Source organism: Chenopodium quinoa, unplaced genomic scaffold, assembly GCF_001683475.1.
Source record: "Chenopodium quinoa cultivar QQ74 unplaced genomic scaffold, ASM168347v1, whole genome shotgun sequence".
Taxonomy (NCBI): Eukaryota; Viridiplantae; Streptophyta; class Magnoliopsida; order Caryophyllales; family Amaranthaceae; genus Chenopodium; species Chenopodium quinoa.
Window position 1 is genome coordinate 2,794,653 of NW_018742577.1, and position 140,671 is coordinate 2,935,323.

A 140,671-nucleotide genomic window follows, 5' to 3' on the forward strand; every position below is an offset into this window, starting at 1 on the left:
TGATGGTAGAACTAATGTGTATGTTGTTAAAAAGGGAGAAAAAGACAAACCAATTGCTTTGAAATCCTTAATTTCAAATCTACCAAAGATCACTTCTAATTCGCAAGGCTTGCTGATGATTAATGAGAAAGAATTTGATAAAGCAGTGGCGCAAGAAGGTTGCTTTTATGTGTTGGTTTCAAAGGAAATTAAAGAAGAAATTAAGGTGCAAACGCCTTCGGTTTTGGAGCCTATTTTGCGTGAGTTCGATGATGTGTTTCTGGATGAATTACCACCTGGTTTGCCTCCAATTCGTGGTATTGAACATAAAATTGATTTTATTCCGGGAGCTCCTTTACCAAACAAAGCTGCTTATAGAAGTAATCTTGAAGAGACTAAGCAGATGCAAAGGCAAATTGAAGAACTCATGGTGAGGAGTTATGTGCGTGAGAGTATGAGTCCTTGTGTGGTGCCTATGGGAGTTGGTGCATGTGCATAGATAGTAGGAGTGTGAACAACATCACAATCAAATACAGGTTTCCAAATCCAAGGCTAGATGATCTACTTGATGAGCTGCATGATTCGAAAATATTTTCAAAATTGATCTCATGAGTGGTTATCATCAAATTCGAATGAGAGAAGGGGATGAATGGAAAACTGGATTCAAGACTAAGTTAGGGTTGTATGAATGGTTGGTGATGCCTTTTGGCCTTACTAATGCTCCTAGTACTTTCATAAGGTTGATGCATGAAGTTCTTAAACCTTTCCTTGGTAAGTGTGTTGTGGTTTCTTAGATGATATTCTGATTTACTCAAAAAATATGCATGATCATCTTAACCATCTAAGAGGCGTGTTTGAAGTTCTAAGAAAGCAAATTAAGGTTGTATGCAAAGCTAGAAAAATGCTACGTTCATGTACCAAGTGTGACTTTTCTAGGGTACATAGTATCAAAAGATGGTGTTTCTGTTGATCCATCTAAGGTAGAAGCAATTAAATCATGGCTGGTTCCTAAGAATGCTTTGGAGGTACGTTCTTTTCCTGGTTTAGCTTCTTTTTATAGAAGATTTGTGAAAAACTTTTCTAGTATTGTTGCACCTATGACTAAATGTTTGAAGAAAGAAAGAATTAAATTTGAGTGGAGTAAAGAGGCGCAACATGCCTTTGATTTAATCAAGAAGAAATTGTGTGAAGCTCCTATTTTAGCTCTACCTATCTTTGCTAGTCCATTTGAGGTGGAAACTGATGCAAGTGGAGTAGGAATTGGTGCGGTTCTAATTCAAAGGAAGTGACCTATTGCTTACTTTAGTGAAAAATTGAATGGTGCTCGATCGAATTACTCTACTTATGACAAGGAATTCTATGCAATTGTCCGGGCTTTAGATCATTGGAGTCATTATTTGCGTCCTAATCATTTTGTGCTTCATTCGGATAATGAGTCTCTAAAGTACATACATGGACAACAAAAATTGAATCCGAGACATGCTAAGTGGGTGGAATTTCTACAATCATTTAATTTCTCTTCTAAGTACAAAGAGGGGAAGACTAATATTGTTGCAGATGCATTGTCAAGAAGGTATTCTTTACTTGGTGTTTTGAATTTTCGATTACTTGGTTTTGATTTGATCAAAGAGTATTATGCAAGTGATGAAGATTTTGCACCTATACTTGAGAATTGTGCAAAGGGGGCTGTAGATTCCTATGTGACTCAAGATGGTTTTCTTTTCAAGGGGAATCGATTGTGTGCTCCCAAGTGTTCTATTCGTGAGTTGATTGTGAGAGAAGCTCATGGTGGAGGAATTGCAGGGCATTTTGGTATTAATAAAACTCTCAGTATTCCACAAGAGCATTTTTATTGGCCTTAGATGCAAGGGGATATTCAATCTGTGATTGCAAGGTGTGCTTCATGTCAAAAGGCAAAGAGTGTGTTCCATCAAGGTCTTTACACTCCTTTACCTGTTCCTCATTTTCCTTGGAAGGATGTCTCCATGGATTTTATAGTTGGATTACCTCGAACTCAAAGGGGTAAAGATGTTATCATGGTGGTAGTTGATAGATTCTCTAAAATGGCTCATTTTATTGCTTGTCACAAAACTGATGATGCATTGCATATAGTTGATCTTTATTTTAGAGAAATTTTTCGGTTGCATGGTATGCCTAAAACAATTGTGAGTGATAGGGATGTTAAATTCACGAGTTTCTTTTGGAAGTATTTGTGGAAGCTAGTTGGAACTAAGCTTTTATTTAGCACTTATTATCATCCTCAAACGGATGGGAAAACGGAAGTTACTAATTGAACTTTGGGAGTATTGTTGCGTGGATTGGTAAGTAAAACTCAAAAGGATTGGGATGTTAAACTTGCTCATGCTGAGTTTTCTTATAATCGTTCTCCTACTTATACTACTAATCATTCACCTTTTGAGATTTTGTATGGTACAAATCCAAGGCTACCTTTGGATTTAATTCCTTTTCCTAAGGGAGAATTGGTGAATCATGATGCTAAGACCAAAGTTCAAGTGACGCAGAAGTTACATGCTCAAGTGCGTGCTAGAATTGAGAAGATAAATTCAATGTACAAAGAGAGAGCAAATCAACATAGAAAGCCACAAAACTTCAAGGTTGGTGATTTGGTGTGGTTTCATATAAGGAAAGAAAGATTTCCAAGCAAGAGAAAGAATAAACTCATGCCTCAAAGTGAAGGTCCTTTCAAGGTTATTGAGAAAGTGAATGATAATGCTTTCAAGCTCGATCTTCCCGGTGACTATGGTGTAAGTGCTACATTTAATGTGGGAGATTTGGCTCGTTATGTTCATGATGATGAACTTCGAGATTTGAGGACAAATTCTTTTGATGAAGAGGAGGATGATCCGGATATTGAGAACTTCGAGAGTTTGTTAAATCTTTACAAGGAAAACCTAAACTTGAACATTAACTCATTAGAAGTTACAAATTGGCGATTCTTGGACGGTTCAAGCAAAGGAACTTGGTGTCTAGTACAAGCTCAAGTTCCGGATCACTCTACTTACTCTACTTAGTGGTTTTTAATTAGTTTTTGCTTGCAAGTTTTTACCTTTCACTTGAAAGGGTTTTTCTTGGTTTAAGCACTTAGGATTAATTTTATTTATTTTAGGAATTATAGACTAAGTAGAATTAGTTTCCTAATCTAAGTAGAATTGGAATTAGTTACCTAATCTAAGTAGAATTAGTTTTCCTATTCTATTTGGGTTAATTGGGGCTAAAGGCTAGGGACTTGTCCTACTCCTATTAGACTTAGAATTAGTTAGTTTTTAGACTATAAATAGTTGTAATTTCATGACTTTTAGATATAGAATTTTTCAGATTAATAAATCAAAGTATTTGTTTGTTTTGCAATCAAAACATTGTTTCTTGAAGCTGGTGATTAGGTTCTTTAAGCTTTGTTTAAGTTGATTGATTAAGGGGTGGTGTGACCTTTAACTTAATTAATCTACTTGTCTTCTTGTTTAATTCTTGGTGGACGAATCCTATAGAGAATTAGGCTTGAATTATTCTTGTGTGTGTTTAAGTTTCTTGAACATACGCATCACTAGCATATTAGTACTTTCTTGCTAAATTTACTCCATAATGATCTGCCAGGCATCAGACTCTCTCTCCTGTAATTTCGATGTTGATGCGGTGAATTTAAAGAATGGTGATGGTCAATCATATGAGCCATTTGGTGATTGTTGTGGCTTAGTACTTTGTGGTGGCTTTGTAAGGCGATGGTGGTTGATGGTAGTGGGGTTGGTCTGATTTGGTGGATTGAAATTAGATGGCTGTCAACGGCGGTGAGTCACTGGACAATGTCAATTCGTTTGACGTGCCTTAAAATTTCAGTTATCTGATCCAAAATTTCAAATATGCTGCAAAATTAATATTATATAAATTATCTGATCTGTTTTCCTCAAAAAAAAAAAAAAGTGATCCAAAACCCTGAAAAACAATTGATTCGAAATTCCATGGTCAAATCCAAATTTCCAATAATCTAATCCGGATCAGATATAAATTGCATTTTTTTCCAATCGGATATGTCCTAGAGACCGAGACTACAATGCCCTAATAATTAGTACAGAGACACATAATATTGGATAAAATCTAATTTTATACCTATATATTGCACTTAAAAAAACAAAGAAAGTATTTGGAAAAACATCTCAAACTTCAAACTTGTAGCGATATTGTATGAAGATAAGCGAATATCAGTTTAAGAATAGATGCCCTAATTCTTGGAAGGCTAAACATCTCTCCAAAGCTGGAAGGGTCATTCTCATCAAATCATCCTTGGCCTCCATTCCCATATACACAATGCAGGTTATATGCCTTCCTAAGAAACTTGCTACAACCATTGACCAAATCTGCTAAAACTTCTTTTGGGGCACCATCAATGAAAAGAGACAAAACCCCCTTATTGCCTGGGATAAGATCTGCTGCCCTAAAGAGAGAGGAGGATTAGGTTTTAGGCTAACCCATACCCAAAATATTGTCTCTATGGCCAAGCTAGGGTGGAAAATGCAGAACTCTTCTAATCTCTCAGCCATTTTACTTAGAGAAAAGTACTGCCATAAGAGTAACCCTACCAGCTTTAAGGATGGTTCTCACATTTGGCAAGATATTAGAAAGGGCTGGAATCTTCTCACCTCTTTCTCTCAGTAGGCCATTGGTAAAGGGGATCAATGCTTGCTATAAGAAGACAGCTGGTCTGGCTTTGGCAGCCTCAGATCTATCATCCAAGGCCCCTTGCAGGAGAATGAAGAGGACAAGACTGTTAGCTCCATTATCTCCAATGGTGTCTTTGATCTCTCCAGCTGCCAACACTTTTTGCCTCCTCACATCACCAGTCACATAAATGCTTTAGTTCTCCCCTGCCATGGGGAGGACTATGTCTTCTCTTCTCTAGGTAAGGGTGACTATTTTGATTCCAAGGCTGCCTACCTTTCTCTGTGGCTCCAAAATGCAAATCAACCTCCCTCCCGAATGTTTAAGAACCTCGGGACTCTCCAAGTTCCCCCTACTATCAAATTTTTTCTTTGGTTATGCTTATGGAATAGGTTGCCCACTGCCCAACACCTCCATACTAGGCACATAATAACCTCAGGCTCTTGCAGCTTCTGTCTTGGTACTCCTGAAACTATCTCCCATATTCTTAGAGACTGTCATAGGGACAAAGAAATCTAGGACTTAGTTCAGCCTCCCATCACACATCATTCAAACCATTTGGATGAGTGGCTGACTGAAAACCTAACCCTTTCCACTGATCACTCCACTCTAAGCCTCCCTTAGAATCAATCCTTTGCCATCATCACTTGGAAAATCTGGTTAAGGAGAAATGAATGGATCTTCAATAAGAAATCCACTCCAGCACCTTCCATCATCCATGCCATGAAGAATATGGCCACTGAGCCCTCTCTCCTTGGACCTTCCTCCCTCCATCAAATTCGAACACACCAATTGCCCCAAACTAACCATCTGTGTAATCTGGGATCTGGCCAGAGGATAATAGTTAATGCTTCTTACAAGGATCAAAATCATGCTACTAGCCTAACATGCATATGTAGAGATCAACACAACTGGATAAAGGGTATAGCTCTCCATAGCTTCAAATCCTCTGCCCTAATGGCTGAAACTATAGCCATTATCATAGCTATTGCTTGGGCAATCAAAGAATGATGGGAAGAGTTCACCATTATTTTTGATTGCCAAAGACCAGTGACAGGAATCAACAAAGCTAACCCTACTGTTGATGAAATGGGGAACCATTATCTATTTTGCAGGGACCTGCTAAGAAGGACTACAAGGAAAAGGCTGTGCAAGAGAATCACGGACTCAGTCAAGGAAGCGGATGTGGCGGCCAGGCAAGCTATGCTGCATCTAACTCCTTCTAGAAGTGCATGGAAGCTGAACTCTATTTTGGATATATGTGTGTGTCAGTTGTGAGTATACAAATTGCTGAAGATTAAAAAAATTAAGCTTTGCTAAAATATCACGTCCTAAACCGTAATTGTTCTCCTACACCAGTGTCAGTTGTGAGTATCTCTCTATCAAAACCGGGAGCCCAAAAAAGCCCAACAAGGTAAACCGTAGAAGATGATGCGTTAAATTAATACTTGAGAACGCAACAGAGCAACAGAGAAATGGCTGTAATGACAACATCAGTTTCTGCATCATCACCTCCACCATTTTCCTCTATTCCCGCCAACTCCAAACACAGAAACAACCCTAACAAAATCCCTCCATTTTCAACCTCCATTAAAACTCAGAATCCATCACTTCAGAAATCACCAAAATCCCCCAAATTTTCCCCCAAAAATCCCCGGAAAACAGCTCCAAAACGAGATAAATCAACATACCCTTGGTCATTTCCACTGCAAAAGAAAAACCCACATTCAATTTACAAAGATATTCAGAGATTTGCAAGAAGAAACCAGCTCAAAGAAGCTCTCACAATTCTAGATTATTTGGAGCAACAGGGTATCCCTGTAAATGCTTCAACATTCTCTGCTTTGATTGCTGCCTGTATTCGCTCGAAATCGAAAGCCGAAGCGAAACAAATTCATGCCCATATCAGGATTAATGGGGTTGAAAACAATGAATTCCTTAAACCCAAGATTGTTCAAATGTATGTTTCTTGTGGATTAGTTGATGATGCCAAAAGGGTATTTGGTGATGATGACAATGAAGAATCTAACAGTGTTTATTCATGGAATGCATTGCTTAGAGGTAATGTTGTTGTAGGTGGAAGAAAATACAAGGATTTGTTGTATACTTTTGCTAGAATGAGAGAAACTGGGGTTGAATTGAATGTGTATAGTTTTTCTTGTTTGATCAAGAGTTTCGGCGGCGCGGCGGCTTTTAGGCAAGGATTAAAGATACATGCATTGCTGATTAAGAATGGATTTATAGGCAGTGAGATGTTGAAGACAAGTTTGATTGATATGTACTTTAAATGTGGTAGAGTTAAGCTTGCTTACCACCTGTTTGATGAAATGTCTGAGAGAGATGTTGTTCTTTGGGGTGCAATGATTGCAGGGTTTGCGCATAATAAGTTGCCTAGAGAAGTGATTAGGTATACTAGGTGGATGATTAAGGAAGGTGTATTGCCGAATTCGGTTGTATTAACTACAATGCTTCCCATTCTTGGGGAACTTGGGGCATGGAAGATGGGTAAGGAGGTTCATGCCTTTGTGATCAAGAGAAGAAATTATATGGAGCAGCCGTTTTTGAAGTCGGCTTTGATTGATATGTATTGTAAGTGTGGGGATATGACTTATGGGAGGAAAGTGTTTTATAATTCCGGTGATAGGACGACTGTTTCATGGACTGCTTTGATGTCTGGTTACATATCGAATGGTAAGCTTGATCAGGCTATAAGGTCAATTATATGGATGCAACAAGAAGGGTTTAGGCCTGATGTCGTTTCGTTGGCAACAATCCTTCCGGTTTGTGCTAAGCTGAAGGCGTTGAAGCAAGGAAAGGAGATACATGGGTTTTTGTTGAAGAATGGATTTCTTCCTAATGTATCATTGATAACATCATTGATTGTGATGTACTCGAAATGTGGTGTCTTGGAGATTAGTCGTAGGTTATTTAATGGCATGGAAGCAAGAAATGTGATTGCTTGGACAGCTTATATGGTTTCTTGTATTGAAAACGAGCATCCAGTTGAAGCCCTTGATGTATTTAGGTCAATGCAGCAATCCAAGCACAGGGCAGATTCCGTTACAATGTCTAGAATATTAGAACTTAGCCACAAACTCAAATTGTTGAAACTAGGGAAAGAACTCCACGGACAAGTATTGAAGAAGGGCATTGAGTACGTTCCTTGGGTTTTAGCACGACTTGTGAAGTTCTATGGAAAATGTGGAATGATTGAGAAAGCAAAGTTGTTGTTTGATCTCTACCCTTGCGATGGTGCAGTAGCACCAACTGCCATGATGATGGCTTATGGATATAATAATTGTTATAGAGAAGCGCTGGCTCTTTTTAACGAAATGTTGATTGAAGGTAAGCCTCCTAATACGGACACCTTAGATGTGGTTTTAGCTATTTGTGATCAAGCTGGATTCGCAGATGATGCATGTAAAATCTTCCAACTCATGACTCGAAAATATAGAATCAAGCCATCTAAAGAGCAATACTCTGTTATGGCTGGACTTCTTACTCGTTCCGGTCACTTTCAGGAGGCTGAAAGATATATTCAATGGGGTTCTAAGTTGGATTCTTAACATCAAGCAGTCCCTTCTTTGGAGATTTTGTAGGAATTGACAGGTGCAATAGGAAGCAAAACTATTGTGTACTTGTATTGTATCTATGTATACATAGCATTCATTGACAAAGTACTCATAAGAAAGGTTTTTTGTGCAGCTTTTTCATTTGCAATCTTGATCATCGTATTTCATTCTATTAATATCTGGTCTCCTCCTTCCGAAATTAAAATCTGTAAGAGCCTGAGACTTCACTGAGTTATTCCCTTTACCTCTCTACTTATTTACTCTGAACCTAGTTAAGGATCTTTTATCTGCTGCGGTGATATTGTATCCTCATGCAACAAGTGATTATAACACCAAAATCAAACAAGTCAGGCTTGAACCGAGTTCACATTAACCCCAAGACTAGATACCAGTCTGAGAGCTGAGTGTAAATGCTGAAATCCATACAAGAGCACTTCTAGCTTTACCTCACTCAAGTGTTATACCAGAACTAGTGACTTTAACTGGTGAAAGTTAACGTCAATGATTACAGTGATGGTTTTGGCAAAAACATTCCTAGAATGCCTTAGCAGTTTGTGTCCTGTGGCCAACTAAGTAGTCAATAAGAACTCATATGTATGCAGGCTCTGGGAGCACATAAAGGAAATAGCAGATGACTGACCTGCTGAGGTATGATAGCACCTCAATCTGCTGATTAAAAGATCCAGCCTAAAATGCAAGACATTGCTTAGTTTTATATTTGGCGCAATTTACCTGATTATCTACTTAGTTCAATTGCATACTTTGTAGCTGATTAATTTAACATTTCGTGAACTCATAGGCAAACTTGTTTGACACCAGCAGAAGAATAGGAAATGGATTTTCTTGCCGAGATTGATTTGTGTAGTTCATTAATGAGATAAATTTGAACAAGCTGTTCAACTCATATAATGAGAGGTTGTCCTGGTTTGGCTGGTGAGTGGTGGCAGCGGACTTGTTAACAACCATTGTGGCCTGTTAAAGGTTGCCTTCTCACCAAAGTTCGGCATATATACTGCTTTCCGAGCAGAGACAGGATTGTCAGGTGGGTATTGAGATAGCTTGGAATATGGGGATTAGTACGCTCATAATACATATTAACAGTCAAACCAGGTCTGGCATTAAAAGGGTTAATCACCTTAATCAAATTTATAAAGTTTGTCAGCAACCCAAAACAGAGAAGGCAGGGAGTACATTTCCTATACATTTGCTTTTGTCAAACAAGTTCAATTTTGATTAGTTCGCAAGTAACCAGCTTACATGCACATTTGCAAATTCGCAACCCTTGGCTAAAATCAGAAATTACATGAACAATAAATCAGATTACTAACATCTAAGGATGTAAACAAAACACGAATGAAGAATAGATGAATATAAGCTATATTCTCTGTCAAATGATAAAAATACTTACATGGGTGTTAAAGGGATAAACCAATTAAATGATTAATATTAACGCAAATGCACGTCAATAGATCTTGAATAACTGTAAAACCCATCGGAAAATTTGATACCACACGCTGACAACAAAAAATTCTCTAGGTCGACTGCATCACCCCTCCCTCTTCTAAAACATGGGTGGAGAAATGTTTCCTTCAAAGTGCACTCTTGACATACTCAAAACCTAGTCTCAAATATAATATGCTCTATGCCAAAACTTCTGTCGATTAAAAAATGGGACAAGCTCCAAAGAAAAGTGATGAAGAAAATTTTCTATGAAGGAAATTTGTTTATGGAAACTTGGCATTATAAGGAATATTAGGACCTAAGATCGGAATAGGTTGCATGGAAGAAAAATGAGGTGATGACAGGCGATGAATGTGACTCGGCGTTGTAAATGACTGCGGTCCATTTGCCATCAAAGGTGAAGTCATGGAAATTGGCAATGGCTGACCAGCTAGAACACCTGCAAATGAAAACCAAAGCATTATATAGTGAAAAGTCATTTTAAAGAAGCAATGATTATCAGTATTTCAATCACAACAAATTTACATTTGTAAACACAGCTCTACTGCCCAAACCCTAGAGGAATGAACAATTCTGAATAGAAAGGAAATTTTTTTTTCCTTTTCTGAAAGTTAATTGATGTAGGACATTTATGCCACCAACAGATGTATAATAGGGGATTAACAAGCCAAATATCGATAGACTCCATTCAAGGGACATATTGAATTTGGGAATAAAAAGAAGAAATCAACATTAAACTTCAGAAAAGCAATATGGGCCATATTGAATACAAAACTTCGTGTCTTAAATTGTGCAACATCAGGCACACCAAACCCTAATGGCTAATGATATAGACATTTTATCTTGTGCAGGATTTGGGAGATGATTACATTCTCTATGAACATGTAAACATTCGTCACCAGTGCAGTATTGCACCAAGCATCTCAAATTACACATTACTATCATACCTTCATTCTTGGCAAAACCAACATGGATTGGATGTGATGCCAATAAGGGGTGTGGAGCTTGTGATGAGAGAGATCCAGGAGCCTGAATCACGTCCTTCAAATCAAAAGGTAGCCAATTTAGCAAGTAGCAAAAGCAAACATGTAAAATTCAAAGAAAGTGATCAAAGAGCCCCAGCAATAAATAAATAAATAATTAATTAAAATTAAAATTTTTAAAAAAGAAAAAAAAAAAAAAAAGTAAACTCACATGAGAAACTGGATGAATATAGACGACCTGTCCAGGCCTTCCAAATATGCCCTGCAGGAGTTGACACATTCATTAGCTGATCAAATGAGCAAATCACTATAAGAAAGCAAAAGGCTTTCACTGATGTTGCTGCACAGAGCTGAACCAGCAGCAGTGCAAACATAATTCAAAATTCGAAATTTAGTTGAGATATAATTCAAATATTACATACATTTTGAGAATTAGGATGTACATATGAAGGCATGGCTTGAATCGGTTGGTACTGTCCACCATGTCTAATAGGCTGTGCTCTTGTTGCAATAAGACCAGCAATCTGCTTGCAGAAAAAGGATAAATAAGGTTAATGAAATTCAAGCAATATCAAATGCAATTCTTACACTCCCAAGAATGTTCAGGGGATTCCTTTCCTTAGGCCCTATTCTATTCACCTCATTTTTGTTAAACTTAAATTATTAACTGATTTTTTTTTCTACTGATCAAAACTGATTTTTACAGATTAAGATTACTTTATAATGATATTGTTATTTGTTCTTTGGAGTTACTCATTTTTCTGAACTTATATTCCATCAATCAATCAATCAAAGCCTTAATGCCATAAGTGGAGTCAGCTACATGAACCAAATTTGATGTAGGCAACCCCACTTAGTTCAGAAATCAAATTTGATGTAATCAAACCAAATTTGATTTCTGAACTTATATTAACTTCACTAATTTAAATTGAATTTAACCAATTTAAACTTATTTTTATATAGATTAAAGCTGATTATTAGTGAATACTTTTTTTAGGATGAAAGAACAAGGCCTTATAATGAATCAAGAAGACCAGATAGTACATACAGGTTGATTATATTGAAGACCATTATCAGGATTCATTGTTGTTGAAGTAGCATAAGGAACAAACTTAACAGGCCAAGATGAACGTGGTACAATGGATCTGTTTCCAAGTTCTGGCTGTGCACCAGCTATTTGTACTGCAGGAATGTTGTTGGGTACATAAGGAACACTTGGAACTGTTGGCACCAAAGGTGGTGTTGATCTGAAGTTAGGAAGAGATGGTGAGAAATCTTTTGCACTTGGATTGAGCTTGGACTCCTGAAATTTAGCATAAAATAGGAGAAATTATACTGTGAAGTATACATGTTAACATTAGTAAACCAGAAGACAGATAACATAAGGGTGCTCAACGAAAAAAAGACCCATAAATTGCGTACATCATCTGTATTTATACCTCCCAAGAGCACAAGTCAACAATGAAAGGACTTTGTCTGAATGACCCACATACAATACTTTTGTGAAAAAAGGTAAGCAGTAACATATTGTAAAATCCCTATTTCAAACAGGGTAGCAGTAAACAGAAAATCACAAGTTACAGGCATACAAGCAAATTCATTAAACTGCTCCTGGAACAGAGAGAAAGGCAAAGTGAAACAGAATAATGACTTCCACTGTGATAAGTTAAAATGAATCATTATCTTTACCTTAGCAGTCTTACTAGGAAGTGGATTCTGAAGAGCCCTTTCCACTGGAACTGCCAAAGGAGTACGAGATGCATCCGAATCTGTTTTTGAAGAATCAGAAACCTCCGAAGCAACAGATTCTGTACATGTCAAATCTTTAGCAACGAGCTGATTTGCATGATTGACATCCAAAGATGCATCAGTGGCGGACAGTGATCCATTGGCTAATTGGTTGACTACAGTCCTCTCGTGAATCTCCTTGTGAACATTCAGTTTGTTGTGGGCTTTATTCACTGGTAGTATAGCATAACAGATGAAATTAGTAGTCACACAAGGAAAAAGAGAAGGTGCCAAAAACAGAATTGTATTGAAACATTACCATAATTCACCAGTAATAAGTATTGAAAAGAAAAATTATACCAAATGTTATAATGAATCAGGCACTCAGTCAACAAAGAATAAGGACCAAAAGTTGAGACATACCGCAAAACGAAAGTAGAAATAAACACAATAACCGAAAAAAAAAAAAAAAAAAAAGGAATAAGGTCCAGCAGCTGACTAAAGAGCAGGAACATTCGTCACCAAAGGTCAAATGTAATAGTTTTCGGTCAGTGAAACTGTGAAACAATCAAAGATAATTCAGAATTTTTTTTCTAAATGCTAGATTCATTTAAAATTATGAAAGTGAATATGTAATTTCAAATGAAACATGAAATGCTCATTTCAAATTCTTTTATTGTGATCTTTCCTTCATGATTCCATTTAGCATTGCTTCAGTACACATTCACCTCACAACTTTCTTCATCTCTCAACCCTTAAATTCACTCTCTCCACACCTCTTCCTCAACCATCACGACCAATGCCTCCAATAGAAGTCTCAGCCATCATTCGTAGACAATGAAATCATTTATTATTCACTCCGTGCTTGCGTGAGGTAGCCTTGAATATGAATCAGTCTTTTTTTTTTCTATTGCTATCTGATTAATTCCAGAATCTTAAGTTCTATGCAATTATCTACCTGAAACATTCCAAATTGTAATAATAATGGAACTTAATAGTCAAAAATGGATTATTTCAGCAAAAATTAATCAAATAATTTTAAAAAGTTGTAAATTTTGTATTTCATCATCAAAAGTCTACTCATTTCCCAAACATCAGATGAATCTGAAATTCCAGAAATTTAAACTCCTAGTAATTACCAAACATTGTATTTGAAAATGGATATCTGAACGTCAATTTCCGGAATTGAATTTTTGGGATTTAAAATAAATTCAAAATTTCCTAACACAACCTAAAGGTTATTTTTAAAAATGATGTAAACAAAACTTTACTGAAAGAATCTGCCATCAAACGATACCAGAAAAAACTAGAATAGTAATTCGGTAGAAGCTACCCCCATCACCTTATTTTTATTCATAGGAAATCAATTAATGGTTCCAAGCCAAGTATTCCCCTTCCTAGTGTGATAATCCAAGCATCAGTATCCAGTGTTCCGGGATAAAATTTCTGCTTTGTTGAATGAAAAAAGGTCTGCAATCTAAAGGGTTTTTTTCACAATGGAGTCCCTAATAGCATAACTAAGTTCTTTGGAGAAGAAAAGAGAGAAGCTTACACTGAGGAAAGATTAAATATATGATGTACTATTGTACTTACAGCTTTTACTTGAACCATTAACTTTGGCAACCTGCATAAGAGAACGGTAACTTGGTTACAAACAGCTACAAGGAAATAAATATACCCTAAAATGGGTAACATTATAGATGTCCAAATAAATACATACTTCCTTCAAGGCCTTAGATTGATGAAGGTAACCATCTTCTTCCTCATGAGGCATGATTACCCCAACCTGTCTGTCCATCCAAAAGAAGAAAAAATCATGAATCTGAGACCACAAACTTATTTTTAAAAGAAAAACTACCTTATTTACCAATCAAAATATACCCAGCTAGTCTTTGAGCTAAGCACTAATCTTAGCCCAGCCTTAGGTACATGTACACTCAAACTGTCTCAGGAGTTTAAATTTCTCCTCCCTCTCCCTTAGCAACACCTTGACGGTCACTAAAAATGTGATCAAATGCTTCCACAGCTATAGCAACGCCTCCACAGTTTGAACACTTATCCTCTCAAGTTAGCAATAAAACTAAGCCCTATAATTTGCTACTAAATATTCATCCTAAGCTTCCTCATTCATAGGTTTCAGAGTTGAAGTTGCTACAGTAACTTTCTCTTTCTCTCCCATTCTTTACAGGTGATAAGAAGCAAAGTAAAATTATTGTGAAGGGATGAAGAGTGAAAAATAAAACTGCTCAAGGATAGCAAAAGGAAAAAATTGCAAAGGCTCTAAGCCATACTTAACCAGAAAATAGTCACCTCTCCGAATTCCTCCGTTCATTAGTCAAAGCAGCTCCATTTTCAGAAATTCGAGAAGATTCAATTGTTACAGAAACAGTCTCCTCGTCCCCACAATTAGCACAACTAGAAGCATAGTCAGCTGGAAGCATAACACCCTATACAGAGAAGGAATAAAACCACTTAATTCAATGATTTAACACCAATTGAAAACCTTACACAATATCCAAAGTTAAGAGAATTGTAACACCTTGGCAACAACTTGAACAAGATCTCCAGGTTGAACAACAAGAGTATCAATTAGGCCACCATTTGACACATTTGAACTCTGTGTGCCCTTCCTAATCATCCTTGCTTTCTTCAAAATGATACCTAAACATTGAACAAAGTCGGAATTCGAAATAAATATTCAATTCCACAGCAAATCAATTACATCCCACATTCAATTCCTTCCCAAATCCAGCAAGAGTAAATAAACCTAGATCAAAACTAACACAAAACCCCACATAAATTACTCACATAATATGATAACACCATAAATTCTGAAATCAAAAGCCCATAAGCAACATGTAAAAGCAATCAAAACCCAGAAATTAACAACCTAGATCCAAACACACATGATGCAATTGAAATAAATTGTTTACACAACTAACAACAATTCCTAGATAAAATCAAAACCCAAATGCAATACATAACAACAAATAAAACCCAGAAAATGAATATCATTTCTCATACTAAAAATTTCAAAAATCAATTAACAAAATTGCAGAAGATCAAATAAGGGAGCAAGAAACAAACCATAACCCTTATCAACAGAAGCAGTATGGAAGATTCCAGAAAAGACAGAACCATCTTTGGTGTAAACTTCAACAGGAAGACCAATGATGCACATGGTAGTGAATAGAAGAGCTTCGCTAAGTGATGCAGTTGTTGTTGTTGTTTCATCTTCTGTGAATTCTCTCCCCATTTTCTGAAAATTGGTGATCTCTTTCTGTGTTTCTCTCTCTTTTGGTGAGTGAGGAGAATAGGGAAAAGGGGGGAAGTTACGCTTACAGCAAAGATCGGGGGACCTCTCGCTGTTTTCTGGGTGGCGCTTCGAGGTCTCTGCCAAAATGTTCAAATGTGAAGCCTTGTTTGACGTACAAATTTATAAATAGTCTACTCCGTCGCCTGTGACATTATTCACCAGGTTTATTTATACGAGTAAGCTTTTTAGCTTTTACAATCGGTGTAGACGGGTAAACGTATGTTAAGGGCATTTTGGTTATTATGCGACTAGAGTTTTTGTTGGAGTTTTGCGTCGTTTGGAAAAATTAGTTGTTGTAACTTGTAAGTGTATTGATAGATGTCAGCAATAGTCTCAATAGATGCTAAAAATAGGTATTTGGTGAGAAAGTGTTCGACACAAATATTTATTGAAATAGTGGGGGGAAAAAAAAATTAGTATAGTATAGAAGTTTAGAACTTTAAAGGTTGATTTAAGACGGAGTAGCAATTGACAAGCACTACTTCAAAAGTTAATGTTTACAACTTTTTGTTAACACACTATTTCATAAACTGAAATTGTCATCCATCACTACTCGTACTGCTTGAATCAATGTTTTGGAGTAGTGAGTGACAGCTCAGAGTTAAGGAAATTGCAACGAGAAAGCAGACTATAGTTTATAGACGAGTGAGCTATAGCTCACACATCATCGCGGCATGAGGGAGCTATAGCTTTGGGCGAATGAGCTTCCAATAAAAGCATAGTATATACTTCCTCCGTTCTAGTAATATTGCAACAACTGGACTTTTGCATTATTCATCATGCTTGTTTGACCAAATATTATGATTTATACGTAAAGTAAAATATATTCATATGGGGTCTTATTAGATTTGTCTCGTAAAATACTTTCACAATATCAACTTTTTATAATTTTTACTCTTATATAATTATAAATATTTAACATATAAAATATGCTTTGGGATGCGTAACTTCATCGTTGTTGCAATATGTGTGGAACGGAGGAAGTAGAAAGTTTCGGAAAATCAGTTTTCTACCTATGACGATTGTTTGAATCATACTTGGTGAGACATTAATTTAGGACTCTTTGTACATATGGATATACCACATAAACCCTTGTGTTCCTAAGTTCAAGTCTCATCCGATCCCAAGTGATTTGACTAAGAAAATCTCTTTTAAAATGAGATGAGTGATATACATTCCTAACCTTACGTCAGATAACGGCGTGTATAATTAATAGTAGCTATTGCCGAAACATTGTATAATTACTAATTAGATCATTTCTTTGTTTTTTCATTAGTGTATTTGTTGTATCACATTTATCAACAATTTTAACATAAAAATTGTTTATGGTGGTTTTTCCTCGGTTACCCGTCTCCCCGAAATTATCAAACCCTAATCATCCCTCACCACCCAAAAGCTTCTTCACTCCCTTTCTCCCAAAACCTCCCTAAAACCCCTCTTTCTCTCTCTCTCTCTCCCACCCAAAAGCTTCCAACTTTCTTCTCAAATCAACAACCATGGCAAAACCCAAGCCCCAACGCCGTCAATTGGGCAAGCAAAGGCGCCAACAAGAAGCAGAAGAAATCGAATTCCTCCAAAAATGGCTTGAATTCGGAAAACCCGACTCGGGTTCGAACCCGTTATCGCTTCCTCCATTGCCCCGCGATTCTCCGGTGGGTAAATTAAACGATGATACCTTCTCAAGGTATTGTGGGTGTGAATTGTTCAAGCAAATGCCATTATCGAAGAAAACTAAAGACGGGTTGCGAGCTTCCAACTTTACTCAGATGACTGATGTTCAGAGAGCTTCTTTGCCTCATTCTCTTTCGGGTCGTGATCTTCTTGGTGCTGCTCAAACTGGGTCTGGAAAAACTTTGGCTTTTGTTATTCCTGTGAGTTTTTTTTTTTTTTTTTTTTTTTTGACTTTTTTTTGACTTTTTTTTTGGTTGCTTTTGATTAATTTTGGATTTAACAATGTATATGTTTCTAGTCTGGATTTATGAAATTAGCTATAATTGAAGGTGTGGAGATGCATTATACTTTGATTCGAATTCAGGTTGGGTGATTGATTGGGTTAGAGGGAGTGGGATTGGTGGGTGGGAAGGATTAGCTGCCATCAGGTCCGAATTAGAGAAAGATCTCTATTTAGAAAAGTTGAGTGAATGTGATTGGAAGCTAACTTAAGGTTGGGGTTTAATCACGGTGTTCCAATTACAACGGTGTAAGGAAATAGAGAAGAGGGAAAGGAAAGGGATATGATGGAAGAATTTGGTTTGGGGGGAAGTTGATCCCTCCATCTTCTTATACTCGCTCTGTTTCTTGTTTGAGGATCCGAAAATAGACTGCTCGTCATCCTTTACACATTCTTATAATGTTAGGGGCCGTTTGGTTTACATAGGGTAAACGGAATGGAATGAACAAAGGGAATGGAAAAGAATGGAATGAAATTACCTTAAATTTTCTATGTTGTTTGTTTTAAAAACAAAGGGAAACACTGCCACCAATCCAACCACCACACCACCACCACATAACTACCTAATTGCTTCACTTCCCACCATTTCCAGCCACCACCCAGCCACCCCACCACTCGCCACCCTTCGCCGCACCTCCCCCGCCCCTCGCCGCCGTTCCCCGTGCCACCCACTGAAACCTTCCCGAGACCACCACCACTCCCACCAAAAACAGTCAAATCCTCCATCACTCTCACGAAACTTCCTGAAATCACCACCACTGCCATCAAAACTTTCCAAAACCACCACTTCTTAAGCACCCCATCATGCTCACCCAAAAATACGAGGGCTCCAATACGGGAAAAAATTGATTGATTAAGGAGATTCATTACTTGGATCCATGAATATGTTGTTCATTTTCAAAAAGACGACAATTTAGGTCTCAGATCTGGAATTCAAATGCTCAAATAAGGAAAACAAATTAGGGTTCTTGAATTCCAGAATTGAATTTTGAGAGAGAGAGAGGGGGGGGGGAGTGGTGGTTTTTGCTGGTTTTGGTGGGAGTTGTGGTGGTTTCGGTGATTTTCGGTGTGTGTAGTGGTGGTTTTGGCGATTTTCGGTGGGAATGGTGGTGGTTTCAGTGGGAGCTGTAGTAGTTTTGGTGGTTTTTCGGTGATGTAGTGGTGGTTTCGGCGGTTTTCGGTTAGAGTGGTGGTGGTTTCAGTGGGAGTTGTGGTACTTTCGGTGGGTGTAGTACAGTGGTGGCTAGTTGTTCTGGTGGTGGGGAGGGGAGGTTTTCGCTGGGGGGTGCCCGGTTGTTCAGGGGGTGGGGGAGGGACGGCGAGGGTGAGGGGAGGGGTTTCGGTGGGGTGGCTAGCTGTTCCGGTGGTGGGGAGGGTGGTGGTATGGTGGTGTGGTGGTAGCTAGGGAATGGAATGGAAATACCTAGGGGGATGGGGAATCAACTTGGAGGGATTTGGGGGAATGGAGAGGGTATAGGGAATGGAAAAAATGGCCTAACAAACAACAACAAAGGGAATAATTCCTGTTTATTCCTATTCTCTTTGATAAATACCCCCAACCAAATGGCCCCTTAGAGGTATTATAGTGGCGGAGAGAATGTGCTCCCCAAAGAGTCAAACTTGCAAGTATAAATTGCGGTTTAATTGCAATTTTGAAGGAAGGGCTCATGGTGTAAAACATTTGTTTAAAAATTTGGTATACTTTTCTTTTACAGATGAATTATTTGAAATAATCAAGTACGAAAAGTCAAAACTTACACATTGTTTTGATGGGAGGAAATGAAGAGAAAGGAAGGGAAGGGAAGGGAAGGGAAGGGGACAAATCATCTTGTTTGGATAATTGATTGAGGGAGGGAAAAAAAGGGATTCATTTTCCCTCCTCTTTTAATAAACACTATCCCTCCAAAATTGGAGAGATTGGAGGTAAAGTGAAGCTCCACTTTCCCCCTCCCTTTCTTTCCCCTTCCCTTCCTCCTATTTCCTTCCCCTTCTAAAATTGTTATCCAAACATGCTGTTAGGGAAATAAAGAATCTCCGTCTATTTATTAGTTAAGATAATTGGTACCAGCATATGGTTGTGAATAAAGTGAGTGTTCTCTTATGCTGAGTGCTTCACAATGATAAATTGTTTAGTTATTTTTAACAAAGTGCCTTAATAAATCTCTCAAAGTGGTTATCTTTCTGCCTTTATCTCTTTAAGTGGCAACTTTTTCTTTAGAGCTAGTGGTGGATTGATTTGTTTCTTCTCTATTGAGCCTTGTTCAAAGAAGTGCCAAAAAGCTCATTTTCTTGTGTGTTGGGGGAGTAGATTTCTTTCTGTAATCTGTACTTTTTTTGGTTAAGAATACTATGTTTCTCACTGTATTTTGAAGGAGTTTTTAGCTGCAGTTTGTTGTTGAATTTACGTAGTTTAGTTGTGTTTTCTTGTGTTTACATGAGTCTGTAGTAAAGCTCATAGTTTAGATTAACTCTAAAAGGATAATGATTTAATTCGAGAAATTATAGATATATGGCTGAAATTATCAGTTCCATGAGATTGTCTTTCCTTGACAACTATAGAGATGCATTTGCTCCCCCCCCCCCCCCACCCCCCCTTCCTTCTCTCTCTGTTCCCCTTTTATAGCATTTTTTCTTTTTGATAGGAGCAAAAAGTTGTGGGAGACTGGGAGTAATACTAATGATGTCAACTTATTTGATGCAAAATAGTTTTTAATGTAATAGTCTAATATCCAGTTTTTATGAACTTAGAATGAGGTCATCAGCTCAGACTACATCCATTGATGTACATTCTAGGTCATACGGTCATAGACTTGTAGCTGGTAGCTACTATGTCTGTTACTTCAACTCGCTGATTACCCTAATATACTCGTGTGCACCATGCATATGCCACCCCAAGTGTATAACAATGCTTAGGTTTGTTCCTTCAAATAAAATTAACCAAATATAGCTTTCTTATCCGTGTTGGATCTTTGCTTTATTTATAACTCCAATATATTCAAATATTCTTAGTAACCAAGACTACCGTTTTGGCTCTTTGCCAATGTTTGTGTGGTGGACTGGACTGTGGTTGTAAGTTTATTGTTGTTCTTGACAGGTTATAGAGAAGCTATACAAGGAAAGATGGGGTCCAGAGGATGGTGTGGGCTGCATCATCATCTCTCCTACTAGGGAATTAGCTAGTCAAATCTTTGGTGTTTTGAAGGCAGTTGGAAAGCACCATGGCTTCAGTGCTGGCCTGCTAATTGGTGGTCGCAAAGGTGTTGATGAAGAAAAGGAACGTGTGAATGAATTGAATATTTTGATCTGTACTCCTGGAAGGCTGCTTCAACACATGGATGAAACACCAAATTTTGAATGCTCTCAGCTTCAGGTCCACATGATCTTCACATCCTTACTGCGTTATTTTATTTTAGGCATAATACTTTCTCTTCTAACTGTTTGATCCTCTATGGAACAAGTTTAGGTGATATGCGATTTGCCACAACTTTTCTGTTATTGCTTTCCAGCCCCAAAATAATATCTCAATTTTACATTTTTGGATCCTTGATAGACTTTATCCATTTCTTTATGAAGCATACCATTTTAATTTATATAATATCATAAAAGATGCAATATATAGGCTATAAAAGCAATAACTGTTATTCATAGGTAAAGAGTCCATTTGATTATTTAATGTATGCTAATAAGCAATAGCAACTAATGAGTGTTATCTACCCCCGATAATGCTGTCTAATTGATTGTCTTATAGTGACCTTTACCCTAAATTAGCCTTTGTGCTATCTGCAACTTGGATGGAGTAGTCTTCAATTTTATATCTCTTTTAGTTTATGGGGCTATTCAAATGTAACAAAACAATGATGGTTATAATCTACTCCTTTATCTTTTTAACTCTTTTCATAATTTTTAGGCTATGTAGGATTATCAGAGGGTATAGACGGTGTCTAATTGTCATGCTATTTGTAGACACTTCATAAATTCTGTAGTGCTTGCAAAGTTGCAAGCGTGAGTATTGATACTTACAGATTCTTACTTCTTTAGAATCTAAACTGAGCTTTACCCTTGCTCTTCTGCAGCGAGACATTTTCATTTAATTTCAATCTTATTGTTGATAAAAGTAGAAATTCCCTTCATTGTACGAAATTATGGGTTTTCAAATCAGTAAAACGGAGAAGGGGAAGAGCTATACAAAGTTACTGAAGTAGGGTTTGCCCACATATTTCTACTAGGTTAATGGTATCTTGATCTGTCTTTAGTCTCTTTACTTTGATGCATGTTCCTCTTGCATTTGAGTATGGGTGTTCTTAAAATTCATAAAAACAATCCCCAACTCTTTAAGGGTCGTTTGGTTGGATCTTTTGGAATGAATTGAATTGGAACTAGAATCCATTGCATCTATTTTTTTTCTTTGGTTGAGCCTTTTAAGTGTGGAATTTCATACCCAAGGGGTTCTAACTCTACCCCATACCTATGGAATCTCATACCCACCTCTCCCCCTAAGATTCACAACCCATTCTATTAATGAAGCATATAATCCATTCCAACATTAAAACCAAACAACTTTAAACTAGTATGGTTTTTAGAATTCAGTATGAGATTCCATACCAATCCTTTCCAATTTAATGAACCAAACACCTCCTAAGTAGTGCTTCAATCTATCTTTGTTTGTAGGTCTATAGCTTATTGCGTAACTCTGTATTCTATTAAACTTAGGCTCTATATGGTGAGTATTTGAGGGTTTTAATTTTCTTCCAGGGAACAGATTTTAGTTCTCGACGAGGCAGACCGAATTCTTGATATAGGGTTCAAAAAAGAAGTGAATGCAATCGTATCACAGCTTCCAAAGAAAAGACAAACCTTGCTCTTTTCTGCAACACAAACAAAATCAGTTCAGGACCTCGCAAGGCTCAGTTTGAGAGACCCTGAATATCTTAATGTTCATGCGGAAGCCACTACTGCTACTCCCAAGCACTTGCTGCAGACTGCTACTGTTGTCCCTCTACATCAGAAGTTAGACCTTTTGTGGAGTTTTATAAAATCTCACTTGAATTCGAGGATTTTAGTGTTCCTTACCAGTTGCAAGCAGGTAGTTGTCATGATTCAGCATTTTTACAGCTCTCTGTTTTGCTTAGACATGTATGGTTCTTTTACTCTTTTATTTTGGAGACAGTTTGTCTTAGATTTGTAACACAACTTTTAATTTTATATATTTCTTTTATGTTATGGTACTTTGGTTGAACTCCCTGATGGTCCTTTAACTTCTGTATAGGTGAAATTTGTTTTTGAGGCCTTCAAGAAACTGCGCCCCGGTATTCCATTGAAGTGTTTACACGGAAAGATGAATCAGGAGAGAAGGTTGGGAACATATTCCCAGTTTAGTGAAAAACGTATTGTTTTATTCTCAACTGATGTCAGTTCAAGAGGTCTTGATTTTGATAAGTCAGTTGACTGGGTTGTTCAGGTGAGCTTTGGTTTCATGTATATCAGTTGTACATTTGATTAAGTGCTCAACTGATTCTGTCTTTTCCTTAGATGGATTGTCCATCAGATGTTGCAACTTACATACACAGAGTCGGTCGCACTGCTCGATACACTACTGGCGGGAAAGCTGTTTTATTTGTGGAGCCATCAGAAGTAAAAATGCTTGAAAAATTAAAAGAGGCAAAAATTCCAATAATAGCAAAAACGGTAATCTTCTCTAGAGTTCTTGTTCAAGTTTCTTTGTAGAGTGCTTTCTTCTGAGACTTGTCACCAGTTAAGTAGTTAATGTGACCTATTTATGCTCTCTTTAAACTTGCAGATAAACAAAGAGAAATTGCAGCCTGTTTCTCCTCTGCTAGCGTCTTTATTAGTGAAGTATCCTGATATGCAGCAATTGGCTCGAAGAGCATTCATCACATATCTCAAGGCTGTTTGTAAAGAAAAGGATAAAGAAGTTTTTGATGTGATGAAACTTGGGATTGATGATTTCTCAGCATCAATAGGTTTACCATTGACACCAAAAATCCGTTTCCTAAACCAAAAAATCACGGGCAAAAATTCTTCAAAATTAAGTCAAACTGTGGAAATAGACAAGTCCGCTGCAGAAAATTTGTTGGAAAATGCCAAGGCAGAGAGTAGTGAATCTGATGAAGATGAATCAGATAATGATCTTTTAGGGAACGATGTTCCATCTGAAGTGAAGCCAGCAATAACTGAAATTGAATCTGTTGTGTATGGTTCATCTACTTGTTATAAAAGTTCTTTTTTAAAATGTACCCTTTCGCCACAAGTTTTTTTCTTATTCTTGGGGCAATTACTCAGTTTTTCTTGTTTTTTGTTCTTGTAGGCCGGCTACCAGGGTTTTGAAGAAAAAAAAGCTGAAAATTAATGTCCACAGACCTGTTGGCACAAGGGTTGTCTTTGATGAAGAGGGAAACACTCTTCCACCCCTTGCAACTTTAGCAGATAGGACAAATGAGTCATCTGCAATTGATGTCGATAAAGGTATGTGACGCACTACTAGATGATCAGTGTGAAAAATAAAGAATTTGTTTTACCTTGTAGGTTAATGTCTTATTTATCTTTTCTATTCCAACTGTCAACACAATTTTCGTAATCTCTTCATAAACCATAAAGGCAATACTGTTGCATTTTTATCCCTTGTCATTTGCTTTGGGAAATTGTTTATCATGCCTTAAATAGACCTTTTTTAGTTACTAATGTGACACTTATCTAATATACTACGTATGATTAAAATGTTTAGATAGTTTTATTATACTACGTTTTATATGTTTGAGGCCATTACAGTCTCGTGCCTTTTTTTATTCACCCTGTGTACATGATTAGTTTTTCTCATTTTTGTACATGTTTATCTACTGTTGTATTAATATCCTTGCAACATTTTTTAGTTACTGGTGTGTTATTATGCTTGCGACATTTACTAATACTATTGTTGACTTACTTTGCAGTGCAAGAAAGGTATCAGAAAATGAGGGAAGTGTTAAAGCAAGAGGATAAAGTGGACAAGGTCCACGCTCGTCAGCTTCGCAAAGAGAAAAGATTGAAGCAGAAGATGAAGTTGAAGAGGGACAGGGCGGAAGATGAAGAAGAAGAAGGCTCTGAGTCAGAAGAGGAAGCCACTGTAGGCCGACCCAACAAAAAGTCTAAATTATATTTTGACAGTGACAGTGACATGGACACAGAAGAAAAGAAAATGGTGGATATCAACACTAATAAAATATCTTTGGCAGAGCAAGAGGATCTGGCTCTCAAGTTGCTTGGTTCAATGAACTCTTAAATTTATACACGTATGTCACACATTCGTTTCATTCATCTAAGGATGTCTGCGGAGGCTTCATTCATCTCATATATTCCTCAACTGCTCACCTTACTTCTTGACATCCTAGGTCAAACAGATATGAAAGCTTTGATAGTCGAGTATTACTTTTTTTGAAGTTGAAGAAATTCCAATAGTTTTGAAGAGTTCCGGGTTTGATTAGTCCTTCTATGAGATTTTTGGTAGATTGTAGTGTACATGCAATTTTGCTCGCCTTTGTAACAGTTATATTGTATCTTACTCCTTACTATGTTGACACCATTGAGGATGTTTGAAATTGAATTTTACTATTTTCTTTACATTAATGAATGAGTAGCTCCAATGTTCAAGAACTACCCTATGTATGTTTCAAGTATTGTCACAGTTAAATGGGGTATTACATTAGCTAAAGGGAACAGATTCGTACTTCATAATTTCATACTAGTATAACTTAATTTATGATTGACTTGTAGTGCGAAAGTCAAATTGTGATAATTACTAAACTGGTGTAACAAATCAAACTTTATGCAAGACTGAACTGAAAAAGAAAGGCAAAATTTTGATCACCGTACACCTATGAATAGCATGAAACCCATAAATATATGATGCAAGAGTATGATATAGAAAATCTTCATATTATTTGCAATTTAAATGCTTGCAATTGGGAGCCTAATCTCCAAGCTCAAACTCTGCTCTTCACCAAAACACATTCACCAAATTCATGGATTCCTTCTTTCTACTGGACTTCACCATGACAACTTCCTCCTTTCCAAATTCATTGAATCCTGCTCAAGATTCAATCTTTCACATTATGGGTACTCTGTTTTCAACCAAAGTTCTCAACCTTGTATTTATCTTTACAATACCATGATCAAATCTTTGTCTTCCCATCATTCTTCTGCTCCAGAAGCCATCTTTCTCTTCAACATAATTCGGGTTTTCGGTCTTGTCCCTGATTCGTACTCCTTTCCATTTGTTCTTAAGGCGGCGAGCCGGGTTTGTGATGGCAATGCAGGGAAAATGATTCATGGGCAGAGTATAAAATCTGGGTTTGAGTTGAATATTCATGTTGTGATTGCCATTGTTCAGATGTATTCATCTTGTGGATGTTTGGAGGATGCACGTAAGGTGTTTGATAGAATGTCTAGCTCAAATGATGTTGCACTGTGGAATGCGATGTCTGCTGGGTATGTTGGTGTTGGTGATATGTGTAGTGGGCGGGCACTGTTTGAACGTATGACTGACAGGGATGTGATCTCGTGGACTACGCTGATGGCGGGTTATGTTCATGTGAACCAACCTGAAGAGGCGATTGAGATCTTTCGGAGGATGCGAGTTGAGGGTGTAGAGCTTGATGAGGTTGCTCTACTGGCTGCTCTTTCTGCTTGTGCTGATTCAGGGGCACTTGAGTTAGGGGAGTGGATACATGACTTCCTTCAGAAGCGTGGATTGCGTAGAACAGTCCCTCTATATAATGCTCTTGTTGATATGTATGTAAAATCAGGAAATATAGAAAAGGCTTTGCAAGTTTTTGACAGTATGCAGCACAAGAGCGTAGTGTCTTGGACTACAATGATAGTGGGGTTAGCCTTTCATGGGCATGGAAGGAAAGCGTTGGAGATGTTTTCTCGCATGGAAAGAGTGGGATGTAGGCCGAATGAGATCACTTTCATTGGAGTCTTGTCTGCTTGTACACACGTTGGTTTCGTTGAATTGGGGAATTCGTACTTCAAATCTATGAGCTCCAAGTATGGGATCACACCCAAGATTCAACACTATGGCTGTATGGTGGATTTGTTAGGCCGAGCTGGATGCCTCGAGGAGGCAGAGGATCTAGTCAGGAGGATGCCCTTCAATGCTAATGCTGCTATATGGGGATCGCTTCTAGCTGCTGCTAAGATGCATAGAGATTCGTCCCTTGCTGCAAAAGCTTTGCAGCACCTTGCTACTTTGGAACCTGATAATAGTGGAAACTATGCTCTTCTTTCCAATACATATGCATCAATTGGAAATTGGAGTGAAGCTAGGTTGGTGAGGAAAACAATGAGAAGCTCTGGTGTAAAGAAGTTGCCTGGTGAAAGCTCTATTGAGCTAAACAGTTGCATTCATAGTTTCGCTGCAGGAGCATTCTCACATCCCGAGGCTAAAGCGATTCATGACATTCTTTGGGAGATACACCAGCAATGTACATTGGAAAGTCACGAGCAAAATGTAGAGGAACCATTGTTATTGGAATAATTTAATTGTGGGCTGATAATTGTTGTGTGAAAGTGCTGAAGCAACACATTGGAGACTCGATATCGATCAGTTTAATGTCTGTATTGCATTTGGGGGCAATCTGATGATTTGCATGCTTCAAATCTGATGGAAATACCAGTTTGGCCTGGTGAGCTTCACAATATCCGAAGGTTGGATGAATTAATCCATCTAAGAAGTACTTGCAGTGTTCTTATTATGATATAACATAAAACCTTGAGGGTGCAACTGCTTCTCGAAGGGATACTGTAATTCCATGAGCTTAATGCCACTCAGAGAGTCCTTGAGGTTAAGGTTTCCAGTCAGAAGTCTCAGAACTTAAAGAGCATAACGATGCAGAGGACATGGTTTGATATAAGGAGAAAATGCAAGGATTAGCTCTTGAATGCTGAAGAAGGGAGGCATCCTGAGAAACTAGGACAGCCATACATAGACACACTAAAGCCATTCTTTGCTTGTAAAAAAAATAAAAATAAAAACTTCCGCTGGAAGTGGAAGGACATCTTCGATTAATTCTAAATGTCACATTAACTCATACACGAATTTTTATATGGTCACACCTGTGTGGTCAGGTTACTCGATCAGGGATTACTTGGTTGATTAGGGGTTACCCCGTCAGTGTTTTGGTGTGTGTTAGCTTGCCGCACAGTGTGGTTACACCTAAAAAGCGTTATAACTCATATATACGATTGACAACAGAAAAAGAGGGAGAGAGGAGAGAGAAAATGGGCTTGAATTGTGGGTTGAAAAAACAAACTAGGAAGATGAGAGAATTTGAGGATTTAAATTTTTTTAGTTTATACTCGCTTTGTATTTTAATAAGCGTTACACTTTGACTTTTTCACTAGTTACATAATGGTTTTGACTTAATTAATTTAATAATATAAAAAATAAAAACAAATGTTATTTTTTGTTGGATTCTTTATAATGTATACTATCATAATATAAATTTTTCTATGATTTTACTAACATATAATTAAAGGGAAAATTTCTTTTTAGGGTTTATAATTTGAGTGAAGAGAAAGAAATTCAAAAATCAGAATGAGAATATGAAAGATAGAGGATATTAGGATAAAAAGGCCTCATAAAGGTAACCCTTTTTCATCCCTCTTTCAACCTGACTCAATCCTTAAAGGGTACGCAACAAGTACAGCTCAAAATAGATTTCAGAGAGTAAAAGCTAAGCTTAAAGTTGGATTTCTTTCCAACTTCTGTATTCTAGCAATTACAAGTAAGGAAATTTAGAACAAATAATCAAGGGAAAAGCTCGATAATTAGTATTACCAGAGAGACAGAATACTGTATAGGTGATTCTCACAAACCTAATTTTGTCAACCCTAGAGCTTATGGGTTGTTCTATTGCTGTCATACCAACCCTAGAGCTTATAGGTTGTTCTAATGCTGTCATACCAAGCTTTTTTTTGCTTCCTTGTAACAAGAAATTCAATCTTAGCCCCAAAACAAACGGCATATATAGTTGTTAGTCATATATTTCTAGGCTCACGGCATAACACATAGTTACCTAGTACATTCATTGGTGGCGAATGATCATAACTCAAAAGTTTCTTACAACAGCAAATCTTCTGGCTAACAAGTAACAACCAGCACGTGAGCTTGAGCATTCAGCTTGCCGAGACCAAGTAGGGCTAAAGCGCTTAACAGTTGCATCTTTAGGATGCCTCATTTAATTCTAGATACTACGTATATAAAATTAAGTTCAAGTAGCAATATTTGTTTTATTTATATGAACTTTTGGTACCTTATTAGTAATTTTTCCACTTAAAAAAAAAAAAAAAAAAAACACTCACACTAACATCACAATCTATTGAAATCCCAAGAAAATAGTTGGAGCTGTTAAATATCATTTGCATTCTTTAAAGGCATGAGTTGATGTTAAACAAAAACCCTTCCCAAAACTAAATTTTATTCATCCAGGACTAGAGTTAGCAGATTAAACTGGAGGTGTTAGAGAAAATAGTTTAAAAGCATCATGTTGTGCATGCATCAGCCATTCAGAATAAGCAAAATAGTTTAAATATCCAGAAGATGGGGGGTCACAGGATGGGGGTTGTAACTAACCCTCACCGATCCAGAAGAACACTAGAGTCGGAAATTCACATCCACCAACATGGAGGAAGGTTTGTTCTCAGGGTACCAAGAAAAAAGAAAAAAAAGAGGGGGAAGGGAGGGGAGGGAGACTCCTAGGAAGGGAAAGAGGGCTAATAAAATACATATGTGATCCCAGGAAAATTCATCTACCAAATCTCTCAGTGAAGTAGAACGTCCATCACCATCTCCCGGGACTTCACAGCCAGCATATCAATAAATCACTGCAAAGCATAGGCACGACACTATGATGACATTGTTCAAAGCACATATAGATAAATTATTCAATCACGATAACAATGATAACACTGAGTCACTGACGAGAAATTGGTCATGGACATGGAATGCAGAACAAGTCTTAGCATGATGTCCTCCACAATACAAGGATAAATTCAACTAGTCGGAGTGGGGACTTATTTTAATAATATGATTAAATGATTAAATTATATGGGGAGAATAAACTATCCATGTATTCAAGATAAACCATTTAAATACTAACCAAACTATTTAAAGCTATACAACCCAAGATTTTAACACAGCAAAATGGACATAAAAGGTTGTTATTTCAGATTAACAGAGCCACAAACCAATAGCAAAGCTCGCAGAACATCATCAAGATTCAGTATGACACATCAGATCATTACTTAGAAGAGCGAGAAAGAGAGAAGGCATATTCACCTGCTGTGTTTGCTGGTAATTCCCATATCCTGCATAATTTGCATAATACATGTTAGGGTCCTGAGGAGCTGCTGCTGCATATCCATAAGCATCATAGCCCCCTTGAGGATATCCATATCCATATGCTCCATTCCACTGAGCCTGACCAGGTTGTACCTGAAAGAATCAGAACACAAGATAAGCTAGTGAATAAGGCAAATCAAACACGCAACACAAATTGCTTTAGATTGTTTCAACAACAGGAAAAACAAGCAGACCTGTTTAGCTGATGGACTACGACCCCATGAAAGTCTAACACTCTGAGATCCAATCTGAGCTCCATTCAATGCTGCCAATGCTTGCTCAGCAGCAGCTCTATAACAAATTTAGTCAAAAAAAATGATCAGCCTATAAGCAGTAAAATCATGATATAATGCAGAAGATAAACAAAAGCACATTGCTCACCTGCTACCAAACTGCACAAAACCACAGCCCTTGCCCACAGGAATTTTCACATGAACCAACTCACCATAAGGGCTAAACACTTGTCTTAGCTGGTCATCTGTAACATTGGGATCCAGACCGCCAACAAAAATCTGCAGGCAACAAGGAAGCAGATTAGAATGCAATGGAGAATAACTACAACTGCATTAAACAACAGACTACCCACAGTTGTGTTATTTGGATCATTTTCGCCTGGATTTCCCTGAGTAGTCTGATAAGAAGCTGCAAGCGGCAAACAGAAAAAAAAATGTAACAAAACAGATATAAACTGAAATTCAATCTAGGCTCTAATCAGCTAAAATTAACAATATATTGTTCACATAATAACATATTAATAACGTAGGTGAAAAGAGAAAGCACATCATAAAAAAATGGCAGAGACAATGAGACAACATCATGGCCTACTTCCAGCAATTTGCAACCAACTCTGATAACATGTATAGGCTTTTCATGACTAAAAGGATCCAACACTGACATAGCTAAGAGCGCCCCATCCTTCCCAGCACCAACTAACCCCACCCCACCCACCCCCACCCCCCCCCCCCCAAACACCCACAGAAGAGAGAGTGCGCACTGTTGGGACATGACAAATTCAGCAGAAAGGAACATAAATATATCAAGCCAAAAACTACATAACTCAAAGGATTGACCAATATACATTAAGGATACACAAACACTACTATAGGTAGTGAACAAACTTAAATGAAGTAATTGGGGACAGGTTCTTGATGTACTGATGGTTCCAACCCAACCCCTTTCATTTTAGTCAAATATAAGAATAACAAACTTATTCCAATCAAACAATACTGTGATAAAAATTCAATGACAAGATAACATAACCCGTGCATCTATATTCATCCAATGTATTTTCCTTCATCAACGGGTAAAGCAGAGTAAATTTCATTTAAAAAAGTATATATAATAGGTCCAAGAACAAGCCCTTTGGATATCCTGAAAGGTAGGTAGCAACTTGCCTCAAGGCCCTCAACTGCCAAAGAATTCAATTTTGACAGAGAGAAGATAACAAAAGCGAAATAACTGAGATTAAAAGGAAAGCAACACTTTGAAAATAAACAGTTCATCCCCAAAAAATAAAGAGAGAGGTATTTAAAATATATATATATAAAAAAAATGCAACCATACGTGACGAGAAAAATGGAAAGCTTAAGACGAGACTAGTATAAGGATCAAGTATTCTTCTAAATCTACAAGAAGTAAACAAAGGGATTGTAAGAAACAAGAACTTTTGAACCTCACTAAAAGAGTAAATGTGCTTTAAGAAAAAGTAACTGAAAAACTAACTTGCGAATGTAGCATAACAAATGCCACAAGAACTGAAAGAAAAATATTGAATTTCTGGCATTAAAAATGACTGACCTAAAATGAGGCCACGCACTAAAGTGGAATCATTTCAGCTGAAGTCAGTTCCAGGCCCCTAATACGAGAGCCTCTTGGTGTCCTGCTTTGAGACAACATGAGTTTTTATAAGCGTTTTCCGCAGGTTTTTCATAGAATTATCTTGCCCAAGTTATATAGGTAAACTAGAATGAAAGGACTCGTAAAAGTATCGAAGGGTTCGTAAAGGAATCCATCTACAAGCTAACAAATTAACTTTACAACAGGGTAGAACAAAGCAGAAAAGCATCAACATTAACTAATCATTACAGCTTCAAACAATTCCAACATCTAAACAAGAGCATGGCAACATCACACAAGCCCAACAACAGACATACCTTTCTGCTGAACTCCAACTGGTTTTTTATTGGCAGCTGGTCCAGTTCTCATGGGCCTAGTTGATAGAACAACTCCATTCATTTCAGTCATGGCACGCTGTTGTTCACCTTCATCCGCAAACCTCACAAACCCGTACCCTTTAGAACGCCCAGTAATATGATCAGTGATAACCTTTGCTCCCTTAACAGAAGAATAATGAACACGAAATGCATCCTGAAGCATAACATCTGAAACTTCGGCTGCTAGATCTCCAACAAAAACTGTATAGTCAGCCGAGTCATCTTGCTTCCTCTGACCAGCACCAAGACTGGCCCAATTCAGTCTGAAAGCTTGTTCGGTTTGTGGCATTACTGTCCCGTTGTATGTAGCTAATGTCCTTTCAGCTGCGGCACGGTTAACAAATTCTACAAAACCATAACCTTCTGAGAGATTGGTTTGCTTATTGCGAATTACCTTGACAGATACAACCTGCAGAACAAAAAAATTGAAAGAAAAAAAGTAAATCACCTTTTTAATGAGGAAATAAACCACGTTCAAACAAGATATAAGAGGGTTAAAAATATAACATTAAAATAAAGCACAACTAAAAATAGTAGGCATTTCTCATCAGCTCAGGCAGGAAGAAGAAACCTTCACTCGATTCTAAACAATCTCAGCACAGTTACATCAAACAAGTCTTACTCCAAATAACTTATACACAAGCATCATTAAGCAGTAGCCCATATCCAAAACTTTTTTCCGGGTTCATCATGGCTTCTATATAGAAACAACACATTACCATTGTATATTAAACCATAACAACCTAACAACAATTAAGCCTTAAATCATTTACAAGGCACTCCTATCTACAGAAAAGCATTGCCTGAAGATCATCAACCATATAGCATCCTGATTGCCCACAAGTTTGTCACTCAAAAAGCCGGAGTGAGTGTGTGACAGATTACCCCAATCAACCAATGTTTAGCATTGCAATATCACTCAGCTAGGTGTAATCTATTAAGACACAAAGGTTTGTATCTAACCCAAAGCATCAATCAACTTTGATCCATAAATTACTTGAACATGAGTTGTTGATTAAAAATAAGTGTGTCACTAGGCTTTCAAACTTTTATACGGTGTTAATTTAAAAATTTATTTAAATCCACGTTAAAACATGCTTGATAACCATTGCTAATACAACAAAAAAAAAAAAAAAAAAAAAAAAAAAAAAAAAAAAAAAACTATACAAACACTATTGAAAAGGACAAACCACCACCATAAACTTGTCATCAAACTGCCATACTTGAAACAACCTATACTTCTCACAAACCGATAATCTTTCACAACATATCCAACGAGCACACTGTAATTCTCCACTGCCACTAAAACCACATCACTCACCCTAACATCAACTTGTAATCTTTTAACATTACCTTCAATTAATAATTGTCCAACTCATTCATACAAACATAATTCACCACAAATCCAAAAAGAATCTGAAATCATATTTGCACAACAAAACCCTAAATCACAATCAATATTAACTTCCAATCCATAAACCTCATTCATTATCCAAATTATCCAAACAAATTTCCATACAATCAAAAAAGCTGCAAAGAAAAAACTTATTTGAACATAATTTTAAGAACATAAATCACTAACATCTACAAACACAGAAATAATCCGCAGAAAAAACGAAAAAAAAAAATAGGGAAACATTAGGTATACCTCTCCAGAAGCAGCGAAACACGAGAAGATATAATTCTCATCCATCCAATACTGCAAATCACCGATCCAAAGCGATCGAATCTCATCAGGACTCGTCGGAGCAGGAGCAGCAGCAGCAGCAGCCAAAGGATAAGGCTGAGCTTGAGGCTGAGGAGGAGCCAAACCAGGCTGTTGCGGAGTCTGAGGAGGCCACATCTGCGGCGCATAAGGTGGTTGTTGCGGCTGAGGAGGAGGCGGCGCCATCATCATCCACGGTTGTTGCGGCTGACCGTACTGCGCCGGCGGATGCTGCTGGTTGGGATCGACCGGTGGTTGTTGCATCGACGGAGGTACGACGCCGGAAGATGGTTGCTGCATCATGGTAGCTAGGGTTTGAGGAAGGGAGGGAAACCCTAGAGGAGAGGAGAGAGAAAATGGGTGCACGAAAGGGGGGTAGGGATTTGGGTAATCCCAGAACAGGTTAGAGAGAGAAAGAGGGGGGTTTTTGGAGATGAGGCGGTGTATTTATTATCGCTTTTTTGTGTTGTGATGTGATATGAAACTCCTTGATTGTGGAGTGAATACAATTTCTTGTTTTCTGTGGGTGAATGAATAAATGAATTAATAAATACGTAAATAACCTAGTAATAAAGAGGTTTTTATCTGCTACCTCCGTTAATATTTATGTGCAATTTTGGAGATGTTTGCAGTTTACGAAGCAAAACTTGAGGGACAAAGATTAGAGAAAGTTAAGGAACTTAATTAAAGGGATAGGAGAGAGAAAGTAGGCCCACCCACTTGTATTTTTAGTGGGGAAATCCGATCCTTTTATGAGGGACTTGATTTTCCCCCCAAATTTTCACCAAATATTCAAATTGGTTGAATTTTTGGTGAAAATTTGTTTTCCCTCCTGTTTCGGGGTTTTCTGATGTCCTGCGGGAGAGTTACAACACCGAGACTGGAACCGGACGCCTATACCTGCAAAATAACGGAGACTCCTGGGAGCTCCGCCTCCAACGGTCAAGTTAGTACTTGATTAAGGAGTAATAAGTGCGGAAATTAAAGGGGGAAGATCTGGTTCCTCTAGGGGAGGAGTGATCAATGTGTTTAGACTTCTCTAGGTGAGAGTCATTAATTGCTCAATCTCCTTTAATGAGGATTAATTAAGTATTTATAGTCTTGAGAAGCGTGCCACTCTCTAGGTTTAGGGTAAACCTAAGGCTGACCGGGCCTCTAAACAGGATTGGGCCTTGTTGGCCGGTTTTCCCATTTGGCATGGGTGGACACGTGGCGTGTCTCAATTGGTCCGTAGAGGACGTATCTGTGATTGACACGTGGCAGGCTCCTATTGGCCTACGTGAAGGACACGTGGCGGAACCTGGTTAGTCCACTTGTCAGACGGTGATTGGTGGATAAAAATCCCCTAATCATTTGCCCCTCACAGGTGGCACGTGACTGGTCACGTGTCACCTGTGACAGGTGCCGCACGGTGACAGGCGACGGCCTGCTACAGGTGTCACCTTGCAAATGGCCGAGAGATTTTCCCGCCCAAATTTTGAATTTGGAAGCGACCCTTCGCCTTCTCACTTTGCCTATATAAGGAAGTGCTGACTTCGGTCATTTTCACATTTGAGAACTTTGCGAGAACATTCGGACCCCTGAACTTGCTCTGACATTTCGGACCTTTTCTGCCTACCGCCTGTTCTGACAAGCCGACTGCACAGGATTTTCAGAACTTCATCAACCGTCACTCGTTCAGGTAACTGTCAGTTCTCTTACTCTTAATTTTTCTTTTTATTTTTTGAAATGGCACCACGGAAGCACACGACACGACCTAAGTTAGTGATCAGCCGGTCACCGGGGACGGCTGAATCTAGGACTAGGAGTGTCGCCTGCCCTTTTCTGGACCCATCTTTGCCCTTTATACAAAGTCCGACTGTATCTGTGTCTATGCAGAACGTGATGGCCAGAACAAAAAAGACTGCTATGATCTCAAACTCGGACGGCTCCTCCCAAAGGGTTCTCATTAGTGAAACATCTGACCAGGCGCCAGATGTAGAAGTGAAACGAGGCGGCTGCCAAGCCGACAGTTCTGAGGGAGGGGTCAAGGTGGTCCCTTCCCATTTCACCGTTGATATGTCTAATTTTCCTCCTGCTCCTTCTAAGGGAGAGGAGGCGGGCCCCTCTGGGAGAGGGGAGGAGTCGTCCTCTTCGGACTCGTCAGAGGACGAGTCCGAGTCCAGCTCTTCTGGCCACGCTTCTCCAGGCTCAGAAGAAAGAAACAGCCGCCTACAAGAGGCGAGGCTTTCTCATGCAGTTGAGAAGGGGGGCAATTGGGCGGAGCCGTCCGCCTCTTACAGAGAGGAAAACACCCCCTACTACTGCACAGTACCCCGGGGCCGGATCGCAGCCATGCAAGACAAAGTGGAGAGCTTTATAGCTAACCACAGAATGGGCCCCGGATTTTTACTGTTCGTGCCGGATCCAGAAGACACTGTCGTCTGGCCGGCTGGTACCAGCTATGATGACGGCTGCTTTGGCTGCTATGTGGCGGCCATCAAAGCTGGACTGCGCTTCCCATTACATCCGGCTGTTCAGCGGATTTTAGATGGGTATGATTTGGGGTTATGGCAGTTAGCCCCCAACTCTTGGGTAAACGTACTCGGCTATGTGGCCGGGTGCGAAATGTACGGGGTGGAGCCAAGCTTTGAGGCTTTCGCCCACATGAACTATCTCAGCCGGACCCCTAAGTCGGGAGGTACCGGCTGGTATCAATTAACAAGCCATAGGGGCTACCTCATGACGAGAGGTAAGGCGAACAAATGGAAGGATTGGCGGAACACCTTCCTTATCATCGAGGGTTCAGACACGGAGCTGAACAAACGCTTTAACAAGTGGAATAGGGATCCGCCTCTTCTCGCAGGCGGCCGCAGCATGCCGCCTGTTCCCCCAAAGGCTAAAAAAGAGATCCTAGACAAAGGACTCTTCAAAGTAGAGACTAGGGTGAACTCTACTTCAGGGGTACGAGAGCAAGTACCCCTAAACTGCGTCCCGAGCTTCAAGTGGCTCTATGACGAGTACTTTTTGGCCGCCTGTGGCCTCAGCAGTCGGTGCTCTAGAGGTAGCCGGCCTGACAAATACTCTGTTTTTTCACGCCTTGTTTACTTGGGATTTTTACTAACTTTGCTGTTTATTTTTTTGCAGCTGACGCCATGAGTAAAATAACAGCATCCAAGACTGCGGCGGCCATGTTGCGGGCCTCTCTCATGCAACAGTCTTGTACCGACTCCCCCAACAAGGGGGCACCCTTGGTAGGCTTCGAAACTCTTCCTCTTTTAGGAGTTGTCTTATGCATATACTAACTCTCTTTTTTTTTTTTTTTTTTTCAGTCGGGCACTCCAAGAGCTTCTTCCTCGCAACAGCCGGACCCCAAGGCCCGGAGGACGACTGTTGCAAGCTCTCCTGGGTCTTCCAGGAAAACAGTGGCGGCTGAGAAGCAGCCGACCACTTCTTCTAAAACTCCGGCGGGGCCGCCTAGAAGTATGGACAATTACTTGTAAAAACTTTTACACTTGCTTCCTTCTTGACTAGGTCTAACTTGCTTTTTTACGCTTGATGCAGCCGGCCCTCAGGGGCCTGACTTGGTAGAGGTAGCCAAGTCCATGATCAAAGTAGTTCCTCCATCTGAAAGGGAGGCGGTCAGGGGTGTCGGCACCCTTGACCTTGATGGGATTGCAGGGGTCCTTGCTGAGGTATACTTTTTTGAGTATTTGAATTCCAGGACGCCTGTTATCTTTTTTGTTTGGAAACTGACGCCTGTTTTTTTTTTTTACTTAGGCCCTACTCCGAGTTAACGGCCTTCGCAAGCCGCTTGATCGGAAGAACAAAGAGGTAAAGGCTGCAAAAGCTATGGCCGCCTCTGACTGTGATAAGGCAATGTTTCAAATTGCCCAAAATGAAGTACTGACCATTGATATTCTTTATTATCAGGCGCAGGCTACCGCCGCTGTTCGGGTTCAGTTAGAGGCGGCCCAGAAGAAGAATGACGAGCTGGAGGCGACCATCACAAATCTTAAGGCCGAGCTGAAACCTCTTCGCCTAAAAATGTACTCTTACGAAGCCATGGAGAAATCCTTGGCAAGCGTAAAAGAACGCCTGGTGAGCCAAGAGAAGAGTCTTACCCAAGAGCTCTCGGAAAAGGCCGAGCAAGAGAAGAAAGAGCTCGTCCGGGAGATGATGGAAGACTCCGCTCAAATCCAGCGCATGACCTGGGGCCGCCTGTTCCCCAATGCCGACTTTGCCTCTTGGGAAAGAACGTACCGCCAGTGTTCGGAAACATATAATCAAGAGATCCTGGCGGCTGCTGAAGAAGAGGCGTTGGGAGAAGCGTTGGAGGAGGAGGAGGAGCCGGTTGTGGCGCTTGTGCCACTTGGGGGTAAGGCATCAAAAAAGGATGCAGCTGAAGCCGAGTCCAGCAAGAAGAGTGCTGACCAGGCGGCAGCTGCTAATACTGAACTGCCCCCTTCTTAAGCTTAATGTATTCTTTCCACGGCCTGCGTGCCATTTGCTTTGTATTTACCCGGCCAGGGGGCCGGGGCTTTGAATATTTTGCTGGTCTTTAATGACCGGCTTATTTTTAATGAATTTTTGTTTCAATGAATTTTTGTTTGCTTCAAATTTGTCCAAGTATTCCATATCTAATATCCCATTGTTTACTAGACCGACTGTTGTACATGGCCGAACGTTGCAGACAGGTACGGATAGTTAGTACGCCGCCTATGCCCCTGGACGACTGGTTGTCTGTTTCCAGGATAGACGATCAGTCAGCCATTTATTCAATCGGTATTCGAACTATTTTGTCTGGATCCTTTTTAGGCAGGCGTGCCTGTCTTTTTGTAATTTTAACCAAGTAGGAAAGTGGTCTGACCAAGTAAATAGAGTATTACCTGGTCGCCAAGGAATTGAGTAGTAAAGATAACAAGCGGCGGGTACCGGTTGTTTCCCTTTATTGTCAATGTTGTTGCTTTTAACTCATAATTTGTTAACCTAGCAAGAGTAGTGGTTGAGAGCCCCTGTTTATTAAAAACAGGCGGACGACTCATACCTTTTAGGCTCCATACTAAGTTTGAGTGACTATTAAGTTAACATAGGAGTTACTTAGTCTCCGTCACAATCTAGATTGAGTAGTAGAGGTACCAGGCGGCGGAGGCCGGCTGATCCCCTTGATTTGCCAATGTTTGTTGGCTATTAACTCAATAGGTTACCTAGTAGGAATAGGGATTTGAGTGCCCCTGTTTGTTAAAAACAGGCGGACGACTCAAACCTTTTAGGTTCCATACCAAATTTGAGGGAGTGACTATGAGTTAACGTTGGAGTTACTCAGTCACCGTCACTTTTGTTTGAGAAGTAGAGGTACCAGGCGGCGTAGGCCGGCTAGACTCCTTGATTCGCCAATGTTGGCTATTAACTCAATAGGTACCCCCTGCATTTATCCCAAGTAATATAGGCGGTCATCTGACTCAGATGTCAACTGCTACCACTGGTTTGGTTAGTGATAGAGTTATCCTTGTCTCAAAAACGGCTACGTGGTTGCCCTTGGGGACAGTCGTATAGGTGCCGTGTAATTAGTTTATAGAACAATGTTCCACCCAAAAGGGAGCTGCTCTCTGCGACGAATTTCATCCGGAGGGATGCCGTCGGACGCCTGCTATGATGTTGGGACAGGTCGTATTAGTTTTGTAGATTTGATCAGTTGGCTTGGCGCCTGGTCTGATCATTCGGCCTGTGGCCTTGGTAAGTTCTTGGTGAACGTAGGTGCTAAATAAAAGGAGAGTAGCCGCCTGTTAGGCACAGGGTCGGCCAGGCCCTAATCTTTTTAGCTAAGTATTAGGGGGGTGGCTATGTGTTTGGAACCAGTCGGCCATCTTCTTATGGAGAGTAGCCGACTATAATTCCAGGCGACATACCCCTATTGTGAGTGAAACTCAATGGAGAGTAGCCGACTGTAAGGGTACAAACGGCATGCCCCTCTGAAGATAGAGTGTAAAACTCAATGGAGAGTAGCCGACTGTAAAGGTACAGACGGCATGCCCCTCGTAGTACAAAATAGTAAGTGCAAACTTTTATTAAGTAGCTCTTTACTTTACATTATTCAAAAGAAATATTTCTTAAGATTATCTACATTCCAAGTTCGAGGCAACGGTTGTCCGTATGGTGTTTCCAGACGGTAGGTACCGTCCCTGACTTCCTCATAGATTCAGTAGGGTCCTTCCCAGTTGGGAGTTAGTTTGCCAGACTCATTAGCCCTACCAACTGCTTCCATTTTTCTAAGTACAAAGTCCCCTACTTTGAGTGGACGCCTGTGTACTTTTTTGTTGTATGATCTAGTCATTCTCAGGCGATAGATCTCATGGCGCAAGACAGCATTGCCCCTCTTTTCAGGAAGTGAGTCTAATGCCAGGCGCATGGCTTCCCAGTTTGCCTCTTCGTCATATAGCATTACTCGAAGAGTCGGATCGTAGTGTTCTATTGGAAGAACAGCTTCCGCACCGTAAGTTAGGAGGAATGGAGTTTCTCCAGTCGCCCCTTTTTCAGTCGTCCTAATGGCCCAGAGAACATGTGGTAGTTCATCCGCTCATAGGCCGCCTGCTCGTTCAATCTTTTTCTTGAGACCGTCTGAGATGATTTTATTAAAGGCTTCCACCTGGCCGTTTGCTTGTGGACGGCCGACAGATGCAAAGTAGTTTGCAATTCCTTGGTCACCCAACCAGCTTTTGAGAACAGGCGTCTCAAATTGGGGACCATTATCAAAAACCATAGACATGGGAACCCCGAACCGAGTGATGACATTTTTCCAAATGAATGAAATTACATCTTTCGTCTTGATTCCCTTTACAGCCTCCGCCTCTACCCATTTAGTGAAGTAGTCAACGGCAACAAGTATGTACCTTCTGCCGCCTGTAGCAGGCGTATATGGACCCAGAATGTCCATGCCCCACTTAGCAAACGGTAGTGGGTTGTGAATGGTAGTGAGGTCAGTAGCCGGACGGTGAATTAGTTTGCCAAACCTTTGGCACTTGTCACATTTTTTCACCATCTCCATTGCATCTGCTTCCAAAGTAGGCCAAAAGTAGCCCTGCCGCCTTGCCCTTTGAGCAAGCATCCTACCACCTATATGCGAAGCACAGTAACCAGAGTGAAGATCATCTAGTATCTCTCGTCCCTTTTCTGGAGTAACACACTTTAAGAAGGGTTGAAGGTACCCCCTCTTGTGAAGTTCTCCCTTAATCATTTCAAAACAAGTGGCTCGTTTTTTCAGTGCTGCCGCCTGTTGAGGATCATCCGGCAGTGTACCGTTTGTCAGATATGCCCTGATTGAATCCATCCAGGTTGAGCTTCTGTCTAGGATTCCAATAAGGTTTTCCTCGATGCTTCTCTTCTCCATTACTTCCCAAAAAACAGTTCGAGGAGTATCAGAGGAGGCGGATGATGCTAATTTTGACAGTGCATCCGCCTGGTTGTTTTCTGATCTCGGCACTTGGATCAGATGGAAATCCTCAAGGGAGCCGACTGCTTGTCGGACCGCCTGTAAATACTTGATCATGGCCGGATGGGTTGCTTCGTATTCGCCATTGTACTGACTCACTATCAATTGTGAATCGGAACAGGCGTCTATTTTTCTTGCCCCTGCCGCCTTGCACATGCGGATCCCGGCTAGTAAAGCTTCATATTCTGCCTCATTGTTTGAAGCCTGAAAACTGAAGCGTAGAGCATACTCGAACCTGTCACCCTCTGGCGACTGACATATGACGCCTGCTCCACAACCATTTGAAGTAGAGCTTCCGTCCACATATACCTTCCATACTTGGTCTGGAACTTGAGAGTCAGGAGGACGAGTCATCTCTACAATAAAGTCAGCAAAGGCTTGCCCCTTCACTGCTTTTCTAGGCTCGAAAGTAACTTCGAGGCTCTGTATTTCTATGACCCATTTGATCATTCGGCCTGACGACTCCATGATGGTCAGCGGCCGCTTGATAGGTTGGTCTGTATACACGACGACTGTATGTGCCAAAAAGTAGGGCTTCAATTTTTTAACAGCCATGAAGAGTGCAAGACCAAATTTCTCCACTAGGGGATACCTCAACTCGGCATTTTTCAGTACGTGACTAACAAAGTAGACCGGGAGCTGACAGCCGTCCCTTTCAGCAAGGAGAACAGCGCTTAACGCATGATCAGAGACGGCCAGGTACATGTAGAGAACCTCTTTGGGCAAAGGGCTGACCAGCCTCGGCAAGGAATGCAAGTGAACTTTTAATTTCTGGAAGGCGGCCTCAGCATCCGGCCCCCATTCAAACCTTGCCTTTTTCTTAATTGCCTGGAAAAAGTATAGGCATTTGTCGCCTGATCGGCTTAGAAATCTTCCCAAGGCCGCCAGACAACCTGTTAACTTCTGAACCTCTCGGATGGTACGAGGCGACTGCATGTCAATGACCGCCTGCACCTTCTCAGGGTTCGCTTCTATTCCTCTTTGATTGATAAGGAATCCGAGAAATTTCCCAGACTCAACTCCAAATACACATTTCTTGGGATTGAGCATGACATGGTGCCGCTTGAGTGTGGCGAAAGTTTCTCGGAGGTCCGACAGATGATCTTTCTGAAGTTTAGTCTTGACAATCATATCATCAATATATGCCTCGACGTTTCTCCCAATCTGATCAAAGAACACTGTGTTTATCATTCGTTGGAAGGTAGCCGGGGCATTCTTAAGACCAAACGGCATGACCGTGTAACAGTATAACCCCTGATCAGTGACGAAGGCCGTCTTCTCCTGATCTTTCTTCCATAAGGGAATTTGATGGAAACCTGAATAGGCGTCCATGAAACTCATCAAGGCATGGCCGGCTGTTGAGTCGACCAGGTTATCAATTTTAGGCAGAGGGTAACTGTCTTTGGGGCACGCCTTGTTTAAGTCTGTGTAGTCTACACACATTCGCCAGGTGCCATTCGGCTTTTTAACAAGCACCACATTTGCAACCCAGTCTGGGAAGTAACATTGCCGAATGAACCCTGCATCAAGTAATTTTTTAACTTCGGCGGCTGCCGCCTGACTTCTTTCTTCGCCATGGTTCCGCTTCTTTGCCGTACCGGCTTCTTTTTCGGATCCACAGCGAGTTTATGTACCGCCAGATCAGGACTAATGCCTGGCATTTCATGGACTTCAAATGCAAAGATATCCTTGTATTCTTTCAATAGGTTGTGAAGGTCGTCACCAAGGTTTCTCAGAGCAGTCGTCCCAACTTTGACTGTTCGGTCAGGACGTGAGTCGTCTAAGATCAGGTCCGCATGCTCACCAGCCGGCTGAGGGCGGAACTCATCCGGCCGCTCCTCTGCCAATGATTGCTATTTCCTTGCTTTTCTTGCGGACTCTGTCTGGGACGCCTTTCTCTTTTTGCCGCCTGTTTCTTGAACAGGCGCACTCTCCTTGACATTGTCAAGGTCTGTTTTTTCACCACCTGACCCAGTGGCCATAACAGTGGGCTTGACATCCGAGAGATAGCACTCTCGGGCCATCCTTTGATCTCCCCTTAGGGAGCCGACTGTTCCATTATCCCTCTCAAACTTGAGCAACATAAGAGACGGGATTATAACAGCCTTGGAATTATTCAGGGTTGGTCGACCCAGAATCATGTTGTAGGCCGAGAGTTCCTCTACTACTAGGAACCGGACTACCATGTGTCGTCCTTCCCCTTTTTCGCCCAGGCGAATGGGTAAATCTACTCGTCCCAGTGGGTGGACTCCTCCTCCTCCAAACCCTATTAAAGGGTGGGAGGCCGGATGTATGCAGTCAGTCTGATATTTCAGTTTCGACAGACATTTGCTGCTGATGAGATCTGAGGAGCTCCCGGTATCTATGAGGATTCGGCCAACTCTCTGGTTGGCCACTTTACATTCAATAACGAGAGGGTCGTCATGCGGCCCCCTGACCCCTCCTAGATCCTCTTCAGTGATGACAATCTCAGGAAATGTATATTTGGACGGCCGTTCTTGGTGAACGGAATTTACATCTAACCGCCTTATATTATCTTTATTGCCCCTAATAGTGGGGCCGCCTCCTGAGAAGCCGCCTGCAATGGTGTAGACGACTGCATCATCTGTATCGGAGCTGTCGGCCTGTTGATTCTTTTTGGCCGACAGCTTTCTTGAGGAAGTGTTCCCCGTAGATTTCTTGACATAAGTGTCAAGATCACCTTGCTCAGCCAGGCGGTCTAGGTACCGCATAAGACTGATGCAGTCATTGGTGTGATGACCAACGTCATCATGATAAGCACAGATTTTATCTTGGTTCCGGTTGTTTGCAGAACCCTTCATGGGGACCGGCTTCTCAATTGAGATCCGTCCCTCGATTTCTTTTAGGATAAACTGGTTATCCTTGTTAAACGCATACTTTGGGGAGTATGGTTTGAATTCTTTTTTCTTTTTCTGGGCCGGCTGTTTAGAGGAATCAGCCGCCCAGACCTCTTTTCTTTTCTCATCTTTGTTTGACGACTGTTTCTGTCGTCCTTCTCTTTTGTCGAACCTTTTCCCGTCCGACTGTTTTATCGTACACAGATCAGTCGCCTGTATATAGGCTTCTGCTTCAATCAAGGCCACTTGAAGAGTCACCACCCTTTTTCGAACCAAATCAAATTTGAAGGTAGACCCGTCTTTGAGACCTCTAAAAAAGTCGGTATAAGCTACCTCATCCGGTAACCCTTGAATCTGTATTCTCATCAGGTTAAACCGCCTGATGTAAGAACGAAGCCCCTCCTTCTCGCCCTGCTGAATTGTTCCCAAATCAAGGGTCGTTTTCTTCGCAGGGATGTTCATGGCGAAGTTGGAGGCAAATAAGTAAGCAAGCGTCCTGAAGCTATTTACACAACCAGTCGGCAGGTTGCCGAACCATTGCTGTGCGATTCCTTTGAGAGTCGCTGGGAAACACTTGCACCAAGTGGGATCATCCAACCCTTGAAGGTACATCAGGTTGGTGAATGCCATCAGATGGTCTTCTGGGTTAGTAGTGCCGTCATAGGCGCCTACTAGTACATTTTTCACTTTGGCCGGCTGAGCGGCTTCAGTGATTTCCTTGGAGAAGGCCGACGGCTGTTCACCAAGTCTAAGCAACCGTAGCTTCCAGTCCATAGGTTGGACGTTTTTTGCTGTAGGTCCACCAAATGGAGGTGGCTGCATAAAATACTGTTGTTGCGGCACAAATGGTAAGTTTGGTACCGCCTGGGCACTATGAAAGCCGGACTGACGGGAGGTGCCGCCTGACTGACTCTCATGGTACGAATGAGTATGCCTCATCGAGGCATTTCGCAAACTGTCCTTGAAAGTTTGAAGTAGAAGCCGACTCTGACAATCGGTCACTCTTCTTCTGCTCTAGCAGTAGCCGAGCATCTGTGAATGTTTGCTTTGACCCGTCCGCCTGAATATGACGAACCAGTTTCCTATTTCCTGTAGGATAACGGAATTTTGTGAAATCAAGGGCAGGTGGTTCCCGCTTCCTAGATTTAGGATGAGGAGTCGCCTCTCGCCCTTGAACTGGCTTCCTCTTTAGTGAAGTGGAGGGTTTCTTGGCCGACTGCTCCTTGACTGAAGCAGGCGGCTTCTTGTTGATCAACTCTTGAATCTCTCCCTTGAAGTCCCTCATGAAGGTCATGAGTTCGTTCCTTGTGATGGGAGTAGACCCATCAGTCGGCTGTTGCCGAGCAGGCGGTGCGCCTGCTGGCTCGCTTCCTGTTTGAAGATGCTCCCGTTCCCTCCTTTCGGTATGACGGGTACGTCGGGCCCTTAGGGTCCCGTCTGGAGCTGTATGAGTTTCAACTTCAAATTCACTTTCGGTGTCATGGTCCGACTGAACTTGAGGGTCGTTTAGGGGACGCCTCTCTTCAGGAGTCGGTACAGACTTGGATGCCATCTCTGAAGTACTCTCCCCACAGACGGCGCCAAATGTTTCGGGGTTTTCTGATGTCCTGCGGGAGAGTTACAACACCGAGACTGGAACCGGACGCCTGTACCTGCAAAATAACGGAGACTCCTGGGAGCTCCGCCTCCAACGGTCAAGTTAGTACTTGATTAAGGAGTAATAAGTGCGGAAATTAAAGAGGGAAGATCTGGTTCCTCTAGGGGAGGAGTGATCAATGTGTTTAGACTTCTCTAGGTGAGAGTCATTAATTGCTCAATCTCCTTTAATGAGGATTAATTAAGTATTTATAGTCTTGAGAAGCGTGCCACTCTCTAGGTTTAGGGTAAACCTAGGGCTGACCGGGCCTCTAAACAGGATTGGGCCTTGTTGGCCGGTTTTCCCATTTGGCATGGGTGGACACGTGGCGTGTCTCAATTGGTCCGTAGAGGACGTATCAGTGATTGACACGTGGCAGGCTCCTATTGGCCTACGTGAAGGACACGTGGCGGAACCTGGTTAGTCCACTTGTCAGACGGTGATTGGTGGATAAAAATCCCCTAATCACCTCCTACTTTTTAAAAAAAACCACCACAATTTCAAATTTTGAGATATTTGAAGCCTACATTCAGCATTTAGAAGGCATATAAATACCAGCCTCCATAATTACAAGGACATTCAATGTGTCACCAATATTTACAAAAATCAATTTTTCTCAAAAGATTAATTCCTACATCCAAAAGTTAGCACTAAATACCCATGATTAGCCCATTAAAACCCAAAAAAAATGCCTTAACTGAAATTAGTGATGCACATCATCAATTTTCATAATCTGCCTCTCCTATCATCCTTGATTATCTACAAATCCACATAGGGCAGCCTTCGTCTCCTCCAAAAAAAAAACATCAACCATCCCTACATCATCAAGCTGAATATGAAGAAAAACAAATCAGACACAACACATGGCAGAATTTGTTGATCCTCTGTTTTTCGATGTTGAGCAAATACTAACAGAAGAAGATCTGGCAGAATTGTACTATGATCATGAAGAAGATATGCAAGATCTAGGGTTGGAGGACTATGAATCTAAAGATGAGAACATGAAAGACTACCAAGAAGAACAACATGGTCAGCAAAACACACAAGCTGAGGTTGATTCCCCAGAAATGCAACAACCAATTGAACAAGGGACTCAAGTTCCACAAAGAAAGCAGCTCAGCATGCAAAAGAAAAGAGAAATTGTTGATGCAATGTAGGTTATAATGCATGAGGGGAACTTACCAAGGGGCACATGAAACATTTATCAGTTCAATTCAGTGCTCACAATTCCACTATCAAGAATATTAACAGACATAAAAAAAACAAATGGCATAAGGGAATTTGATTGATGTCAAGACTAAGAAGTATGGTAGAACAGGTCGAAAGCCAATGGAACTTTCTGATGAATTCCTACAGTCAGCCCCTTTGCATTTAAGGCAGACATAAAGGAGTTATGCAGCAGCATTGAAGATCTCTCATGTCACTCTTCACAATTTGAAGAAAAGGGGAAGGCTAAGAATACACACAAGTAGCAACAAGCCAGCACTGTCATCAGACCACAAGGTAGCCAGACTCAAATGGGTTATGTCACATATTAACCCAAATACAAGTAATAAGGATCCCACATTTGTTGATATGACCCATGTCATACACATAGATGAGAAATGGTTCTATCTGAACCCTGATAAGAGGAGGTTTTATCTCCTACTAAGTGAGGAAGATCCATAGAGGGCAATACAGTCAAGAAGATTTAAGCTCAAGGCAATGTTTATGGCCTTAATTGGGAAGCCATTGTATGACACAAATGGGGAACTACTCTATGATGGGAAGTATGGCATATTCCCATTCACTGTCAAAGAATTAGCAAAGAAATCCAGCAAATTAAAAACAGAGCAGCAAGATCTTGGGAAACAAATTAAAGGCACTCCAGAATGCAAACAGAGAAGTGATTAGAGGTATGTTGCTGACAAAGGTCATACCAGCAATTATGTCTAAGTGGCCTGAAAGTCTGGCAAACAATGTTGTCATTCAATGGGACAATGCAAGGCCTCACCAAGTTCCTAAGGATGAAGAGTTTATGGCAGCAACAACAACAAATGGGTTCAATATTCAATTTGTTTTTCAGCCAGCACAGTTACCTAATTTGAATGTGCTTGATTTAGGGTTATTTAGGTCTATTCAATCTTTGCAATATCAGTCTTTTCCTAGCAACCTAGATGTATTTGAAAAAGTGATAGACTCTTATGACACATTCAATCCTCAAGTTAACAAGTACATCTTGGTGACTTTGCAAAAATGCATGATAAAGATCCTCAAGGCAGAAGGTGGGAACAAGTACAAAATACCCCACATGAACAAAAAAAAACTTAAAAATCTTGGCATTCTACCAGATCAAGTAGAAGTGCAAAAGGAAGTAGTGATGGAGGTTGTGGAGTACCTAAACACTATGTTTAGGCCAGCAAATCAAGGCACTGAACAAGCAACAGAAGATATGGAGGTAGATGCAGACTAGGGGACTCATCAGAACAATGAAGAAACACATGGAATGCAAAACATAACCACTTAGCTCTGTTAATCCTTTTTTTTTATTCACTTATAGGTGTTTAGGTGTATTTTGTTGATTACAATGATGCAAACATGTAAGGCAGTCTTATGTAAGGTCTTTTGATGAATGTATGGTCCTATTGTACCCAAATTTTGAATGGAATAGAAATGAAAAGGAATCAGTTGTTATGTGGGCACTCAATCCATCAGAAGCTTTGTATGTCATTGTTGAATACAACACTAAGTCACAAAGTTACCTCAACAACAATAGCATAAACCAAATTGTTGGAGCAAAACACTTGTGTTTAGTGAAATTCAATGGAGTCCCTTCATCATTTGGATTTGACAAAGTAAACAACACATTTAAATGGGGGACTCAATATAAATCAGGCTAAAAAAGGTCATCAATGGAGACTCCTTTAAGAAATGTTTAAAAACAGTAAGGGACTGACATGTGTTCTCTACCCAAATGATTATTGAGAACACTGTAATGTATAACCATGCCAACATTAAAAAGAAAGCACACAGAAGCCTCATCATTCATCAATTAAACCCCCATAGGCACCATATTTCATTTTAGCAACACCAAACCAATCATACAAGCCAATGAAACCAAAACATGCAGCATGAAGCAACAACAAGCCAACATAATCCATCAAATCCAACCAATAATAAATCCAACCAGGAAACATAATCCTTCAGAACAAGGCTACAAGAATTCCAACAAGCCAATAATCAACAACAATTACCAGTACAGGATGTCAAGTCCAACAAGCAAGCATATTCCAACAAGCCAACAGATTAGACAATCCAAAAGATCAGACAAATGAACTCAACACAACCAAACATCCAACAGGTACAACAACCCAACACAATCAGAAATAAGCAACAAAGCCAACAAGCCACCAGATTAAATCAACATACTACCAAAAAAATCAATGGAAAGAGACTCAAATAAAAAATTAAATAATTCAGGTTTAGGAATCGTTACGCAAGCAATCACTTGGAGGGTTGAACCTTCGGGTTCATCCGCCTCGCATAGTGCTTCAAAGGAGGGCCAGCCTTCTTTGAAGGAGGTGATGAACCCTCCTCTTTTTTTTGGCTCATCATCAGATGACAACAAGATTATCTCATGACTTGGCAGGCCACGCATCCTACTTAAAGCCACCAACGCCGCCTTCCTTTTAGCCCGGAACTTCGGGGTGGCCTAGCCCTCTTAGATCTGGGCATTTTAGTGGCCACCGAACTCCCCTCACAAGTTTCAAGGAATGGATCTACAACTTCTGCACTGAAACCAAGCGTTTTCTTGCCACGAGACTCTTGACCTTCAGCCCTTAACAAACGCTCCTCCTCCTCAACGGCTTCAAGGACCTTACCCAAAGCCTTGTAGGTAGTCGATGTCCAGTAAGGACCAGCCTCACCAGACTCGTAGAATTGGCGAGGAAAAGGAGATCCGGTCTCAATAGATTGAATTATGGACACAATCAAATTACCCTCACCGACATCGTCAGTGGCCATGAAAGCCTCGTGAAGTGGATCAAGGTTAATCATGTTCTTGGGGGACTCGTTTTTTTCAAGATCCATGTCTCAAGGTAAGATATAGATAGTAAGATTGGAGAAAACTAGGGACGAACATGAGAGAGAAAGACGAAGAAGATGAACTAAGGTTCATATGGAGAACTCTCCAGAAAATAAAAGGAAGCCCAATCATTAGAATTTAATTTTTGGTGGTTGGGAATGTGAGTAAATGAGTGTAGTTAGGGGGAAATGGGATAATAAATGGAGGGAGTAATTAGATTAGGGTAATCTGATTAGTTTTAGGTTAATGTGATTAAAATAAGATAAGGGTAAAATTAAGAAAATCTAAATTTTTAAGTAAGGGTAAATTTGTAATTTCTAGGGTTTTTGTTTACTAAAAATAGAAAGTTGCTCATAATGTTTAGCGAACAAAAATAGTAAAAGTTGCACATAACTATTAACAGAGGTAGTATCTATAATCTATCTATAATATTATTAAAACTCAAAGGGATAACATGTTGACGACATGTGTCACTTGAGTCATAATGAAATTTATGACATGGCGCCACATGGTAATAACATGACGGCACATATAAAATCTTAAGTGATAATGAAAGCCTTACACCCCTTGAAATTTTCAACTTTTATTACTATTAAGGGGCCGTTTGGTTATCCTGCTGCTGAAGATTATCCTCATTTCTTTCAAAACCCACCTTTTCAGCCACCACCCAGCCAACTCACCACTCGTCGCACCTCCCCCACCACTCGCCGTCGTTCGCAACACCACCCTCGACCTTCGCTACTCCTCCCCTCCCCGTAAAACTTCCCCAGCCTTGTAAAACCCTAAAAACTCCTTTCTCTCCCCGTAAAACCGTCAACCGCTTCTCCCACCACCCTCGAAACCCTAGGCGCTAGGGTTCCGAGGGTGGTGGGAGAGGCGGATGACGGTTATACGGGGAGGGAGAAGAGGTTTTAGGGTTTTGCGGGGGGTTGGAGGAGGTTTTACGGGGGAGGGGACAGATTTGCGGGGAGAGGGGTTGGGCGGCGAGGGGCGGGGGAGGTGCGGCGAATGGTCAGGGGAGGAGCGGCGGTGCGGTGGCTGATTTTCCGGTGGTGAGGATAGGTAAGAAGGTGGTGTTATGGTGGTGAGGTGGTGGCTAAGGAATGGGAATGGAAATACCTAGGGGGATGGGGAATTAACTTGGAGGGATTTGGGGGAATGGAGAGGGTAAAGGGAATGGGAAAAATGGCCTAACAAACAACAACAAAGGGAACGAGGGTAGTTGATTCCCATTCCCTTTGATGAATACACCCAACCAAACGACCCCTAATTATTGTCCTATCAAGTGGACAATTATTTATTCACGATAAATAAAATTTATTTTTACTACATTGTATTTGTTGTTTTTATTATTTATTGTCAGTGTATTACTTAATTAAAATTAATGAATTATTTTTCATTAACTTGGATTCCAACCGTTATTAAGCATTTTATGCAAATCCCAACTTAATTGTAAAACATACTAATATACTACTGCATCTCCATTTCTACCTATACCTTTAAAATTTTCCATTTTTTATTTTATTATTATTTAACTAATATCAATTTATTTATTTTTACAAGATAAATATTGTTTTGGGTAAAAATACCCAGGCCACGTGGCTCAATCAGAGGGGACACGTGTCACCTTAGAAGAGGTTCAAAATTAACCAACCCTTAGCTGACACGTGGCACTCCCAATCAGTAGGGAAAAAGGCGACCTTCAGGGCCCAATTCTTGAGAAAAGCCGCAAACCGGCGCAACCCCCTAAATGTAGGTCCGAATGACCTTGGTAGGGGCACATTTACCAACGACCCTATAAATAGAGAGATTTCCCCCATTTTGGGGACACGTTCATTTATTGTGTGAATTCTCTCGAAAACGGAGAAATCACCTGATCTCGAAATCCAAGAAGATCTACTTTTACTTTCTGCACTTTTACATCACTCCGAACGCTTTCTAACTTGATCGTCGGCGGCGAAACTTAGAACACTTGGAGCTTTCGTTATTTTGTAGGTACAGGTGCCGAAAAATCAGTCTTGGTGACGTAACTCTCTCGAGGGAAAAAAATCGCCGAAACATATGGCGCCGTCTGTGGGGATAGTACCTCTAAGATGGTTTCTCAAGAGATTGTACCGCCTCCTTAGAATAAGCTGCCTACGGCCGAGATTTATTCAGACCATGATACGGAACCAGAGGTCGAAACATATACGGCCGAAGACGGATCCCTAATTACAAGGCGCATCCGTTCCAAAGACAACAAGGAACGGGGCGATGGTCAGGCAGGTCCGAGTAAGTCATTTGACCAGCCCCAGGCGGCAGGATAGTCTGCTCACATCACCCAAGACGAGTTCATGAAATTCATGACAAGTTTCAAGGGATATACGAAGGACCTGATCTCTAAGAGGACGGTTGGTCCCAGCAAGGGTCAGTCGGCCAAGAAGCCTTCTTGCTGTGAGAAGGCTAAATCGATCAAGGATAGGGAGCCCTCTTCGCACCCACAAACAAAGGAGGGGACCCAACCTTTGATTGATTGGACCAAGTTCCGCCTCCCCGAGCCGGGAAAGAGGAAGGCCATCCGGCTATGTTGTCGGATGGCAGCAAGAAGACTATCTCTAATGCTCGACTTATTATTGAGCAACGGAGAAACCAGCAACTGTTTGACTCGACTTCAACGTCGACGTTCCTAGACAGCTTCAAGAATACCTCAATGAGGTATTCTTAATCTGTTCAGGAGAGCCTGTCAGGCGGCCCGTCCGTCCATATAGGTCCTTAAATGATCGGCTCGGCTCCGTATGTGCCCCAGCAACCATATAGGCCAAATGCCCAGCCTTACATGCAGCTTGCCCTTTTGGGGGTTAGGCGGCATATAACGCCCAACCACTGGACTGGTAGCTCCGTCTGCTAAAACTTGGGGAACAACTTTCTGCGTTCTCCAAGGAGATAACCGAAGCGGCACAACCGGCCAAGGTTAAGAATGTCATGGTGGGTACTTACGATGGTACCACCAACCTAGAAGACCACCTGTTGGCATACACCCACCTCATGTACTTGCAGGGGTTGGATGATGCCGCATGGTGCAAGTGCTTCCTAGTCACACTGAAGGGCATTGCCCAGCAGTGGTTCGACAATTTGTCGGCTGGGTGCATCAACAACTTTAGGACGCTTGCGTTCTTGTTCGCCTCAAACTTCTCCATGAACATACCCGCCAAAAAGACAAGCCTTGACTTGGGGGCGGTACAATAGTGAGACAGGGAGGGGCTCCGTTCATATGTTAGGCAGTTCAATCTGGTTAGAATCCAGATCCAAGGACTGTCTGACGATGTTGCTTACACAGACTTCTTCTAGGGTCTGAAAGACGGGTCAACCTTCAAGTTCGACCTCGTCCGGAAGAGGATCTCCACTCTTCAGGAAACGCTGATGGAGGCGGAGGCCTATATACAGGCGACTGAGCTCTGCTCCATCAGCAAGCAGTCGGACTAAAAAAAGTCCGACAAACAAAAAGGGATTCGGCAAGAACAGTCGGCTCACAAAGTTGAAGAAAACAAGAAGAGAAAAGAAATCTGGGCGGTTGAGGATTTTGATGAGCCATCCTTGAAGAAAAGGAAAGAGTTTAAACCATACATCCCAAAGTACGAGTTTAACAAAGATTGCTACTCCATTCTCATGAAGATAAAAGACCGGATGACTATTGAGAAGCCTGTAGCAATGAAAGGTCCAGCCAAAAACCGGAATAAAGACAAGTACTGCCACTTCCATGAGGATATTGGCAATGACACCAACGACTGGTATAGCCTCAAGCGGATGTTGGATAGATTGGCTGATAAGGGGGTGTTGAAATCTTACATCCTCAATTCCAAGGTGACCCTGAAGACGGACCCTAGATAGCCGTAAAAAAAGCCAGCAAGGCCTACTAGTAGTTTAGACACTAACAAGGAGCCGATATACACCATAGCAGGCGGCTTTGCTGGTGGGGGCTGACAATTAGGGGCACCAAGGACCATGTCAGACGGCTGAATGTCAGCTCTGTCGATGAGGGCCGGGCGTCTACCGAAACATTCCCTGAGGTCATCATCATTGAAAAGGACCAGGGAAAAGTTCGCCGACCGCATGATGACCCCATTGTCATTGAATGCAAGGTGGCAAACCAGAAGGTTAGCCGGATCCTTGTTGATACCGGTAGCTATGAAAAGTGTTTAGCGATATGGAGATAATAAGAGGTAATTAGGGTGGTGGGGCTCAAATTTGTCGCCTCAAATATGTGTACCATTCACTATGCCACTTTTCTTGTAGTGTAAGGAATGCGCCTTGAGTCAAAAGCTAGGAGTCATGAACTATGAAGAAGTGGAGGAAGACAGTAAGACACTATCCATGCCTTAAGGAGGCATGGGCGTGCCTCAATGAAGGAGTGATGAAGATCGACAATGCACATTCGTGCTTCAACGAGGCTTCAATATAGCAAGGCTTCAAAGAACTTCAGGCGAGGCACGTCCGTGCCTAATGGAGGCACGTTCGTGCCTCAACAGATTTTGAGTTTGTAGTGTTACTAGACATTTGGCACAAACGTGCCTCAACAATTTTGCCTGATTTTGGTTATTTCGTTCGTGGGCTTTATTTACTTAATTAAGGCATGTATTTCTTAGCCTAGGGTTATTATATATACCCCTTAGGGTTATTCTTAACCAATTATTTAACAATTTGAGAGTTTTGTATGTATTTCTCATCTATGAGTTTCGAGAGACATATCATTATAAATATGAGAGATATAATATTAGAAATCCGAGAGACAATCGATCTGTTTTCCATGATTAGTCTAAAATCTGTTCAGAATATTATGTTTTTCCAAGATTAATAGAACTATTAATCTCGTCTGTCTATGGATGTAGCTAACACGTTATTGGTGGACCACGTAAATTTGTGTGTTTTCCTTGTTGATTTTACATTCAGTATTTCTGTATTTGTTATTTCTTACATCCATTATACCATTTCTAATTGGTTGACGTCATATATGTTATATTACTTGTTTGTATCAATTTCTGTGGATTGAAATCATCATGCCCTCAACCCTTCATCCTCTACAACATATGGTGTACAGGTGTAGCACTCTTGTTTTGATTTCTAAACATACAATCCCACTTCGAATTCTTTTACAAAATTCTCAGATTAGGTGAATATCTATAATCATTTTCTTAATCTCTTTTTTTGTTGATCCACCATTATCTTCATCTACTGAAATCCCAATTTTAAATTCACCCATATTCTTGACTTTTTTTTTTTTTTTTTTTTTTTCCAATCTTCCCTTTTAAAATTCTTAGATTTTAATTAATTTCCATATTTCAACTCTTAATCTAGGGCTTGTTTGGCATTATTTTTTGTTTTTTGTTTTCTATTTTTTTGAAAACCAAAAACCAAAAAACAGGAAATAAGAAAAAGGTGTTTCCACTTTTTTGTTGTCAGTTTTCTAAATTATCAGGATTTTAATAAGTTTGACAAATTTTTTATTCATTATATGATATATATCATATTATTTTGAAAATAAAAAAACCAAAAAATAGAATACCACAACAATGTCAAACGAACCCTTAGTTATTTGATTAGTGAACCTTCTTTTATTGCACTATTAATATCAAATTCATTAATTTAATGCAAAATTAAAGAAAAAAAGTTAAACTTTGTTAAATAGCTTTCAAAAAAATTGCTTGTAGCTTAAAATGGTCCATCAGTAGTTATAATTGAAACAAGCAATATAAGTTAAATCATACAATTAGATCAGACCTAATCAAATTATATCAGACCAGATCAAATTAGATTAGATAAGCAAAAAATAAGGTGAACTAAACAAGGCCTTAGTTTCGCCTTTAATAATATGTTATAGATATTGAGTCATCACCCAATAAGCAAGTTTAAATATTACTCAAACTGATAATACTTTGTTGGATTGACATGAGGTGTTACCTTATGCCACTTCAGTAACAATTCTATTCCTTTCGTGTTTTAATAAGTGTTACACTTTGATGACCACATAGTTTATACAATTTAATCGACTTAAATAAAATAAGAGGTAAGTGGGGTAGTTGGAATATGGAAATTAACGTGAGAGGAAATTAAAGAAATAATTTAACAAAATAACAGTGGATTTGGGTGGGGATTATGAAGGAGAAACATATACGACGTAATTTTAAACTGTATTTTGTAGCTTTTTGTCAAAAAAAAAAAGAAAGTATAACATTTATTAAAATACGGCCGCATTTGGTAACTATAACACTTATTGAAACACGGAGGCAGTAATAATGACAAAGGTTGAGGTAATATCGGACGAGACCCAAAAAATGGCCATGGTTTCGGGTCAAGCTGTGATTGGCCTAAATTTTAACCAAAACGTAATTCTGGGCTGACCAAAACCCCACTTTTCCCCAAAATTATCGGGCCGGGTCTAAAGTTCGTGCCCATCAATTTCGGACCGGGTCGGGTCATGTTTCAAAGGTAGTGTCTGTTGAATATTCTCTGCTTGCTCTGTTTCCCTGCTTTCCCTAAACTGCAAAACCCCAAAACCTCTGAAAAACCCTCACTTCGCCTCCTCTGAGCTTCACCTGTATTCTTCAATGGAGGACACACTTTCCGACGAAGAACAACCAATGGAAACCCTAACAACATTTACAGAAGACAACGAATTTGAATACGATGAACACGGTAATACTCTCTTACCCTCTTTTCTCCTCTCTTTCTCACTCATTCATTCTCTAACAATCCTGCATTTCTAAGTTCAGCAATGGAAGATGAAGCTAAAACCCTAAATTTTGAATCAAAGCCGTCGCACGCGGCGAAAATTCGTGAATTACTTCGGAATATTACTTCAATTGAGCCCAAGCTTTGCTCTGATGGCTCAAAGGAGTTTATGAAGCTTTTGAGGGGAAGCTCAGGTGGGGAGCTGTTGCACGAGTATGTTCGGGCTTCGTCGAAGTTCTCGGAGCTTCTAGAACTTTGGAATCGACGGCGAGGTAAGCCTGGTATGTATTATGTAATGTCGGTTATTTCTGTGATTTTGGGTCATCCTGAGGGGAAATTTAGGTCTGATGTTCTTGGTAGGATTGCAATTAGTAGGGAATTAGATAAATTTGCGAAATTAATTATTGAAGAAAAGTTGGATGATGTTTATAAGGAGCTTAATAGTAAGGATGGGAAGCGCCAAAATGCGGCATTGTTGTTAATGGCGTCGATTGTTAGGCGTGGTTCGTTGTTGGCTGCTGAGGTGGCCAAGATATTCGATTTTAAGTTACCGATATTGCCTAAGTTGTCCGGATATAGGAAGAAGAAAATAGATAGGAAGAGGAAGGACTCAACTAGGGATTCTTTTATTGAGTTTGCAATGTCGTTTTTGGAGGTGGGTAAACCGGGATTGTTGAGGTGGGTTTTGCAGCTGAGGGAGGTTTTTTCTGGGATCCTTCGAGGGATTGGGAATGATGATGAAGTGACTGTGGTCTATGTGTTGTCGACATTGCGTGATCGGGTTCTTACCCATGAGTCCTTGGTTCCCCCGGGTCTTCGAAGTGTTCTTTTTGGGAGTGTTACATTGGAGCAGTTAGTAGAGATTTCTGCATGGAAAGATGGTGCGCTTGCTGCAAAGCTTGCGTATGAGGTTCTTCTCATGGTCTGCATTGATCCTGACAATGGATTGATGACTGACTTAAAAAGACAACCACCTGCAAAGGGAAATCCAAAGCGGCTTGTTGACCTAATGAAGAAGCTTAAAGCTACGGAAGTTGAGTACCACAGGAGCCTGCTTTTGGCAATTGTCAATGGGAGACCATCACTAGCTTCATTGTATTTGGATCAGTTCCCATACAACCTTGATGATCATACATCATCCACATGGTGAGATTTTTTCATTGGAATCTAGTGTTTGGTCATTTGATAGTACATTACTCTCTCTCTCTCTCTCTCTCTCTCTCTTTTGGCTGTAACTAGAAATTCTTTCAGGCTCTCTGCTGTCACATTGGCAGCAAATGTGGTTTCCTCGGTGAGGGGTGGGATTTCATGGGATTTTCTTGATGCCCAAGCCAAAAATATGCTAGCCTTTGAGACGTCAGATGTACAAAGTGTTATGAAATGTGTCTGTCTTCGCCCGTTCAGTCGTCTGGTAGTCAACAAAGGCTTACTTCATTCTGATAAACTGATCAAACATGGTACCTTAAGGCTCCTTTTGGAGGTTCTAAAATTGTTAAGCTCCTTCATTGATGCTTTAAGTTTGAAAGGATTGTCTTCACTCAAGCAAAAAATTCAAGATGAAGTTCGTATCCTGCTCCCTGATCCTCAAGTATTGTTTACATTACTGAGTTCGGTTAGTAGTATTTATCAGATGTCAGGACCTTCCTTGAAGAGAGCAGCTGATTCAGAAAGCATTGGCAGTCATAAAGCTTCTGCTAAAAAGAAATCAAAGGTTAATGAAGACATTGATATTCTTGTGACCGGGTTAAGTTCAAGTGCTGAAAGCATTGTACCAGTAGATGGTGTAAAACCACCGGAAAAAGCTATGATGCCTCCATTTGATGGAAATGATCATGAGTCAATCATGGAAATTTGGGGTTCTTATGAAAGCTCTTTCTCTTTGGATATTGTAAAAAATGCTGAAGTGTACTTCTATTGCAAAGTACTTGAGGCTCTCAAAATATATCACGTAAGTTTTTTGCCGTTTATAATTCAAAGATACTTCGTGTAGTTATTGTTAGGTTTTATTATTTTTGCAAAACAATGGCAATTATGCTTCTCTACAGTGTCATGTCAGATAGTGTTGTGCACATAACTTCAGAGGAGTAGAAACTTGCTTACATTGGGGTAAGCTAGGGCATTGTCAATGAATTCCCCTCTGACATTGTTTTTGATCGTCAATAGGCCCGCCACATGAAATTACAATTACAATGTAATCTAAAATCCACACTCAAATTACCTGACAAAAGTTTGTGTTGCCTGCTTTTTGTTTTGTTTGTTTTCTTCCCTGGCTAGGATTTATTTAAGATATCTAACTTTAATATGCATGTAGGTTAACCTTTCCCGTAACTACATCTATAACATATGAATAGGTTTGGAGAGGCAAAGATAAAAGCATATTGCAAATTGCAATGTGATTATGTCTTGTACCTAATATAATTTGATTCATTTTCTATTGCAGTGTGTCATACCCTAGACTGTTCACTTTATTATTATACTTTTTTTTTTTCAACCCTTGATCATTAACTATCTTCCAGGGCCTTTTTCTATGGTTTAGCTCTCGTAACCATAAATTATTGCTAATTGGTTCATGTATACTTGATTTGTCTGGCCATTCTGTGGTGGGTATCTGGGTTAGAACGCAGAATTTCATCTGATACAGAAGCATTCCATTCAATCTCCTTCACCTTTCTGTAGCCAGAAACCAACCTGATCTTCTAACTTACTAAGAGTTGTAAATTGACTGAAGTCTTTTGTAGTATGTGCTTATATTTTTTTGCTTCAACCTGAGTAACTTGGCAATAAGGTTTCTGGAATTCTGGTAGTCAAGATCCATATTGGAGATCCAAACACTGAATTGTGTACCTACATTCACCTAATTAATATAACTGGACAGTCACAATTTCACCAATTGAGAGAATATGATCATCAAGTTTAGTTAGCTCCTGCACTTTGTAGATAAAATTATACTTGACACTTGACAGCTTGAAGACATGAACGGTTCTACACCTGCATTTGTGACATGGTAGATGCCTCTTGCTAGTTGCTACTTACATCAACAAAAATAAATAAATATTTACTGACTTCTTGGGCTTGCAGGGGAGGGGGGGATTGGATCAGGAGCTTGGTATGAAATTATATATGGCCCAAAAGGAATTCATGTGGATCTCTGCATCTTTCTTTATGTATCTTACTCCCCTTCAACATTTCTTCAGCAAGTGTTTCTTGTTTTGGAGGACTTTCTAAAAATTTGTATATCATGGTATGTATGACTTGTTTTCAACATCTTACCAGCATACTCTGATGTATGTGACTCGTCCATCCTTTACACATCTTGATGAAAACAAATCACTATAGTAGTATAGTATGCTTTATTTTGCTGTACTTTATGTATATATGTATGTATTGATTTGCTTATTTATATTTATTGTATTAATTCATTGCACATCTACTAAGACCTTGTAAGTTGTGATGTTATCTTTTCAATAAATAAATTTTCTGGGTTTGGGAGTTCCACAAATGTCATGACGAGAAAATCAAGGACTAGATTGCTTGGTTTTGTGGTCTCCGAAGATGATGAGTAGAATAGGGGAAAAAAAGGAAAATACATGTAAATAAATGAAATGACTTTCCGTCTTTCACTTGCTTGGTTTACTTAGTAGGAATACACTATAGAGTAAGGAATTCTGTATTTAGCAATTTAGAGAGAAATTGTCAGGAAGTATGATTAACTGATTGTTGGCTTTCTTTGTATCCTAAATATCCTTTGAATGATCAACTTACTTTTCATTTTCGTTTTATACAGGAGACCTTTCGAGCTATTTTGGAAGCATCATATGATTTTCTTAAAATTTTGCCAAATAATCCGCTAAAGTTGCCAGGAATTCTTTTGCAATCATTGTTGTCCATGTTGATAGAACACCTTGGCTGTTCACAAGAGTCAGGTTTTTCAGCCAGAACACTGCCTCCTATCTACAAGCATCTGCAACCTTTTCTTAACTTGTCATTAAATTCACCTTTTGGATATGTAAGAGAGCATGCATATGTTTTGGCTAAAGCAGCAATGATGAGTACTGGTGCTTTTGACCACAACCCATGTGAAATTGGGTCATGGTTTTTGTTTTTATCTGGTGATGTCGGACAATATGACAGTGGCAAATGCCAAGAGGAAAAACTGCTCCATTCTCTGTCTTTGCCTGTTGTTTCTTTTCTTTGTGATGCTGTATCCACCGTCGGTAATAACTTAGTCAAGTACTGGGATATTATGAAGTTTCAGCTTTCCGAAGTGGAGACTACAAAAGGTATTATGAAGGGCCAACAGTCGGACGTGGAAAGTACAAAAGGTAATATGGAGTAATAAACTGGAAAATGATCTCCGTCTTTTTTATGCTTTTTTATTTTGGTTTTAGTAATCTTGCTTTAAATTATGATATGATGCAAAAGGTACTGCTTACATTCTAAAAAGTCTGACTACATGTGGCACAATCATACAAAGCATTGGTTCCGCAATTCCTTTTTTTATTATCTTTTGTTGGTCTTAATATATTTAAGCGTCAGACACTATTTTATGCTTCTTGTAGAATCGAAATTTGGAGCCTGGACTTCCTACTGTGTTGCATGATTGCTTCAGGTGGGAGAAGAGGGGAGAGGGGGGAGGTTACTTTGAATTGTTTCTTGCCTTGAGAAATGGTGACATACATAGTCAATGAGAAAAACAAGCTCAATGGACTTGTTTCTTTGGCAAGATGTTACATAATAAAGTAATTAATTATTGAGTAGTCATTCATATTATTCGTTTTATTTAGAGGTGGTTAGATTTGTTTACTTTATGCATATATTATATTGCTTTTCAAAGACATTTTACACCTAGAAGAAGCGGAAGGGGAAGATGTTTAAAAAATGGATGCTTATGAGTAGTTATGTCATTGATATGTATGTCCAGCAAGAATAATAATAACTTAGGAATGTGTAGCCTTACATCTTTCAGTTGAGTCTACTGAAAAGGCTGTTTCCTAAACACCAGTTGTAAACGCACTCTGGAATGGATGTAATAAAATGAAAAATGCAAAAGTTTGTGCACAATGGCAAAGTCACAATCACCCCTGTCTAATAAAACCCACTCTTAATTCTCACTTTGGTCCCCTGTTCTCCTAAAGGTCTTTTATAAAGCTATGCCTTCTCTCACAAAAACTCATCTAAACCTTACTGTGCACCCAACATGTACAATAAAAAAGTCTCTTAAAAGCAAAGTTCAACAAGCATTTTTGTTACAGCAGTAAGAGTTGGAGGTGGTGGGGGAGGGGGATCTGGGGAGTAGTGATTACTGAGTAGTGACTACAGTGTAGAAACTAGTCTCACAATTGACAGGGATCTATAATAAACACAAACAAGAATTCAAGATGGAGGGAAGGTCAGGGAGAATGGGGGCAAGGAAGGGGTGCATTTCACCTTAATGCATTAATTGAGATGGAGTAGCTCATTTAATTGAGAAATATTGATTCCAACAAAGCAAAAATTCTTATTGGTACTAATGAAGAACTATATTGGTACCACGATGGTACTATCTAAACACAATTTAGTACCTATGGAAATTATTATAATCCTATTCGACTAACGCTATTATAGCTTTAGATTTGCTCCATTTACTTGGGATCAGCTACAGTGTCTTTGTCCAATTTGTGATTCCGATATTTTTTTTTGAGTTCTCTTAACTTTGTTGTCCAATATTAAGAAGGGTAATGTTGTTTGTTAGTCTAATATTTTGGTCTGTAGCAATTTGTATTCTGGTTGCACATAGCCAAACTACACAGTTTCTATATAAGAGTTTCTCATGTCTTCGTCATTAATGAGATTTCCGGGTTATTTGCATGATTGATTGACCCTATTCCTTGTTTTATATAGTAAGTTTTGGTGCTAGCAAGTGTTGATATGTTTTTCAAGTTATTATCTGTCTGTGAATGTAACTCGTTGCTTTCTCATTGCTACAATTATTGCTATGCTGAAGCACCTCATAGGGCAAATAAAACTTTATAACTAGAAAAGGTTTAGAATAGGACCAATGTACTATTGCGGTTTGTGATAAAGGTGTCATATAATTGCTACTTCTTTCTGCATTGCCAGCTGTGGAATTGAGGATGTATTGACATATTGTTGTATTAAGCTACAGTTGTTTATTTGCCTTTCTTCATGACATGTTAACTGCAATGGTGATTTGCACACTTAGAGGATAATTTATGAGGGTTCCTGACTAGTAGAATGTATCGTTGATGCGAGCACATGACTGGTTTTCTGAAAGGTTGAATCTTTTCTTCCCATGGCAGAAGCGAGTGTTGATTTTAGCCCACTTGTAGCCTGTGTTCTGGAAAAGTGTTTGAGGCTGCTCAGCTCTGGATCAGAGACATTCACTTTGCCTGAGAAATCTGTGATATCCTTGTATGTCTGTAACACATTAAAATTTCTAATGGAAACTCAGGTAATTGTTAACACTAGCTTTTCATTGCAAGTTTCTGTTTGAATTATAACATGAGGCTTTTAATGTGATAGATTGATGCCAGAGTATTAGCTGCAGTTGTTCATCAGCAGTTATCGAATAGAATCGAGAAGTATATCTCCGCAGTAGCAGTAATTGAAAATTCCTGCTGTGAGTGGAGACCGATGATTTCATTGTTTCTGTTTTCACGGAACATTTTATATCATGAAACTTGCAATGAAGTCTCTACTGATAGAGTTTCTCGGAAGGAAAACTGCTCATTGATGGACACACTTGCTGAGGTGAAAAGGCTTTTGAGTGCAGGCAGCATTGACGTCTTTGGAATATCTAAAGCATTATGCTCCACAATAGCATGCACAAACCCTGATGATATAGTGGATAATTTACCTTCAGTTTTGGCTGTTTCTGGTAAACTTCCTGGGTTTAACCGTTCAGTCATGGACTGCTTTTGTCTTGATCAGAACCTTATGAAACGCGTGTCTAAGCTTTGGCCGGATATGCTCTATTCAGGTCTTAAACTGAGTGTCCTAGCATCTAGTCAATTGACTCAAGAAAATCACGAACAAACTTCAATAAAGGCTCTGCAGAATGACTTTGCAGAGATAGAATATGTTTCTGCTGTTTTTGGTTCTTTACTGAAAGAGGCACCTTTCTATGTATTATTCCCTGCATTTTTGTTCTGTGGTTTCGAACATCATCCAGAAATCCAAGAGTTGCTTTTAGCTAAGGTTTCTAACTTAGAAATTGAGCAGATTGTTTCTTCACTGAGGCTGGTCCTTTTTTGGTATCATCAGATACAGATTTCATATAGAAAGAAACCATCTGAAAAGCAGGAATTGCAGGCTGAACTATGCTATGTGCTTGTGAAACACATTTTAGCCCTTTTGCCTACTTTGAAATTTAATTCTGGTTCTTTAGCAAGAAATGCAGTGTTTCCTCTGTCTCTATGTCTTCAAGAAGTATCTACAACCATCTTTCGTCACCCTTTAGTAACTGCAGCAATATCGTCTCCATTTGATCGTGGTTGTAAACTCACCAAAGAATTTTTGAAGGATATCTCAGAGGGAGCTCTACATCTTAGTGGAGAAGGTATTTGTAAGACAGAACTTCATATTCTGGAGTTGTTGACTACTACTTCTGAATACTTATTAGCTCTGTGTAGCAAAGAACTTTCTTCATCCATGTATATTGAGTGCAAGGAAAATATTGTCAAGGAGTTTAGGAATTTGGTGCAGTGGATATTTTTAGTTTTTAAGCAGAAGTTCAAACTGTGGTATAGATCTGGTGATATGGCCCTCTTTCCAATCTTATGTGCTCTTGTTGCTTTGATGCGATTTAGCTCACCCATCGAGTTGCTTGAATTGGCAAATTGGATGCTTTCATGTGTGGAACTTACCGACTCCATAATTCCTGGAACCTTAAATGTCTCTTGCTCATGTTTGGCATTTTCTATTGCTTGTGGAGCTTTAAGCATTCTGTTTCAATGTATGCAATCTCCAAATTCTGGGGTGGTGCCACAATATTCAAAAGCAACCGAATTGAGAAGTCTTGATGCTGCATTATTCAAAAGCATATATTTTAAGGCTTATGCCTTAGCAACTTGTCTCAAAACTGACTTTGCAGACATATGTTTGCTTAAGGCTCTCAATGCTGCTTGCAGCCATATTCATAGGCAGGATTGTCTTCCATTCAGCATTGAAATAACTAGATTGACAGCCAGCACTCCTGTAAGAATTGTTTCCCACTGCCTTCACAGAACTGACAATACCAAGGCAAAAATGTTGTTTCTAGTAATTGAGATGAGTGCATTACATTTATCAGTTTTTGGTCAGCTGCTCTCAGATATTATGAATGAAGATACTGTTTCAATTGTCAATGCATCAAAAGAGATCTGTAGTCAGTCTCTTTCAGATGAGGAGTGTTTGATGCTTTTGCCTGCTGTAGCCTTGTACATAAGTGTTTCTTGGACAAAACTCAGAGAGCACCCTTATAAGAATATTAAGTTCATGCTGGATTCTTATTCAAGGATTCTCTTGGATGGTTTTTCTAACTGGAAAGACTTTGTGTCTAAATCTGTATTTGAGGTGGAATTTGATAATGTTTTGCCGTATTCTGTTGAGAATCTTCATGATCTTTTCAACAGCAGTCTCCTTCATAAAGCAGTTCAAATGTTGCAGTGGTACTTCTCCTCAAGTGGGGATGATAAAAATAAGAGATTGAAAATAGTGGGCTCACTTTGCCCTATTTCTGAAGCTTTGGATGATTTTATGGACTTTGATGTCAGAGATATTGATTCATACTCTGTTGGACAGTTGACAAACTTAATCAATAGAGTTGTCGCTAAAATTTCTCTTTGTTTGGTGCTTTTATTCCCAGAGGGAGGTAAGAAGTGCTTAACAAATGAAACTCTTGATGTAGAGTGGGAATCTTGTGTCGGCTCTAATAGTGAAGACTCATTAGGATTAAGGTTCTTAGATATGCTGATCTGTATTTGGCAACTTGTTGTGAAAAAAAATCCATCTGCCTTTGATAATCCCAGCCTAAAGACTCCCATCTGTTTGTTGTTGAGATCTCTTGAAATGTTTACGCTGAGATGCATTTATAAATTGATCATGAATATACATAGTATCTTGATTCAGATGAATTCTCTTTCCTTTATTGAAAAGATGGTAAAGATTTCTCTTCTTCATAGGTTTGGGGACCCTGTGACATTTGAATATCTCCGGCACATTTTATCATCTTTATCTGATGGGAAGTTGCCTATAATTTTTATTCTTCAGCTGGTTCTTGGGCATTCTCAGTTGGCCTCCACTGTTGCTACTGTTGTTGACTCATCTACTTCTGCCTCATCTGGGATGGTTATAAAGCCCATGTCTAGCCTTTTGAGGACACTAGTTGTTCCTTTAGAAAGAAGCAATTCGGAAAAATCAGAAAAATACAAGTCCCAGTTGGAGGTCATCAAGTTACTTAGACTACTCTTTCATTTAAGAGCTACTCGATGCGGTTCAGTTTCTGAGGATGACTTAGGTATAAATTTAAGAGAATTATCTTTGCTACTATTGACTACTTATGGCGCCACGGTTAGTGAAATTGATTTGGAGATTCATAGCCTTCTGTCAGAAATTTATATTGACGAGGGGATAGGTGACAAAATATTTTCTGATCAAGATTACCTGTGGGGAAGTGCTCTGAAGGTTGGAAAAGGACACACAATGAATAATGTGCTTTTGAAGGATGGTACGGCAGATGTGGAAGAAGACTGTAGACGAAGTCAGTTCAGGGATAATCTTCCTATTAACCCTAAGTTGGTGATTCAGACTGTCCTATATTTTCCTTATGAAAGGGCCACATCTGAAAAGTCGCTATTCATAGATAATGTTCATCAGGGTGGAGTCAAAGATACTAAGGAGGTATCTATCACATATATTTAAATTATTTACATGGCTCAATCTTGGCATCATATATGAATATATGATGGTTCTATATTCTTCTCTTTTACCTGTTATCACCATCCTTTTATTTTACTGATTCCCCCCCCCCCTCCATTTTGTGGTACAGGAGCAGTCTACAGATATAGGAAGAATAGAGCGTTATGATCCAGTCTTTATTTTATCTTTCTCCATTCATAGCTTGACAATGGGCTTCTTGGATCCCATAGAGCTTGCTGCCTTAGGCTTGCTTGCTATTGCATTGGTTAGCATGGGATCACCTGAAGATGGGATACGGAAGTTAGCTTACGAGGTTGTTTGGAGATTCAAGGACGCATTGATGGTAATTTAACTTTTTTTTTTTTTACTTGTTTTGCTGGGTCTTTTTTTCAAATATCTTAATTTGATAACTTGAATAAAATGGAAGATTTTATGCTTCGTTTGGGAGAAAAAGAGGATATACTACAAGCTTCCTTATAAATTCGTATCTTGTATTAAGGTATCCTTTGAAATGAAGCTTGCATTAAAGAAAAATGGTCTATCATACTGTTTCATAGTCTGTGAGTGTTCAATTTGTTTGCTTTTGCTTTCTTGTTTGAATTTTGGGGGTACTCCTGAACTAACTTTTGCTAATTGTGTGGAGGTAAAGCTATCTAATCCTCCCCGCTTCTGATATTTATGGCCATCTCATTCGGGGGATTATGTTGTTTCTTGGTGTTAGTAATTGCCTTGAGTTGCTTCTCTTAGGTTTCTAAGCTAGACAAATCCAATTACTCCCATAATGGAAGCAAAATGGAGAACCTGAACTTGGTGAACTGGTATCAAAGATCTAACAGTTGTGTCTTCTCTTGTTCTTTGACTTGGTGATGCATCAGAGAGGAACATGTCCTCTTTTAGCTTGAGTTTTAGTGGTCATTGATAAGTACGTAGTTGCATTTAGTGTTCAAATGAGATCTTAAAGCTGACTACATCCATCTTGAGCTGGTTTCCAATTCTTGCCTTCTTGGTGTGATCATATACTCCTATAATGGAAGGACAAGCCAAAATTTGCTAGTTTAGTCTTGGAATATTAAATCTACTCTTCTCTGTTGGCTTTCCCTTTCTAGGTTTAATTTTGGGGCATCAGTGATCACATACTTTTGGTCTGTATATACATTCTACTTTTAATCCAGTGAGGTAGGAAGAAGGTTGGAGTTATTATCCTGGGATTTTGGCTGATGGGAGTAGTGTGTTTCATGCTGCTTTACTGTGTCAAAGTGTTAGTATATTTGGGAAGTTGTCTTGCTTCACATGCTGGAGCAGGACTCCTAATCATTGAAAAAAGTTTTGGGTATATTGTTTCTTGCATATAGTTATCTCGAGTGATTAAAAATGTGTTGAAAGATATGTTTTGGAAACCATGCATTTTCTTCAGTTTTGTTGCTAGTAAACTTTTTGTTAAATTGTTCTCTCCAATTTCTTTGCATGTTTGGACAGGTTAATTTGGTCTTCAATGAAATGTTGGCCTTGTTGGGCATAGCTTCTGCTCTAAATTAAACGCTCAGGGATTTTTTTTTTGGTGGGGGGGGGGGGGGGGGGGGGGGGGGGAGCCTGAAAAGGTGAAAAATAGTAGTTGAAAATCCTTTGGAAGTGTGCCATATATTCCTTACCAATCCCAACCTTCAATATTATTGGATGGATACAGCAGTATTTTATAATCAGACTCCTTTCCAAATGTTAGTCCCAGGCAACCTTGTCTTTTTAGCTTCTCCTTGGTTAATGGCTGATTAGCTTGTTCATGATGTGCCCTTGAAGATTTTATGTTATCCATCTTGTACATCATTTTGGCTCTCTTCTTATAGTTCATTTAAAAATCATGTTACTGTTAATATAAATCTGATTAGTTCAAATATACCCAGAATGCAAAGCACGAGCCTTATTTTGAGATAATGAGCACAAAAGGTCAAAGTAGAGTGTACACTCTGACTATAAGATCTTATTTAACGTTGACTATTAACTGGCTGGGTTATTTTTTGTTGTTTACCTGATTTTTATGTCATTTATTTGATCATAAGTTGTGTATTAAATATTCTAACTGTACTTTGTTGCTGATGGCAGAGATGTCAGAAAAAAAGGGAGGTGACACGCCTTAAGCTTTTGCTGACGTATTTACAGAATGGAATAAAAGAACCATGGCAAAAAATTCCCACCATTCTTGCTGTTTTTGTTGCCGAAGCCTCTGTTGTTTTATTGGATCCTTCGCATGAGCATTATCTGGTCATAAGCAAGTTCTTGTTGCAATCTCCTCGTGTAAATTTGAAGGTAATTACTTGCAGAAATTACTTGACTCTTAGTTTTCCTTTATGATTTATGTCAACATATATTTAAGTATGTCTTTTTATGATAAATTCAAAATCTCCTTGCTCATTAATCTTTTTTCTTTTGCAGTCCATACCTTTGTTTCATGAATTTATCTGGAGCAGCTCTGTGAACTTCAGAACAGACAGGCTGTGGATGCTTCGTCTACTCTATGCAGGGATAAATTTAGAAGATGATGCTGTAATATGTATTAGGAACTCGGTGCCTGAAATTTTACTGAGTGTTTATGCTTCACCTCTTTCAGATCTTGAATCGAAGGAGTTGATTCTTAGGGTAAGTTGTGGTCATGTGAATGAGTTCTTGTATGTTTATATATATATTTGTTAATCATTTCTTTTTATTTTGGGACAAAGTTTGGAACTGCTTTGCTCAAAAAACAGTGGAATTTATGAGGGATAAATTTTACTCAGTAGCTGACTCTTAGGGTATTCTGGTTGTTCTTTCTGCAGTTTATTTTCACTTTATGATAATACTCATTTTTATTTGAAAAATATATATCAAGCTATATTGTACATCATATAGGAGTGCTCCCAAATGCTAATGACTATGCAGGTTCTCCACTATGTTTCTAGTTTCCATTACCATTATGTCCCTTTTGTATTCAAATTAATCTGAACTGTTGACCATCTTCTTATAGAATTTCAACTTTGAATTTAACTAAATATTATCCCAATTTTGAGGGTTTTGCTCTCAAAAAATCCCCAATTGACAGGAGATTTGCATTTTGTGGGACAATTGTTTGAAGCTATAAATCCTGGGTATTATTGAATTAGTCCTTAATAGCTAAGATTTAAAAAAAGTCTTTTTCTTTGGAATAATCAAATGTGGGGATTTATCTAAGAAGATGGTCACAAGTTTAATTTAATTGTTTAAAGTATTTTTTTTCAAACCCATCTTCCACTCACTCAAAAGGTTTTCATTTGCATTTTGGTAACTCACTTTGAGCATTAGATCCTTTGTTGATCTAATTTTTGCAGTGAGTAGCTTTAAATTTATACCCTTACATTTGTGATTCCTGATGCATTCAGACAAGTCGTAATTGGTTAATTCAATTTTTTTCTTAATATATGAGCATTGAAAGCACATTGATTAGTACGGTAGCTATTCTAGTCGGTTAAAAGCTGTTTTCTTCTTGTGGTCACCATTTTTTATTATATCAAACTTCATATGTGTTCTTTCAATCTTTCAGCCCTGTGTTGTTCAACATCCTGATCAGAATATTATGAATGTCTTGCTGCTATCTAATGGACTTCTGCTTTATTGTTATTTATTTTGCAGGTGGTGAAGAAGTGTGTTAAATTGCACAAGACAGCCTGTTATTTAGTTGAAAAATGTTGTCTGATTTCCTGGCTATCTTCAGCTCTTGCCTTATCTATGATTCATACTGATGGTGAAGATATGTTTTTCTCTAAGCAGTTGCTAGTTCTACTTGAGGTTTGTTCCTAATCATATTTCTTCTTATCTATTGAACCTTTTATTTAAGATTATCTATTCACATTTTTGAGTTTGTATATATGGCGGCATGTTTGATGAATGGTAATGTTATAATTTGTATTCGTTGAATATGATGTGATTTTGATTGGGCCGATGTATTAATATAGCTTTCAAGTTTACTGTTTGTACTTCTTATATATTGCAAAGTTGCTTGATGGTTATTTTGTATCGAAACAAGGGTTAATTGGAAATGACCTTTTTCGGTCATTGAAGGGGGTAAGGCTACACATAAATGGCTACCCAAATAAAGTTCTGTCGTACTTCACTGCATTCCTTTGCTAAATCCTAAAATTATAAACTTTATCTACGTCTTTGCTGAAGCCTAAAAATAGGACAGAACTTTATCTGGGTCTGTTAGTAGAGGGAATATCGACTATACACCGAGTCACCAATATAGCAACCAATTGTAGGTTGTGTTTGCACTGATTCATCATGTGAACTCAACAGATTTTGGATTATTGGATCAAGTGGTTGGACAGGTGGTGGTGTAATCATGTACTTTATGTTCACATGGCAATGGGTGTATGTTATGATGGATGCATGAAAAATTAAACAAAAGAACAACAAATAATACCACACAGATTTACATGGTTCAGGAATTTTTATGATCTTGAGGAAACTGATTACAGAATCAAAATAGGTCAAGGTATAGGGAGTATATACGCAGTATATCATTTCATAAAACAGAAACATAATTAGCCCGTAAAATATGCCTGATCAGAAAACCATAGATGTTACTGTGCTGGGTCATTTTTATCAATAATAGACTGATTTGTGGGAGCAGATCAGATTGTTAATAGAAAAGAGAGGGGGAGGGGGGCTCACATCCATGTGCTGGGTTTTAAGTCTTAGGGGTTTTACTTTGGATTTTTGGGGCTCGGTTTCTTCTTGCAGTTATTTTTTTGACTGGATTGAATCCGTTCCATTGGAATGGTGGTTTTTAGTACTTATTGGGTTATGAGATCTATTTTTCTTGTCAAGCAAAAAAAAAAAACACACACAATCACACTCAAGAATAAAGAGAAGTAAAACATGAAAGAGAAATGTGAAATAAGAAAGGAAGCCACTATATTTCTAGTGCTTACTTAATCCTTTTTCTCAGCATTTGTTTGTTGAAGAGACTTAGGGGAGCTCACATCCATGTGCAGGGTTTTAAGTCTTAGGGCTTTTACTTTGGATTTTTAGGGCTCGGTTTCTTCTTGCAGTTTTCTTTTGACTGGATTGAATCAGTTTCACTGGAATGGTGGTTTTTAGTACTTATTGGGTTATGAGATTTTTTTTTCCTTGTCAAGTAAAAAAAAAAAAAAACACACACACACACACTATCACACTGAAGAATAAAGAGAAGTAAAACATGAAAGAGAAACGTGAAATAAGAAAGGAAGCCACTATATTTCTAGTGCTTACTTAATCCTTTTTCTCAGCATTTGTTTGTTGAAGAGACCAAGTCTCTATTTTTGCTATCATATGCTCTGCCTTCCTAGTCCCTACCTCGGGTGCCATTTTCAGCATGCTGTGTTGCTGCCCTTTTGATGATTTGCTCTTGTTTGTTACCTTTTTTTGCAATTGTTCTTGAGGTTAAGGCAGTACTAAGCTTGCTTTCCAAATAAAATACACGTTTTTATCTTTCAAGAACTCAAGTTTGATAGTTACAATCACTATTAATTTGTTACTTGTTATGATGCTATTTATTGGCCGCTAGCCCCTTGCTATCGAAACTGCGTATTGATCATTTCCATTTTTTCATTCATTATGTAGGTAGTGCATGAGACCGTCTCATCCACAAGCACAATGGAATGGTTGCAAAAGCATGCAATTGAGCAGCTTTCTGATCTTTTTTGTCAACTTTTAAATTTGTTAGTTAGATGCTCAAAGTTGGCTCTGGAGACTAAGTCATTGGTTACTTTAATTCTAGAAATAATTGTGACAGTCTTGAAGATGTCACAAAAAGGGAACATGTACCAACCACCTCTTACGCCTACCATGCGGTGTTTATATCAACTATATCAGGCTGTTGATGTGCATGATAATAGATCTGGTGATTTTGCAGAGTATGGGCTGAAAGCTGTACTTATGAGTGCGCCGTCAACAACTATTTTTGACCTGGTATTCTCTCTATGCCTGTGTAGCATCTTCATCTTTTTCCTTTCTTTATGCGTGTGTTGGTTTGGGGGTAGGGGTCATTGGGGTGGGTGGCTGCATTTGTTTATGCACTTTCCCTCCAGCCTTCAACCTTGGTTGTGCCATTGCATGACTCCCACATTTGCACCAGGACTCTGTCTATGAAGTAGAATCATTTTGTTATGGTCTGAATGAGTAATGGATATCTGCATTTTGTAGCTCATTGGGCTGCAACTTTGTTTAACATTTTTATTGCATGCAGGGGCATAATTTGGTTTATCTGGTCTCCTTGATATGGTCTGAATGAGTAATGGATATTTGCATTTTGTAGCTCATTGGGCTGCAACTTTGTTTAACATTTTTATTGCATTTGGTTCATCTGGTCTCCTTGATATGTGCTTTGGGAAAGGCTTCCTTCCCTTTCTTCTTTCTGTTGTGCATGATTGTGCGTGTGTTTTTCTCTTAATATCATCAATACTTGTTCTTGCTAGAAATTGACTTTAAGATGTTAGTAAAATGTTGTTTAAGTTAGATGCATCTACACATGTAGTCATGTAGAAGTTCTATTACAATAACTGGTTAGACTAGTGTTTTTGACATGTATAGTGCACGGCAGCACGGGTCCTATACTGTTTTTAAAATTGAGTAGAAGATGAGAGAAAATTGGTATTAAGGTTGGATAACCATGTTATTGTTACTGTTAAAGGAAGACAAATTAATAATGGTCTTACAATCTTCCCCTTGAATTTAGTAATGAGAAAGGAGGAGAGAGTGCCTTGTGTAATAAGTGTTTATATTTTGAATACTAGTATGAATGACATGTGTTACTTTTTTCTTTTTAGATGCATTTGTAGAATTGGAATTGTGCTGATACTGCTGAAGATATTGATGAGCAATTGAGCATCTTGTTTTTAGATGCATCTGTAGAAGTGCTATTGCATTTATTAACATGTTACCTCTTTTTCCTGAAGGACTTGAAAGAGCTCTCCGAGTTTCTTACGTGGGCAGTTTCTACAGCTCTACATACAGATTCTCGGAAGGCTTTGCAGCAAACACAATTTTTTCCCCACAAAGTGTATAATCAGGATGCAGAACACATACAAGAAGAGTCTCTAATTTCAACACTTCTACGTTGGCTTGTTGCTTCTGTAATTCTATGGAGGGTTTCATGTAGCAATAGTGTCTTCAACCCTAGTTTTCTCCCGAGGATAGCAAATGGTGAAACTTTGCAATCATTAATAACGCTCCTTGAAAGCAAAGGTGGAGAAAACAAACTTCTGTCTGATTCTAAAGAAATCGTAGCTGCTGCAGTTTTTCACCTTCAACAGCTTCTTGGCATGAAATGCCTGGTGCTGCCTTCAGTGGTTGCAGCACTCTCAATTTTGCTCCTTGGTGATGGTGCATATGCTGCTGTAGGTATGTACCAGCTGTCACATCACTGAACATATGGAACGATCACAATAAGAAATAAAAAACTGCCGCTCTGTCTGATTATTGAAAATTTGAAATCAAAACATCTAACCCAATCATGTTCACTCATCCTCAAAAGATAAAAACCCAAAAGGAGTAACAATTTGTCGGGTGAGAGACATAAGGGGACTAATAAATGCAAATATTGCAGACATTCATTGAGAGACTAATTTTCGATAATTGATTTCTGAAATTAGCTACTAGCCTACTACCTTGCATATAACAATTCTATGCATAGCACTCAGACATGGGGCTTTATTAATTTTTCATACCTTTTTATTTGTTTGTTGAGTTCTGGTTTACCTTTTTTATATAGGTGATTTGTCAGGCGAAGCCACCTGTATCAACCCTCAAAATTCTTTGTCATCTATCTGGTCAAAGATATACTGTCCTCCTGAAGCTAATCCTTCCTGGAGATGGTAAGATACTATGCTTCTTTTGTCTGACTTTTCTTTTCTTCATATATCTTCCTGGTTTCGGAAATCTTGTTTTCATTTTACATGTGCTGTTATTCTCAATCTTGAATATAAGTCCTTCCCAAAAATTCATCATTGTTTATAAACTTAATCTCCTGCAGCTCAACCCAATATTTGTATTTTATAATAGTAATACTGTGCAATTACATTGGGGCATTCCCTCCCCTTTACCCTTAATTTAAGAGGGAGCCCAGGTTGATCTCTGTGATAAACGGATACGTTTATCTCGGTGGCAAAATTGTAAATAATTTTACATTTTGGGAAAAAAAAAAATAAAAAAAAAATAATCAACATCATCTTCTTCGTCATTCCACAGTCTGTGACAGTGTGACCCATTTCCATGATTTCCCTTCCTCGTTCCTTCGTTCCCCACCCAACTAACACCTTCATCTTCTTCTTCAAGCTCCATCAATGGCGGACACCAAACCTCAACACCACCGTTTTCGGCGGCGAAGCCGCCGAATCCAACGAAAACCCTAAGCAAAAATATAGAAATTAAGGGAATGGTTTACCCTAAAGGGAAGGTGTTTTCGTTTGCTTGTTTGATTTCCCCCCTCCTATTGGTATTCACCATTGATGGAGCTCGTGAGCTTCTTCATTTCCGGCAGATTTCCATTTTCTATTAAAGCTGCTTGAATAATCTCTTCTTTAAAATAACAAAAATACCCCTCTTTTTAAATGGGAAATGACTACAATACCCTGTGATTAACTTCACATATTTATCACAGAGATAAACCTGTATTTACCCTTAATTTAAAAGAAGTATGAGTGCAACAAGTATTCGTGTATAATGGGTACTGTTTGAATCTGTTTGAGCTAAATTAATGAAGTACTTCGTGTCTTGTTAACAGGTCATTTTACCAACCATGGGCTGATCTTGCAACAGAACACACCTATTTGGAGAAATTAGATGAAAGACATGCATGTCAGAAACTCTTGGTCATAATCTCAGGAGTTTTGGAAAAGAAATCGTCAGAACACGAGTTGTTATCTCCTCAAGAATTAGAATCTTCAGGATTATTTAAATGGGAGAGAGCTAACCTCCAAAAAGAATAACAAGTTTACTAGAAGTCCATATTCTGATTGTACATATTTTTTGTAGCTTGCTAGTTGTAGCTTTACAGAATCATACTTGTATTCTTTCCACATTAAATGAAAGAAGTTATTTGGCTGGAAAGCCCATTTCAGAATACCTATTATTAACAGGTTTCCTTTAGTTTTATTTTACTACTAGGTTAGTTCCGTGCGATGCACGGTTTTAGCAATAAAACATTTCCTCATATGTGCGCAATATAAATACTTGTAATAAATAATGATCTCTCTTATTAGCTAAATTGAGCTAAATAAAAAAAAAAGATGTTAAATATTCTAATTAACTTCATAATTATTAGTTTAGTTGTTTTTAGTTCAATTATAAATCTTTTGAAGAATTTATAAAGAGTAGAAAATTCAAACTCATACCATCACTGATAAAATCTAGTATACCGAGAAAAGATGGAAAACGAAAGTGAATTTTGTAGGTAGTAAATTTAGTCATAAAAGCTTTTAGGAAAATTAATCTACCTTTTTCAAACATTAGCTTTATCTTGAAATGGAGAAAAAAAGAAAAAGGATGATGTCATTTATAATTTTAGGGGGCGTTTGGTTTGGGGGTTTCAGGAAACGGAATGGGAATGATTCCGTTTCTTGTCGTTTGTTTTTCCATTTCAATCATTCCCTTTACCCTTTTTTATTTTTCACTTTACCTAAAATCCCTCTAATCTCATTCCCTACCCCCCCTGACTTTTGCATTCCCATTTCTCTCTGAGCACCCCTCTTCTTTACCCACTTCTTCATCTCCTCTCTCTGAGCACCCCTCTTCTTTACCCACTTCTTCATCTCCTCTCGGCGAGCACCGTCAGCGACTACCGTCAGCGACCACCGTCAGCGACCACCACCGTCAGCAACTACCGTCAGCGACCACCGTCAGCTTGTTCAAGGTAAACCCTAACTTCAGAATTCGCTATTTTCGTGTTTGTTCAAGGTAGATTTGATCTTTAGATTGATTTTAAATTTCATTATAATACCCTAATCTATGCTCTGTTACTTGTAAACAACTTCTGATACTTTTGCTAAAATTGTGTTGAGATGTTATCTACTTCAGATAATTTTACTTGAACTGTTTGTCTATGTTCTGCTACTTGTAGCAACTTCTGATACTTGCTAAAAATGGGTCATGGGTGGAGAATTTCGTTTTCAATAATGAAAGCATAATGTTGGCATCTTATTTCTAGTCTGCAATTACATTATGATACACTCTTATATATTAACCAATTATGGGGAAGAACATGTAGCCGAAGTAGGATCAATAAATTGGTTCCCTATGGAAATTTGAGTGGGAAGTATTCTAGTATTTCTGTAAGTGTTACAACTTACGAGTTTTTTATGATTTTACTCTGGACTCCAGAGCAATGTTAGTGACATCATTAATTTAATTTTGATTTTTATTAACTAAATCAAATATTTTCATACGATCGTATCCAATTTTTTGGTAGTAGATAGATAATTTTATAGGCATCATGTAGCATTTAGCCTTTCCCCTGTAGCTTTTATGCTGTTTGCTGTACTGTGATATGATGTGTGGTCTTCAAATTATAGTGTCCAACTAGCTATAGTTGAAAACTCTTAACCACGACTGTGAAGCCCGGTTCTTCCTCCTCTGTTGGTCCATCATGTTTACTTTTTGGAGATAATGTGCCCTTTCAAATTTAAAATTATGGTTTCCTCTGGAAAGATGCTTATGTAGAAAGGTTTTTGCTAATTTTGTCATCTCTATTTTGAGTAGCTATATCTGAGTTTGAATTATGCTTGTAACATTGTCTATTTGTTTCACTTTTATGGGCATTATTATGTTTGTAGTAAGATATGCTTGTGCTTGGCATTCATTTTTTCAAGGTAAATTTTCAATACTTGACTATTAATGGTAGTGTTGTGTTGTGAAAAAGGCTTGTATAATTGTATTCATTCTGTAAATGCAACAAGTTCTTGCTTTTCCCTCCCTTTCCTTCCAATTACTTGTTATCCAAACAAAGGTGTTGCCATGTCTTTCTCTTACTTGTTATCCAAACTGCCTGAGTTTATATTTTGTATAGTAGACAAGTAGTAGACAAGTATGAAGTATGAAAGAAGGCAGTGTTTCTTGAATTGTTGAGATGTATTGTAGTATGTGTTGTACAATATTGATTTCATATGTATATACATGTATATATTGGTTTAGGTTGAAACTTGTCAATGATATAGTGTTGTTGATTTTCTTTTCTACAGAAAATGGCTCAAATTGGTACTTCTTTGAAAAGGAAGAGAAATTGGGACTTTATTCGTTTCATAATTACTATGATTTCTACAGAAAACTTGTCAACTCGAGAAAATTTATGGCAAGGACTATGCTACTGGAAAACCAGCTGAAGGTTTTGCTGATGCAGTCAACAACTTGGAAAAAGTTGCCCCTCCACAAGTTACACTTGATTCAAGTGATGATGAGGATGTTCTAGGTAGTGGTAATGTCACTCAAACTGTTACCTCTCCTCCTTATAAAAAGATCAAGACTGAAAACACTACAAAAAAAAGTAAGAGAGGAAGTGGTGGTGCCGGAAGTTCTAATGAGCTCGCTAGCTTACAAGCATTTATGAAAGACATGAATGTTCATCTTTCCACTATGGCTACTGTGATGGCACGCACTGATGATCGTGAACAACGTGCGGATGAAAGAGAGCAAAAATTAGTTGAAAAGAGTGAACAAGTGCTAGAGGAACTACTCTCTTTTAATCTTGAAGGTGTCACTCCTACCCAAGTTTTTGAAGTGGCTAACATTCTAACCGCACAACCTAACAAGCTCATGATATTTTCAAAGTGTCCGGATGCTTTGAAAGGTGCTTATGTTAAGAGTCTTCTTGGAGGAAGCGGTGATGGTAGTGCCTAAATAAATTTTATGTTATGGTTTTATGTATGGTTTTGTATTAGGAAGGATTATTGGCAAAGACTTTGGTTGAATGTCAATATTATTAGAATACTTTTGGTATGAACTTTTATCTATGAACAAGTACTTTGGTATTATTTTCACCATGAGGTGATAATTTGGATTTGTAATCAATGGAGCATGAAAAATGTTATTTATAGTTTTTTTTTTATAATGTCTTTATAGTTTTTTTTATCATATAATACAGGAATTTAAAAAATGACAATTTCATTCCCTGGCTTGAACCAAACAGTCACAAAGGGAATCAATGAACAGTTCATTCCGTTTCCTGGATGCAACCAAACAACCAGGCTAAATCAGGGTCAACCCATTCCTTTCTCCTGCATTCCCTGGATTCATTCCATTCCGATTCCCCTGCGCGAACCAAACGCCCCCTTAGAGGAAATTTTTTTAATAAGAAGTTGACACATGGCAGTGATAATGTCAGCGGTAATTACTTAAGTATTAATTATCAATAGATATAGCTTTTGCTTAATACATTGGTTTAAGTTTCAAAACAGATGCATTGGCAATTCCTAGGTGACCAGAGTTCAGAGCTCGTCTCACGGACACGCATGGTCTCACGGACACGCATGGTCTCACAAAAGACCTGCTGCCCAAGTTGTGAATTTTAGGTAGCATAGTTCGGGTTAAGTGTGTTAATATGTTATTGAGTCGAATGCAAAAGTAACATTCAATTCAATATCGTAGCAGTCTGAGTCATATGACGGAGTCATATTCTGATTGGATCACATTCAAGTCATCATACACAAAATCAAATCAATACTCAGAGTAGTAACAACAGTTTCTGAATCTGCTCGGGCCTAATTACGGCTTAGGTCTAATACGAGTAATGCAATAACCGATTGTAGTCTAAATTTGGATCATACAATCTGAACCGAGTAATAATCGAGTACGAGTCATTTTTATTGGGTCTACTTTTGGACTTTGATGCTCCATAACTCTGATTACACCTCACCTAATAAGAGTCAAAATCCCCAGAATCAGAGAGAAACAAAAGAACAATTGTGAAACACGAGAAGAGAACAACAACACGAAGCTAGAATTTTTTATATACTTTATTCTTTCTTCTATCTTACCAATCAATCATTCATTCAAATTTATCATTTGCTAATCATAGAAACTCGACAGTTACAAGTGAGTTGAAGAAATTATTAGAGTGAAAGTGGCGGAAGGAAGAGGAGCGCGGCAATGGGGCCTGCGAACCACCATCAGCCACCGTCACCTCCGCCGTAAGCCGACGGTAGCAATGGTTACTAGGCAAGTTTTATATCATCTTATCTTATTCTAAATTGTTTTGCTGTAGTATTCTGAATTTTAGTATTTGATTGAGCAATTCATTTTTAGTGTTGATGAATTTTGTTATCTTTTGATAGAAATGTGTAATGAAGTAGTCTGTTCTTTGCTACAATTTTTGGGGTTGGAATATGATCATTGCATTTGTTATTAGGAATGTGAAATAACCCTTTTTCCTGCAATCCCAAATTGTTATCTTTGTAAGAATGGAAGCAGTTTTCCATTATACACCCAGGTGTATCGTGCACTTAATATTAGCTCAAAGTGTTGTAAATTTGAAATTGTCATTGTTTCTTAGTACAAGACATTTGTGCGCTACATGATATCCCATGTTCAAATTTTCAAGGTGTTATACAAGTATTTCTTTCTAATAGTATACTGGTTCATGAATTGGGAATGTGCATTGTCTCAAATTCTTCTGTATGCTAGGCGAAAAAGGGCTGAGTAGAAGTTGAAGAGGGGACGGTAGGTATTGCCCTGCATTTGGAATCAAATAATGTTGGTGTTGTTTTATTGAGTGACTGTCTGATGATACAAGGGAGAAATTTTGTATAAGCAATCGGTAGAATTGCTCAGATATTCGTGAGTGATGCTTATTTGGGTCGTTTTACAGATACCCATATTGATGGTAAGGGTGAAATAGGAGCTTCTAAATTTTGGTTTATATGATTATATAATCTGTATTGTGTACAAAAAATGAGAAGGGTAAATACTTTAGTGTGTAAGTGAGTGAAAGCTACGATTGCCAAACATATGTGACAGATGTGTGAACCTGAAATCAGAATGGTCTTATGATGATAGTTGTAGTAGTTTTTATTGTGACCTGAAACAATTATAAAAGCTTGTGAATTTTCAGGGAATTGCCTTATTTTTGGGCACAGGAATGCTTGCTAGAAGGAACAATTACCTTATGCATCAGTCTAATAACTGAGAACTTGGAGATGTTGATTAAATGGAATGAAAATGGTATGGGCTGTTTTAAAGGAAAAAAAGGAGGGACCTTGCTGAATATGTGAGGCAAATAATATGTAAGGAAGGGTTCAGGTTACATTAGGGGACCATGGCGCTGACTAATGAGATTCAGGAGAAGATATTTTTATGTATAGAGAGATTTTAGGCACCTGAATTGGAACTCTGTAGCTCATCAAAATTAGTCCTGCTCAAGGGGTTAGCTGGCTCAAAATCAGTCCTCTATAGCTCGTTAAAATCAGTAGTGTCCAAGATATGATATATCAGGTTGATACATGCACTTTTAATTCTTATAGTGTTGCTCCTATTTGATGTTTTTAAATTCTAATTATCAAACAAGAGACAATGTCTTTAAGCTCATGTATTGCTGTTGGGTTAGGGAGGGTCAATGTCTTTCTGAGTTGTCTAAATCATGGCTTACTTTTAGCCCTTTTCCATAATCTAGATGTATCATGGATTTCTCCTGTTCAATGCCACAGGAAGGAAATTGGCCAACTACAGAACTAAGAGACCAAATGAAAAAAGCTGCAGCTAAAGATAGCAAAGTGGAACCGAAAGCAAAAATAAGCTATTTGAGGAGGAAATAACCAAATTATCCACAGCCTACAGAAAAGCATGCACTGGAATTTCCATTTCTGGGCTATCGCAGTACAGATGGCAGTAAAAACGATTAGGGAAACCTTGACACTCTTGCTAAGGCCATTGCAGGGGTATCTGTTGCCAGTCAAAGACTGATAATTACAAGCCTAGTAAAAGAATTAAGAGATGTGAGAAAAATGCTCAGCAAGAAGCTGCAAGAGAGCAGAGAATAAAAGAGGAACAAAGCAACATCATTAGTGATAGAGTGGTTGAGGTTGAGGTTTTTGAGACAGCTAGAGCCGTTTGGATTAACCATTAATGAGGTTAAACCAGATGGCAACTGCCTTTATTGAGCTGTTGAGGATCACCTAGCCTACTTGTTTGGAGGGTCTTCAAGCAGTTTTGAGAGATGGTGACTTCTTATATGCATGCGTGAGCATAACTCAGAATTTCTCCTCTTTCTCTTGTCAAAGGGGACATGGTTGAAGAAGAGTCAAATGATTCTCTGGTGCAGAGATTGAGAATTGCTGCATAGAGGTGAAATCAACAACAGCTTGGGGTGGGCAATTGGAGCTTGGCACTTTGACACATTGCTTGAAGAAACATATAATGAATTTACAGGGTCTTTCCCTGATGTTGAAGTGGGTAAGGAGTACAAGACTGATGATGCTTTCGTGTCATTAAATTCTAGCATCATGCTATCACATGATTCACACCACAGGCGCGCCTTCCGTCTGGGTGAGCACTACAATTCTGTGGTTCCAAATACTGTGAAATAGGTTAGCTATTCCTACAATCTTGTGACCTTATTTCTCCTTTTCTTATAGTTTTCTTCATTATCATATTTTTGGGGGTTATTATCAGTGAGTTAGGAGTGTGCATTGAACTTTATAGATGAATTCAAAGAGTATTTTTTGTTTTTTTTCACTTTCAATGGAAGCATATGCATTCTGCAATTTCTTTTCTTGCGCATATAATATCCTCTGCAGTTGCAAATAGTAATACAGAGATCAACAATTATGCTTGTTTTCTGGTTTTTGGATGGTAATACAACATTGAATCAAGCCGATTTGCTAGACATACCTTGTATACTTTTTTAAATGGAAAATGTGACCATTAGCAGTTTAGCATTTGAGCCATGGTGGTTCCTATAAGTTTCTATGAATTGGTAAATTGGCTAATAATACTAATTTATGCAAAATTGCTTCTTAAATGTCAAGAAAAAAAATCTCTACAAGACTTTAAATTTGCCAGGATTGTAAAATATTTTTAAAAAATGTATATGATAAAAGAAAAATCTCATTTGTTAGCCATATATTTGAGCTAAGAGGTTCAAGTGACTGCTTCTTAATTTTAGATTTGAATGCAAAATGTGAGGGAACCTTTCCTGGTGTTTTCTGAAACAATTTTTCCTATAATAACTAAAATTGTTAAAGTATCCTTCAGAGCTTCTTTATGTATTAAAGACTTAATATATTCCCATAAAATTTTCTATGACACATGGTAAAAAAATGTCCTTACTGATTCCATTTTTCACTCATAACTTGATGGGTATCCCTTTAAAAAAAATTCCTAAGAAAAAAATGTTGATTAAATTCTTAGTTGTCCGAATCGTTCTAGATATGATAGTTAGTCAATTGATAGCAATTAATGTTGATGTTACTGTTAGTCTGTGAAAAACATGTCCTTACAATATACTAAACTGTCCTTAGAAAAAGAAGAGAAAAAAAAAAGTTTTCATTAAGAATCAATTTAGGATCATGACATTAGCTAAGGTTCACTATATTTTTCTTGGGGACATATATTCTTTGCAATTGGCCACTTCTAAAAAGGCAATGCCCCACTATTTTATGGAATTTGTTGGAAAGAAGAGAGAAAAAGATGGTGGGGATTATGCTTTCTTATGTCAGATGTAAAATCCATTTTATGTGATGCGAGGAGCCGAAGTTGCCTTATTCTGCATGCATTACGTCAAATTTGTATATCTTTAGATTTTTGTCTCAATTGAAAAGTAATGTAAATAAGAGCACGAGTCAACTATGAGATTAAGACGACATAAGTTAAAAAAATTTCTATTCGCTTGGTCGATGTTTATATATGAAAAGCAATGTAAATTAGAGCATGAGTCAACTTTGTTGAGAATGAGAACCTACTACCTCTGTTTCTTATTATGTACATCAAAGGGGTATTTATTTGTGAGACATAAAATATTTTTTTGTTGCACATAATAAGAAATGCATGTAGTGTATGTATTTTCTTGTTTAAGCCTTAAATGTTTTGCATTTTACATAACCGAATTTCACATAAAAAGTATACGTTTTCATCAGATGCAAGATGCAACATAGGTTTGCAATCTTCTGTACAATGTAACATTACACGCTAAATTTTATTGAAGAATTTACCAATATGTGACCATGTGTGACCCAAATTTGACATATTTTTTCATCAAAAGTTCATTAATGTCACACTAGTATTTCATATTAAGTATTTAATAACTAACAAGATTGAGTCAACGTGAATATAAACATAACACTTTCACTTGCTCTGTTAGCCTTAATATAATGGTGCGAATCACTGGGGCAACTGTGAAGTTGAGGCACTCACTTTGCTCCATGAGGCACTAAGGTCAGTGCCTCCGTGAGAGGCATGCTATGCATGTCTTTTTCAATTAAGCAGCCAATTCTTAGCTAATGGAACCCAATTGAGGCTGAATGTCCTCTAATAGCACACTTAATTGACAAAGATGTATGTCCTTCAAGGTGCAAGCTTGAATTGTTAATTCTGCACATAGCTGGACAGGCCTCTCGCTGTATAATCCAAATTGATAGAAGAATGTAAAATTATGATAAATCTTGCATTGTATCTCATAAGATTTATAAATGATCAACTACATCCTGGTTCAAAAAATACTAAAGATTAAGATAATGTCATGTTTGATACATTCTCATGTATGTTACTATTTCTCTTTCTATATTGAAGATATCTTAGGAGGATCAATTCCAAATATGATAGGTACGCTAAGTCACAATATGTTCTGTTCACTGCATCTAAATAAGAATGACAAATGCAGAAACAGTACATCTTAGATCAGCTTTCTCTAATCCCATATTTTCCGCGCTCTTAATTTTCTTTTGGCTCTTCGAGTTCAATTGAGTTAAAGTTTTAACGATAAACATCCACGTGTCTGCTAAAAGAAAGAGCTTTGTGCTGCTCGAGTATTTGATTTAGGAGAAGATCAAATGAAAGAGGACTTTCTAGTGGAGTTCTAGAGCGTGGCTCATCATTATTCTGTTAACTCTTTAGGTGTTGCGAAGTCAATTTTCTAGATGCCCTTTGTTTTTTTCTTGTGTCATAGTGAAATTATTCAATAGGACAAATGTCCTTGTTTCTTTACGGAATATGAAGAACATAGACGATGTAAAGGGTCATTTTCGAGTACAATTTGTGGATCAAAAAGAGAAAATAGAAAGTTCTCTTTTTGTTAAAAGTCTTGGAACTTATCCTTTTAACAGTATCAGTTCTTGCATGCAGATATGAGTTGCGTCACCTTAGAAATAGCTTATAAATAGACCTGTGCTCTAAGCATTTTCCTCATCTCAAACCTTGAGTCTCTTCTACAACTAGTGTCATAAAAGCTCTCTGTATTTCAGCTTTTTCATCACCAACTCATCTCCCAAACAAAGGAATTTCCTTCAAAGATAATGGAGGTTGTGAAGGGTTTGGTGCAAGACAGGCCTGTGGTTATTTTCAGTAAGACTAGTTGTCCTGTGAGCCACTCGATGAGACAGCTTATCAGTGGCTTTGGCGCTAATCCTACTGTATATGAAATTGATCAAATGCCTAATGGACGGGAAATTGAGAGAGTTCTGCAGATGATGGGACGCAGACCTAGCGTACCATCCATCTTCATTGGTGGAAACTTTGTAGGTGGACCTAATGATGTGATCACCCTTCAGGTTCAAGGTAGACTGGTACAAATGCTGATGGATGCCGGAGCTATTTGGGTCTGGAATAGAAACTAACTTATCCAGGATCAGCAATTAGAAGTAGAATAAGGGAAGTTTTAGGTTATATTATGGAGAGGACTTAAATAGGAAATAATGCGTCTTCTGCAGTGCCTTGTTTTTCTAAGCACAATTATATTTGGTGACTGAAAATTAGTGTTTTTCAGTGACATAGTCTTATTCTCCTTCTGCCAAAAAAAAAAGAAGAGTAAATCCTCTGAGTAAATGCTTGTCCTTTGTTATTGAGTCAAATACTAGTGAAAGCTGCATTCTCATTTTGACAATGCACTCTTCTGTACCTTATTACCTGTCTTGATTTACTGTAATAAAATGCTAGACTGGGATTCAGTTGCTTATGCTTTGATAAATAATGCTTTACTATCTTTAAATACCAAGTCAGTAAGATTTAAGATTATGTTTTGAACATAGCACAAAAGTATACACTGGCATGACTTAAACGAATTAATTTTACATGCAAACATCACACTATTAAATCAACCTAAGTACAGCCGATAGATTTCTGGACAAAAGAAGTTCATGTATATGCCTCTATATGCAATCTATCCAATGCTTTTATATTGTAGTATGATAATTCAGTGTTTCTCAGAACTAATTTGAATTTCCTGAATAAACTACAAATGTAGTGCTTAATTCTATGCCTACATTTTCTCTAGTTGTGCTTGCTTATTACAGTTATTAGCTCTGTATGTGGGCATGTGGCAGCTCTTAGTCGCAGCCTTCATTTAAACTAAGGATCAATTTTTGCTCGTACACTTTGTTTTGATGCCTCCTTAAAAGGATATGTGATAGATTGGATGATCTTGAAGATTAATGATGTAAACCAGGCTTGCAGCTCCTGAAAACCTGCATTGATCTTTCAGAGGAAAAATCAATACACATCATGGGCCATTTTTATTTTATATAATACTCTTGTAAGCCTTTCTGCTATTTTTGTCTGCAATTTATTTTGAAAACCTACATTGATCTTTCTAAGTGTGTGTACACATTACATATCTGCTCAGAAAACAGGGCGCACAGCTGAAGATTTCTTATGTTAACTGTGCAATTACTTTTCTTATTTGGAAGGGTTATATATCTTTATATGATCCTTTCTGTACTATACTTTCTTATACGTGAATGTATTTTGATCAAGTTACCTACACCGTACCAACTCATTCTTAAAGAAAGTGCATAAATAGTGAGCCTATTACTGTTATAAATGAAACAGGAAAACAAGTTACTAATACTTGTAAGAAACAAAGGGCGATTAAAGTACTGATCTCTGTCATCTCATCATTTTTAAGAAGCCAAGTATTATAGTTACTACAATGTCAAAGATCATAGCTTAAAGTCCAAAATCAATCTGCCACTAGTAATAATAAAAATTGAGTGTCATTTTATTCATTAAATTGATACTTAACTGCTCTCTGACAGCAATAATTGACAGTAAATCTGATTTACAACAACCAAGATGAAAGAGAACTAATCTAAAAATCGACTTGTGCTCCACACAAGATTATAGTCATGAGTTGTCATTGTTTGTAAGTGGGCATATATTATTCTGATCATTCAGTGGCTACAGAAGTATATATTGTACATGTAATGGGTGAAGTTGACACCTCCTTGTTTTTTATAAACCATAAAAAACAGAAATTATAGTTAGTGTCTGATGTCTGCTGGTTCTGTGATAAGGAAAGAATAGAAGAACCTTTAAAGCAATTTATAAAATTGTGCTTGATTTTACTTTCTTTGAGGTTCGATGCCAATACGTGGATACGATTTTGATGGCCTAAAAACATAATCTGTATGGCGATGTCTCAGCCTCTTGAAGATCCTAGAATTAATCAAGTTCAGGTGCTATCCTAACTGCAAATGTTTGTATTTTGTCCACTGCAGATTTTTCTGATGATCTTTTCTGAAGTATATATATCACCTTCCTGTAACACTCTACATGTTATTCCTTTAGACAGTAAAATTTCAGCTGCTATAACAATGAAAAGCTATTCTGAAATGTGATGTTAATTTTCTGTAATAATATGAGTAAATACTATACTCACAACAGTAAAAAAACAAGCAAGGAGACATTCCTTGTCAGAACTAATTTTCTGCTACATAAGCTATCACAAACATTTAATTCTACTGATATCATCTTATTATCGAGTTTATCTTGCCTTTCGCATTTTGCTTCTGTAAAGGGGATGAGAATCTCAATGTGTGATGCAAGGATAACTCTTGCAAACCTTTTCTCATTCACAAAGATGCTCTGTGATAGGTACAGAAGCAAGCCCTTACAACGAAAGTACACACTTCCAGAAACCTAAACTATGCTCTCCCTCCCCTAAAAAAGCAAGGCATGGCTACATTGGGCTTTCTAACCATCCAAGTTGGGCTAAGGCTTGAAACGGTCCCAAAAAAGAAGTAAAGAAGGGCCCAATGGCGCACACTATGATTCTCTCTCTCTTTTTTTTTTTTTTTTTTTTTTTTTTTATTTTTTTTATTTTGTATTGCTCATGCCTTGAAACTTTTACGATCTTCTGCTTTGCAAATATTTCTATCAATCATTAAATGGATTAGAAATGTAATACATGTTACTATAATATTAGCCTCAGCAGTACTGCAGAAGAAATAAAATTGTTGCTTTAGACTGGAAATCAACCGAAAATCCGATCTTTTCCAAACTGATGAATGGAGGACAAGTCAGTTAAGATATTATTGCTGAAAATTTTCCATGTATGGCCTTTAACCCGTTTTTCTTGCATATTTGCATACTTGCTACACACCCTTCTGACAGAAAGGTTTCAATGAGATGAGATAATTAGCAATGAATTTCTCAAAAAAAAAAACATAAAAATGTGAAGGGTCACCTATAATGTGTACAAAGTCACCCATTATGTCTCATGGCATCCGATTTTTGAGACCGTGTAATACAAGTGTATTGCATCATCCAAATTAAAATTCTTAACAGCAGAAATGTAAAAGTAGCTGTTTTCATCCCCTAGGTAATCTTGCCTACCTCTTGCTTGAGGCTAAAGCTTATGGAGTTGTTTTTAAACTGTGCTTCATTTAAACATGTCCATAGTCAACTTGAAGTATTATTTTTTTTTCTTCTCAAATGTTAAGCAAGATCCGAGATTAGGTTGTTTTCCTGAGTCATATCCATGCCATCTACATGATTAGTCATTGCTAACAAAGAAAGGGAAATGTGCAAATGCAAACTTTAATGTCATTCTTTTGGAATTATGCCCTCATGCTCAGTCGATGACAAAAGGCTTCATGCCTAGGCACATAAGTTCATCTAGTACACAGCTTAGTGAACTTTCATCCCGTTCATTGTATGAATTTCTCATGATGGAAATATAAGAGTGAAAACAAAATAGGAGTGGTGTGTAATTCTGGTAATCAGCTCTAACGCTTCTGTAGTTACTTGGTGAAACAGCAATTTATCAGCCATGGTGCAAATCCTGTGATATAAATGTAAATATTTTCAAGGTAACTTTAAAAGCAATATTCTTCTGTCAGGAAATGGAGGAAGCCACTGAAGACAGTTTTGGCCTTAGCACAGCTGGCTTGTTGGGGCAACTGATATTCCACGATTTTGCATTTAGCAAAATGAAGGTATAATATGATAAAGCCCTTCTTTTTGATTCAAAGGATAAGATATTGCTGCTCGAAAAGGTTTGTAACTCTGTTCTTCTAGGATAAGAAAGCTGTACATTCCTTTTTCCAGTCAGCATATACACAATATGAGGCGAAGAGAGAAAGTGTTCTAGCTCCGTAATCATTTTAATCTTTATCTCAGCTCCACGCAAGAATATTGGAATATAGATTGCAACTTTAAAGATGATCTCTACTGTAAGATATGAGGAGTAAATCTTGCTATAAGTTATATGACCTGGCTTCTTAACTTGGCATCTGCATCCGTACTTCTTATTTGTACAACCTTTCATATTCATATATTCCTAAATGCACATCTTTGAAACCTTATCTGTTTTTATATTTTAATTTTTTTTTTTAAGTTAGTAAAAGCAGGTGGTTGTCTTCTTCTGATCAACTTATCAAGTTCGAATCTAGTATTGACCCTTCGCTTCTTGTAGAGCCATTTATTCAAGTAACTCGAGCACTCTTGAAATTACTGGTGCCTCTTAGCATTTTGCCCTTCACCAAGAATCTGCACATACCCATCACAAAATACCTTTGGTCACTTCATTAAGTTGCAGGATAATTCTGCTGTGGCTAATCAAGCACCATGTTATCTACTTTCTCATCTGTAGAGTGACAATTTTTGCCAACTGAATCATAAATATCCAATACTGAGCTGAATCAAGGCACTGGCTCTCCTAATCAATAAGAATTGATGATACGGGCAGTCTTTCTGACACTAGGCATAAGTATATTGGACTAGCAGCTCAATTACATCCTTGCCTTTGTCTCAGGGTTTTACTGGTGCAGATTATACACTTAAGACATGATCTATCTGATTGTCACAGGAAAAATAATTAGGTACAATAACAGAATCACAAAAAGCTCCTTTGCCTTCATAGTTGAAGAATAATTACATATCCCTCGCATTTTCAGTAAAATGACAATAAGATACAGCCCTCTTTGTTGTGGGCTATATAAATACATAACCAAGGTTGGCTTAGTAACAATAAGGGAAACAGAGGTTTCTTCATCCTAATCATCGTTCTTATGGATACCTTAAGGCCGTTGGTGGATGAAAAACCGGTGGTTATTTTCAGCAGGAATAATTCTGATCCTGTGAGCCATTCCATGAAGCAGCTCTTTACTAGCTACGGTGCAAATCCTGTAGTTTATGAGCTGAATCAATTACCGAATAGACAAGAAGTTGAAAATGCCCTTGATCAGGTGGCGGTGCAGACCCCAAGTGTGCCAGCTATCTTCATTGGAGGGAACTTCATTGGTGGGGCAAATGATGTTATTGGCCTTCAAGTTCGTGGAGAACTAGTGCAAAAGCTGATTGATGCACGAGCCATATGGTTTTGGAACAGAAACCAGTAGTTAATAATATCAATAGTCTACTGTAACTCTGATAATTGTGAGAGTAGTTTTTGTTTATTTTAGCTGTATTAAGATGAGGCTAAAAGTGTTTAATGCCGCGCCTTCACTCCTGCAGAATACAGTAGTTATGTGTGCTAGTTAACATATGCCAGAAGTCGTTGCTTGAACATTTGATCTTCATAATTGAATAAAGCGTCTTTCTAGTTACTATGATTTTTTCTTGTGTTCTTTTAACATATATGAACTATTTTTTAGGCAGTAACAAATGAGAGAATTGTTGGCTGAACAACAATTTTAATTGTCATAAACAAAAACTTGAGCCTTGTTGGACCGGAAAATCTGGAACACGTAGAGGAAAAAGCGATGCATTGTGCCATTGTGCATGTCATACCACATACGTAGTATATGATAAAATCAATCCATTCATATCACAAGGTTCCATAAGTTAACTTGTAGGGGTTGAAAAGTGGTGTTTGTTGTGAATGAGGCCAGACTAGTGTTTTTGTTCTGACAATAATAGATATACTGTACCACATATGAAAATATATCAGCTATTTAAGAGCATAGAATTAAGAAATGTTAAAGTTTACTAGTTTGAGTTCTTGTTATGTTTGAGCCTCAAAATTGTTCAGTTGTTTGTATTGTAAGGAAGCAAAAAGAAGCAGGACTTAAACTAAGCAAAAGAATTTGAGAGAACACTTGTTTAAGCATGGACTACGTACTGGTAAACATGCTTATGATCATCATCCCTAATTACCTGTCCTATTGCTAAGAAAGTTCTACTTTGGCAAAGTATTATAGGCTTGACATTAATTAGTATGACTGTATGAGTATAAACGTAATTGTGTGGTTAGATAATTCCTCAAATATAGGAAACAAATGTTTGGTTGCCATTTTAAGAATATAGTTAAAATTGATTTGATCATCATCAGAATCAAACAATTTCATACCCTTACACTGTACTACATTACTGCACGTCACTGTGTAAAAATATTCTTCCTTATTTTAGAGAGTTTGATGCTACAGCCTGTATCATGCAGTCATGCTATACTAGAAGCCAACCTTAGCTTGCAAATCTCTAGCTAGGCCAAATCTGAAGTTGACATTCCTTCCGTACTGACTTGTACATTCTCGTGTCAGCATTTATTCCTCTGTATGTTATGTGCATAATACTGACAATTGTCTGTTTAGATAAAGCAGCTAAAAAAGTTCATTACAAGCAGACAACCTCGGCGTACTGTAGAATTGGCTTAAAAACCTTTTTGGCTCTTCACTACACCTAGAGGCTAGAGCTGTTGATTCTAGATAAAATTCCTCCATGTGCTTGGCAGTGGTTGCAGCATGGACTTATATTCTGCTTTTACTTTTTCACATTAGTTATAGATATGTCTGGCCACATTTGAGCAGCATATTAGATTGATGCACATAACCCAAAATCTAGTGATATCGAAATAACATTTAGCTGCTAGTTCAGTTTCAGTACATGCTAATTATTTCTGATTTGATCAATAGTCCTTGCTAGTAATCAAATAGTTAGGTTTACCTGTGAAAAATATTATGCTGAAGGACACAAACCAGAATCTGATACAATGATTTACTTTTAAGTGCTATGACTAGTTAGAAAACATAATCATAATTTTTAGCTGATATGATGAAATTATACATGGTTCTAATATCAATATGTATGCACTATGCTTAAAAACCATAGATTTTCGCTTCTGCATGCAATTTCATCATTTCATGCAATAACAGGTCAGGCCGTCAGGGAGGAGGGACTAGGCAGAACGACTTATAGAAGATCAATAATAGAATTATCATGTTACTGCTATAATTTTATTTTTCTGGCAGTGCCAGGGAACATCATAGTAATACCCGTTCAGTCAGTATTTGCATTCTGCACCAGCCAATAGTGCTGCAGCCAGCAGCTACTGCTTCATATCTTCTGTCACCTAAAATACAGTGTATTTTGGTTTGTAACAAAGAACAAAATATTGTTAAATCTTTACAGGTTTAGGTAATCTGGATTTTACTTCTTCCTTAAATAAAGGATGGGGTGATCCTAGAAAGTAAAAGTGCACTGAAGAAAAAGGTAAACTTTTTATCAAATAATGAAATTACATCTCATTTTCTGTTTCTTCATCCTGTTGGGGCTATTGATCAGAAGGATCAGAAGGCTAACTTTTCATCGAGTGCAAAAAACAGCATCTTTTAGTCAAGGCATTAAACAAGTATTTCATAATAACTCATTGGATTGTCTGAGAATAGAGTCTTAATACATCATTACTAATCAAATCTAAATCTTCCACACCACCAAGTCTTCTTGTAAGGAAAAATGATGACATACAAAAGGAATATTGACTAATGATAACTATAGCATATCAAAGACACAAAATCTATGTCTAGTTGCCACATTCACTGCATGAATCTGATCCAAAGAACATTTAAAAACGCGGTATTTTTCCTTCTTCTGAAGACCTCTAAAGTAAAGGATAAAAAGGTGGAATCTCAGTTAAAAACTTTTAGGATAAAGAGTCGTGGTTTTCTTTCCCACATAGAAGTTTATGAGAAATACGCGACTCAAAACTGATATTCCAGCTGTACTTCACGTACATATGATTTTTATTCCTCTGACACAGTCATGTCCTTGGACTCCTTAGTCCTTACCCTCTTAGTTCTTTGATAGGGGGGTAAAACAGGCATTGAACTCCCTTCATACAATGGCTGTTCAGATGCATTCAACAAATCACGAAACTGTTTTGATGGTGTGTTAGGCTCCTCCTCTGAAGCTTTGGTAACCAATTGATCTTGGTTATGATCACCAAGAGCATCCACAACCATTTCACGATATTCATAGGATTTCCTTTTAGATGTAGTAGGAAACCCTTCCCCTTGGCACATCCATTAATAATAATTAGGAACGAATCCTTTGCCATACAAATGAATTCTAACCATGTCCTGATGATGAAGACGTTTGTTCTTGCTTTTAGCACAAGGACACCTAACTTCATTCGGGTTACTGCTCTCAGGATGATCTTTGCAATATTGCATGAATTCCTCTACCCCTTTCAAGAACTCGGGCTTAAGAGAATACCCATCTTTTCTGTCATACATCCAGCTACGCTCTCTTTGTTTCATGATTACAACTTCTACACAAGTCACGCATATAACCACATTAGTCACAAACACTATTATAAAAGTCTTCTATCTTTTGTTTAATAGAATTGCAATGAGATTTTTAATGATGCCCAAGGGTCCTTATCACTCCAACCAAACCCATTATTGAACGTCTAATCTGATCTCACTAATGAATGTATGACGGGTTTTTAATTCTATGGAAAATTTGGCAGCATTTCCTTACAGTTTCCCACGTGCACGATATAAGCAATTCAAAACACCTACATATGTACCCAGCGAAAATTGTAGAGAAATGACAAGCATGATGTTCCTTAAAACAAAAAAACAAGGCATACATTCACCACCTAAGTGAAATTAAACGTTCAAGACATACTCCTAATGTGTATGTCTTAAACGGGTATCTAGGCATATGATTATGCAAATGATTGACTTCAAACATTTAAACGTCCTTCGTTCCCAAGGAATTATGTGTTTCTTACACAAAGTAACCACACAATTAACATACAAAAAGATGAAAATGAAACATAATTTCATGAAATTAATTTGATTTAAATAACATAGTAACATATAATACAACAAACATGTATAAACTAAACTAACAAATACTTCCTTCGTTCTTTTTTACATGACCCGTTTTGACTTTTACATTATTTACCACTTCTCCTTTGACCGTCTTTTGTATAAATATGTAAGAAAAACATATCCATGTGAGATTTTTTTGAATTCGTCTCAATAAGTACTATTATAATATATAACTTTTATAATTTTTACTTATGAAGAATTAAAGTAATTAATCGTTAAAGTTTTGCATTGACAAGCGTGATAAAAGATATAGATCAAATAAAAAAGAACAGAGGAAGTATATAGATTAATATGTACTTCGTATAAAGTTTTACATATATATACACACACACATTATACTTTGTATATTGTTTTACAAAGCATATATCCATTATGTCACTTATTTTTTTGCCCTATTTGACTTTTCACGATATCAAAAACGAGTGTTCAAACGTATATATTCTATTGTTTACAAATAAAAAATTGATCCAAATGGCTGTTGGTGTAGTGGTAATTTGGACTACATTTGGTAGGAGGACTCGTGTTCGATTACCCCGCAACAACAATTGGGAAGGGAGTGAAACCTAACCACCCAGAACTGATCTCGAATCCCGGATTAGCCCAAAGGGTGAGCCGGTGAAACACCAAAAAAAAATAAAAAAAATTGATATTAATGTAATATACAAATGATTCTAACAAGATATCACATTTATATATTATCACAATGGGGCAAAAAATTAACAAGGGAGTATATTACGAAATAAACTCATACACTTTATTAAAAACAAATAATTAAATTAAAAATTTAGTTAAAAATTAGGGTTTGTAATGTTATTAACCTTTGAATCTTTTGTTCTTTTTGACAATTAAACTATTTCACTCTACAAATAATTACATTTAACAACCCCCTTAAATAATTTAATTAAAAAATTAGGGTATGTAATTGAATAAATTGAAATTACATTGAAGCGGGGAGAACCAACTTACTGAGTGTGGATGGTGGCAGACTGGCAACGTTGGTGGAGGAGGCGTCGGTGGTGGCTGTCGAAAACCCTAATTTTTTTTAAGTTTTCTCTCTTTTCTGTTTCCCGGATTTGAAACTGATGAAGGCTCACCGCCTGTCTTTTAATATTGACGACTTTTCCGACGGAATTCCCGATGTCAAATTCCGTCGGAAATTTGTTCAAACTTTAATTTAATATTGAAAGAATCGTCCGATGGACTTAATCCGTCAGAAATTTTCGACGGAAAATCCATCAGATCAGAAATCATCCGTTGCAAATATCCCTAATTTTTGTAGTTATAAAAGACTAAACGTCACAGGAGGTCGACAACATAAGTGAGTAAGTGACCGTTGGCACCTCCTAGAGCTATCTTGTATCAAGACTTCTGCTCATCAAAAGAATCTGGTGTTTGAAAGGTAGAACATAACCTTTCAATTACGAATAAACTGAAAGGAATCATTAAAAATGCCAATTATTTCAGATATCAATCCTAAGGTTATTTTCTTAACCACTTATATGAATCATTTTTTATATGATCATGCAAAATCAAAACAATTTAATGTATAGCATATGCTCAAAACTTCAGATAAAGGAAAATTTGTAGCACCTTCTTGCTGTGACACATTTTTACTTGGCTCTCAGTGACTGAATGTGACTTATCTATGAGAGCTAGTACTCGTAGTTATCTGTGGTAATTACATAATCAAAAGAGATTTCTATATGTTTGAGGCTAATACAATTAATCTAATACACAAGTAGCAGCGCGTCATCCTGAAGGCAGAGGCAGGACAAAGTACGATACCAGGAGAACCTAATCTGACACATTGATGTGGTGGGAAGAATCATCCCTGCATCCCTTTTTTGCCTTTTCTTCCACAGAGCCACTGCCACACCATCCCCCTTTGTGCCTTTTTCTGCATGATCCAGAATGTCACAATGATCGAACAAACCCGAGTTGACATTCTATTCACACTAGTACCATACAAGCTCAACATTCTTCTTAGTCTTATGAAATTGTTTATGATGTTAACAAGTTATAGCATTTGCTAAAAAGAAATAATTTTACTCTATGCTGTATTGTAGTTTGTCCTGCAATCAAACAGTAAATGTTATCTTTCAGTATGTCCTTAAATTAGACAATAAAAATGATGAACAGCCTTACTTAATTACCTTAGTCATCTTTGTACATGTGTTATTTAACTATATTATGTAATCACCACAAAATGAGTAAATGATGATAATATTCCTTATACACACTGAAGTTAGAACTCTGAAGTCAATAGCAGAGTTCTAAATGCTTACTAATGCCGCTGTTTATAAGAATCTCATGTAAGAGCAGGAATCATGCACCATCTTAATCCCATAATTGTTGCTCATCGAGATTAATGTAAGAAACCTCTTAGGTGTCATGAAATGTGTAAAAGTTCAAAATAAATTGAATTTAGACACTTGATGTACTGTAAATAAAACTAGCATTGGTTCCAAAGATATAATATTCTGAGCATCATGGAGCCTGTACCATATTCCAGGTGATACCTTGCTTTGAGCATAAGTAGTCTCTTTGAGTGCTTCAAAGCACAAATTAAATACTACTCATTATTTGATCATAATGTATGCAGTTCTATCTAGATTCCCTTTCTTAATGTCCACAGATCACTGATCAGCTCTCTAAACCTCGAGACAACATATCGACAGAATTTCAAGCCTAAAAGAGGATATATTGTGGAATAAACTGATTATTATGGAGCATCATTCCTTACACTACTTTTAAATAAAATAATAGAGAAGCACTGTCAATCACTGATCTACTCATACTATAAATAGATGGCATATGATGACTCAAATTATTTACATCGATGGCAAGAAAATCCATAACCAAAACTCAGCTGCAGTAACACATTTGATCCTGGTCTGTCTGCTTCATTCGAATTTCCGAGCAATTGGAAGCAGCTCCGGCACCCGTTGATTTTGCACCTTCTAACATAACAGAGTCGATCATTCTCCTAACGCTTTTTCATTCACGGTTTTATGTTCGTCATTCTTTGTCGATTCTTCCCCTCTTATATCTTATATCAGAAAGAGCTATACAGCTCGGAAGAAAAGGAAAAAATCAGTACCTCCCAAAAAAAGTCAGATAACTAGCTAGTAATGGATACCGTGAACAGATTAGTGGAGCAAAAGCCTTTAGTAATCTTCAGCAGAAGTTCATGCTGCATAAGCCACTCAGTGATTAAACTGATCAGTGGCTATGGAGCAAATGCAACAATTTATCAACTAGATGACATTTCCAATGGGCAAGAAATAGATAGACCGCTACAAAGGCTAGGACTAAGGCCGAGTATTCCTGCAGTTTTCATAGGCCAAAAATTAGTTGGTGGTGCTAATGAGATTATTAGCCTGCAGGTTCAAGGAAGACTCGTGCCAATGTTGAAAGAGGCCGGAGCTCTATGGGTTTAGAATAAAAATTAAATGAAATCTCACAAGAAAAGTATCATGCTATAAATTTGAGTTTTGTAATTTAGGAGGATATAAAATTTTCTTCTTATTCCTTCCATCTGCATTTTTGTTAGTAGGACGGAAGGATATATAACAGTATACTTTTTGTAGTTTTGTTTGTAAATAGATATTTATGTTAATTATTGAATATTCATTAAAAGTTATGATTAATTTTGTATGTATGAAATATTAGAAGTATATCGATAATAAAACTCTATACAACAATTTTATCTTAAAAAAGTTATCTAAAATAAGCTTACATAGGATCATCACAATAATACCTATTTGTCGCCTACGTAGTGCAACACTTGGCGAAAAACGGAATGCCAAGCATCGATGTTTTGTACCGGCTTTATTTATTAGTGATATGATATGGGTAAATAGGTCACTATGTTTTTTTTATCAACTAAAAAAAAGAGTTACGAATGATGCACGCACCTGTCCTGAAGAATGGGTTGACTTTTATATGAGATAGAGATGGCAAATATAGATTGTAGTTCTCTGGCAAGGGCCAAGGACTGGAGTTTGTCCATCTTGATCACCCGATTTAACCCAACCTCAGCCACATTTACCTCCCCATCTCCAAAAACTTGCTCAAGCTGAGCACATTTTTGTATGAACATGCTCTCCAACTTTGGAAGGCGCTCCCCAACAAAAAAGGATATTGGCAAAAAGCTCTCCAATTTGTCACAAGATTGTATGTGAATCTCTTTGATTTCAAGAAAGCTCATCTGTTCAAATGGATCATGTGCTTGATAATAGTTTCTAGTTTCAAGACATTGTAACTTTTCCAAACTTGGAACAGTAATTGAAGCTCAATCTCAATCTCTTCCTCAATGAGCTCTTGCTTTCCCTACAATAATTGAAGGCCAAACTTTAGATCATAGCATAATATTATTTTTTTCCTTGTTTTTACTTTTTATATATAAAAATCAAAATCCATTCAAATTTAGCAATAATAGAATTAGAAGCATAAAGAAAACCTAGGCCTAGCCCTTGACCACCATACTCCATAGTAGATAGTAATTTTAGCGAATTGAAAATCTGTGCTTGCTCATACCAGCTGGTCGGGCAACTTCCAAATACTCTTGAGCTTCTTCAGGCATTTTTAAATCCATGGGAGGTCATGTTTTGCATGCTGAAATGCTTGTATTGGTGACAATAGTTTTCAAGGGCTGACAGCCCTTCGAGTTCTCGATTTGACAGCAGCAAAGAAGCGTCTTAAGATGGTGTTACCAGCTTCGCTAATATGTCTCCAAAATCTCCGAACGTTACTTCTTAGAAGATGGAAACTAAAAGTTGATATATCCATGATTGGGAGTTTCTTAGTTTCTCTGCCTGTCTTTTTAGAGAATTGCCTATAGAATTAGCAGAGCTTTCTCAGCTCAGTTATTTAGATTTATCTGGCTGTAGAAACCTGACAGCCTCCTGCTATACTGAAATACAAGGTAAACTACCAAATATCAAAAAAGTTACTACGCCAAATGAGCCACCAACAAAGCTAGCTTTTGATGATAAAAATGAAGATGAAGATGATGATGACGATGACGAAGATGATGATGAATAATATGATTATGCATGCATTTTCATGGTTGCTTAATTAATTTATTTAGCATGTACTTCAAGTTCAAACATGCTAATGTGATGCAAATCAAGTTTGTATTTTTCAAAATTTATAATTTATAAAAATTTACGTGTGCAGAACTAGACCGAAATCTTAATATTTCATAGACCGGAGACCGGAACAGAATTAACTGGCCCAGGCCAGTTTTTGATCGATTAGACCGGTTGAAATTTTGCTTCTTAGTTTTTGAAGCTATAAATTCAAGGAATTCAGAAAAGCTGTTTAGCAAAACCTTGAAGAAGAGGAGACTTTCCTTATCGAAGGAGGTAGGAAAGGTACGCCCTAATCCCATTTCTGGTAGGAAATGGTAAGGGTGGATAGCAACATTAACCACATTAGCTACATTAAGAAGGAACGCGACCCCCCAACCCCACGAGGGAGAAGTTTACAAAGGATCTATTTAGTAGACTTCATTTCAAAAATACAAAAGATTCAAGTATTTTAGAAATCGCATAAGTGACCATTGAACCATTTCAAGGCTGCCTAATCAGTAGGAACATTCACAACAACAGGTCATAGACTTATAAGTGTGAATGAATAACTTGGAATGACAAGACGGCAATGGTTGTGTAGTCGGTGATTTACCGGCCCTTTCAGAACCAATTCACGAATCAACTAAAAGCCCCTCCGAGAACCGCTACCTATTGCAAAGCGGGGGCTTTAGCTAGGGATTGGGGTAATTCTCTGGCTACACGTGAAAGGATTCTTTTGACGTATGTTGCCCTCCTTGGACATCTGAGAAGGTATACTACCTTACGTAGCAGGACGCGAGGCAAGGCTTATCTGCTTGGGATAGACAGCTTTTTACCCTTGCGCCCTGTGAAAAGGTTGGTGCCCGGAAAAATACAAGTGTGTAAACGCGTTGCTCCGAGGTGAGTAAAAGGTCCAACTTGTTGTAACCAGAGGAATTGCAAAATTAGCTCTCGGTTACCGGACAGAAGCCGTAAAACCTAGCTCTAAACGCCAAAGCCCCAAAAGGGCCCTTGCGAGCCTAATCACGTTTCTACTTCCTCCGTTTCTTTTCAGTTGACACATTTCTTTAATCACGTTTGCCGATACACAAATTCAACCATTAATATCTTTAATTACCGATAAGCAAAAATAATGAAAAGTTGATATTATGAAAATATCTATTGTGATGAATCTAACAAAAACTCACATGACTATATTTTTCATTACGTATAAAGCACAAAACACGATCAAAGGGGAGTGTGTGAATATGCTAAATTCAAAACGTGTCAATTAATAAGAAATGTAAATAGTATAATATTTACATCGTCATATACAATTTTTTTTATTAACTCATGTAAGTGCTAAAAATGAAGAATATAGTTTTCTTTATTATATTATGTAAGTGCTAAAAATCAAGAAATATTGTTAAATCAATGAGAAAAGGCAAAGACCTAACTTCAAATGCAAATATTTCTCTAACATACCGTACAAATTATCTTGAAGTGATTCAAGATGAAGATGAGAATGTTAGGATTGGTCAATGAAAAAAAAAATCCAAGATAAATATTTGACAAGCTTGCCCAAGCATTTTTTCATTTCAAATTTCAATTTATACAACTTGATCATAATTTACAAACTAGTAACTTTTGTCTTGTGGCGTGTGAATGTGATCTACCGACTTGAACAATTGTTTTAGTTTTGGCCTCCAAACTTTATGACTTTTGTTAGCCACTTGCTTGTAAAATAATGAACTCCCTTAAGTAAAACAAAAAAAATGACAAAAGTAGTTCCATCCTAAAAGCAGAAAAACAACATACCATTCCCAATTTAACTTTCCGAAGATTTACACCACCTGGCCGAAATTAATGGCAGATTGTCTCCTTTTCAATTATTATTAGAACAAAATCAAATCTTTCCTAAATTCCAAGTACAAGTATCATTAAATTCAATCCCAAAAACATGGGTTGTCAAATTTTGCAACTAATTATTGTAACTGTAACTCTGTTAATCTCTGCTTCTTATGCTACTGAATACATTCGGCCTAAACCTCGTCAACTTCTTCACTTTCCATGGAGTCGTCGCAGCTCCACCGAACCCCAACAGGTCTTTTCCCATTTATTTATTTTTTTTTATATAAAATTTCATTAATTGGTTAATTGATTGCTATAATATTTGGGTAATTGGGTTTTATTTTTGACATTTTTTGGATGGTTCTTGTATTTATCTTCAATTACTTTTTTCTTGCTTGCTGATGATAAATCAATCCTGTTTGTTGGAGGTGATCTTGGTATTATATGGAGGAAAGGGCCTAAATTTTATTTGGGTTTAGCCGTGATTTGATTTTAGGTCTTGGTACCACGGATTTTACTGTACCACTCTAGACCTTAATCAACTAAGATAGTTGATGTCTATAGCAAAGGACCTTCATGAGTAGTTTAGATAACATAGTCGACTAAGTTTGATTAATGTTTGTTTGGTTGGAAGTAAATTGGTTATGCAATATAAATGAAACCCTTAAAAATTGTAAGGAAAAGTAACATTTGTGTGGTTGTAAGAAAATGTATGTTGTTGTTGGGATAAAATTAGTGACATTTCATTGCTAAAGCATAAGTGGCACAAACTCAACAATCAGGATTTTACATTGCTACACTTAGAGATTTGCATTGTAAATGGTGAAATGTGGATTCTTGCTGTCTTTTCAGTCTCAAAGGCGCTGTTTTTTCTTGTTTGTCAAGGTTTTGTCTTTGTGTGACTGCATAAATTTGTTGTTTGATTGAGGTAGTGCTTGCATTTGTATCTTGCATTTAGTGAAACTTTGCTGTCGATTGAGCCTGTTCTTCCTTTACCTTTGTCAAGAGGTTTTTGTTTAATGCGAGTTAAACTCCATGTTGCCTGAGACACCCATCAACAATGGTGCAATGCAAGTTAACAGGTCAAAGGAAAAGCAGATAAAGCAGGAATTTAAGGCAATTTTAATATGAAGTACATTTTTAGTGTTTAGAGGTCTTATAAACATTAATTTTGTTTTCAGGTACATATTTCATTGGCAGGAGACAATCATATGCGAATTTCATGGGTTACGGATGATTCATCTGCTCCATCTATAGTTGAATATGGAACATCACCAGGACAATACTCTGCAAAAGCTGAGGGGGAGAGCACCTCCTACTCTTATATGCTATACAAATCAGGAAAGATACATTACACTGTTATTGGGCCACTGAACCCTGACACTGCATACTTCTATCGTTGTGGAGGGGAAGGTCCAGAGTTCCAGCTGAAAACTCCTCCAGCTCAACTACCGATTACTTTTGCTATTGCTGGTGATTTAGGTCAAACGGGCTGGACAAAATCAACGTTGGACCACATAGATCTATGCAAGTATGATATGCATTTGCTTCCAGGAGATCTTTCCTATGCTAATTACATGCAACATAGGTGGGACACATTTGGTGAACTAGTGCAACCACTAGCTAGTAGAAGGCCTTGGATGGTTACAGAAGGAAACCATGAAAAAGAAAACATCCCTTTGGTGAAAGAAGGATTCCAATCATACAATGCACGATGGAAAATGCCATTTGAGGAGAGTGGTTCAAGTTCCAATCTTTATTATTCTTTTGAAGTCGCAGAGGTGCATGTTATCATGCTCGGCTCATATACAGATTATGATGAATACTCTGAACAATTTCGTTGGCTAAAGGTTAGCATTATGTCTCACTCTTAATGTTTTGAATTGATAGATAGATAGTGCGTGATCAAATTTTTGAAGTGATTTACTCATTTATTAGTTCTGAGACTTGTCTTCAATCTTAACTCATTTGGATCCCGTCATCACTAACAATATGCTTACTGAATTGTTGATACTATCTATTTTGCCAAATCGTTATAGAGGCTCACTCCGTTTGCAAATTTCTCAAGTTTTGACATGTATAGTGATCCCATTTCTAGGAGGTGTTGTTGTGGCTAGGAGATTGAATCAAGATAGGAAATTTAATTTGCATTTCTACTGATCAAATAATCAAAGCACTGCTGCATGTATTTTTATGCTAAGAAGAGATACATATAGTAGTAAACACTTGTTTCTGATGGGTGGGATGCTGCATGCAAGATGTATTTCCTTAAGGATATGATTAGTGCTCTTACTGGGTTTGCTTCACTTGTCTTTCATTTTACAAATAGAGATTTTAAAAGCCTGTGACACTTAGTGATCTGGATCTTAATACTTTACTGATGGCAAATTCAGTGTCAAAGATCCGTGCTTTATTATATACTTCTCAATATTATTGTACAAGGTATTGCTCTGATAAATTATGTTCTTGCTCAGACACTAGTTTCCTGGATATTAGTTGCTACTTGCTAGAGGCCGCAATAACTGTAGTCTACTGTGTTTTTCATTTATATAGGGAAGTATTATGGAAGGCCTCTCACTACATATAAGTTGGATATACTCCGTAATTTATATGGGGAAACATCTTGTGTGGCCTTTTGGTCTGTTAATTGAATCATTGAATGTAATGATAGTTACTTGAGGAACCTAATTTGGTATAATTTTATCTTTTTTTCTTTCTTTAGCTTGATATTTCTTAACCCATGTTTTATTTGTAGGCTGATCTTGGTAAGGTAGACAGGAAGAGAACACCTTGGTTGATTGCTTTATTCCATGTACCTTGGTACAATAGCAACACGGCTCACCAAGGTGAAGGAGATGAGATGATGTCATATATGGAACCATTACTCTATGCTGCTGGTGTAGACATGGTGCTTGCTGGGCACGTGCATGCTTATGAACGATCGGTACGAATGTTTATTAATTATTTTATCCTGTTGGTCTATATAAGAAATTGTATGTTAAGTATTTTCCAATATTTTGACAGAATCGAGTGTATGGAGGTAAATCTGACCGTTGTGGTGCTGTCCATATAACTATTGGTGATGGTGGGAACTCTGAGGGTTTAGCTCGAAGGTATGTACTCATGAACTTTCTTCATCTGCACTTTACAGTTGTGTTTACCTTCTGTCCTTGTTAGATAATCATGTAGAAGGAATACTCATCTACTTATTGCGTTGCACTAAAAATCCTAATGATTAAAGACTTGTGAGTAGATAATATATATGAAGGTAACTTCATCAGTTATGAATTAATGATCATGGCTTTCTTAATGTTAATTCTAATTTTTCTCAGCCTTTTAGTTCATTCATGAATTTCAGGCTGGTACTGATTTTCTTGATCCTCTTTGATGTATTGGTTTCCTATGGACTTCAGGTACCAAACTCCGCACCCTGAGTGGTCAGTATTCCGGGAAGCAAGTTTTGGCCATGGAGAACTCCAGATTGTGAACTCATCTCATGCTTTCTGGAGCTGGCATAGGAATGATGATGATGAGCCGGTTAAATCAGATGAGGTCTGGATAACCTCTTTAGCTAGTTCAGGATGCCTTGCAGACAAGGCACCTGAATTCAGGAAAATACTTTTGGAGCCATAGGACTGTCAGATAGTAGCAACTGTTTTCGTGTCCCTGTTATCAGTTAGCAGGAATCCTTGTAGATATTGTCATCAAATCATGTTTGTACCCTGACTAAAGATGGCTATAGAGCTTGTTTTAGAACCTCTGCCGCTAGAGGGATATCTGACAGTCTTGGTTTTAGCAGATCCTATATCTTGCTTCCGTACTGGAATTTGTGTCCACTACAGCTTATGTTGCTATTATTGTTTTCGTAATTGCATGGTGTAATAAAAAAAAAATCACCATTGTAGCACACATGTTTATATATATAGAAGTACTCGTATATCGTCCTGTTTCATCTTGGACCTTTTCTGCATACTTGCAGGCATTGTAGTTTTGTTTCAGTTATTCCTCCAACACAGTTTTAAGATTTATATCTGTGGATCAATGAATTTTTCTATTAAAAGGCTTGCAACAACTTGATTGAGCCATGGAGGTGCCATTTTCAGTGAACCAATGTACAAGTTTCAAGATTACATTCACCAATACTTTTGCTTGTCTTCATGGAATGTTGGATTTGAAATCAAACCCCACTTTGGGCACATTGAGAGTTTTTACAAAGGCTACAAGTAAATATGCACATGCCAAAAATTTGAAAATTTTAGAGGTTTGGTAAGAACAAATGGAGAAAGTTTATGTGATACAGATCCACTTTCAGCCATTCTCTCTAGAAGAAAATCAGAACTATGATTTCAGCCGGGGTTTCTAGTTGCTCAAATAGGGCAACTAATTGGTAGTTGACACACAATTTTGATTAACAGCGGATGTAGTGTAGATACTGAGTGCTGTTGCTTAGGTTATTATTTCTGAAACAGGATACCAAATGTACAACCATGAAGTATTCATGCTCAATCAGCGGTAAAAATGGAGCTCAGTCACATCTGCAGGCTATTTACTGAATGCATCGAAATAATTAGGGAAGAGTTTGAGTTCCAACAGACTAGTCTTTACTCGAATTCTGAGAAATAAGGTGTGTTGTTGTTGACTTACAAGCATCTCTCCAGTCTCTACCATATATGGAAAAACGCAAAGCATCTTCTCACTTGCTGTGTGTGAACAGTCTTTAGAAATGAAGTCCAGCAGGTACATGATAGCAATTGCTTGCAAGGAGAATTAGGGGTTCATTAGTTTTTCAGCTAAGTTTAGTGGATGTCAAACAAAAAAAAAACAAAAAAAAAACAAAAAAAAACAAAAAAAAAAACAAAACAAAACAAAAAAAACAAGAAAAATGCAACATTGCCAAGTCGAAGGAAGATATGTTAATTATATTATAGATGTATGTTCATGTTGACATAAAATAAATATAAGTACAAGATTTAATCTCATATAGAGTTTGTAATTATCAGGGTACGAACTGTAGAGCAAGGTAGGGAATCACTACAACCACAACAGTTGAAGCTACAACTTGTGCATTGTCAATTGTCATAGATATTGACCAAGCTTCAGATGAAACAAACATGATGCCACAATGAACATAAGAATCCTCAGGTATCTCTTCTCATCTCCAATCATCTCCACCTTCCCAATCAACCACGACCAGAACTCAGAGCAGCAATCACTAGGACTCATTGTCATCCACTCCTTTAAGTAGAACTATACAAGTATGTAATGATGGTCCGGCTTCAAATCTTTATGGCATACAGCAGCTTCAAGCATGAGAAACCTCCTGATTGGGTGAAACAATCTTCCCATTTGACATATAAGAAAGTGTGACGAAGATCAATGAGTACATCTCTGACTCAGACCAACCTGAAGCCAACAGTACTGATAAGATGTTGGGTAATAACAGAGCAATTCTCATTCATGACTACAAATTTGATGGCTCATTTTTGTAGCTAGCTTGATTCTCTTGGTCGCTTTTTCCCCTCCAAAGAATAATTTGCTCATCCTTGAACAAGATTGGGATACATGGTACTAGGTCCTGCATAGATTTCAAAACAATGGTTATAAAAGAAAATGTGAAAGAAGCCAAATTTAAGTAAAGAGATCTACCCTAAGTTTCACACCAATCCTTTTGCAATCGCTGGTTCCAACATAGGTACAGTCCAGTCTCACTACCTCTTCAGTCTCGAAGGCATCCCGCACTCTTTGCACCACATTCACATACACACCATTCCTGGCTAAGGAAACACATCAATCATTAAAAAGTAATATTTTTTTTTCCCCTTTTTTTTGGTTTTATCATGCTGTCTAATATTTCATAATTTCATAAGCAATTGAAAGAACAGAGAGATAACTTAGAGAAATAACATACTGAGTTTCATGAGAGCAAGAGAATTAAGCCCCTGGTTCCTCAATTCTTTGGTTTCTTCGAAAGTCAAGCCATCAGCAACATTCTTCACAAGCTTCGGATAAATTGGAGCACGAGGTTTCCAAAGCATTAAAGGAATCATAGGTCTATTTTTGGGATCATAATTCCTACCACGATATAAAAGTAGAACATTAAGGTGGCGGTAGATGACCTTTCCACCTGATTTATCCTGCAGTAAGTACAAGAGCACAATATCAACATCTCTCAACGTCCAGAATTCCCACCAAAAAAGGCTGATAAAATAGTTGATATTAGACCAGCACCTCGAGGTGGAAGCAAACATTGTCCATATCAAGAGTTGGAATTCCCAAGCATTTGATCCTCACAGCCTCAGCTCTCCGCCAATGGTTGTGGACATCATCCAACATGTTATGGGTAACTCCATCCTTCCCTACCCCCATTAAAGAAGAGGGGACAGTAAAACAAAAATGTCAAGCCACTTTCAGGTAACTCTTATCTTAAATAGGACAGAGCAGCCATTATAATGGAACCACTATAAGTGCACCATGGATTATACAAAGCCACGACAACTAATTTCCTTAATACGAGAAATTATACTTATACATTATCACATTACATACTTTACCTTGAAATTATGTTGCTCCATATTTTGTAACTAGAGTGCTGTAAATTTAATTATTTCTACACATCAAAAGGTCAACATACAGCAATATTCATGCAGAGAGCAGGGTCATGGTTTTCCTACACTCAACTACAAACACCGCTTCTGCTACAACTATCACAGAGAAAACAAAGACATACATAGTATTTGATTAATATGAATCCAATTAGTTATGATAAGTCCGCGTCACATAGGTACCTCATTCCATTGCAAACCACGCACACTGACAAAGGCGACAAAATCGTAAATGTAGCACATTTGGCCTATTTCAACAATACAAGTAGCGAATTGGGTACCCATACCACCTAAGGTATGTTATATCCTCAGTTTCTTGTCAAATAACACCAACATACAATCCAAATAATAAGGGGTGAAATTTAACAATACAGAAGCACATTTCATAAAGCAATCATCCACATTATCACACAAGAAGCTACCAAACAATCCAAACATTTCAACCCCATCATGTAGAAGCTTATGATCATCTCAAAATCACATAAATGATAAATTCGCAAATGGTCGACTTTTATGTTTTTCTAAGGCGTTCTACCAGATCGGAACCTCTAACGAACCTATTATACAAACGGATTGAATAAAAGGAGAGAGAAAAAGTACCAATATTAATCTGGCGATTACAATCATTATGACGATACTTCTCCACAAGCTCAGCAACCTCTTCTTCCGAAAGCGGCTCACCCAAAACTCTCTCTTTCTCCATCTCCCACTTTTCTCTCTCCTCTGTTTCCCCTTGGGCCGGAGCATTCGTCCCGGTCCATTTCCGGTCAAGCCGGCCCGGCCCAAACGGAGAAAACCTGGGCGGTTCACGGAACCCAATGGGCTTTACCGACGGGTCGGACTCAGAATATGAGTACCTGAAGTCGAAGGGTAGGTCGGAATTTACCGGAAAATTGGGGACATTTTGGGGATTTTTGTGGGGTTTTTTCTCTCTCTTGTTATTGTTTTGGGGTTTTGGGATGAGTGAGAAAGGTGGGTCGTCGGCGTCGGAGGAGAGAGAAGAGAAGAGAGAAGAGAATTGGGTTAGAGGGATGTAACGACGTCGTATTTGGAGTTTTAGCATTGGCTGTTGAAGAAGTTTTTCTGGTTACTCTTACTGAAAGAGTTGTTGAAGAAGAAAGGCTTTATCAGCTTCAGCAATTTATAATATGGACTGGATTTTAAAAAATTTGGGCTTTGACCAAGGCCAATCATTATGGTTTTAGGTATAATTGTTTTGAGTTAAAAAATAACCGGATTTAAATAGAGCTATCAAATCAAATCTACGGTTAGTTACAGAAAATGATTTGTACTATTAGGTCATAGTATCCCATTATCCATGCAAATCGAAGGTGTAAATCAGTTTACTTAGATTTTTGTTGGTTTAGGGACTAGGGTGTTTTGACAACCCTTTCCTTGTTGGGTGAAGAGGTGGTTTAGACGGGGGATTGATGACTTTAATAGTAAAAGCTACGCGGGAGAATTGGATAACATCGTTATCCAATTCCGTGTATGACTATTGTGTTTGAATGATGTGTGACTTTGATAGGTTAGTTACATACATGCAATTCTTTGTGATGCCGAGCATGCACATCGGTGAGGAGCAACCCTCCTCATAACTCTCTCTCTCCTCTTGTGAGCTAGCTTATCATTGCAATGGGTGACTCATTACATACTCTCACTAAGAGGTAGCAACCTCTGAAGCGTGACTGACATTTGCTGTGAGTTGCTGACTTCTTTAACAAAGGAGTCTGATTTTTTTTGAAGTCCAATTATCACATGACATTTGTCATGAATATGACAAGTTGTATTGCTATTTGCTTGAGATGTTGTAGAATGCAACGGCTCTTTATATCTTTTACACTCAATATTGCAATTATTGCTCTAACGGTAATTTTTCAATTCATTTTAACATATTTCGAAAAACTAATTTCACCAACGGTATACTTATAATTTTATCTATAAATAGAGCCTAATATATTGATATAGTTTTTCACCCTTAAAATTTCACCCTTCTATTTTTCATTATAAAAATATTTTGTGATTATGGATCTTAATAATCCTAATTACGGAAGTGGTTCCTCTCAAAATAATCCAAATAACCAATCTTTCAATTCTCCAAATTTCCAAAGTAATTTTCATTTTGATCCAAATAACCCTACTAATCCAAATGCTCAAAGAATGTTATTTTATAACATACCTAACCAACCAATGCATCCAAACCAACAATTTCTACAACAATTTCCAAATCAATTTCCAAACCAAAATTACACACAACCATTCTCAAACCAATTTTCAAACCAAAATTTGCAACAAATTCCCCAAAATTATCCATCTAGTTTTATGTTCCCGATGTCACAACATTATGGTGTGAACCAAATAATTCAAAATAGTCCAACAACTCCTGAGGGAGAAAAAAGCAGTAACTTAACCCCACCCGATGATCCAAGGGTTCCACAACAAGGTAATGATGATGTTGACGGTGTAGGTGATGATGATGTTATTGAAGCTCCCCACGGGAGCAACACTGTTGTCAGGGCAGAAAAATGGGGTGCAAAAGAAGATGATGCGCTCGTTTCGGCTTGGGTAGAATGTTCAGTTGAAGATCCAGAGACGGCAACAGATCAAAGTTTGGCCATAATGTGGAGGAACATACAATCCCTTTATGATCAAGCCAGAGAAGAAAATCCATCCACCATGCGCCCTAGAACTTTAAGATCTATGAAAAGTCGGTGGGCAAGAATAAATAAAGATGTGAGTACATGGGTTGGTTGCTATAGTGAAGCAAAAAAAAGGTATATGAGTGGTACCAACACTCATGATAAAATGACCGAAGCTCATGAAATATATAGAAGGACGTGTAATGGTTCACGCTTTGGTTTAATTGGTTGTTGGGAGATGTTGTGAGAGTTAGACAAATGGAAGCCAATAGACCTGGATTTACCTTCTAGTGATGGTGGAAATTCGAAAAGATCAGAACCAGATACTCCAACTGATGAAGGTCCAAAAACTCATACTCGTCGCCGTCGTCCTGACGGGGTGAAAGCATAAAAAAGAAAAGGTAAATCTATTGTCAATTCTGGAATTCAAATAGGGGGTAGTTCTGAAATTAAAAATTTAGAGTCGTTTACCGAAGCCCTATTAGAGATGAATGTGATGAAAGGTCAACACAAAGATGTTAATGAAAGGCGAATCGATGTAGCAGAACGTATGCTAGAGTATCAAAAGGAGCGAGATGCCATCAAAGCTCGGAAGAAACAAGAAGAAAAAAGGTTCAAGCTATTTAGTGTCCTTCTTGCAAAACCAATTCTATCTGAAGAAGAAAAGGAAATATATCTAAAATTAAAGCAAGAATTTGCACATCTTCTAGGCTAGTTTAAATATCAATTAAGGTAGTCAAACTACATGTGTATTATTCTAGTTTTAATTGATGTAATGTTACTTATATTGTTTTAACAATTTCCACTACAAGAAACAGGTTGTATAGCGACGGAATTTCCACTACGAAATATGCGTAATTTAAATGCTCTTTGTTTATTACCCAATAAATTATTTCTTGTAAATAATAATAATATAAAATTAGCTCCATAATGAGAAATGTTGTAAAATATGACCGACATGCAATGCTACATTGAAATGTCACATGTTGACAGAAAATCTGTAAGCAATATCAGAGAATCTCATCTTTCACTGTTATGTGTACCCATACATTGAATTGTCATACAAAAGAAATCTACAAACCTTATCAGAAATGTAATCTTTTTGAGTTGTTTATCCATTCAATGAATTACAAATGTAAAAAATATGTAAACCTTATCGAAAATCATATCTCTTATACTTGTGTGCCCATATATCATAATAATTACTAGTTATTTGTTTTGAATAATTTTAGAAGTTATAAATAAGGGGGCTACACTTCATATTTCAATACATAAATATAAGTATTATTTCTACATAAAAAAAAAACCTCTCTCTTCCTCTCTACCAAAAAATATTACAAAATGAACTCTGATTCAAATTCTTCTAGTTCATCTAGTTCAGGGTTATTTGATTACATGGTGAACGACTATGTAGAGTGGCATGAATCAATTACCCAAAGGCGAAAAGAAGATGAATTGATCGAGGAAGCGATCAATATAGCTGTTGTTCTCTTTGTAACATCACCTTACCAGGTCCCCTTCACTCTTGAACCTACGTACCAAAGGTGGTATGTACCAAGAGATCGAGAATATGTTGATATTCAGTTATATAACGATTACTTTAGTCCCCAACCATTGTACCCTGATAATATGTTTCGTCGACGGTTTCACATGCGTAAGAATGTGTTCACACGCATTGTTAATAAACTAAGCGAAAGTGATGTTTACTTTCAACAAAGGTCGGATGCCATCGGAAGACTAGGTGCATCCCCCCTCCAAAAATGCACTGTAGCAATTTGAATGTTAGCATACGGTACATCTGCCGATCCGATGCAGTTGACGAGTATCTTAAAATTGCGTCAAGTACTGCAAGAGAAGGTCTTGCTCACTTTGTTGAAGGGGTCATAGCTCAATTTGGACCAGAGTACTTGAGGAGAGCGAGTACTATGGATACTGAACGACTCCTCCGTGAAAGTTATGTTCGTGGATTTCCTGGTATGATGGGCAGCATTGATTGCATGCATTGGGAGTGGAAAAACTGTCCGCGTGCATGGAAAGGAATGTATCAAAGTAGAAGTAAAACAGCAACGGTGATCTTGGAGGCTGTTGCTTCGCAAGACTTGTGGATATGGCATGCTTTTTTTGGCACCCCAGGTTCTTGTAATGATATAAATGTCCTCCAACGGTCGCCGATGTTCTTTGATATATGTGAGGGAAAAGCTCCAGAGGTTACCTTCAATGTCAACGGAAATACATACAATATGGGTTATTATCTTACAGACGATATCTATCCGAAATGGGCAACATTTATCCCAGCAATCAAACATCCACAAACTGGTAAGCACAAATTATTTACCAAGAAGCAAGAGAGTTATCGAAAGGACGTTGAACGTGCCTTTGGAGTGTTACAAGCTCGATTTGCAATAATACGTCAACCAAGTCTAGCATGGTCGACCGAAATTTTATGGAAAATCGTAATGGCTTGTATTATCATGCACAATATGATTGTTGAAGATGAGCGAGATGGATATTTGCATTATGATGCAACTGAATTTATCAATGATCAACCGCAAAATTTAGCTGGATCACCAACCGGTAACAACAACCAACCATTTACCGTGAGAAGTGGACGATTGGATAGGCTCAATCTAAATGGTTATATGGAAAATAGAAATAATGTTCGTGATAGGGAGACCCATATTGCACTAAAAATGACTTGGTTAAGCATATATGGGGACGTTTCGGCAACGAATGAAGAGATGACCAAAGTTGTTGTTAATGAACATTGTATTTTAATTTTTAATACTTCCTCCGTTCTTTTTTTATCGCATCACTTACTACTTTAGGAAGTTTACTTATTATTGCATCATTTCCTTTTTAGAATAAAAAATATCTATGTTCACACTGCAAATACCCAGCATACCCTTACTTTTTCACACTTACTTTTTATTTTATCTTACATTACATGGACAATTTTGTATTTTTACGTTTCTCTCTCTTACTTTTTCCCACTACCAAATTTTGCCTCCAAAACCCCTATGATGCAATAAAAAAAACGGAGGAAGTAGATGTCTTTTCTATATAAGCTATGTTATTTAAATATTATATTATTTTTGTACTTTTCATTTCAAAAATTAGAAAAAAAAATTGAAACAACTTACATACATAAGTGATTATTAATATTGTTCTATTTAAAATGCTCTAATTAAAAAGAAAAAAATTAACAATGTTTAACTTTTTTTAATTAATTATGTAAGTTCAAAAATTACAAATAAATAATAGAGAGTAATACATGTTTTAAAAAATAATAAATAAAACAAGAGTGAGAAAGAATAAATGATGGGGTAGTATAAAAAAAATTAGGAGAGAGAATGGTGAGTAACCTCACTATTGTAGATAAATAAATAAGGTGACTTATACTAGTAGCTTAAGATAGTGGAAAGTGAGGTGGAAGATGATTTGGAAAAGAGATAAATAAATAAGGTGATTTGCATAGGTGTGAGTAACCTCACCAATGCTCATGCTCTAAGTTAGGTCATAGAAGTTACATTTGCAGGCAATAAGGAGAGATAACAAACATAATAGTTTGTATTAAGAATCCACTAGGCAGGTTAGTTGCAAGAATTCTCAACATGCCATTATCATATGTTTACTTGCATTAGTTGCATACTGCATGCCTAAAGTAGCAGTCACATTGTTCAAATTGCCACCATAGCATAATTAACCTCATTTCAACAATAGCTCTATGTTTTACTCAACGAAAGCGAGGCACATGGTAGAAGTAAACGTTAAACGGCCCGATACTGCAAGAAGCAAGATGATAGAGACTGAAGCAGGATTCTAGCACAGTGAAGGACAAGAGAAGAATATGATAAATAATCACCAAGTTTTAAATATATATCTGTTTATCAAGATTGCACTCATGTAGGTACATCGTGTTGGTACACTAATCATCGATATGAAGATAGATTCTTTAGTGCCTCATCCTTGAATCGTCTCTGGTCTTTAACCATGGACTCGAAAACATCTAGTAAGTTATCCAGCCCCTCTAACTTCTCACTCCCTCCTAGAGCCTCCAATGCGTACACAATGCTCTCAATGGTAGACAAATATCCGGGCTTAGGCTGACGCCTAACTTCACTGAACATGCTCAACTTCTCCATGTCTAATCTCACAGACGGTATAATTTTCAACCATGGATTCTCATTATACATTCTATTTGCCTTTGACCAAGTTCCGTCTAAAACAATCAAGTTCTTCACTTCAAAGTCCACAGCCTCAGCTGGCATCGCCTTCTGTGCAGGAAACAGAAGTGCTGATCCTGGTGGAACCGTGATTTGAAACTCTTCAAATTGTTCTAGTTCTACACTCCCACTGATTTGCTTCTTTTGCAGCTTCTTTACCACAAACCCTCCTGCTAGCGACTCCAGAGCCTCTGGTGACTCGGCCAAATGTTCAAGACTTAGTGTTTTCCCTTCATCTTGCAGCTTCCACTCATGAGAAATGTTGCTGATTTCTCCATATTTACCAATAGTCACACTCATTACAGCTTTAGGAATTTCGGCTTTTACATTTTTACTCGTTGCATCATCACAAACACCAGCAATTTCTGCACCACATTGCTGCAGCAAATGATCATCTTTCTTGGCCAATGCACCACCACTTCCCTCAACATCGAAAATTTCATCGACATTTTCTCGAATACAACCTGAAAACCTCTCAGAATCTGAAATATCAACGCACCCAGCTCCTGAATCAAGATCAGTAACCTGATCAAAACTCCGCTTTCCAGAAACTTTAACCCCTAAACTCTCAGAGGCATTTTCACAAACACTTGACGTGCATACTCCTTCAAACAATATCTCTGTACCATCCAACCCCAATGGCTGAATATCAAACTGAGCTTCAAACATAACATCAGTAACAGTAACAACATCGACATTTTTCAAACCCAGTTTAGCAATTTTTGCAGAATTAAGAGGGTGTTTAATTTCTAAGCTATGCTGAAGAATGGTGACATGAACTTTGTTGTTAAGATTTGGGTTTTTCAGTCGAGTGCAAAGACAGAGAGAAAGAGGTTTTGAGCAAGATGGGCAGGTGGGTCTCTTGGAATTTTGTTGGGATTCCATTTTCAAAGTTGGGATTTTGGAGAGAGAAAAAATTGTTCTGGTAAAAAATGTTGAAAGTTTGCTGGTGCATTGGATGTTGCTGATCTTAGTCTTGACTTGAGACATGAAGCTTGTACTCAATTAGGGGAGTTAATTGGGCGCCTAAAATTTTAACAATATGTTTGCATGTGTAGAATTTTGTTTAGGTAAAGGAATGAAGTGGATGTAAGTCATGTAAGGACTAAAGAGAAGAAGAGAAATTACATCTTCGTATATATTTGTTGTGATACTTTGGTACACCTACTAATCGATACTCGGTATTAGGAAATTCGCTTTGTTCTTAATGGTTTTCACAATTAATTATATGTCACTCCCTTGAGCTCTACATACATTTCTCATCTAGCAATCCTTACACTTGAGTTTCCCATCGCCTCTTTTGTAGACTGTTGCCTAGTTCATAATGGTTATTAACTTAATATAGTCGAAGTCGAGAACTTAAGCTTTACCTTTCTCATATAGTCATCCTTCACTCATATTTCCCACCGGCTTTCTTGTAGAGAGTTGTCGAGTTCATAACGGTTATAAACTTAATCTGAGCTGAAAAATTAAAGTCTACTGCTCTTCCTTTCTTATCAAGCATCCCTTACCCTCTAATTTCTCACCCTCTTTCCATATTGTCAAGTCCAAAACTATTACAAACTTATTTTGTTTAGAGCGAAGACATTTTTTTAGAAATGCAATTGTAAAAGAAGTAGTCTAGATGGCCATTAGAAGTTCAAAACCACTAATAAAATAATAATCTTGATGTAATGATAATATGATATACATTGAATTAGAATAACCAACACAATAATAATCAATTAAGTAAACGGGATGACAACTAAAAATAAAATAAATCTATATAAAACTAGGGGGAAGGCGGAACGATAAGAGATTTCCATTCTTAAAGTGTCACCGACTTTCTAATGGCAATTGAATCCTAACCTTCAAATGAGAAGGTATAATTTTTCCCACTGTACCAAGCTAAACTTGATAATTGAGAATCCAATATGTTAAAAGAAAATTAGTTAGGGATATATACGGCATTTGCTTGTCAATTCTCCACATTCAACAATTTGGATAAAAAAAATTGATGACCAATTTATTACAAACATAAATTATTAATGAAAAACTAGGATGGGAGAGTCGTTGACATCAACTAATTACCCATAAGTCATCATCCATTGATCCATATTATTGCTTCCATTTTCTTAATTTTTTAATTCAAGTATTCAACTACCAAATTGTGCAATAGCTCAAGGTGGCCACACGCCAATACCCACTTTCCCTTTGACCATTTCCAAAATTCCTCGAATAACTCTCTCTCCAATTTCACCGATCTCAAATCAGAAAACCCAGTTCAAGTTTGATCAAGCTTTGAATAATCTCAAATACCCATTTGTCGAAAATGCATGATTTTTGCTTCACAATCCCATATGGTTTGGTTCTTGTATTGGGCGGGCTCATCGGGTACGCCAAGAAAGGCAGTTTGGCTTCACTTGGTGGGGCTGCTGGTGCTGGTTTATTGCTCATTTTAGCTGGTTATTTGAGCCTCAATGCTTTCAAAAAGCGCAAAAATTCATACTTTGCTTTGATTCTTGAAACGGGTATGTTTAATTAATTGTTATTATGTTCAATCTGAGTTGTTTGATTATTGGCTTTTCAATGTTATTTTTTGGGCAATTATGTGTTTAGTTTCTTTATTAGTTATGTTTGGTTGGTTTTTATAATGTGATCATGTGTGTTTTCATCGCAATGTTAACAATATGAAGCTATGTCTTCTTGGAACCTAGCTAGATTTGTGAGAATTGTGACTTGTATTGATTTTGCAGCTTGTAGGATGTATAATTCTTATTGATTGATCTATCGTTTAATGTGAAGAATCATTATCTGAATTGGTTTTTCGCCACTCAGATTTTAGGGAAAAGGATTGTGTTGTTGCTATTCAAAATTTGTTCAACTAAATGATCTTTGTCTTGGTGATAAGATTTAATGACATTCGACCTTTTCCCTGCATTGATGTTGGCCATGACTAATGACATTTTGAGCAGAAATGACTTTCTAGTTGAGGTATTGTGAGGTAAGTTAATTTTCGGGTTTGATCAAGAAGAGCCTATATAGTTATATGAGGTATTGTTAAAAGCAGGGAAGAAAACTGTGCCAGCAATATGACCTGTGTAGTTGTGTGCTAACTATAGATAAGATTTGTGCTACCTCTTTTGGTACACCTCTTAGGCTCTAGGTAAACGAAATTTAGCTGATGAAAGAGAGTATAGCTACACAACAATATGTTGTTTTTGATGTGAAATGTTGATCTAATTTTATGGAAGGGTTTCTATACACTGGTAAGTGGGATTGCTAGTTCTTTTGTTTCCTGAATCTGATTCTGAAAGATTCCATAATCTATCAAACTTCTTGTAAATTGGAGATCTCGGCCTTTAGAGGCTCGTTGATCAGGAGTACCAAATTTTAAATGAGGACCTTTTGAACACATTGGAGCTGTTTATACAAGACTTGTTGAGTTAAAGATTACCGCAATGCGAATTTCATGTAAATTTAGCATATAGTTCAACTTCTAAATGCAGATGATTCCTGATCGTAAATAATGCCAAGGAAAGTGTTCTTGTCCAATGCAATGCACCCATCCTTGCAGGCTTTCTAAAAATTGCAGTTCCTTAACTGTTTAAGATCATGTGTGATGCATTATGAGACTACAAGTACTTCTATGATACTTTTTTATCTGGATAAAGTTCGGCAAACATGCAGAAGAAACTAGTTTGTATTTGAATGTTTTATGTTTGCAATAGTAACACTTACATACTCTTATACGAGTATGTATTTTTGCTTCTGGTAGTTGTTCTCATACCTTGAATGCATACAATTTCTTCCATACTTCCTTGCCTATAAATAAATTATATTCAAGAAAGACAATAATAAGGATTGAAAGTTTGAAATAGCTGGCCTACTTCTGATGATAGTTGAAGAAAGTTAAGAAGCGATCATAATTTCACTTTAACTCAGAGATATAAAACATGGCCATTCAGCTTTCATTCTTTGAATGAAATATCTTGAAGCATAGTATTTGAAGTTTGAACTATCTATCTATCTGAACAGTGACTGCAACTGGACTCACATATGTTATGGGACAGCGCTATATGGAGACATCAAAGATAATGCCTGCTGGAGTAATTGCCATGATCAGGTACCTTGATTAGAAAACTCCATAATCTGTTGTTCTCTTTGCATTAGTAGCATGGCTTCCTTGCATCTTCATGGTTTTAAATCCATAAAGAGTTTTCCATGAAATTTAAAGGAGCCTTGGATGATGTTGCACTTGTAAATCATTGGCAAAATGTTACCCCAACTACATGTCGTTTTAAGAATTTTTATACATTAAGAATTTGAATAAAAATCGGTTTAATTTGCATTACATTTAATATGTGTATGTTTTTCTAAATTGGTCTACATTGTTAAATTGCTAATGTTGATTTGACATACAATATTGCATTATATATTATTGTAAACTACTTGTATCTTGGATCAAAATGAAGTAGCTAGAACAACATATATTCTGGAACAGATGAAGTACTCTTACACAGTTAAACCAGGAAGATTTCATGCATGAGCACTTAAGATTTCACAATATGAGGTTTAGAATACATAATTAAATATGTTTATTTACGGAGCCTATGATTAGTCACTTTGAAAAACTATGATATACAAAGTAACTCATAATCATAGGCTATGCTAACATATGTTTAATTGATGCATGTGTTAATTAAAACATCTCTTTCCAGCTCCTTTGCTCGATATTATTTCTTCCTTTTCTGATAGATTCTCATCCATCTCTCATTCTTGTTATTTGCAGTGCATTCATGACTGCCTTTTATGCTTACAAGGTAGCAAGTGGTGGCAACCATTTTCCAGCTAAGGCTGAATAATGATAGATTATACCATTTTCAAGTCCAAAAGTTCTGTTGACTGCCCTACAGCACATTTCTGTTGCATACTAGTAACATTCTTTTTCTTACAGCTACTGTGAATCCTAGTTATGTGTAGAGAAGTTAAGATCTCTAATATATGTAAGATGTATTTGTATTGAAATATGACAAATGTATGTGTATCCGAGATACTAATTTTTCGTAGAAATGAAATGATGAATTGATTTCTAGTTTACCACTGTCTGATTCTGCGTACAACTTTCATTCTTAGTGACTTCAGAGATGGCCAATTTGCCTTGCCATTTTGCCAATATTACTTATTTTTGCTTAGGAAGAGTAAGTTATCCTATAAAAACTCTGCCTAGTTTGACCCTGAGATAGATGCATAACAGAGAATTGTCAAAGATTTACTACTGTCTTGGCATTTGGCCTTTAAACTATTGGTATGATGAATTTCTGCCCCATACAGCCCAAATGATTGGGGTTTTTCAAAGGTATGTACGATGAAAAGTTATAGACGATGAAAAATTGTTAAGAGTAAAAGTTCAAGCCCCCAGTTAGTGAACTGATATAATCCTTTATCAGCTTAAATTTGGATCAGTAAAACTTATTAGACAACTGCTTATTACATACTGAATCGTTATGAAAAGATGCAATTCTGCTGTGTGCCGTTATGTTGGAGCTTAACAAGTTCGGCTTATTCAGTATCAGATCTCAGCGCTTAAAGTAGTTTTTTTAAACCGCAACTTTTGCTCCATATAAGAGAGTACGGATTATTGCAGCAATTACCAGTAAAAATTAAATACGGAATACACTCGTAATGGGTTAAATTCTTGTTGCTCAAGCCATAGTATTCTGTTTCCCTTCAAATTCGCTTAAATACTTGCAGCAAAAACTAATCCTATAAACAATCCAATGGCGCCTGTGTCGCATGTTTTTCTCGAATTATGAACATGAAACTTGGAGGTATTGGAGACAAAACCATTCCCTTTAAGGATCAAGCCATAGTAGATAGATCTTGTTTCTCATGGAAAATGATAGACTTGTTATTTACATAAATTATGTACAATTATTTATTTGATTTGGTTCCTGTTAAAAAATAGGGGAAAAAAAAAAAAGGTTTTTTACTTTGATCAAATAATGTCTAATATCTGGAATCCAAATTTAATTCAAGATATGTAAAAGGAACAAGTTGTCATGTGAAGACAATCGATAAGCTAGCATGCAACAAGCTTAATAACATGTGCGCTAGATAAGAAGTGCATGAAAATTGCTAATTTAGTCAAAGTTACTAATAACTAATCATAAATTAACATTAAATCACATCATAATTCATAAACATGATTTGTTCCAACTTATTGAAAACTCTTAGGGTTATATATGTAGCCACAATGTATGATACTACTACATGTTTATCCAGACAAGTTGTTTTTTGAACAAAGGAAGCAATTTCACCATCATATCAGATAGCTAAATCGTAATGAAAGACACCACATAACGAAAGAGAGTAGCATAATTACAAGTAAGATGCTCAAATCTATGCGTTGATTGCAGGACATCTCTAATGAGCATGATCACATCCTTAGCCATCGCGAGAAGAACTCAAATGAAGACCTTGGAACTGCTAGCCACACAAACGAGGGCTTGGATGCAGAAGTGTAAAGAATGCAAGCTGCACGTACTCTATCCCTTTATAAATGGAATTTAAATGTGAATGTTAACACGGTAACAAATTAACTATGCTACTACAGTACTACTGCAACTTATTCTATGCTGTTATAAGCCTGTCGATATTAACTTTGTCAATATCAAGGACGTACAAAATTCCTGTATATAGTGAAATACAACTGATCAATTGTGAATGATCTTCTCAGCGAAGATATGCAGGAAAATATGTGGGAGCTATTGCTCCAAGATACAACTAAAGATCGATTGTAACCATAACTGAAGAATCAATTTGAGATATCACTTGCTAAAAGGAAAGGTGAAACTTATATCTACGTATAATTAGAGTCGAATCAAGCTACAACAAAAGTTGCATTTAGATTAATCATGTGTACAGACAACACTATCTATGGTATGACTAGCTGAACCAAATATACACCTTACATCAACCTACATATGTTATGATGTTATACACGAAAATTATGTACAGAAATAACATGAAAGTATAAAAATCCTGCTATTTTGCTAAAACCAACTAGAGTGACTCATTAACAGTTTTTTGGTCTGTAATATTTTGGAGGAAGGGATGGGCACTTTTCGTTCATATGTGGGTACGGATCAATGGTATTGTAACCAGGCAATTCCATTCTATATCTTCCTCGGATTTGACAAAAAGGAAGCTCCACATTATCACTGTCATTGCACCAACTCGGAAGCCGACTTAGATCATCTTCGAAAAACTTCAGTGAGTAGGCATCCTTTATCTGCAATCAAAGTAAAATATATCAACCTTTGGTTTCACAAAGACAGTGAAAATAGGACACGTCCTCGTAATTGTGCCCCAAGTTACATCAACTATTAGCAGCTCAGCTGCCTGTTTATATTGGAGCAATTAAAGGAATGTCAAATAGATCTCAAGTGATGCTGTTTTGTTAAAAGAGGGGGGTTAGGGTGATTCTGGGTGTATGCAGGGGCACTGTTCCTGAATCATGCTGCATAATTAAAAGAAGCACAAGGACAGGCATTAACCCCATTAAACAGGGCCAGTTAAAAAACTATTAAGACTGAGGTTAAAAAAAAAAAAATCACAGTGAACTCAGTTGCTTGAATGGAACTAGAAAGTGGCCCAAAGAGTCCAGCTGCCTTGTATATTTGAAGAACATAAGCAACACATGAGACTGACGATCCATCTTCATAGATCCAATCATCTTGCTCAGGAATAGCAAGCAACTGATCAAAGGATGAGCCACGTTTTTCAACTTCTACAAGAACTTCGGGAAGATCAAGATCCTGCATAGGGAAAGGGTAGCCACATATAAGCAAAAAACATTTACAAAAGTCACATCCCTGTATAAATATTTTTGTAACAATTTTTTTTTTATTAAAGACAACATTCCATTCCTCCCCCGATTATCATAAAATCATGTTCCTTAAAAATAAAGGGTGGTAGCACACAAGAGGGCAAATTCAGTGGTTCAATAGAACATGCTAATCAGGAAGCAACTAATCACCGTTCACATCTTATCAATCAGTTGGGACAATAAATGAGTCAATCACAAAAACTAAGAAGAATGAGAGACATTATGGAACATTTACCTCAGTTCCCAACCGCTTATTCAATGCTTCCTTCCACAAGTTAGCTGCATAAGCAGGCTGCATCTGATACCATATTGTCATCACAGAAGCAACCTGAAAAAAAGGAAACATATAGATGAATAACTAAACTAAATTGTACTACAATATACGTAATAAAACCATCAGTCAGATCATGAATTTTGTACATCAATAGGCCTTTCATTAAGTTTATCATAAAAGTGGAACTGACATATCTAAACGCTGAAAGGTGATAAAGACATAAAAAAGAGACTGATAAACTGATTGAGAAAACAAACTGAAATATTCGACACTAAAAGATTAGCTATCACTTTTCAAATAAGAAAATAACCTATTGACATAATGATAGTAATAATCTAAGATATTGTATACGTAAAACACTAAAACTTTACCACCTGTAAAACCTATACAATATACGAATAAGTCCAAGAAGTTATTTTTCAAAAAAGAAAAAATTCTGTTGCAAAAAATCAGAATAGTCAAGGTTTTTAATAAAATGTAGCTAATAATGCAGACCATTATACTTGTCCTTCTATTCAAGCTTTGACATAATAGCCAATTTCTGATAAAATACAAAAAAAAAAAAAGTAAAAATAAAAAATAAAAAAGCATCCTAAACTCAACAGAATGGAATCCTCAAGCTGGATGGCCAGAATCTACACTAGCTAAAAAAAATACATATATATATTAAAGAAAAATATTTTTAAAAAAATATCAACGCCAGCAACAAAATTTACAGAAAATTCACATTTTGATACTTACAAGTATTAACTAGTACACATTTATTATGTTTAATTCCAGGGAATTTTCAATTCAGAGATTGTATGGTTACAATTACAACAATACAAGCATTAGCAGCAAACTGTGTATGCAGCTAAAAGTTGCCACAGAGTGAACACAAATTCTTGAGAATCGAAATCAATATTCATGTGATCGTAATATGACATCAAGGATATAAAGCAGAGTGTTGACAATAAATAATAAAGTAAAATGAAGACATGAATTCATTAGCCAAGAGTTACCCATAAAAAGAATTTGAATTGGAAAGAATGGTAGGACAATTTCTAGGAATTCAACAATCCCAGACTAATAAAGTCGACTAAGCTTAAAGAGAATGTAAGAAATATGTCATACCAGATGTGCATCCAAAGGAGGAGGATAATTCTTATCAATAGTGTCTACCCAGCTGAAAATAAGGTTATGGTAACCATATGGCTGCCCATCCATGCTTCTTGCATACTCCCAAGCAGCACTTTCATTAAATTTGGCGCGTAGAGAAGGATGTAAGGGAAGCAATGCAATGTGGGGATTGGCGTTATCTTTAGTCAACTCATATTCCCACCACTCATCCCACGTAAGCAGAGCTACAACATCTTCTCCCTGTAACATGAAATTACAAAAATTCAGTGTCAAACTGATACAAAACAAATGAAGGCAGCTAAACCTCCAGACAGATAACAATTAAAGTAATCACTGAGCAGCAATGGTAAAATTATATTTGAGTTGGTTCATACAGAGACTGTTATATATTCATAAAGTTTGGAAGACTGCATAATCATATCAATATGACAGGACATCATTAATTCACCTATGTTTCTCAATCAATAGTTTCTAAGCTAATTAAAGTTAACATGGGAGGAGAAAGTTGTCTAGACTCTGGATAACAAGGGGGGTTAGTGCCTTAGTGGTGAGGATAGTATAGGATAAAGAGATGGTGAAGGAAGCGGAAATACCCATACTTGGACATCCCTAGCACAATGACAAATGAGGGATTTAAGATCTCCACATTTCTCTCACCTCTCCAGTCTCAAAATCCGTCCCTACAATCATATTATTAAATATAGTAACAAGTCGATGATAACGAGCAAAGTTTCACAGCCATGTTCTAGAAATCTAGAAACAGGACTGTCCAAATCAATCAGTGAACAAGCCATGTTCTTCTCTTAAAGAATCCAGGTATCAGCAAAACAATCAACCTGGCTGTTTGGTAAGTATGGAGAGTACTCAAACTTCAAGGTTGTTTTTCTAGAAAATGCATTAGCTAATAAACCGTTTTCTTTATGTACAATTACCTTGACTACTCACACTTATACGACTATTAAAAAATAGAGTTTCCACTTTCCAGTTACCTCATTTTTTTTTTGTGTGTGTGTGTGTGGGGGGGGGGGGTGAGGTGGTCACAGAAACATTTGACTAGTTGTCACTAGCAAATGAAGCAAAATTATGTTTCTATAGAAAAGGTATAAGCTTTACACCACTATTTAGTTCATTCCGTGAATTGAAAATTCAACCGAGAACCAACAATCCTCCACAGAAGTGACTAAACCCCTTGATCATTTGTCAACTTTTCCATTACCGGCAACTTCAGAAAAAACATACGTGCACAAATTCAAAAGGACCAATATGTACATGAAGTTGTAGCCTTGAGATAACCATGCACAAGACACAATAATGCTCAGCATTTTACCTTTAACATAAGTTTTGGGATAAATAAGGTCATATAAGGACCAATAATTCAGGTGAATTTAGATAAAGAGTCCATAAGTTCAGAAAAGGGCAAGCAATAGCAATTTACAACAAAACATACGTTCAAAATTCAAATAGATTAAGATTAGTTCAAATGATGACCAATAAGTACAAATAAGAAGTTTCCAAGTTTCAACTCAAGTATCAAGAATGAAGACATAACTACACTGACCTTGTCATTTTCATGTCCAGATTCTGCAACCCATAGCTTTCCATCAGAATCCCTCAAGCACACAGCACTATGACCAGCATAGGATCCAGTGACCCACTTCTCCAGGGTTTCAAATCCACCCCAACGGCCACGAATTTTTGATATTGCAAGAAAGTCTCCAGATTGAATCTCATCAGTGGTAATGTTTGTAACCCAAGGTTTAGGGCGTTCCTCAAACGAAGCCCCCATATGCTTCTTAAGGAAAGCAAGGTTAGAGTTCTCACCCCAAGCAGTATTTGTAAATAGAGGGAAGACCTCCCATAAAGCTTGCAAAGTCCCAAGCATTCCAGCTTGCAAAAGAAAAATTGAAACCCCATGTTCTTTTACCTGAAATAAAGAGTGTCAATGAATTCCTAATAAACAAGTCAGAGAGGAAGAAATGCCCAAAATGAAATGAACTCACATATTCATATTCGTTTTTATCTTCCCACTCTTTGAACTCCAGAGTATGTTCCCGAGATAGTAAATAGTAGTCCCATGTCACACGATATGGAGTTGCAAAGACATAAATGTCCATACAGGTCCAGCTATGGGCATTGCTAACCTGGTTGCATAACAACAAAGATAAGGCTATTAATGTAATCCAGTGTTTCAAGGATCATAATAATAAAGCATCCCAAGGCTTACAAAACCAACATACCAAAAAGTGACCAAACCCATAATCAAAAGGTTTTGGCAAATGATCCTATGATAATGCATGAAGATAAAAGAAAGGAATAGAAAGCCATCTACTTTCTACAAGTCTACAACAGGTCAAGAGCATATCAAGGAGGGTAAAACGTCCATTGAAGGATTCCAGCCATATAACACACAAAAGACACTGTACAAGCAACAAACATAATATCAGAGAAAACATCCATACTATAGCAAACATTAGGAGTCTTGTTCCAAAATAAGGAGGAGCTGAGAAGCTGAGAAGGGTAATACATGTAAAAGACTAAAAGTTTAGTGATTAGTGAGGAGGCAATACCTATGATTAGATTCCTAAATATAGACACATCAGAAACTAGTTCTTAACGAAGCTTCACAACCATTTGTAAATCATATTTACTATTCAATCTTCATCACTGTTGGCAGTATTGACCGGGAAAAAAAAAAAAAAAAAAAAAAAAAACCCACCTGATATATGTTCTTGTAATACTATGTTTATCGGTATTTGTGTGTACACCATCCCCCACCCATCCACCCAAACTCCCAATTCCCAAATTAAAATCGAATAAGGATTTAAAGCCATTCCTCAAAACTCCAGGGGATCACCAAACAGCCAATGAACCCATCTCCTTTATCTTCTTTTCCCATTAGCTAACCAAATAACAGTAAACATGAAAGTTCTAAGAATACCTAAGCCAATCCATTCTACACTAAATCATTTGTTAATACATTGCATCTCATATGCACATAAACATACATAAGCCTATGTATGGGGACCCATCAAAAGTGTCAAACTAGGATATAGTAATTGACACCGACGAGTCTGAAGAGTCACACCCATATCTGACATAGGTATGGCAAGGCAGGTGATACAGGAGAGCATATAACATAAAGGCATAGAGCTAACTTAGCTATAATCACATGTAGCCACTGAACTTCGAAATCTAAATCAGAAAAGGTATAAGGTTATGTTCCCGTGGACATCTCTAAACTCTCATAGTTGCAGAAATATAAAGAGGTTGCTTCCAGGCATATCCAAAGAGAGATCTTCATGTCTACAGTACTTATAAAACATTCATATAACTGCATAAGTGCATATGTATAAATAGAGCCACAACTGATCGCAACACAGAAACAACTGAAGTACTAATAAAAGACCGACATGCTATAATATTTTGCAAATTGCTCCACTGTTACAGTAAAATAAGCCATGATACAATTGTTTCATTCATTGAGTGATAGTCCTTCTGTTGCATGGTATATGCCCTACATTTCATAACAATATTGTACAACTCTTTGAAATTCTAATTATGACCTGTGGTGTTCAATAGAAGATCAGGAAGAAAAATATTCCTTTCCCTACCCTCCCTTTCCTTCCCTCCAAAATTACTCCCCGCACTTTCTCTCCCTCCAGAAATGCGATCCAAACACAGCATGGAAGGGCAGATCACTGGCAAGGAAGATAAGAAAAGATGATTACCTAGTATTAATATGTTTTTTGCATTTAATTGGTTCTCTCCCCTATTCCTAGCTCTAACTCCACTTCTCCTCCCCGCTTTCACTTTGCTTCCCCCCACCCTGTATCTCTCAACTGTAATATTCAAACTCCATTCCTCCAACCAAAACTCCATGAATTCATCAAACAGCCAATAACCCATTCCCCTTCCCTTCTTTTCCCCATTCAAACCTAATCAAACAGTTCCAAACATCTCGTCTACAACCGCACTACTCCATTCACCAAATTCCCACAAAACTTCACAAATTAAGTAAATTTACACACACACATACCTTAATTTTCAAATTCATTCAAATTTAAAATAAAGCAATAAAAACGAACACCAAATTCAACTAAAATTATACAGTATTCTTAATTAATCAATTTCAGCTAAATTCACAATATACCCACTTGCCAATATTAAACAGAAGTTCAGGAAGAAAAACAAATTAATCCTATTGAAGTTCATATGCAAACAAAAACACAACATACACACATTCCAACAAAAAAAAAAAAAACCAACTCAATCAAATTGAAGTCCAAATACCAAAAACCCACATAGCAAAACCTCAAATATCACTCAAGATTGATTAAAAAAAAAAAGAAAACAAATTCAAATTAGAAAGAAAAAATTGGATACAAACCTTAATATGAAGGGTACCCCCACCAAATTGACTACCACTTTTATTATGAAATTCAAGCCAAGCAGTATTCTCATAAAAGCAAGCCCCTTTCCAATCCAAGCTATTATTCGAAGAAGAAGAAGCAGCCCCCACAAAAGTCGGCAAAAGGTCAACCGCCCGGTTCAAGGTTTTAAGAACCGGCCATGAAACCTCTTTAGGAAGAAGAGGAAGAACATCAGAAGGGTAAAATGGGGATTTCAGGGAGTTCGAAGTGGGGAAGAAGATGAGAAGAAAGAAGAGATAGAAAATCGATAAGGGCGTGTGTGGCATGGTTGTTAAAATTTGAAGGTTTCTTGAGTTCATCAATGGAGTTTTGTTGATTTATATATAAATTGGGTAGTTTTAATTGGGTTCATCCAAACACGCCATTGTTAGTTTGATGTAAGAATTGAAAGACTCAGAATTTGGAGAGATTAAACGGTGTCGTATTAGGGTGAGATTCTTTCTTACGGATCCGAATATACGGAGATTTTTTTGTTTGTGAACGAGTGCCACGAGACATGAATGGGTAGCTTATTGTTACGTGGTGATGAGTCTGATGACAAAGAATAATCTGGATCACTAAGGGTGGATTTCGAAATTGAAGTTAATGATTAGGTTAATTGGTTAAAGCGTTAAGAGGTGGTATCCGAAATTAGATATCAAAGAATTGACTAATGTAACTTATAGCATATTTCGAAATTATAAGAATTATGTAGACGGAATTTGATCTTAGTTCTTAAATATCACTCCTCAAGACTTTAATCGAAAAAGCTACTTGATCATTCGCTCTAAGGGTGCGTACTTGTAATTGATATAATATGAGATGTACATAAGTATAATATAATGGTCAAAGGTAGATTTGCAAAGGTTGAAGGTAAATGTAACAAAAAGATTTAGGTTTAGGATTCAAGGTTTAGGGTAGCTCAAGGAATAAACTATTTCTGGAAGTTGATCGCTTCTTTGGACAAGCACGGAGTTTGTGATATGGAGGTCATTCTAGAGGTGTTGCAATGGAGGTAACATAGAATGTGATGTTGAAAGTCTTGTAAGCGGGGTTTCTCTGTTAGTGTCATATAAAAAGGTTCCTAAAGATTTGGACAGTGAGTCTATTACGGTTCATTGCAGTGGGATAAGGGTTTTCACCAGCATCGGTTTCGATCCCGTGGATGTTCTTGTATATCTGTTTAGATTACATCCTCAAATTTGCCATGTCTTATTCATGGCAATGTGCTCAATTTTTTATTTTCATTCGAGGTCTATGCATGTCAGGCGATTTGTGTTGTCTCTAGTAAAACTCAAATCTCAACAGAGGTTCCCCTAGGTGAAAAATTCTGGGAAACGGAGGCTTTAATTCCTTCGATTCCTTTTTTTTGTGGTTCAAAGCACCAAATTGCTCACTTTCTAAAGGTCTTTAGTGCTTCTTCTCGATTGTTAATGCAACTGCATATCATGTTTCAAAAGAGTTGATCTAATCAAGATCCCGGCATTTCAATTTAGTCCTCCAAAAGAAGCAACTTTTCAAGGGTTTGTAGGCAATCTTTACGGTCCTAAATTACAACAATTGTATTATATTGTGGAAAATCCTTTATGTCGTATAGGTGTGTTCTGTTCACCTAATTTTCACTTATATAAACTTATCTTATCTTAACTTACCTGAACTTATTAGACCTTATAAAAACTTATTTTAGTTGTAATATGTACTTGCGTAACCCTAATCAAAACTTATTTTTCCTGAACCTGAACTTATTACACCTAAAATAAGTAAAAATAAAGTGAATAGAACAGGCTAATCTATAATAAAAATTCCATCGAAAAATATTTACATCCTTTATAATTGTACCGCCATGATGCACCCGAGGGTATCTTTTTTGCTTATTAAATAATCAGATGAGCAAAAAAACACTTCATTGGCTTGATGTACCTTGCAATTGCACCAGAGTGTACATAAAAAATTTCAATGATTTTTCATATGATCAACTAGAAAAAATTACCCAATCAAATAACATAAAATTCCAAATACAAAGGTCAATTATATAAAATGTAAAAATAAAAACTATTTAAAAATCACAAATTTTCTACATCCTAAAACACAAAATAATATGAAATATAATAAGGATTGGTACATAAAATAATTTTTGTAATGCATTAAGGTTATTATAAACATAAGATCAATTACAAATATGAAATATTATATTTTGTTTTTGTTTTTTAAAACACAAGATCGAAGTATTTGTTTAAATGTGAATAGTGTTAAGGTTCTTTTTAGATGGGAAACCAATAAGAAAAATAATTAGGAACGAATGAAGTATACATAGAATTAAAAATGAAATTAATTTTTCATCGAATAAAATTACCCTTTAACCAAGTTATGTCATTTAAAAAAAAACTCATTTGCCTAATAAAATTACCCTTTAACCAAATTATGTCATTTCAAAAAAAGCTATTATGTTAATTTATTTTAATTTAAATTAAGGATTAATACTGTTTTTTAATCCCAACTTTCACCAATTTATTTTTATTAATCCCAACTTTAAAGTGGATTATCATTCTTCATACCCAAATCGGTCAACAAAAGTCAACAACCTTCTATTGTAGGTTGCTGGACACGTGTTGCCACGTGAATGGTCCAATTTTTTTTTTTTTTATTGAACCAAATTTTTTTTATAAAAATCAAAAAACAAAAAAAAATTTCCTTTTTTTTTTTCATAATTTTTTTTTTTATTTCCCCCTCCACCTCCATTAATGGCGGCCACCTCCAATCCACATTCCCCTTCTCCTGCTTACCCCTTTTCATACCGGAGTAGCCCCACCCCAGCGAACCAAAGCTACCCCCCACTGCACCCTATCTTCGCCGAACAACACCCCCACCTCTTTCCCTTTCAGTTAGCCTGGGTTTCAATGGGTTTAGGGGTTGAAAGGGGTTTCGATCTAGCACGGGTTTCGATGTGGCTGGTGTGGTTTTAGGGGGTATGGTTCCGATCCAATGCGGGCTTCAGTGAGGCTGGGTGTGGTTTTATGGCAGCGTTTGTGTTTCGAAGTGGTAGTGGGGTTTTCGGTGTAAGGGTGGTGTTTTAGGGGTGGCTAGGTGAGATTTCATGGTGGGGTGTGGTTTTGGAGGTGGCTCGGTGGGGTTTCAAGGAGGGGGTAGGAATTCCGGTATGAGGGTGGGGGCGGGTTCACAGATCAGGCTAGTTTGAGATGAAGGTGGTGGTTTTCGGTTGGGTTTATACGGTGGGGGAAGCGATGGTGGTTTGATGGTTTAGGGGGAAGGGAGTCGTCGGCGTGGGGAGGGGGATTAGGGTGCGGCAGGGGTGGAGGGATGAAGACAGGGCCGTGGGTGGTGGTGGGTTGGGTGGCTCTGATTGGAGCTGATTTTGAATTTCTGATTTTTTTTATTTTTATTTTGTTGTTTTATTAATTAAATTTTCATTAACCAATTAACTTGTGACACGTGTCACTTTTTAAAAAATAAAAAATAAAATAACCCATTCAACCGACCACCGGTTTTTGGGATTGAAGAATGATAACCCCCCTTAATGTTGGGATTATTGAGGAATAATCCAAAGTTGAGATTAATAAAAATAAATTGGTGAAAATTGGAATTAAAAAACAGTATTAATCCTTAAATTAATTGTAGTTTCCTTTTGAGTGTCTTTTTACTTTTGGCAATTTATGTATTTATTTTTTAAGGTTTGCAATGTCAATTTGTGGAGTTCAAAAATTGGACAGTACACTAATTTTCACTCTCACCCCAACTTATGTAATAGAGATTATTTAATAAAAAAAAATGTAGTAGAGATTATAAACAGAATTATTCAAAATTCTCTTTTCTTTAATTAGTATGGAGAATTAATGCGGAATATTTCATATTATATATATAAAAAAATTGTTTCCCTTATAAAAGATCTTCAATATTAAAGCAAAGATATATTAAGATAATATGAATGCATTTTATTTGTTAATTTCTACTCCGTATTCTCTTTAACGTCATGAACATTCATATCTCTATAGTGCAAGTGCAACCATTAAAAAAACATCTCTTAATACATATCTTGACAAAAAGGGATTCTGTTAACAAGAATTAAACAAGTTCTCTCAAGAGTCAAGAGCAGTACAATACTTCCTCCTTGGTCCTCATAATTGTTTTTACTCTAAATAGCTAAAATAATGAAGATTCACTTCTCTTAATTATGTAAGTTAAAAACTTTTGATAAAAAAAATTACACTCTAGCTAATATAATGAAGATTCACTTCTCTTAATTATGTAAGTTGATAAATTTTGATAAAAAGATATCCACTAAAGTTAAATGCATTTACCTAAGGTTCATTCTTTAATTTAGGTAGGATAATTTTTGGGGGTGTTAAATACCGCCCTTGAATCTCTAACTAACGCCCGCAAAATAAAATATGTATTACGAATTTACCCTCATACACATAAACAAAAAATTTACCCACACAAACACGATTTTAACCCACACTCTCTCCCTCTTCTCCTCTTAAAAACTGTTTTCTCTCTAAACCACCACCACCATCACCATTTACCACCCACACCTCCTCCTTCCACAAGAACTATCGCGCAGAAATGCCAAGGGACAAAGGGAAGGACGTCAAGGTTCGTTTTTTTTAATTTTCTGGAATGGGCTAAAACGCCCTTTTTCGGCAGATCTAGGCGGAAACGCCTAGTTATTTCGAAACACCGTTTGGGTGTTCGAAATTTTGGCCAGTTAGGGTTAAACGCCCAGAAATTTTGAACACCCAGACGATGTTTCGAAATAATTAGGCGTTTCAGCCTAGATCTGTTAGAAAAAGGGCGTTTTAGCCTTGATTTTTTTTTTTAAAAAAAAAAAAATCGTTGTTTTTTCTTTCTTAAAAATTCGTTTGTTTTTTCTTTTTAATTCATTCACTTCAATTATTATTTAGTATTGAGTATTGTTATTGTTATAATTCTTGTTATTGTTTATTAGTATTATCGTTATTATTTTTGTTGTTGTTGTTGTTTATTATTTTTGTTGTTGTTATTGTTGTTGTGTATTTTTGCTGTTGTTATTATAAATATTGTTATTGTTATCATTCTTCTTGTTGTTGTTTTTTATTATTATTATTGTTGTTGTTGTTGTTTAATACTCGTAATGTATTTTGTTGTTGTTATTATTAATATTGTTATTGTTATTATTATTATTATTATTATTTTTATTATTATTATTATTATAATATTGTTATTTTTGTTGTTTATTATTATTATTATGGTTGTTTAATACTCGTAATGATTTTATTAAAATGATACATAGATACATTGTAGTATTTCTTTTGTTTTCAATTGTTTACATCACCTATTTTGTTCTTATAATTAATATTATAATTTATTCTAAATTTAGAATTTAGTCGAGGGTTTTGGTCCACGGCATGCTAGATCACGCAGTATTAACACGTCGATTAGAAGAGATAGGGGGATTAGTATACAAGAAGGTAGTTCAGTACTGGAGCGCTACAGGGTAGTGGATGATTCTGGGACTCATTTGGATGAGCAGGAGGGAGCTAGTGGTTGGCCTAATGCTTTGTTAAGGACTCCTGGCTCGGGTTCGGGTTCGAGGTACGAGGATGATGGACATGCAAGGACGATGAAGATGAGGAGGGTGAAGCTGAGGATAAGGAGCAACCGACTGTTGTGACGAAAGGTCCTGATGGGAGATTCACAAGTTCCCGACCATGTCGATCTGCATCATCTTGGCTTATTCAGGGGCCGATGGGCAGTGGGCCCGAGGATGAGAGCGTTAGTCCTAGTTACGGGGCCCATGTTGCTCGAAATATTTGGGATGGGCATGATCGACAATTTTTGCGATGTCAGACTAGAGCTGGTGTGTGTAGAGACTTGACTGCATGGCTAGAGCGATTTACAGCTGCCACTACTACGCTGATACGGTAGACTGGGTTATCGCACCTGCCTAGCATTATGCACGACCACCTTGATTTTCCACTGATTTATGCTTTTGTTGAGAGATGGCAGCCAGACACGAACACATTCCACCTACCTTTTGGTGAGATGACCATCATGTTGCACGACGTACATCACATACTTGGTATTCGGGTTGATGGGGATATGGTTACGTTGACGATGATCTCCCTAGTGACCAGTATAGGACATTGGTATCTGGGTTGTTACAATTGACTCCGCAGGAGCTACAGGTCAAGACTCAGAACACTATCTACAAGAACGGTAGCGTCCATACTGACCAGATTATTGCTAGGTGTGGTACTGAGGAGCAGCCGAGCACTGTTCAGGCCATTGGTTACATGTAGGTCCTTTTGGGTAACATGATCTTTTACTGACAAGAGCGGTACTCGTACCCACCCTTCTTTTCTCGGTGAGTTGTGTATGGAGGAGAACTTGGAGAGGTTGACGAGATACTCCTAGGTTTCAGCCACATTAGCGTACTTGTATCGTCAGCTTGGGTATGCCACCCGAAATGGATGTGATGGGATCATTGGTTGCCTGACTCTTCTACAGGCGTGGATATACGAGTACTTTCCATATTTTCGGCCTCACCAGGGTGTATTGACGCGAGACGTCCCTCATGCTCGTGCAGGGTTATGGGATGTTGGTATGATGCGGAAGCATCAGCAGCGTCTCGTGTCCTTTCGTACTCGAATTGACCAGTTGGGTGGCCATGAGGTGTAAACAAATACGTAATTACTATTTGTTTTATCTTGCTTTTATTTACAGTTGATTTACACTAGTACTAATTTGCAGGTATGCTGGTTGCCGTATAGAGCTTTTCCTGCACAACAGGTGCCTAGGACCATCTTTATGGGATGTATTCGCTATCTGGGCATCATAGAGCCATATATGCCTGATCAAGTTGTTCGACAGTTGGGGTTTATACAGGAGATTCCCGGTGGCATGATTAGGCCTGATGATGCTCAGAGACCAGTTAGTGTGAAGTCTTATAGGGTCACTTTTTCAGCTTAGATGACCACTCTCATGTGGGATAGATTTGTCCTCGGTACTGCATTCAGGCTTGGTGGATATACTAGAGTTCCACGAGGCGGACATACTTGTGCAGCTGACTACCTATCATAATTATTACACAAAATAAATTAAAATATACGATGTATAAAAACTCGGTACCTACAAAATTAAAAACAAAATATGACATTTAATTAAGTTATTACACAAAATAAATTAAAATATACGATGTATAAAAACATTATTTAATCGATAATCACCTGTATCAGATGAGGGTGGTCTACTTCTAAATCGAGTATCTTGCCCATTACGTTGAACATGCTCGAAAAACGAAGGATCCCGCCTGTTCCTGCTCTCGGGAGGTCGTCCACTTACTCGGGGGTTGACTCGTGGCTCCTGTAGGACATCGTAGTTAGGATCCATCTCACCCTCAATCACTCGAGACACGTGCCAAAGCATCACAGGGTCGCTGACAATAACCTTATCAATAAGGGTGCGGAAATGTGCTCGATCCTCATCATTTTCAACAACTATCATCAGGAATGTCGACACCCACTCCAATGACAAGGGTCCTCCAATATGGATGAATGTTTTTCGTATACAACCCCTTTCCTGCAGCAATCGAGTCATATATTTGGCACGCACAAGGTACCCCATGGGTAGTACATAGAGCACACCCACAGCGTCGATGGACATCCGTACTCAACCCTCGCATCCTGTTCGTCTCACTGAGAAGAATAGACAGACAATAGTGGGATACTTTTCCGTTCAGCTGATGCAAAGGCTTCTGCTTGTACTTATGACTAGCAGTTGTTCTACATGCCTCCAAACCATTATGAATGGTTATGATCTGGTTCTCAATCGAGCAGTGCACTTGTGCCCAAACTGCGTCTAAAGAACCTGTCGAATTGTCAATCAATCCAACACTTCAATGCCGAATGCTGGCTCTCAACCCTGCAGTTGTCAACATTGCCGAAGTGCAGTACCTGGTTCATCCAAAACATCACAAACTTCTCCTTGTGTATAAGCCAATTGTCCACAACATAGTCAATCACTTTCGGCCATCAACCCTACTTGGTTTTCTGTTTTACGAGGGATCTGTTATACGCCTCTTCAGACGTAACATTAATCACATGCCTCCACCTCCTATTTTTGAACTCGGCACCAATCTCCTTCTTTTTGTCAAACATTAAAGTAACCTTCGCCTCAACATCTTTGTTAATATGCCACACATACGCAACATGTGCCTTGTTTTTGGAAACACACTCTTCAATGCCGCACAAAGGCCAAGCTCCCTATCTATACCAAAAGCTCTCTATGATGACCGATCAACAACCTCAAGCACTGAAGCACCCACCGATAACTTTATTCGGACTTCGACCTCATGAATGCGTATGCAACAAGAAAGTTCTGATTAGTCGGTGTACCCCAACAATCTCAAATATTGGCATGTCATACCGGTTTGTCTTGTAAGTGGAATCCATACCTATCACGTACGGATATGCGCGTAGCAAATTTGTCATGATCGGGTGTACAATGAAAGCATGTTGCAACACATTGTTGGTATCGGTCATAACCCAAGTGAGGTATTTGCTCTGTCTGGCCAAATGAAGCACCTCGTGAACTACCTCTCTTCCCTCGAATCGCTCCATTATGATGTTACTTCTGCAGTTGTAGACATGCCTGATGTTTGGATGGTCTCCAAGAGACTTTTCTAAAAGAGCTCTCATGATATGCCGAAGCGGCACCTGTGCCTGAGTCATGTCACGCACTATCTGTTTAGCAGCAGGACTAAGACCGCTGATTTGTTGATGTCCCTCGGGATACACAACCAAAAAATGGTTGTGAGTGTCGTTCAAGCAACTGAGCTTCCAACCACTTACTACTCTGACATACTCAACCTTGAGTTTGGAGGGACAACTAATTGCCTTACTTTTCGTGTCTTTGCATATCGCGTTCATCAGGTCTCTTATCATGCTCTTTTTTCCACGATCACAAGTCACATATCGATAAGACCGACCACTCCAATCCTTCTTGTAAGAAGACTTCACTAACATAAATCCGAGCAACCGACAAACATTTTGTGCCCATAGAACAACATCCTCAAAACTCGAAAACACAGCTTCTGTCAAAAAATGTCCGCTGTAGTCCACACCATCACCATCCTCGGACTCAAAATCCTATATTAATATTAATAAAAGTTGAGAACCAACAAACACAACTAATAATAATAACAAGTAATAATATTAAAAATGACAATTCTAACAACACAACTAATTATACACAATTTAATTATATTCAACAACACCCACAATTTTTTAACCCTATAATAATTCTAATAACAATATTCTAATATTATAATATAATTCTAATAACAATAATAATAACGAATGCGCGTGAAATAAAAAAAAAAAAAACCCTAGGATTTTCGAAAACCCTAGGCCGAAACGCATAGTTAAGAAACTAGGCGTTTCGGCCTAGGGTTTTCGAAAATCCTGGGCGTTTATCTGGGTTTCGATTTTTTAAAAAAATTTTAATAGACGTACCGAGTTCGTATAGTTCGAGTAGCCTCTGGCGAGCAGCGTAGGTTGTGTTTCCGGTCTTTCGTCGTCGTCCATAAAATCCAACGAATTTGATTTGCAAAATTTAAATAATTTGTTTGATTTTGAAAATCACAGTGGTTGGTGGTTGACCGATGATCATTGGTGGCCGGTGACCACTAGAGAGAACGGTTAAAATTTTTGTGTACGGTAAAAGTGTTCAGTTAAGGTAAATTAATTATTTTTATAATATTTATAATAAGGATAAGTACGTAATGTTACATTATTTTTCGAGCGTTAGTTAGAGATTCGAGAGCGACGTTTAGCTTTTTATTTTTCAATTCTAAAACAATGATTTTATAATCTATAAATGGAAGAGATAAATCAATATACCTTATATACTAAATCTGTGTTATTTCTTTCTTTTAAAAGTTTGATACTGGATCTCAATAACTATGTCCACTAACACTTCTATAAATATGAAGTATTTCTTCATTAATTTCATCATAACATATTATACTTCTTACATTATAATCCGTGCTATCAAAAAATAAAGTACGATGAAGACCAATCCATCTATTATTGTTCTTTCAGTTTTCTTGTTCGCCATATTATGCGGTAACTACTGATTAATTTGCTTACAAATTATCATCCGTTTGAGATAAACATGAGCACATATACTTGATTTTGCATGGAGTATGGATTAAATTTTTGTTTTAGTAACACTAACACGTAATTTTGTACTTGTTTAATTCGTTTTTGTTTTTCATTTGTTATGTTTGTTTTTACGTCATCTAATGCATATATTTGACCATTAATACGTGTTTTGAAATCAGGCACAATCACAAGTGTGGAAGCTAAACGTAAAAAAGTGATATCGCCCGATGAAATAATAATCAACGCTCCACTTTGCTTCAAGGTTAAAGATTGCAATACAAGCTGCAGTGATATTGATCCTAATTGCACGGACTCAACTTGTCGCCGATACAACGGTGGATCATATTTATGCTGTTGCAGATCTTCACCCTTAGTTCCTCCACCGCCGCCCGGAAATTAATTAAAGAATATTAATAACACTTAAAAATTCCTTAATCACTGATGATGTGATGATATAGACTTTTGATGTCAAAATTATAATACTAATAAATAAATGATAGCCTTTTTATCTTTGAAATTTTATTTATTTGTTAATTGACTTAGTTCAATGCAAATTTGGTTATATATTATTGGATACTACGTATTATATTCGTATTACATTGATGTGATCACGTGAATTATAGATAACAAAATTTAGTGAACCAATCAATATCTATCTATTGTTCTATACTTATATTAAAAGGTGTTCATAAAATTGTATATGTGTCACATGTATCCTTTTATACATCGGTATAGCGCCACATCATGATCTTAATTAAAAATGCATGCGAAGAGATTTGAACCCCAAACCTCATTAAATGGAAACCATATGTATTACCATCTTGAATAGAATTAATTCAAACTCAATTAATCCAAATTATATATAAATACATACATGTATTAGAATGTAAAATAAATTACTGTTGTCATTGTATTCTAATTTACCCACGTTAAAAAAAATTAATAAGTCTTTAAAGCGTCTAATATAAAAATGAAATTATTCAAAGTATCACTCGAGGCAAAGCCCGGGTCACACACTAGTTTAGAACTAAACAATGCCTCGGATCACTATATAGAAAATATAGTATTGAACTATTGGTAATCATATTTTGGCCTTATATTATAATGCCTCAACTAATTACATGAAATTAATTAGCAAATATCAATTGTTATATGTGATAAGTTTAATTAGTCCATGACTCAAATATCCTCTTAATTAAAAATTCATATTTCATATTGTGAAATATACACAATATATTCACCAAATAATGTAGGTAGTACTATTCACGGTAATTTTGATTCACAGTTTTTTCATATCTTTGAATGAAATATTATTTAAGTATCATAATATAATTCCATATATTTAAATATGATAATAATTTACATTTAATACCTTCAAATTAAGTCTTCAATATATTTTACTTAATTAAGTTAAGTTTAATTTGTAACAATTTAACAAACTTAAAAAATGTTGAATGATGTATAAAATTTATTCAAACTAAAAAAAATCATGTTATTGTACTATTAATAAAATAATTTATTAAATAAAATAATTTATTCAAAAAAATATATTAGTAATTTATTATTAATCCCTCCATTTTCATTTGTTCACACAAAAAGTTCACTAAATCATAACTTTATAGTAACTTCAAATTTAAATGTGAGCAGTTTTCATGCGAAACGAGATGTTCTTGGTCTAAATCTATTATTTACGTGGTATGTATTGTTAAAAAGCTAACAAGCAAGATCCCAATCAATAAAGTAGACTTATTATTCCAAACGAATGTGGTTTAATACATAATTTTTAAATACCTATTTGGTTATAAGAAGAAAGTCAATGTTGATTTATCATTGAATTTTTCTTAATACACTCCTATTATGGTCATATATATATATATATATATATATATATATATATATATTTTTTTTTTCTTTTCTGACAAGAAGAAAAAGGGATTTCGTTAATAAAATATAGCCAAATGATACTTACATATAATTCCTAAGAAATCAAGAATTTCAACACAAGTACACACCTTAAAACTAAATACATCGTAGATTTGATTAACAATCGCCTTAATAAAAAAACTTCATCTGAATCAATGCAATTTGTGAGTTCGTACTGATTCGGCTTGAAATCCACTGATGCGTAGTCGTTTGAGTGAAAATACTCATGTGGTCCTCCGGATTCTTGTAGAGATTATGAAACCCTAGATCTTCAATTTTTACCATACAAACATAAAAAGAAAATAAACTCAAGAGAAAAATCATCATCCAAGGATGAGATTTATTTATTGAAAGCAATTAAAAGGTTTTTGGGGGCTTACCACTGATAAGAACACCAGTGAAAGCCCATACAAAGATTCACATCTG

At 37.5% G+C, this 140,671-nt stretch overlaps 18 protein-coding genes and 1 pseudogene across 20 annotated transcripts in view; 13 read left to right on the forward strand and 6 right to left on the reverse strand.

Annotated features, from left to right (window-relative positions):
* Positions 1–478, forward strand: part of LOC110720719 — a 1,458-nt gene extending 980 nt beyond the window's left edge. The window contains exon 1 of the mRNA XM_021899766.1: positions 1–478. This exon is cut by the window's left edge and continues 980 nt beyond it. Coding sequence (XP_021755458.1) covers positions 1–478 — 478 coding nt within the window.
* Positions 479–5,794: 5,316 nt separating this feature from the next.
* LOC110720970 (pentatricopeptide repeat-containing protein At1g71460, chloroplastic-like) lies at positions 5,795–8,354 on the forward strand. The gene has a single exon (XM_021900078.1). It carries the CDS (start codon positions 6,126–6,128, stop codon positions 8,214–8,216), a length of 2,091 nt encoding a protein of 696 aa, XP_021755770.1. The 5' UTR covers positions 5,795–6,125; the 3' UTR covers positions 8,217–8,354.
* A 1,076-nt stretch (positions 8,355–9,430) lies between these two features.
* Positions 9,431–15,853, reverse strand: LOC110720972. Its single transcript, XM_021900079.1, has 11 exons — positions 15,482–15,853; positions 14,934–15,055; positions 14,705–14,841; positions 14,115–14,184; positions 13,988–14,018; positions 12,356–12,627; positions 11,715–11,969; positions 11,089–11,190; positions 10,878–10,928; positions 10,631–10,724; positions 9,431–10,122 (listed from the first exon to the last, which is right to left on the reverse strand). Exons 1-11 carry the CDS (start codon positions 15,648–15,650, stop codon positions 9,947–9,949), a joined length of 1,479 nt encoding a protein of 492 aa, XP_021755771.1. The 5' UTR covers positions 15,651–15,853; the 3' UTR covers positions 9,431–9,946.
* A 1,112-nt stretch (positions 15,854–16,965) lies between these two features.
* Positions 16,966–25,311, forward strand: LOC110720973 (DEAD-box ATP-dependent RNA helicase 32-like). The gene is made up of 8 exons (XM_021900080.1): positions 16,966–17,581; positions 20,756–21,031; positions 22,421–22,744; positions 22,928–23,119; positions 23,191–23,346; positions 23,459–23,871; positions 23,987–24,144; positions 24,609–25,311. The coding sequence occupies exons 1-8, from the start codon at positions 17,207–17,209 to the stop codon at positions 24,935–24,937; spliced, it is 2,223 nt and encodes a 740-aa protein (XP_021755772.1). The 5' UTR covers positions 16,966–17,206; the 3' UTR covers positions 24,938–25,311.
* Positions 25,312–25,526: 215 nt separating this feature from the next.
* Positions 25,527–28,094, forward strand: LOC110720974 (pentatricopeptide repeat-containing protein At5g56310-like). Its single transcript, XM_021900081.1, has one exon. It carries the CDS (start codon positions 25,607–25,609, stop codon positions 27,191–27,193), a length of 1,587 nt encoding a protein of 528 aa, XP_021755773.1. The 5' UTR covers positions 25,527–25,606; the 3' UTR covers positions 27,194–28,094.
* Positions 28,095–29,186: 1,092 nt separating this feature from the next.
* LOC110720975 (polyadenylate-binding protein RBP45-like) lies at positions 29,187–34,433 on the reverse strand. 3 transcript variants are annotated; one of them, XM_021900083.1, is made up of 7 exons: positions 33,920–34,424; positions 32,212–32,680; positions 30,645–30,700; positions 30,440–30,570; positions 30,253–30,349; positions 29,996–30,151; positions 29,187–29,541 (listed from the first exon to the last, which is right to left on the reverse strand). In XM_021900083.1, the coding sequence occupies exons 1-7, from the start codon at positions 34,277–34,279 to the stop codon at positions 29,539–29,541; spliced, it is 1,272 nt and encodes a 423-aa protein (XP_021755775.1). In that variant the 5' UTR covers positions 34,280–34,424; the 3' UTR covers positions 29,187–29,538. The 3 variants fall into 3 exon arrangements, 2 of the variants coding, with proteins under 2 accessions (XP_021755775.1, XP_021755776.1); XR_002511379.1 differs by lacking the exons at positions 29,187–29,541; positions 29,996–30,151; positions 30,253–30,349 and adding an exon at positions 31,856–31,937 and having other exon boundaries at positions 30,496–30,570; positions 33,920–34,433; XM_021900084.1 differs by lacking the exons at positions 29,187–29,541; positions 29,996–30,151; positions 30,253–30,349 and having other exon boundaries at positions 30,436–30,570; positions 33,920–34,428.
* A 22,076-nt stretch (positions 34,434–56,509) lies between these two features.
* LOC110720976 lies at positions 56,510–75,714 on the forward strand. Its single transcript, XM_021900085.1, has 14 exons — positions 56,510–56,670; positions 56,748–57,852; positions 57,958–58,654; positions 60,491–61,028; positions 63,006–63,157; positions 63,229–66,585; positions 66,734–66,946; positions 68,701–68,904; positions 69,031–69,234; positions 70,240–70,395; positions 72,214–72,561; positions 73,548–73,992; positions 74,363–74,465; positions 75,374–75,714. Exons 1-14 carry the CDS (start codon positions 56,583–56,585, stop codon positions 75,576–75,578), a joined length of 7,815 nt encoding a protein of 2,604 aa, XP_021755777.1. The 5' UTR covers positions 56,510–56,582; the 3' UTR covers positions 75,579–75,714.
* A 5,433-nt stretch (positions 75,715–81,147) lies between these two features.
* On the forward strand, positions 81,148–82,308 carry LOC110720720 (annotated as a pseudogene).
* A 99-nt stretch (positions 82,309–82,407) lies between these two features.
* LOC110720977 (monothiol glutaredoxin-S6-like) lies at positions 82,408–85,739 on the forward strand. The gene has a single exon (XM_021900086.1). It carries the CDS (start codon positions 85,083–85,085, stop codon positions 85,401–85,403), a length of 321 nt encoding a protein of 106 aa, XP_021755778.1. The 5' UTR covers positions 82,408–85,082; the 3' UTR covers positions 85,404–85,739.
* Positions 85,740–90,002: 4,263 nt separating this feature from the next.
* On the forward strand, positions 90,003–90,603 carry LOC110720759 (monothiol glutaredoxin-S6-like). Its single transcript, XM_021899801.1, has one exon. It carries the CDS (start codon positions 90,075–90,077, stop codon positions 90,402–90,404), a length of 330 nt encoding a protein of 109 aa, XP_021755493.1. The 5' UTR covers positions 90,003–90,074; the 3' UTR covers positions 90,405–90,603.
* Positions 90,604–96,858: 6,255 nt separating this feature from the next.
* Positions 96,859–97,674, forward strand: LOC110720760 (monothiol glutaredoxin-S1-like). The gene has a single exon (XM_021899802.1). It carries the CDS (start codon positions 97,253–97,255, stop codon positions 97,559–97,561), a length of 309 nt encoding a protein of 102 aa, XP_021755494.1. The 5' UTR covers positions 96,859–97,252; the 3' UTR covers positions 97,562–97,674.
* A 3,210-nt stretch (positions 97,675–100,884) lies between these two features.
* On the forward strand, positions 100,885–104,978 carry LOC110720978 (purple acid phosphatase 18-like). Its single transcript, XM_021900087.1, has 5 exons — positions 100,885–101,279; positions 102,208–102,876; positions 103,782–103,970; positions 104,051–104,139; positions 104,440–104,978. Exons 1-5 carry the CDS (start codon positions 101,136–101,138, stop codon positions 104,657–104,659), a joined length of 1,311 nt encoding a protein of 436 aa, XP_021755779.1. The 5' UTR covers positions 100,885–101,135; the 3' UTR covers positions 104,660–104,978.
* A 946-nt stretch (positions 104,979–105,924) lies between these two features.
* LOC110720979 (CRS2-associated factor 2, mitochondrial-like) lies at positions 105,925–108,799 on the reverse strand. Its single transcript, XM_021900088.1, has 5 exons — positions 108,229–108,799; positions 107,255–107,382; positions 106,935–107,160; positions 106,673–106,800; positions 105,925–106,601 (listed from the first exon to the last, which is right to left on the reverse strand). Exons 1-5 carry the CDS (start codon positions 108,689–108,691, stop codon positions 106,488–106,490), a joined length of 1,059 nt encoding a protein of 352 aa, XP_021755780.1. The 5' UTR covers positions 108,692–108,799; the 3' UTR covers positions 105,925–106,487.
* A 1,160-nt stretch (positions 108,800–109,959) lies between these two features.
* LOC110720721 (glutathione S-transferase T3-like) lies at positions 109,960–110,514 on the forward strand. Its single transcript, XM_021899767.1, has one exon. It carries the CDS (start codon positions 109,960–109,962, stop codon positions 110,512–110,514), a length of 555 nt encoding a protein of 184 aa, XP_021755459.1.
* A 1,094-nt stretch (positions 110,515–111,608) lies between these two features.
* LOC110720723 lies at positions 111,609–113,961 on the forward strand. The gene is made up of 3 exons (XM_021899768.1): positions 111,609–112,008; positions 112,083–113,033; positions 113,909–113,961. The coding sequence occupies exons 1-3, from the start codon at positions 111,609–111,611 to the stop codon at positions 113,959–113,961; spliced, it is 1,404 nt and encodes a 467-aa protein (XP_021755460.1).
* A 136-nt stretch (positions 113,962–114,097) lies between these two features.
* Positions 114,098–115,609, reverse strand: LOC110720980. Its single transcript, XM_021900090.1, has one exon. The coding sequence runs from the start codon at positions 115,478–115,480 to the stop codon at positions 114,197–114,199; it is 1,284 nt and encodes a 427-aa protein (XP_021755782.1). The 5' UTR covers positions 115,481–115,609; the 3' UTR covers positions 114,098–114,196.
* A 988-nt stretch (positions 115,610–116,597) lies between these two features.
* Positions 116,598–119,569, forward strand: LOC110720981 (protein FATTY ACID EXPORT 5-like). Its single transcript, XM_021900091.1, has 3 exons — positions 116,598–117,000; positions 118,508–118,595; positions 119,262–119,569. The coding sequence occupies exons 1-3, from the start codon at positions 116,802–116,804 to the stop codon at positions 119,332–119,334; spliced, it is 360 nt and encodes a 119-aa protein (XP_021755783.1). The 5' UTR covers positions 116,598–116,801; the 3' UTR covers positions 119,335–119,569.
* A 1,736-nt stretch (positions 119,570–121,305) lies between these two features.
* Positions 121,306–128,696, reverse strand: LOC110720982. Its single transcript, XM_021900092.1, has 7 exons — positions 128,141–128,696; positions 125,754–125,894; positions 125,312–125,677; positions 123,748–123,993; positions 122,596–122,688; positions 122,089–122,289; positions 121,306–121,763 (listed from the first exon to the last, which is right to left on the reverse strand). Exons 1-7 carry the CDS (start codon positions 128,480–128,482, stop codon positions 121,548–121,550), a joined length of 1,605 nt encoding a protein of 534 aa, XP_021755784.1. The 5' UTR covers positions 128,483–128,696; the 3' UTR covers positions 121,306–121,547.
* A 7,811-nt stretch (positions 128,697–136,507) lies between these two features.
* On the reverse strand, positions 136,508–138,275 carry LOC110720724. Its single transcript, XM_021899769.1, has 2 exons — positions 138,225–138,275; positions 136,508–137,305 (listed from the first exon to the last, which is right to left on the reverse strand). Exons 1-2 carry the CDS (start codon positions 138,273–138,275, stop codon positions 136,508–136,510), a joined length of 849 nt encoding a protein of 282 aa, XP_021755461.1.
* Between the last annotated feature and the right edge of the window lie 2,396 nt (positions 138,276–140,671).

Bases quoted from the DNA above. Each gene is read 5' to 3' on its own strand.
- LOC110720760 (XM_021899802.1), top strand. From the start codon at position 97,253: ATGGATACCGTGAACAGATTAGTGGAGCAAAAGCCTTTAGTAATCTTC.
- LOC110720723 (XM_021899768.1), top strand. From the start codon at position 111,609: ATGAACTCTGATTCAAATTCTTCTAGTTCATCTAGTTCAGGGTTATTT. The intron at 112,009-112,082 runs GTGCATCCCCCC...GATCCGATGCAG, and splicing joins GGATGCCATCGGAAGACTAG to TTGACGAGTATCTTAAAATT. The intron at 113,034-113,908 runs GTATTTTAATTT...TACTTGCATTAG, and splicing joins AGTTGTTGTTAATGAACATT to TTGCATACTGCATGCCTAAA.
- LOC110720977 (XM_021900086.1), top strand. From the start codon at position 85,083: ATGGAGGTTGTGAAGGGTTTGGTGCAAGACAGGCCTGTGGTTATTTTC.
- LOC110720721 (XM_021899767.1), top strand. From the start codon at position 109,960: ATGTCACAACATTATGGTGTGAACCAAATAATTCAAAATAGTCCAACA.
- LOC110720970 (XM_021900078.1), top strand. From the start codon at position 6,126: ATGGCTGTAATGACAACATCAGTTTCTGCATCATCACCTCCACCATTT.
- LOC110720724 (XM_021899769.1), bottom strand. From the start codon at position 138,275: ATGGCGAACAAGAAAACTGAAAGAACAATAATAGATGGATTGGTCTTC. The intron at 137,306-138,224 runs GTACTTTATTTT...ATATTAATATAG, and splicing joins TAGATGGATTGGTCTTCATC to GATTTTGAGTCCGAGGATGG.
- LOC110720976 (XM_021900085.1), top strand. From the start codon at position 56,583: ATGGAGGACACACTTTCCGACGAAGAACAACCAATGGAAACCCTAACA. The intron at 66,947-68,700 runs GTAATTTAACTT...TGCTGATGGCAG, and splicing joins GATTCAAGGACGCATTGATG to AGATGTCAGAAAAAAAGGGA. The intron at 73,993-74,362 runs GTATGTACCAGC...TTTTTTATATAG, and splicing joins TGGTGCATATGCTGCTGTAG to GTGATTTGTCAGGCGAAGCC.
- LOC110720974 (XM_021900081.1), top strand. From the start codon at position 25,607: ATGCTTGCAATTGGGAGCCTAATCTCCAAGCTCAAACTCTGCTCTTCA.
- LOC110720973 (XM_021900080.1), top strand. From the start codon at position 17,207: ATGGCAAAACCCAAGCCCCAACGCCGTCAATTGGGCAAGCAAAGGCGC. The intron at 21,032-22,420 runs GTCCACATGATC...TCCAGGGAACAG, and splicing joins TTGAATGCTCTCAGCTTCAG to ATTTTAGTTCTCGACGAGGC. The intron at 23,347-23,458 runs GTAATCTTCTCT...TTAAACTTGCAG, and splicing joins TTCCAATAATAGCAAAAACG to ATAAACAAAGAGAAATTGCA.
- LOC110720972 (XM_021900079.1), bottom strand. From the start codon at position 15,650: ATGGGGAGAGAATTCACAGAAGATGAAACAACAACAACAACTGCATCA. The intron at 14,842-14,933 runs GTGTTACAATTC...TTCTCTGTATAG, and splicing joins TTGTTCAAGTTGTTGCCAAG to GGTGTTATGCTTCCAGCTGA. The intron at 10,123-10,630 runs GTATGATAGTAA...TTTCATTTGCAG, and splicing joins TGGTTTTGCCAAGAATGAAG to GTGTTCTAGCTGGTCAGCCA.
- LOC110720759 (XM_021899801.1), top strand. From the start codon at position 90,075: ATGGATACCTTAAGGCCGTTGGTGGATGAAAAACCGGTGGTTATTTTC.
- LOC110720982 (XM_021900092.1), bottom strand. From the start codon at position 128,482: ATGAACTCAAGAAACCTTCAAATTTTAACAACCATGCCACACACGCCC. The intron at 125,895-128,140 runs GTTTGTATCCAA...TTATGCAACCAG, and splicing joins GGGGTACCCTTCATATTAAG to GTTAGCAATGCCCATAGCTG. The intron at 121,764-122,088 runs GTGATTTTTTTT...CTTTGATTGCAG, and splicing joins TTCAAGCAACTGAGTTCACT to ATAAAGGATGCCTACTCACT.
- LOC110720975 (XM_021900083.1), bottom strand. From the start codon at position 34,279: ATGATGCAGCAACCATCTTCCGGCGTCGTACCTCCGTCGATGCAACAA. The intron at 30,701-32,211 runs GTATGTCTGTTG...TGCCGCTTGCAG, and splicing joins AGTTGGAGTTCAGCAGAAAG to CTTCTTATCAGACTACTCAG. The intron at 30,571-30,644 runs GTGGGTAGTCTG...TGTTGCCTGCAG, and splicing joins ATGATCCAAATAACACAACT to ATTTTTGTTGGCGGTCTGGA.
- LOC110720978 (XM_021900087.1), top strand. From the start codon at position 101,136: ATGGGTTGTCAAATTTTGCAACTAATTATTGTAACTGTAACTCTGTTA. The intron at 102,877-103,781 runs GTTAGCATTATG...TTTTATTTGTAG, and splicing joins AACAATTTCGTTGGCTAAAG to GCTGATCTTGGTAAGGTAGA. The intron at 104,140-104,439 runs GTATGTACTCAT...TATGGACTTCAG, and splicing joins TCTGAGGGTTTAGCTCGAAG to GTACCAAACTCCGCACCCTG.
- LOC110720979 (XM_021900088.1), bottom strand. From the start codon at position 108,691: ATGCTAAAACTCCAAATACGACGTCGTTACATCCCTCTAACCCAATTC. The intron at 107,161-107,254 runs GTGCTGGTCTAA...TACTTACTGCAG, and splicing joins ATGTTTGCTTCCACCTCGAG to GATAAATCAGGTGGAAAGGT. The intron at 106,602-106,672 runs GTAGATCTCTTT...AAATCTATGCAG, and splicing joins GGATTGGTGTGAAACTTAGG to GACCTAGTACCATGTATCCC.
- LOC110720981 (XM_021900091.1), top strand. From the start codon at position 116,802: ATGCATGATTTTTGCTTCACAATCCCATATGGTTTGGTTCTTGTATTG. The intron at 117,001-118,507 runs GTATGTTTAATT...CTATCTGAACAG, and splicing joins TGCTTTGATTCTTGAAACGG to TGACTGCAACTGGACTCACA. The intron at 118,596-119,261 runs GTACCTTGATTA...TGTTATTTGCAG, and splicing joins GGAGTAATTGCCATGATCAG to TGCATTCATGACTGCCTTTT.
- LOC110720980 (XM_021900090.1), bottom strand. From the start codon at position 115,480: ATGTCTCAAGTCAAGACTAAGATCAGCAACATCCAATGCACCAGCAAA.